At 44.9% G+C, this 125622-nt stretch overlaps 4 protein-coding genes across 5 annotated transcripts; 1 reads left to right on the forward strand and 3 right to left on the reverse strand.

Annotated features, from left to right (window-relative positions):
* Positions 1–312: 312 nt before the first annotated feature.
* Positions 313–24168, reverse strand: LOC118842157 (zinc finger protein 420-like). Its single transcript, XM_036749780.1, has 5 exons — positions 24095–24168; positions 23207–23362; positions 21910–22036; positions 21569–21664; positions 313–3065 (listed from the first exon to the last, which is right to left on the reverse strand). The coding sequence occupies exons 2-5, from the start codon at positions 23225–23227 to the stop codon at positions 802–804; spliced, it is 2508 nt and encodes an 835-aa protein (XP_036605675.1). The 5' UTR covers positions 23228–23362; positions 24095–24168; the 3' UTR covers positions 313–801.
* A 5000-nt stretch (positions 24169–29168) lies between these two features.
* On the reverse strand, positions 29169–31501 carry LOC118833687 (zinc finger protein 883-like). The gene has a single exon (XM_036741064.1). The coding sequence runs from the start codon at positions 31457–31459 to the stop codon at positions 29477–29479; it is 1983 nt and encodes a 660-aa protein (XP_036596959.1). The 5' UTR covers positions 31460–31501; the 3' UTR covers positions 29169–29476.
* A 21061-nt stretch (positions 31502–52562) lies between these two features.
* Positions 52563–69033, reverse strand: LOC118834480 (zinc finger protein 501-like). Of its 2 annotated transcripts, none has more exons than XM_036741924.1 (4): positions 68785–69033; positions 65328–65454; positions 64818–64913; positions 52563–57662 (listed from the first exon to the last, which is right to left on the reverse strand). In XM_036741924.1, exons 1-4 carry the CDS (start codon positions 68863–68865, stop codon positions 56359–56361), a joined length of 1608 nt encoding a protein of 535 aa, XP_036597819.1. In that variant the 5' UTR covers positions 68866–69033; the 3' UTR covers positions 52563–56358. The 2 variants fall into 2 exon arrangements, with proteins under 2 accessions (XP_036597819.1, XP_036597820.1); XM_036741925.1 differs by lacking the exon at positions 68785–69033 and adding an exon at positions 68347–68365 and having other exon boundaries at positions 52638–57662.
* Positions 69034–93535: 24502 nt separating this feature from the next.
* LOC118845768 (zinc finger protein 420-like) lies at positions 93536–108144 on the forward strand. Its single transcript, XM_036753793.1, has 6 exons — positions 93536–93771; positions 94939–95044; positions 101126–101252; positions 101850–101945; positions 105399–105579; positions 105912–108144. The coding sequence occupies exons 1-6, from the start codon at positions 93680–93682 to the stop codon at positions 108106–108108; spliced, it is 2799 nt and encodes a 932-aa protein (XP_036609688.1). The 5' UTR covers positions 93536–93679; the 3' UTR covers positions 108109–108144.
* The last annotated feature ends 17478 nt before the right edge of the window (positions 108145–125622 follow it).

Consider the following 125622-nt stretch of genomic DNA (forward strand, 5'->3'; position numbering starts at 1 on the left):
TAAAAAGGCCACTGTATTTGCTCAGCAGATCATCAGTGACTTGTCAGAGCTATTTCAGTAAAGGGGTTGGGCCAGAAACTGGATTGCATTGTGCTGATAGTAAGTGATAAGGAATTGGAGGCATAACAGCTGTGTGACCATGGGCAATCCACTGAACCTTACAAAGCCTCCAAGGCCTCATCTGTAAAATACAGATAACAGTACACTGATTTCACAATGATGATGTGAGAATTACTTTGCAATACATCAAACACTCTATAAATGTCAGCTATTATTGAGTACTGACAATTTTTTAAATGAGTTTGGCAATGAAAGGGAGAAGAGGTAAGATAGTAGCATGATTAGGAACACATTAAATTGGGAATATCTGACTGTGTTTTGTAATCAGCTGGGAAAGAGCCAGTATACAGGTCTGAGATACATGTCAGAGAAGAGAAGATTGCTGGAAGATGAAACTGGAGTAAGCAGGAAGTGATGAGTCAAAGACATAGGCCAAGGAATTGGCTTTAATAAAGACACTAAGAAGGAAAAAAGAACAGTTGGCAAGTCGAAGACCTATTGAGAAAGAGAATTAAAGAAGCAAATTCCAATAGGATTGCCACAGTATTCTCAGTAAACTAGGAGCATAAATTATCTGTTATAAGTATGGGGGGTTGGAAGAGGGAGAGAGCTGGCGATTGAGAGGAGAAGCCACCAGGGGAAATTAAACAATGATCTAGTTGATCCATAACGTTTCCCTTTACTTTGAGCTCTCTAATTTTCCATAAAGTATCAAGTCTAACTGAAATCCTTCATACTTTGTTATATCCCTAAAGCTTTGCCTTCATAAGGCTTCTCTTCAGTGTGAATCCTGTAATGTTGAGTAAGGTGCTTGCTTAGGCTAAAGGCCTTCCCACATTCATCACAAGCATATGGTTTTTCTCCACTATGTATCCTCTGATGTTCAGCCAGTCCTGTGCTCAATCGGAAAGTCTTTCCACAGTCATTACATTGATAAGGTCTCTCTCCAGTATGAATCCTCAGATGTTCAGTAAGTCCAGTGCTTCTGCTAAAGGCCTTTCCACATTCATTACATTCATAAGGTTTTTCCCCAGTATGAACTGTCTGATGTTGACTAAGGTGAGCTCTCTGTCGAAAAGGTTTCCCACATTCATTACATTCATAAGGTTTCTCTCCAGTGTGAATTCTCTGATGCCGATTAAGTTGTGTGCTCAGAGTGAAGCCCTTCCCACATTCGATGCATTCATATGGTTTCTCTCCAGTATGATTTCTCTGATGTTCAGTAAGTCCGATGCTCAGGCGGAAGGCCTTCCCACATTCATTGCATTCAAAAGGTTTCTCTCCAGTATGAATTCTCTGATGTTCAGCCAGTCCTGTGCTACGGCGGAATGCCTTCCCACATTCACTACATTCATAAGGCTTTTCTCCAGTATGAATTGTTTGATGTCGTGTAAGTTCTGTGCTCCGTCGAAAGGCTTTCCCACATTCATTACATTCATAAGGCTTCTCTCCAGTATGAATTATTTGATGACGAGTAAGCTGTGAACTTTGACGGAAGGTCTTCCCACATTCATTACATTCATAAGGTTTCTCTCCAGTATGAATTACTTGATGTTGAGTAAGCTGTGAGCTTTGACGGAAGGTCTTTCCACATTCATTACATTCATAGGGTTTCTCTCCAGTATGGATTACCTGATGTCGAGTAAGCTGTGAGTTCTGTCGGAAGGATTTCCCACACTCATTACACTCATAAGCTCTTTCTCCAGTATGAATTGTCTGATGCTGAGTAAGTCCTGCACTCTGGCGAAAGGTTTTCCCACATTCACTACATTTATATGGTTTCTCACCAGTATGAATTCTCTGGTGTACTGTAAGTCGTGTGCTCAAGCTAAAGGCTTTCCCACAGTCATTGCATTCATAAGGCTTCTCTCCAGTATGAATTGTCTGATGTTGAGTAAGCCCTGCACTCTGGTGAAAGGCCTTTCCACACTCATTACATACATAAGGTTTCTCTCCAGTATGAATTGTCTGGTGTCGGTTCAACTGTGAGCTCTGGCGGAAGGTTTTCCCGCATTCATTACATTCATAAGGCTTCTCACCAGTATGGATTCTTTGATGTTCAGTGAGCTGTGAGCTTCGTCGGAAGGCCTTCCCACATTCATTACATTTATAAGGTTTCTCTCCAGTATGAATTCTCTTATGCACAGTAAGTTGTGTGCTCCAGTGGAAAGACTTCCCACATTCGTCACATTCATAAGCTTTCTCTCCACTATGAATTCTCTGATGCTGAGTAAGTACTGTGCTCTGGTGGAAGGCCTTCCCACATTCGTTGCATTTATAAGGTTTCTCTCCAGTATGAATTCTCTGATGTTGAATAAGCTGTGAGTTCCAGCGGAAGGCCTTCCCACAATCATTACATTCATAAGGTTTCTCTCCAGTATGAATTCTCTGATGTTGAATGAGCTGTGAGCTCTGGCTAAAAGCTTTCCTACATTCATTACATTCATAAGGCTTCTCCCCAGTATGAATTCTCTGATGTATTCTAAGTTGTGTGCTCCGGCAGAAGGCCTTCGAACATTCATTACATTCATAAGGTTTCTCTGCAGCATGGATTCTTTGATAATCAATCAAGTCCGAAATATAACTGAAGGGTTTCTCACATTCATTATACTTAGACAAAATCTTCTTTGAGTAAAGTCTATTACATTTTCTTAAGTCTGAATACATCCTAAAGCTCTTTCTGTGTATATCATGTTTATGGAGACTCTTTCCTATGGACACTCTCTGTTGTGGAAAAAGGACTGGATCTAAACCGAAGCTTCTTCCACACTGATTATATTCTTGGCCTCTCACTTTACTGAGAGTTTTCCTTTGGGTGATTTTTAATTGTCCAGAATATTTCTTCTCATTGTCCCGCTGTCCCTCTAATATGACATTGCACTTCCGAGTTTCTCTCAACTTGGATCCACAGGAACTACTGTTTTTGAGTCTTTCTTGGGATGAGTCTTCCATAGAGAGGCCTTGTTTTGTAGCTGCCTCCTGGGTTTCACTGCTTGTCTCCTGATCTGAAAGAAATAAAAACTATAAATTCCCATGCTCCAGAAGTTGTATATGTAGTTTTCTCCTTCACCAAGAAAAACTGAGGCAGCTTGACAGTTCAGTGGACAGAGTTCTGGACCTGTAGTCAGGAAGACCTGAGTTCAAATCCAGTCTCAGCCACTTACTAGCTGTGTGACTCTAAATAAGTCACTAAGCCTCTGTGTGCCTCAGTTTTCTCATCTGTAAAATGGTGATAATGACAGCAACCTACCTCCCAGGATTGTTGTGAGTGTAAAGTGAGATATTTGCAAAGGGTTCTATATAAATAGTAGCAGTAATCCAATCATCATTATAAACCTGTCAAACTTTAAAGTGTAGAAAATAATAATTTGACCTAATATTGTGAGGAAAGCAATCCCTAAGCCCTTAAAGTTTATATATGTGAACTAGTACAGTTTTATAACTATTGACTTATACTGGAGTTCTTATTGCTGATGGCAGCTTTTCACTGTAACCTTGTGAGGCAGACAGGGGCTCTTTCTGCCACCCCACAGTACTTCTTTACCAAGTGAAGTCGACTTATTTTGAATAGTTCTAAAAGGCCAGACTAGAGAAAACAGAAACTCCAAAGAAGGCTAGTATTGGGTCAATATAATAATAATAATAAGCATAATAATATAAAGAATTAATTCTTCTGAGTTTTGGTTCCTACAAAAAATTGCTAAGGAACTCTCTTCCAATAATTACAGAAACTAGGAGAAGGTTTCAGCAACTTGCACTGAATGCATGGTCTTTGTTTTTCTGAAATGGCCAAGTGATGATCATCTATATATGTTTAAATAGAGAATGAAAGGAAAGACAGAATGTAGGGAGAGTGTATTTCAAAGGGCTCAGAGAGAAGATAAGAAGGATCCCAGTGATGAAATTCTACAAGGGAATTCAAGCCCAAGAGAGATAGGAAATGCTCAAGAATGAAATTCTTAAAAACCGAAGAGAAACAATTCTGATACAAAGATGGCACAGGGGAGACAGTACTTAAGATCCTGAGGGTGACTTCAGGAAAGTCACTTAAACTCTGTGTGCCTCAATTTCCTTCTCTGTAGAGTGAGGGGATGGACCTTGATAGCTTCTAAGATCTAGTTCTAAATCTAGGAATCTTTGAAGAAGGGGATTTGTCCAAACAGACCAACATGGATGCACAAAGAACTTGTGGATCCTCTTAAAATAGTAAAACACAAGTACAGAAGATAGCAGCAAGGACAAGTAACAAAAAACAGTAGAGAAAGGGAAGGGAATAAGCATTTACATATCACCTACCATGTGCCAGGCATTGTGCTAAATGCTTTATAAATGCTGTCTCATTTGATCCTCTCAACAACCCACCAAGAGAGGTGCTGTTGTTATCCCTTTTTACAGTGGAGGAAACTGAGGCAAACAGGGTTGAGTGACTTGCCCAAGGTCACACAACTAGTAAGTATCTGAGGCTGAATTTGAACTCAAGAAGATGAGTCTTCCTGACTCCAGGCCCCAGCACTCTATGCACTATGGTGCTCCCTAGCTGCCCACATCCACCATGCTGCCTAGGTGTAAATAAAATAAAAAAACACAATGTCCCGAAAGAGCGATGTTAGGATTGCTAAAGCCTAGAATGAGCTGAGGCTGGTGAAGAAAGCTAAAAGTTACAAAAAGGAGAAGGTTTTTTGCTTTATTAGGTAAAAGAGGAGGATCAAAGGATGAATTGGGCTTTTCAGAGATGGAAGGGACTTTAGGGGCTATCTCATCCAACCCAAACTGGAAAAAAAGTCCCCTGTTAAAGATCTCTTGGCAATTGGTCATAGAATTATTGCTCTACGCCTTCCAAGGAAGTGGAACTCATTACACGACTTCCACAGGCAACCTATTCCACTTTGGAATTTAACTGTAAGGATTTTTCCCTACGATCAAGCCTAAATTTGCCTCTTTGCCCTCCTAGGCCCCAACTACTCCTGATTATGCCTGAGTTCAAGAAGAACAAAGAAATTTCTTCTCTAGCCTTTGAGATTGTCGAAAACCGTTCTCATCTTCCTTGAGTCTTCTCTAGGCCAAGGCATCCATAGTTCCTTCAATTGGTCTGCCTATTGCAGAACCTTGTGGCCCTTTATCATTGGTCCCCCACTGGACAGTCTCCAATGTATCAAAACCCTTACTAATGTGTGTTGCCCAGAATTAAACATGACACTTCAGATGTGGTGTGACAAAGCAGACTACGGCTGGACCATTACCCCGTACTTCCAGAAGCAATGTCTCTTACAGGACACATGAGACTTCTTGTACGCCATACAGGCGTTAATCCATATGAAGCCTGCAGTTGACTAAAATCTACAGATCTTTTTCAAAGTGCTGTCAATTCTTGTCTCTCACAGCTTATACTTGTGAATTTAATCTCTCAACCCCACATTTAAGACGTTAAGATTTGTCCCTTGTAAATTTTATTTTGCTAGATTCAGCCCAATGTCTGTCATGACCTCTTTGGACCCTCTTTCTGTCATTCAGTGTGTTAACTATCTTCTGTAGCTTTGGGTTATCCACAAATTTGATAAACTAGCTACCTCTGCCTTTATCCAAGTCACCGGTAATAAGTGTCAAACAGCCAGGGCCCAGCACAGATCCAGGAGGGGGAGGGGGGAGCTGCACTAGAAGCTTCCTCCAAATTGACCTTGAAGCTTTAATGAGCACTTTGAGTCCAGCCATTCAACGAGGTCTGGTGCCTCTAAATGTACCATCACCTAATGCTCCATTTCCTCCCACAAGAAGAGTATGAGACATTTCATCAACTGCTTAGCTAAAATGTCGATGAATCAGATCTGCAGTATTCCCTTCACCTAACAGGTAAGTAACCCTGGCAGAAAAGCAAATGTGTGCAAAACAAGGCAGAGTTTGTTCTTCATGAATGAAGATTGGCTTTTTGTGCCCCACTCTTCCCTTTAAAAATTTTTTAAAATTTAAGTGCAAAAAGACAAAAAAGGAAACATTTTTACGTATACAGCACAACACAAAAAGATTCAATATGAAACCATGAATCTCCATTTCGTATGGTCTGCTTTTAAAAAGAAAAACCCCACTATGTAATAAATACTATACACATTGTTTTCAAAGCTACTCTCTGTACTTCCTTCTGAGTTTTCTTTTGTTCTCTGCTATGCACCTTTAATTTTTTCTCCCTCCCTTGCCACACTAAAGGTCACCATTAGATACAGAGATGTATGTGTATGTGTGCAAATACATATATTTATATGATACATACATATATGTATATGTGTGTATTGTATACATACATACACATACACACATACATATATATATATATATGTATATATATATCATACTAGATATACTTCTAATTATCAGTTCTTTCTCTGGAGGTGGATAGCATTTTCCTTCACAGATCTTTTGTAGTTGATTTGAGTATTTACAACACTCAAATAACTTAGTTGTCCACAGTTGTTCTTTGAACAATATTGCTATTACTGTATATAACATTCCTTGGTCCTACTCATTGCACTCTTTATTATTTCATGCAAGTCCTTCCATGTTTTTCTAAAATCAGCCGGCTCATCATTTCTTACAGCACAGTCGTGTTCCATCACAATCATATGCCACAATTTGTTTAGCCATTCCCCACTGATGGGCATCCCCTCAATGTCCAGGTCTTTGCCACCACAGAGAAAGCTGCTATAAATACTTTAGAACATAAAAGTTCTGTTCCTTTTTCCCTCATCACCTTGGGAAACAGACCTCATAGTGGTATTGCTGGGTCAAAGGGTATATACATAATTTTATAACTCTTTGGGCGTAATTCTAGATCGCTCTCCAAAATGGTTGGATCAGTTCATGGTTTCACCAACAGTGTATTAGTGACCCAATTTTTCTACATCGCCTCAAACATTTGTCATTTTCCCCTTCTACCATTTTTAGCCAATCTGATAGGTGTGAGATGATATCTCAAAGTTGTTTTAATTTGCATTCTTCTAATCAAAAATGATTTGGAGCACTTTTTTCATATGACTATATATAGCTTTGATTTCTTCATCCAAAAACTGCCTGTTCCTATCTTTTGACCATTTCTCAATTTGGGAAAGACTCATATTTTTATGAATTTGACAGAATTTTCTAGATAGCTCAGTTATAAGACCTTATCTGGGAAATTGTCTATAAACCCTGCCCCCTCCAATTTTCTACTTTCCTTCTAATCTTGGCTACATTTGTTTTATTTGTACAAAACCTTTTTAATTTAATGTAATCAAAATTATTGATTTTACACCTCACAATGATCTCTATTGCACTTATTCATAAAGTCTTCTCTGCTCCACAAGTCTGGTAGACAATATGTTCCATGTTCTTCTAATTTTCCTATGATGTTTCCCTTTATATCTAGGTTGTGTATCCATTTTGACTGTATCTTGGCAAATGGTGTAAGTCATCTAGTCAATGGCAGACCACTTTCCAGTTTTCCCAACAATTTTCTACCAAATAATGAATTCTTTTCCCAAAAGCTTAAATCTTTACATTTGTCAAACACAAGGCTACTATAATTATTTACTACGGTGTGTCACATGTCTACTCTGTGCCACTGATCTACCATTCCATTTCATAGACAGTATCACATAGTTTAGATAATTACTGCCTTGTAACATGGCTTCAGATCTGGTACTGCCACATATGCTCTCTCACAGCTTCCTCTGCAGGTATCTATCCTCATTTGAAGAACACCTCAGAGGCTACCTTCTATGAGGCCTTCCTCCTATGAGGCCTTCCTCAATCTCTCTCCTACTTGTAGCTACTCCACAGAGTTATGGACATGGTAGTAGTGATGGTCAGAGAAGGGAGTTCTGGTCTGGGAAATCCCAATAAGAACTAGATTTTACACAGTGCTCTAACATTTGCATAGCACTTCACAATTTGATCCTCACGATTCTAGGAGAAAGGTGCTATTATTCCCAAGGAAACTGAGGCAGAGAGAGATAGTAACTTGCCCAGGGTCAAAAAGCTAGCTCGTGTCTGAGGATGGATTTGAACTCAGGTCTTTCTGACTCCAGGTCCAGGGCCATGACACCTACCTTCCTCTAAACATGGTGAGCGGAGCCATAGGGCAGTCCACTGACAGACCCTTTTCAGCAGCAATGGTCAATTAGTCAGTCAACAAGCATTTGTAATGGCAGTATTCATTGTATTCCAATTATCAAAGCCAAGAGGCAGGAAAAGGAAGGGAGGGAATGTTTACAGCGGCAGGGCAGGAACTGGCCCAGTGGAGAGGGAGCTGTGTGGTCCCAAGGAGTGCTGAGCTTCTCCCAGGCAGGGGCTTAGGAGGGGGACAGGGCAGCACTTTGCTTTTCTGTCCTGGCACTCTCAGTACCTGTTAAATGACTCAGTGTATATTAAGCAGGCACCAGATAGCTTTTCCTTGAATTTTGTCAAGTAGATTTCTACCTATTTGTTCCTTGGGAAAAAGCAATTCCCACTGGGCTCTGGATGCAGGTGGGTCAGTACCATCTCTGCAGTGGGAATTCAGGTGCCTTGCTCATATCCCCAGACAAGGTCCCATTCTAGCCATGGATTTCAACACTATCTACTGATGTCAAATCTGCCTCTATGCATTAGGACCTTATTTGCTTTTGTCAAAAACCATCGTTCTTTTGCCAACTGACCTCTGAAGCCATGGGTTTTACTGCTGGTGGTATCATGGGTTCCACATGAAAGTCACCAGAAGCAGGGAGAGGTTGTCAGACCAGATGACTCTGAGAACTGATGGCCTTAGTCTAGATCATGTCCTGGAAGTAGGACTGGGAAAGACAAGATGGCTACTTGATGCCAGGTCAACAAGGGATGCTGGAGTCCCTCTCAGCAGCGGGTTGCCCACCACTACCACTCTCCTCGTCGTTTGAGGCAGCTACATGTACAGCCCGGCAGGCCTCAGAACACAAGGCACTCATATTCCCTGAGCTCTCAGCACATGATCTCAAGGTGATGACTTGGACTCCCATCTGTTCTTTAATCCTCCACCTTCCTCACGGAAGTGAGAACGGCCTTCTCTAATCTTCTTGTTGCCTCTGTGGAGCACTTCTCTCATGATTTCCAGGCAAACATCAATCTCCTTAAGAATGTGGAGAGGCCCAGCATCTTTTCGGACCTGTGGCCTGCAGTCCTAGGGGAAGTCAGAGTCCAAGTCCCGTAGGCACACTTGGAAGGTCTCTTGGCCAGCCCTCTGCCTGGCCCTAAGGCAGGATCAGGTCTTCCAAGAAGGCAGCAGTGAGAAGTCTTAGCAGAGCCCAATTCTTCAACATCACCCTCAGAAAACCAGAGGACACTGTCCTCTAAGAGGCAGAAATTCTGGAAATATTCAACAGAACACTTTTAAGAATCACTAAACTATGAGCCAACCTAAGAAAAGCCAAGAAACAATGAAAAAATTATTAATTAAAAGAAATAAAGGAAAAACGCCAGAAATGTACTAGAATAACAGGGCAAGAACAGCAGCTAAGCTAGAATTTTCTCAAGTTGAAATATGAATGGATAAAAACAGGCCAAAGGAGTCAAAGAAAGAAAATAACCTACTCTCTCCCCACTTAGCAACCACCACAAAAAAAGAAGCATGAGACAAAACCAGTCCATTGACAAGTATTCACTCAACACCTGCTCTGTGCTAAGTCCTGGGCTACCAAGAGAAATGAAGCAGCACCTGCCCTCAAGGAGCTGACATTCTACTGAGGCAGACACCAGGGACAGAGGAAGAGACAAAACACACAAGGGAAACTTTGGCTGGGGGAGGAGGCAGAGGAGAGGGAAGAGATCAGGAAAAGCTTCAAGTAGGAGACATCCCTCAGCAAGAGTTCTGAAGCAAACAAGAGATCCTAAGAGGCAGGGGGGACAAGGAGCATTCTAGGCAGCAGAGACAGACTACATATGCATGGACATAGGAGTGTCACATGTTAAAAACAGCAAGGGGTCAAGGTGGAGCCAAGATGACAGAGTGAAGGCAGGGACTAGCCTGAGCTCTCTCCCAAAATCCTCCAAATACCTTTGAATAATGACTCTAAACAAATTCTAGAGCTGCAGAACCCACAAAAAGATGGAGTGAAACAACTGTCCAGCCCAAGGTGGGCAGGAAACGTCTGTTGTACTGGGGTGAGAGCAGAGTGCAGTCCAGCACAGGTGCACCAGCACAGACCTGGCCCCAGCAAACCAGGGGCAGGCCTCAGGGTGACTGAATCAGTGACAGCAGTGGCAGCTTCCAGACGTCTCAGCCCACAAATGGTAAGGGGATCTGACAGTGTGTCAGAAGGAGATTTACAGGAGTCCCTTTGCTGGTACCAAGGGGCAGAACTTTGTTGTATTGCCTATACTTGGATCTGGATCCACTTCTAGGTCTTTTACCCAGGGTTAGAAGGAACACTAGCACAGCAGAGCTTGTGGGCACAGGGGAGCAGGGACCCTGGTCACAGTTCCAAGACTGAAAAGAGTACTTGTGGTCACTCACAAACCAGTGCACAGTATGGGAGAATAATAAACACACTTCTCCCTAGATCATACCTTGGAAGAAACAAAATCTTACAGGTACCCAGAATTACCTCTGAAAATAGCTGCACAAAAAACCTGAAGCTTGGAACAGTGGCCTCTCCACTTGGGAAGCAGAGCCCCACTACAGCATTAAGTTAAAAGTCAAGACAGTGGAAAATGAGCAAACAGAAAAAAAAAAAATTCTGGCCATAGAAAGGTACTATTGTGACAAGGAAGATCAAAACATACACTCAGAAGACAACAAAGTCAAAATTCCTGAATGCAAAGCCTTGAAGAAAAATATGGATTGGACTCAGGCCACAGAGGAGCTCAAAATAGATTTTAAAAACCAAGTAAGAGAAGTAGAGGAAAAATTGGGAAGAGAAATGAGAGTGATGCAAGAAAATCATGAAAAAGAGAGAACAGCCTAGTAAAGGAGGCACAAAAAAATTTAAGGAAAACAACACCTTGAAAAACAGAATAGACCAAATGGTAAAAGAGTTACAAAAATCCAATAAAGAGAAGAATGCCTTGAAAAGCAGAATTGGCCAAATGGGAAAAGATACATAAAAATTGTCTAGGGTCTTTTTTTTTAAATTATGGTTTTCAGGTATTCCAATAATTTTAAAATTATCTCTCCTGGAACTATTTTCCAGGTTAGCTGTTTTTCTAATGAGATATTTCACATTGTCTTCTATTTTTTTCATTCTCTTGGTTTTATTTCTTGATTTCTCATAAAGTCATTAGCTTCCATTTGCTCCATTCTAATTTTTAAGAAATTATTTTCTTCAGTGAGCTTTTGGGCCTCCTTTTCCCTTTGGCCAATTCTGCTTTTCGAGGCATTCATTGGCTCTTTGGACCTCTTTTGCCATTTAGGTCAGTCTAGTTTTAAAAGTGTCATTTACTTCAGCATTTTTTGGGGGTCTCCTTTAGCGAGCTGTTGACTCATTTTTCACGATTTTCTTGCATCACTCTTATTTCTCTTCCCAATTTTCCCTCCACTTCTCTTACTTGATTTTCAAAATCCTTTCTGAGCTCTTCCATGGCCGGAGACCATTTCATATTTTTCTTGGAAGCTTTGGATGTAGGAGCCTTGACCTTGTCTTTCTCTGGTTGTATGCCTTTATCTTCCTTGTCACTAAATGTATAAGAAAATACCTTTTCACCAAGAAAGTAACCTTCTATGGTCTTATTCCTTCCCCTGCACCCCCCCTCCAATTTTCTCATTTTCCCAGACAGTTACTTGACCCCTGAGCTCTTTGTTAAGTGGAGGGTGTACTGCCCCACACTTCAGGGGTTTTGTGCGGCTGTCCTCAGAGATATTTCTAGGGACCTGTAAATTTTCAGTCCCTCCAAAGTGGTATGATCAAAGGAGAGGTATCCACTCCTTTCCTGGCCTGCACTCTGGTCTGTGATCAGACCACAAGCACTCCCTTCTGCCTTGGAACTGCAAGGAGGACTCTCTCTCCACAGTCACCAGAAGCTCTTCCACTGATATCAGTGTTCCTCCTAGCCCCAGGATCGCCACCCAGGGCTGCAACTCAGATCAGCTGCTTCATTCCCACACCATCTGTAAGACAAGAGTTCCAGAAGCAAAACTGACCATAATCCTTCAGGGGAAAAAATGGATATTCAATGAAATAGAGGACTTTCAAGCATTCCTGATGAAAAGACCAGAGCTGAATAGAAAATATGACTCTCAAATACAAGATGCAAAAGAAGCACAAAAAAGTAAACAGGAAAGAGCAATCATAAGGGATTTCATAAGTTTAAACTGTTTATATTCCTACATGAGAAACTGATGTTTATAACTCCTAACAACTTTCTCATTATTAGAGCAGTTAGAAGGAGTATACATAGGCAGAAACCAGAGGTGTGAGTTGGATGTGATACTATGATTATCTAAAAAATAAAATAAAATTGAGGGATCAGAAAGAAGACTACACTGGGAGAAGGGGAAAGGGAGAGGTAGAATAAGATAAATCATCTGATGTAAAAGAGGCTGTAAAAGATTTTACAGTGGAGGAGGAAATATAGGAAACAGGAAGGAGAACTTCACATGAACCTTATTCTCATCAGAATTGGCTCAGAGAGAATAATATACACACTCAGTTAAATGTGGAAATCTATCTTACCATACAGAAAAGTAGGAAGGGAAAGGGATAAGAGAAGGGGAGAGAGGAAGCTAATAGAAAGGAAGGCAGTTTAGGAGAAGTAAAAGTCAGAAGTAAAACACCTCTGAGAATGGACAGGCTAAAAGGAAAGAGAGAATAGGATAAGTGGTGAAAATATTTTAGGATGGAGGGAAATACAGTGAGTTTCCCTGATAAAGACTTCATTTCTCAAACATAGAAAACTGAGTCAAATAAATAGAAATAAAAGCCATTCTTCAACTGATAAATGCTCAAAGGATATGAACAGGCAGTTTTCAAAGTAATCAATGCTATCTATAGTCATGTGAAAAATGCTCTAAATCACTATTGATGAGAGAAATGCAAATTGAAGCAACTCTGAGCTATAACCTCAAACCTGTCAGATTGGCTAATATAACAGAAAAAGAAAATGACAGAAGTTGGTGGGAATGTGGGAAAATTAAAATACTATTTCACTACTGGTGAAATTGTCTATGGGTTCAACCATTCTAGAGATTGGAACTATGCCCAAAGGGCCATAAAACAATGCAGACTTTGACAAAACAATACCACCACTCTATCCCACAGACAAAAAACAAAAAGGAAAAGGCTATTTTAGTGGCGGCAAACAATTGGAAATCGAGGGGACGTCCATCATGTGGGGAATAGCAGAACAAGTTGTTGTATATGATTGTGATGGAATACTACTGTGCTCTAAGACATGATGAGCAGGTTCCCCTCCGAAAAACATGGAAAGACTTACACGAACTGATGCGAAGTGAAATGAGCAGAATGAGAACACTGGACATAGTAACAGCAACATTGTATGAAGATCTGCTATGAATAACAGCTATCCTCAGCAATGCAATGATCCAAGACAATTCTGAAGGACTTAGGAGGAAAGGTGCTGTCCATCTCCAGAGAAAGAGCTTGTAGAGCCTGAATGAAGATTGAAGACACTTTTTCTTTATTTTTCTTGGATTTTGGGTCTGTGTTTTCTTTCACAGAATGACTTACATGGAAATGTGTTTTGTATGACTATACATGGATAACCTATGTCGACTTGCTTGCCTTCTCAATGAGGGAGGGAGGGAACGAATTTGAAACTCAAATTTTGAAAGAAAAAAAAAGACCGTTAAAACTGTTTTTACATGTAATTAGGAAAAAATAAAATATTAAATATGATTTTTAAAAAACAGCAAGGGGCCAGTTTGGTTGAACCAAAAAGTGTAAGAAAGGAAATAATAAAATGAAGTTGAAAAAAAAAACAGGTTGGGGCCAGCGAAGGACTTTAAAAGCCAACTAAAGCTTATATTTGATCCTGGAGATAAGAAGGCATTAAAGTTTATTAAATAAAGTACTAACACATTAAGAGCTGTGCATCAGAAAAATTATTTTGGTAGATGTGAGGGAGTGGGGAGAGACTTGAGGAAGACACACCATCAGCTACTGCAATAGTCCAAGTATGAGGTGAGGAGGGCCTGTATCTTGGCAGTGACCATGTTAGTGGAGCAAACGGGATGCATACAAAAGATGTAGTGAAGGTCAAACACAAACCCCTCAGGATTTGGCGATTGATTGTTTGAGTAGGTGAGGGACAGTAAAGGAGAAATCAAGAGGGAAATTAGCCCAAGGGAACTCAGGACAAGATGATGGAGACTATAAACATGACAACGATAGATTCTATGAATAGGAGAACTATTTTACTAGAAGACAAAAACAGCCCAAGAAACAGCACAGAACGGGGGAAAGAAAAGCTAAGAAATTACTCCAGAGAGAAAACTGATGTCTCTAAGTGCAGACTGAAGCATATTTTTCCCTCCATGTTTTGGGTGACTTTAATGCCAGAGTAGGCAAAGACTATCAGACATGGCAGGGAGTCCTTGGGAGCAGTGGAGTCAGAAACAGCAACAGCACTGATCACTTACTACTGAAAACTTGTGCAGCTCATGACCTTCTCTTCACCAACACTGTCCTCCATTTACCTAAATGCAATAAAACTTTGTGGATGCACCCTCGCAGCAAACATTGATATTTAATAGACTATGTCATTGTAAGAAGAGACAGACAGGACGTGAAAGTGATGCAGAGTGCTGGACTAATTACATATATCTCCTCTCCAAACTAAACACTGGCATTCAACAAAAGTAGTGGCTCCAAGGCAAGACAATTACTAAAGAACCTAATGTCAACAAATTAGAGCTCTTCTCTGAGCAGGAACAGTTTGTTGCTAACTTGGAGGGAAAGTTGAGCCAACTTAGAGTTGGCAACAGTGGAGCCGAAAAGGAGTGGGCAGCTTTCAGAGATTTGGTGTATAGCACTGCAATTGCTCATCTGGGTCAGAACACTCACAAACATAAAGGCTGGTTTGATGATAATGAAGGGGAAATTCAGAAGCTGCTAACTGAAAAACAAGAACTCCACAGGGTTTACCAGCAGGATAGTTCACCCACGTCTATGGAAACAGCATTTAATTTTATCAAAAGTACAAGCAAAGCTTAGAGAGATGCAAGATTTTTGGCTCAGTAAGAAGGCAGATGAAATTCAATTTTACCCTGATAGTAACAATCCACAGTGCTTTTATAATGCCCCGAAGGCTATTTATGGGCCAAAGACCTACAGGACATCTCAGCTACTCAATGCTAATGGAGCCACATTGGTTAGGGATAAGGAGGTGATCCTGGAGAGATGGGCTGAACACTTCCATAGTGTTCTCAACAGACCTTCATTAATCAATGCTGAAGCCACGGACCGTTTACCTCAGATTGAAGTCAATCCCTCCCTAGCTGACGTTCCAACAGAAAAAGGGTTTCAATGCCATTAGGCTCCTCTCCTGTGGCAAAGTGTCTGATGCTGATTCTATTCCAGTTGAGATTTACAAGGCAGGGGGTCCACTATTCATACAAAAGATGACTGAAATTTGCTAGGCTATACAGCAAGAGGGATTTATCCCCCAGGAATTCAAAGATGCCTCCAGGAAGGAAATAGGTTGTCATGTGACAATCGGGGGAAAGGTGTCTCTCTTTGCTGGCAAGATGTTTGCCAGAGGCCTCCTAAATAGGCTGACCCTTCACCATTGTGGCTTCAGAAAGGGCCACAGTACAGTCAATATGGTGTTTGCTGTCCAACAACTCCGGGAGAAATGCCAGAGACAGAAGTCTATTTACAAAATTCATTGATCTATGAGGGCTTGTGGAAGATCATGGCAAAATTTTGTTGCCTGGAGTTCATCAGCATTGTACATCAGATTCCCAATGGCGTACTTGCATTAGTTCTGGATAATGGACGACGCTCTCATGCTTTCCCAGTAACAGATGCAGTAAAGCAGGACTGTACGCTTGCTCCCATGCTTTGTAGCATGATGTCATTGGCAAAAACGGCATCAAGGTCAGCTACTGCACTGATGGTAAATCCACCTTAAAAAGGCTACAAGCCAAGACCAAAGTGGAGGGAGTGTTGGTGCATGACTTTTTGTTTGGAGATGACTCTGCACTCAACGCAGCCTCCGAAGCAGAGATGCAACAAGATATAGATCCATTCTCTGCTGCTTATGCTCACTTTGGCCTAACAATTAACACCAAGACACAGGTGCTCCATCGGCTGCCGCTACACCATCCATACGTTGAACAGCAAATGGAGAAGTTCTGAATGCTGTGGATAAGTTCACTTACCTTAGTAGTGTACATTCCAGGGATGTACACCTTGATAATGAGGTCGACACATGCATTGCCAGAGCTAGCTCAGTGTTTGGGAGGCTCCAAAGGAAAATATGAGAGAAGAGGTATTAGACTGACTACCAAATTGAAGGTCTACAGAGCTGTGGTGCTGACCTCACTGTTGTATGCCTGGGAAAGCTGGACAGTCTACCAGCGCCGTGCCAGGAAACTGAACCACTTCCATTTGAATTGTCTTAGGAAGATTCTGAAGATTTCCTGGCAGGATAAGGTGCCAGACACTGAGGTCCTTACTCGAACTAAACTGCCAAGCATTCAAATTCTGCTTCAGAGAGCGCAACTCTGATGGGCTGGCCACACTGTTCAAATGTTTGCCTAAAAGACTATTTTGTGGAGAACTCGGGCAAGCATTCACATGGTGGTCAGAAGAAGGAATATGAGGACACTCTCAAAGTCTCTCTTAAGAACTTTGGATTTGATTGTGTGACGTGGGAGACATTGGCACAGGACTGCTCAGCATGGCGTGCCCCCATCAGAGAAGGTGCTTGCTCTATAAGGAAGGCAGAATTGAAACAGCTCAAAGGAAGTGCAGGATGTACAAGTTTGGAGTATCCACCCCAAATGTTCACACAGACTATTTGTGCCTGACCTGTGGTAGAGCATTCCGAGCTTGTACTGGCCTGATCAGCCACAGTTGAACACACTGAAACTTGACTCCGACACAGAGACGCCATTTTGGCCAAAGGACAACAACCAACCAACCAGCCCCCATCCAAGTGATTTTCCTAAAGCAAAGGTCTGACTATGTCATACTCACACAACAAACTCTAGGATCCCATATAAATTCTCCACTTGGTATTTAAAGCTCTTTGCAACCAGGTCATTCCGATCTCCCTGGGTTTTTACACATTTCTCTCCACGTGCCATCATACTAACCCGTGCTCCATCTCTGGTGCTGGCCATCTGCCATGCCTGGAATACTCTCCCTCATCACCTCTGCCCCTTAACTTCCTTCAAGATTCAGCTCAAATCCCACCTTCCTCATGAGCACTTTACAAGTAACGCTGAACTAAAAGTGCCTCTCCTACGTAAATCACGGCCCGCGTCTTCTCGATGGATCTTGAATGCACATGGTTCTATGCACATGGTTTCTCTTACTGGACTGAGCTCTGTGAGAGCAGGGGCTGTTTTTGCCTTTTTTTGTGTCCCCAGACCTTAGCACAGGGCTTGGTACACAAGTTCTTAGTGAGCACATGTGGAAAGGACTCTTTAAGCCTAAAGAACTTGTAGGAAAACTGAGAGAGTTTGGTAGAAAATCACACCAGCTTGTGGATACTGTATAACCTAAAGGCTGCTGGATGACACAGTGGGCCTGCAATCAGGAAGATGCTTCCTAGCTGTGTGACTTCAGATGAGTCGCTGAACCACCGTCTGTCTCTGTTTCCCCATAAGTGAATGAAAACGCTAACAGCACTTACCCAGCAGGTCTGCTGTGAAGCTCAAATGAGATGTTTGTTAAAAACTTTGAAAACCTGAAGGCTCCATGTAAATGGGAGCCATTACTATTATTATGACATAATAGGCCGTGACAAGGTAATCAATCTAAATTTAGAAAGTGACATTGTAAAAATACTAAAGAGGAACAAGAAGAAATAGCTTTCACAACTAGTTAGTTGTTAGCAAGCAAGGGACAGATGAGAATCATAAAAGACAAAACAAAAGGCCTTCCAAAATGATAAATGTGGGAGAAGATGTGGGGAAATTGGAATGCTAATGCATTGTTGGTGGAGTTGCAAACTGATCCAACCATTCCGGAGAGCAACTTGGAGTTGTACCCAAAGGCAAACTGTGCATACCCTTTGACCCAGCACTAGGTCTGTATCCCAAGGAGATCATACAAATGGGGGAAAGGACCCACATGTACAAAAATATTTATAGTAGCTCTTTTTGTGGTGGCAAAGCATTGGAAATTGAGGGGATGTCCATCAGTTGGGGAATGGCTCAACAAATTGTAGCACATGGATGTCATGGAACACTATTGCTCTATAAGAAATTTTGTGCAGGCGGATTTCAGAGAAACCTGGAAGAACTCACACGAACTGACACTGAGTGAAGTGAGCAGAACCAGGAGAACATGGTACACAGTAACAGCAACATGGTGCAATGACCAACTTTGATACACTTAGCTCTTCTCAGCAAGACAATGATCTAAGACAAGTCCAAAAGACTTATGATGGCAAATGTTACCCACATCCAGAAAAAGAACCATGGAGACTGAATACAGATCAAAGAATACCATTTTCTCTCTTTTTTGTTTTGTTTTTTCTTTCTTGTGGTTTTCACTTTTGTTCTGATTCTTCTTTCACAATATCACTAATGTGGAAATACGTTTAATATCATTGTACATGTATAGCCTATATCAGATTGCATGCTGTCTTAGGGAAGGGAGCGGAGAATGAGGGAGAAAACATTTGGAATTCAAAATCTTATGTGCTAGAACTTTTTTTAAAAATCCTTTAACAAAAATTCTTCAAATAAATAAGCTCTGATTTTGATACCCAGGAACTAAAATAAATAAGGACCATAATAAATGGTTTTTTTTTAAAAAGGCTTTTGCACAAAGTCAATGTTGCTAGAAATAAAGACAAATGTGGAAAAAATTTCCTTCACGTATCTCTGATAAGCATCTGTTATTCAAGATATATAAGTAAATGACACAAATTTACAAGACCATGATCTATTCAGCAAGTTCAAAGGATGTGAACAAATGTTTTTCAAAAGAATTGTCAAGTCTTATGAAAGGCTGTTCCACGTCACTAACAGGAGGAATGGAAACTCTAAGGTTTCCCATTACAACCAAACCTGGGGCATTGACACGATGGAATGATCAATGCTGGCAGGTCCTTGGGAAGACAGGCCCATGCTAATGTTGGCCAAGTTGTAAAATGATCAAACAATTCTGAAAAAACTCAGGGCAATTACATGAGAAAAGTTACTAACTGTCCCCATCTTTGACCCAGCAATCCCATCCACACATACCCCAAGAAGGTCAAAGAGAAAGACCCCATCTCTAAGAAAACATGCTTAAGAGCATGGACCTAAAAACTAGATGAGTGCCCAGCGGTAGGAACATCACTGGGCCACAATGGGAAAGGAGCCCCCGGGGACAGAGCCAGCAGGCATCAGCCAAGGACAAGGTCGATGGAGCAGGCCATCATCAGGAGAGAAGACGAGCAGGGGTAGCTACGTGGGAGGTGAGACCAGCAAGAAGCAGCATTCCATGCGCAGCCCCTGCCTCCCCGCCTCCGGCCTCAGCTCAAGGTCTGAACAAGGGGGCCCCACATGGGAGCTCATCCAAACTGGGCAGGGCTGACTTGGGCACCTCACCCCTCCCTAGAAGATCTGATAGACCTGATGGACAGATGCGTGGTGTTCAAAGGAAGGTAGAGAGGCTGGTATGATCCACACATTCCAGAACACAGGATTACATTGGCCAAAAAACAGTCAAAGGCAAAGATGACTCATGAGGATTGAGAAGCTGCCCCCACCCCTTGACAGATATGATGAGAAGAGGTGGAGACAAAAGATGACAAACCCTGGTGCCTGCCCTCCTAACAGGGAGACAACAAACGAATGTGCACAAACAAGCTCTATTCAGAATAAATGGGAGAGAAGCAGCGCAGAGAAGGCAACAGGAGGGCCGGGAGGCTTACTAAAACAGGTGGAACTAAGGGGTGGATGAGGGGGCACGGGGGAACAGTCTGAAGGATGCAGGAGCCCGGGGTCACTGGATGGAAGCACATGGGATGGGGAAAGGAGGAGGGGGCAGGGATAGGAAGGGCTCTGAAGGCCAAGCCGACCACAGTGTCTTTGCTCCTGGAGGCCACAGGGAGTCACTGAAGTTTACTGAGGAGGAGAGGGATGTGATCAGACTGGTGCTTTAGGAAATCACTTTGAGTGGAGCATGGGCTGGAGAGGGGGAGACAGAGGCAGGTGGACCTCTAGCAGCCGCCACCAGAGTCCAGGCCTGAGGTGAAAAGGGTCTGCACCAGGCACGGAAGGAGCTTGCTGGTGGCTTTTAAATGTCAACAAAAAATAAAGGACAGAGAAGACCAAGGACACTGTTCCTGTTTTCTTAAGGTGACTAGTGAGATGGCAGTGAGACGGGAAGTGGGGCAGGCACAGAGACAGGGCAGAAGAAGGGCATTATCCGCTGAGCCTAGAGGGGTGCAGAAGGAGCCACACCTGGGAGGAGACTGGGTGAAGGGGACAGGAGGCGGAGGAAGGGAGGAAGGAGGAGGGAAGGAGGGAGGCAGGAAGGAGAGAGGGAGAGAGGGAGGAAGGAGAGAGGGAGGGAGGAGGGAAGGAGGGAGGAAGGAGAAGGGAGGGAGGAGGGAAGAAGGAAGGGAGGGAAGAGGGAAGGGAGGAAGGAGAGAGGGAGGGGGGAGGAGGGAAGGGAGGGAAGACGAGGGGGGAGCAGGAGGGAAGAGAGAGGGAGAAGGGAGGGAGGGAGGAGAGAGGGTAGGAGGAAGGAAGGAGAAGGGAGGGGGGAGCAGGAGGCAAGAGGGAGGGAGGAAGTGGGGGTAGCAGGAGTGAAGAGGGAGGGAGAAGGGAGGGAGGGAGGAGGAAAGGGAGGGAGGGAAGGAGGAAGGAGAGAGGGAGGGAGGAGAGAAGGAGGGAGGGAGGAGGGAGGGAGGGAGGGAGGAAGGAGCAGGAGGGAAGAGGGAGGGAGAAGGGAGGGAGGGAGGAAGGAGAGAGAGAGGGAGGAGGGAAGGAGGGAGGGAGGAAGGAGAGAGGGAGGGAGGAGGGAAGGAGGGAGGGAGGAGAGAGGGAGGGAGGAGGGAAGGAGGGAGAGAGGGAGGGAGCAGGGAGGGAGGAAGGAGAGAGGGAGGGAGGAGGGAAAGAGGGAGGGAGAGAGGGAAGGAGGGAGGGAGGAAGGAGAGAGGGAGGGAGGAGGGAAGGGAGGAAGGAGGGGGGAGCAGGAGGGAAGAGGGAGGGAGGGAAGAGGGAGGGAGGAAGGAGAGAAGGAGGGAGGAGGGAAGTGAGGGAGGAGAGAAGAAAGGAAGTAGTGGACACCTACCAAGAGGTGCCCCTCACCCCCCAGCCTGGGCTGCTCTGAGGAGAGCTGCCTGGATCCCCCCACAAACGGCCTTGGCTAGGTCTAGGCTGCGCCTTTCTGGTCTGACTCACCTGCACGATGGCCTCTCTGGACTCTGCCTTCTAGTGTCCAAGGTCCTTCGCCTCGCTCCAGCAGGCCCATCACATCTGGGCTGGACGCTGCCAGTCCTGCTCAGTGGAAATGAGCACGTGCTGGGGACAGAGCCTGTTCAGGCAGCCCCAGCCCTTTCCTCTTGGGGACAAACGGCTATGCCAGGATGCGCTCCCAGGAAGGGGAGCAGAGTCCCTGCTGAGGGCGTGGGCATCTGGGAGGACTTTAGATTTCTGCACCAGGACTTCTGGGGAGAATGGAAGGGAAGAGAGGGGGTGAATCGGCCCCGGGAGATCCTGAGCACCGGGGCGGCCGTCCTTACCCAGGCACACCAGGTTCCTGTAGTTCTCCAGCATCACACTCCGGTATAATTCCTTCTGGGCAGGGGTCAGCTGCTCCCACTCCTCCACGGAGAAGTCCACTGCCACGTCGCTGAGCGTCACCACCGCCTGCAAGATCAAACCCCAGCGCTCTCTCAATGGCCAGCTCTGATCAGGGCGTCCACCTCCGACAAAACAGGGGCCACTCACATGAGGGAGGGGATCCCTGTGGGCGACGCCAGTGTAAGCGCTGCTTTGCCTGGGCCTCGTATTTTGTTCGAGGCTTTCTTGCTGGGCGCCCTGGGGGCGCGGGGAGGGTGTGCAGACCACTGCCTTGCCTCTCTTTCTCCTGTGGGCGCCGGCGCCCCTTTCCTGGTTCTCCGGCAGCTGCACAGTTGCCTGCATCCCACTCTCACACTGAGTCGAACCCTAGACCGGGGCTTTGGAGGATCCCCTGGAGACTGCCCATCCTCGCCAAGTCCCACCGTGGCCCCGTATACACGCGAGCACATGCAGAAATCCAGCGACGTAACATTGGAGCGGCATGTGCGTGTAGAAATGGGAAGAGGCGCATGGAGAAGGGGTGCCTGAGCTGAGCCTTGAAAGAAATGAGGGGGCCCAGAGGTAGAGGCAAGGAAGGGGGTGCTGCCTGGGATGGAGAGTTCTGAGCCTGGGCACTGGGTGCGAGCTCTGCCCCGACTTCTCAGAGGCCTGCCAATGAGCCCGCACAGGGGTCTCTCCCGAGCGTCTGCCTGGGGGGCTGAGAGGGTGCCTGTGGAGCGCTCTTACTGACTAGGGGCACAGATGAGTCCCTGACGTTGGCCCCGCGGAGCTGACCGCTGTCTCATGCACATGCTGCCCTCACAGTGTCCGGCTGCAGCCTTGGCCCCGGCCTGCCTGGCGTCCACCTCAGCCCTGAGGCTGAGCGACCCGTGCTGAAGACTCAAAGCCCCTTGACATGCCCAGGACCTGCCTGGGAAGGGACCCCTCCATCTGACACATGGGGAAAACGAGGCGTCCAGAGTCACAGGATCCGAACCTGGGTCCTGTGGCCGCTCAAACTTGCCTGACGGTAGGAGGGCTGGAGTCTGGGATCAGGATACCCACCCAGCGGAAGGATGGACAATGACCAATCCGGCCTCATCCTCCTCATTTGTGGGTGTGTGTGGGGGGGCGCCCCCTCCTCGGGGCCTCAGGGGCTTCCTGGCATACCTGTCTGCACAGTCAACTCAGTACCAAGCCTGGACGCGCCCCCCGGCCTCAGTCTGCCCGCCCAAGATCCCAGAGGGGGCTGCTCACCTGGAGGGTCCCGGGGGCCATTCCCGCCTCTTCCTCCTCCTCTTCTTCCTCCAGGCTGCCAGGACTGGGCCAGGGTGGACAGAGACAGCAGGCTGTGCTTGCATTCACTCCTTCCTTCCTTCATTCATTTATACATGCATTCATTCTGCAGCAGGCCTGGGAGACAAGACAAAAGAAAACCAGCCCACCCTCAGTTAGTCAATCAACAAACTCCTGGTAGCATCCTCCCGGGCAGGGGCCTCAGACACCCGCAGAGGCTGCCCGGTATGGGGTGGGGGGGACCAGGGGCCCCCGGACCTCTGAGCACGTCCTGCAGAGGGGGAAGGTCCCTAGGCGCCTCTTTCTGCATCGCCTGCACCTGGTACACAGCAGGTGCTTAATCGGTGCTGACTGGCTGGTCAGCAGGGGCTGGCCTGGGGCTGCCCCAAGGCAGCTGGAGGGAATTTTCCCACCAGGACCTCCTTGAGCTGGGCCCAGAAGGAAAAGGAGGCTTTGGGATGGGGGGGGGGGGGAGACGGCCTTTGGGGGAGGAGGTAGGTGCTGAGTCCCGGCTGCGGAGCCTTGAATGCCTAGCCAGGAACTGGAGACTAAGGAACTGAGGAGCCACAGGGCACGTGAGAACAAGGCAGTGACCACAGGCAGGAGGGGAGGGGCGGTATCAGACAGAACATCCCGGCAGGGGCGCCACTGATTGGCTGCCTGGCCACGCCCCCCGGTGACCGACCAATGGGAGCGCTCGCTGGTGGAGGGGGCGGGCCCAGGGCAGATTGCGCACGCGCAGCCTTACCTTCACCTGCGCTTTCCTCCCTCCCAGAAAGCAGCAGACCCAGGCCTGCAGCGGCCTGTCCCTGCGCATGCCCCAGCCTCCGGCCCTCATGCCTCACTCACCCGGGCACGGGACGCGGGACTCAGTCCTGGCGGCGTCGGCTGCGGCAGAGCCCAGGAGGGCGCGCACCAAAGACTGGCCGCCGGAAGCGGAAGTGATACGTGTCCCGGTCTCGCCCTCTCTGAAGATGAGGTCATTGGTGCGTAAGACCTTATGGGAAATGTAGTTCGGGCAGTGAGGCAAGCCGCTCAGAGCGTGAAGGCGGACAACCTCCCTTCCCTCTACCCCGCCCCGCCCCCCTTCCCGGACAGTGGTGGACACCTCTCCGGGAGCAGCTGGGTCTGGTCCCCAAGTCCCACTTCCCGTGCTTTGTCCCTCGTGCTGCCCCAGGTGTTCCCAGGGCACGTCTGACGGCCTCTTCCACTTTTACTGGGGTTCAGGGACCCCCTCCCCCCAGAGCAGCGTCCCTGCCCCCACTTCCCTCTCTGACCCCAGGATCGTCTTCTGTCACCATCCTCCCCTGATCACGCCCAAGACGGCGTCCCCCAGGGCTCCGTCCTCCCCCTCTATCCCACCTCATCAGGCCCCCGTGGATAGAATTGTTGGGGTTGAAGGGAAGTTTCAGGGACCCTCCCCCAAAGACCGCAGCGCCCGACAGGGTCGTGTGCAATGAGGTCACGGACTCAGGCACCTTGAAGTCAAGGTGCCAAAGGTTTGTTGTTTCTCTGTTGTAGGGAGCAGCCCCTGAGGGAACCTGCCTCTTAACTGGAATGATGCTAAAGTTTCTCTAGGAAAAGCCGTGGTTCATCCGGCACATGCGCTGATCAGGTGATGACCTACAGCCTGGGTCACCGGCCTCCTTCCCCACTGGAGAAGGGGCTTCTCAGGTTGTACTTTCAGTCTCTTCCGTCTGTGGCAAGACAGTGCGGTGAGCTGCAGTCTATCGGCCCCTGGATTGAATCAATAGCCGATAATTCTGTGGTTACACAACAGTGTTTAGAGGTGAGTTCCTTCAGAGGCCAGCTTGTTCTTGTGAAGGGGAAAGATAGTTTGTTTACTGTGCCCCACTCTGGGGAGAAACTTGTCAGGGATGGTGTTTTGAAGCTAGGGAGAAATGTGATCTTGGAATTGGGGTCCAAGCACAAGCACCCAATCAGAATGATCTGCTCTGGGCTGATGCCTTTCCTGCCCCAGCCGCTCTGCTGACCTCCAGTATACCCCTGGAACTCCACCTTTTCCCCACCTCCAGCCCCTTCCCTTCTCTGTCACTATCTAGCCCACCCCCACCCTCTCAGGTGCCCAGGCTCCCAACCCAGGAGTCATCCCCCAAATCCAATATGGCACCAACACATGTCAATGTCACCTCTGCAACATCTCTCCAACAAGCCCCCTTCTCTGATGCCCCAACCCTGGTGCAGGCCCTCAGCTGGACTACTGCAGTAGCCCCCAGGGTGAGTGGTCTGCTTGCCTCAAGGCTCCAGTCTGTTTTTCCATTCAGTGACCAAAGTGCCTCCTAAAGTAAAGGCCTGACTGTGTGATTCCCTACTTGATAAACTCCCCTGGCTCCCCATTGCCATAACTAGCAAGTAGAGAAGGTTCTATCTGGCATTCGAAGCCCTTTGTAACCCTGCCCCCCCCCTCCTTTTCCAATCTTCTCGAACTCTACACCCTTGAACACTTCCCCTTTGAGCCAGTGACACTGGCCTCCTGGCTGTTCCACCAAGACCCTCCATCTCAAGGCATCCCCCATGCCTGCAATACTCTCCATCCTTCACAAATATTCCTCAAACTAGAACTCATACTCCCTCATTTATAAAATTTAAAAACTAATTAGATGTATCGACTTATATGACAACCGTTACATCTTGGTAAATCTTGAAAATGCCTGCAATATGTCCATCGCTCGTTTTACGTGTTGGCGCTGAGTCTGCAACACTGTGACAAATTCGTTAATTCATCAGGAAACCACACTTGTATCACGTTGGATATTAAGCATACTTTTGAAAAAGTCAATTTTCCCAAGATCTTAATTTTAGCCCACAGGATTTTGAAAAACTTTATTTTCCTTTTAAACCGGAATACCAAATGAAATGAGTATTTCCATATGCATAATAGAACAGAAAAAAGGAGTGTCCCTCAAACCGCAGGTGATTGTTGGTAGTGCTTGCCTTTGGGGACTAGAATACATTCAACCTTTAGCTTTCAGAGCTGTCTGCTTATCTCTTGCCCAAAATTCTCTGCGTCAAAAGATGCTTTAATGGCCCTCTTTTTGATTTTTGTAGCCCTATGCCTTTTTCCTTCCTACTCTCACCCCCTCCCCTTCCTTCATTTACGAATGATTAAAGCACTTCAAAGCACCATCCCCACCTTTGAGCTTTACTGCACTGCAATCCCTCTGCAGGAAATAGAGCTACCAGAATCTCCAATGTGAGCACTGGGCTATTCTTTTCCTTAAAGTCGCTGTATTCTGCTGAAGCAAAGATGGCAGAGTACACTGAACGCTTACGACATTCCCTCCAAACAACTTTAACTCCTCATATCAAACTTTGGAGTGGCGGAATCAACAAAAGGTCAGGGACACAATTTTCTAGCCTAAGACAACTTAGGAGGTCAGCAGGAGAGATCTGTACCACCAGGGTGGGGGCCATGCTGAAAGCAGCACCAGCAGTAAGCCTTGAAAATGGCTATACAACATTGTGCAATGACTGACTTGGATGGACTTAGCTCTTCTCAGCAGTGAAAGGATCTAAGATGACTCCAAAAGACTCGTGGTGGAAAATGCTATCCAGACAAAGGACTAGGGAGTCTCCATGAAGGTCAAAGCATACAGACTTACAGCTAGGGTTTGGTGGGGGTGGGGGTACATGGGAAAGCCTGATTTTTTCCCCAAAAGTCAAAGACTCCCCATTTCCCTAGAAAGCTAGATCACCAAACTATTAAATGTGGAATTACTTATAAGGCATCACTCAACAGTAGTGATGCCCAAGAAATTTCCCTTCTCTGGGTGGAAAGCTAGACTTTGGGATCATGGTGCTGGGGAAGTGAAGATTCCCTTTCTCTACCCATGAAGCTGGGGTTCAGAAAGGTTCTACATGAACACTCTTCTTGGGTAATATGGGTAAAGGCAATTGGCATGAAGATTCATGCTTTCACAAGGAATCCTATTTGTGTTCTGATGTGCATAGAATATTCTCTGGCGTTGATGTTCAGGATATTTTTTTTTAATCAAGAAGTTCTTGCCTATTAGTATGATCTTCCAGGTTTGAGGGGTAGTGCCTGGAAAATGGACATACTGCTGAGGCCACGGGCATCCTCTTCTAAGTTCATAGTTGGTCTGTTTGGGGAATGGGTCCTTGGCACACATCAAGAACCTTCAGCAGCCTTAGACACTGACTGTTACCTGGATGGCCAGATTATACTAGACAGTTTCTCATAATTAAAGAATGAAACACTGAATCATCATTGTAGGTAGCTTCTAGCTTGTGATGGGACACCTGTCTATAGTGGATACTAACAACCATACTGAGAATGGCCTTGGCGGAAGCTACCATTTTCTTGGACTGGGCTGGGGCTTAAGTAGCTGGGATGGAATGGGGTACAAAGCTTCCCAGTAAAGTTTCTTACAAAAGTTACAAAGGTCGGGGCGGGGGGAGCCTATTGAAATAGGTTATAAGCAGTCCATCTACTTGAAAGAAGATATTAATACTTAACATGCAGTACAAGTATTTCTTCAACTTAACAAGGGAAATTTTGAAACTGTGGCTTGCACTAGTAATTTCAGGATTAAGAAAAAAATGGAGCCGATTCCACACAGGAAGCTGACCCACCACAGCTTTATTAAGTCCTTGAGGCATGAAGTGGACTGCAGCAGTCACACAAGGCACTGGCCAAAAAACGACCACACAGAATACGAGGTGGTGTTGTTTTTAAATAGCTCTCTCTAGAAGAAGAAACACTGTTACTAAATGAATTTTTTGGTTTTGGTCTGGATTTGTCATTTGATAAGTGTTTGGGGAACTCCCACCAAAGATGTGGTCTTCTTCTTCCATGTAGTTTTAGACAGCTGTTCGGGATGCTGGAAAGTGGTTCGATGACTGTTAACAGGGCAGACATTAGTATGGGTCAGAGCACAACCTGAGTCCAGCTCGTCCTGACAACAAGGCCGAACTTCTGATTACATCATGTATGCTATGGTGAATCTCATGGACTTGTTATCCTTGCTTACTTCTATTTGATGAATTTGCATGTTTAATGCCGTGCTCACCTCTGGCTTAAGAAGCAACTCAAAACCCCCTCTCTTGATCAAAGTCCATCTTTTTTATTCATGGTTAAACTCAACCTTGTGGGTTGAAGTGCAAAACAATTTTCTTTGCTTTTCAGAATATTCAAATTTTCTCTTTTCTTTTCCTATGAACAAGATATAGTTGTGTGTTAGACTATTTTTCCTCAGTTTCCTGTTTAAAAGATTTGTTTAATGGTGAAATTCTGAAGCTTGACTGAGACATTTCTCAGGGAGTCATACTTAGTTTAACTTATTTGGCAGTCTATGATTTCTGTTTGTACCTTGCCTTCTATTTCTAGGATGTATGGGCATTTTTCACTATGATTTCCTAAAATAACAAACTTTTATTTCATTTTTTTCTAGAAGACTTGTAATTCAGATGATCATTATACATTCTATTGTCAAGATTAAGCATCTTATTGTATACAGACGTCAACATTCTTTCAATTATACCATCTTTTGATTTTGTTCTGAAAATAATTCTTTTACCTCTGCCTTGACGAATTTCAAATGTTTTGCTCTCTTTTTTTTTCAGAGAGACTTTCAGAGTTCTCTGGGGAGATTCCCCATGTTTTCTAAATTATTTGTTGTCATTTTGATTTTTTCATTGAGAGTTATGACATCTGCCCAAATTTCTATCCTTTCTTCTTCCTTTAATTCTTCTGAGACATTCTAGTGGTTCTCGAAGTAAGAAGTTTTACAAGGGGCAGCTAGGTGGTACAGTGAGTAGAGCACCAGCCCTGGAGTCAGGAGGACCTGAGTTCAAATCTGGCCTCAGACACTTGACACACGTACTAGCTGTGTGACCTTGGGCAAGTCACTTAACCCCAATTGCCCTGCCCCCCCAAAAAAAGTTTTACAAGGACTTCACCTATAGGGTTTCCATGTAATTTGTTTTCACTAAGTATTGTAGTTCTGGGCAAAATCCTTTTCATATTCATCACATTCGTAGAGCTACCCTCCTGAATGAGTTTTATTTAATGTTAACTAAACTGCTATGGAACAGCTGAAAATTTTTAATTCTCTGGTATGAACTGACATTGGGTAACATGTTGGCTCTGGAGGAAATCATATTCCCAATCATTATGTTTAAAAACTCTCTCTGTACTAATACTTTAGAAGATTTAATGTTTTCAAAGGCATCTTTCATCTATAAGATTACTTATTCTCCACTATGGAATCTCTGATGTAAAGCAAAAGTTGTGCTCAAAAGGAATGCCTTTCCACATTCATTACATTCATAAGGTTTCTTTCCAGTGTGAATTATCTGATGACGAGTAAGTTGTGAGCTCTGGCAAAAGCCCTTCCCACATTCATTACATTCATAATGTTTCTCTCCAGTATGAATCCTCTGATGTTCAGTAAGTTCTGTGCTCCAGCTGAAGGCCTTCCCACATTCATTACATTCATAAGGTTTCTCACCAGTGTGAATTCTCTGGTGTATAGCAAAGGTTGTGCTCAGAAGAAAGGCCTTCCCACATTCATGACATTCATAAGGTTTCTCTGCAGTGTGATTTCTCTGATGACGTGAAAAATTCTGACAACAGGCCTTCCCAAATTCATCACATTTATGAGGTTTCTCTTCTATATGTATTCTCTGATGCTGAGTAAGTTGTTTCCTCCATCTGAAGGCCTTCTCACATTTACTACATTCATAAGGTTTTTCTCCACTGTGAACCCTCTGATGTCGAGTAAGTTGTGTGCTTTGATTGAAGGCCTTCCCACATTCATTACATTCAAAAGGCTTGTCTCCACTATGAATTCTCTGATGTACAGTAAAGTTTGTCCTCAGAAGAAAGGCCTTGCCACATTCTTTACATTCATATGGTTTCTCTCCACTATGAATTCTCTGATGTCGAGTAAGTTCTGTGCTCCGGCCGAAGGCCTTCCCACAATCATTACATTCATAAGGTTTTTCTCCACTATGAGATCTCTGATGTTGAATGAGATTTCTACTCTGGCTGAAGGCTTTCCCACACTCATTACATTCAAATGGCTTCTCTCCACTATGAATCCTTTGATGTCGAGTAAGTTCTGTGCTCCGGCCAAAAGCTTTCCCACATTCATTACATTCATAAGGTTTCTCTCCACTGTGAGTTCTCTGATGCTGAGTAAGGTTTCTACTCTGACTGAAGGCCTTCCCACATTCATTACATTCATAATGTTTTTCTCCAGTGTGAATTCTCTGATGTTGAGTAAGTTGTTTCCTCCACCTGAAGGTCTTCCCACATTTACTACATTCATAAGGTTTCTCTCCACTATGAATTCTCTGATGTCGAGTAAGTTCTGTGCTCCGGCCAAAGGCTTTCCCACATTCATTGCATTCATAAGGTTTCTCTCCACTATGAATTCGCTGATGTACTATAAAGTTTGTTCTCAGAAGGAAGGCCTTTCCACACTGATTACATTCATAAGGTTTCTCTCCACTGTGAATCTTCTGATGTCGAGTGAGTTCTGTACTCCGACCAAAAGCTTTCCCACATTCATTACATTCATAAGGTTTCACTCCCGTATGAATTATCTGGTGCTGAGTAAGTTGTGAGCTCCAGCAGAAGGCCTTCCCACACTGATTACATTCATAAGGTTTTTCTCCACTATGAGTTCTCTGATGTTTAGTGAGGTATCCACTCTGGCTGAAGACCTTCCCACATTGATTACATTTGTAAGGTTTTTCTCCACTATGAGTTCTCTGATGTTTGGTAAGGTTTCTGCTCTGTCGGAAAATCTTTCCACATTCATCACATATATAAGGTTTCTCTCTTTTATGTAGTCTTTGATGTTCAATGAGGTCTGAATTATGACCGAAGGATTTTTTATGTTCACCATCTTGACAAACTGTCTCCTTTGAGCATATTTCAATAGATGTTCTTAGGGTTGAGTGTGACCTGAAATCATTTAAATGTTTAACACATTTAAGGCAACTCCTTCCTCCTGGTAACTTCTGTTGTGGTAAAAGGATTGGTCCTAAACTAAAGCTTTGGACAAACTGACCAGATTCATGGTTTTTCACTTCATTTAGAGGTCTCCTTTGGGTAACCTTTACTGGTACAGAATATTTCTCTTCTTTGCTCTCCTGTCTTTCTAACTTGGCATCATATTCCCAGGCTTTTCCCAACTTGGAGAAACAGATTCTGTGAGTATCCATGAGTCTTTCTTTGGACAGACAAAGTTTTTGCACTGAACCATTGGTCCCTCCATCTGAAAGAAATATAAAAAAGTAAATATCTCCTTTTCCCCCACGCTGTAGACATAGTATTGTCTTCTAACTTCTTCGTTAACGAAATGTGATTTATGTATAACCTATATCAGATTCCTTGCCATCTTACGGAGCCGGGAGGGATGGAAGGAGGGAGAAAAATTTAGAACTGAAAATCTTATAAAAAATGAATGCTGAAAACTATCTTTACATGTAATTGGAAGAAATAAAATTCCATTTACATTTAGAAAATTAAAGTGATTTTAAAGACAGAACAAATACAAAAAACCCTCAATTTTTTGTTTTGTTAGGTTATAAGGAAAGTGTTCTATAAAGATTAAAGCATTCTATTATTATTAGTGTTGCCAGCTACAATTTTTCCTACTGATTCTCACCACAGCCTTATGTCAGCCAGGTATTTAGAGTCTACAGATGAGGCTCTGGCCAAGTCAGTGACTTGTACCAGGTAACCCAGCAGTTAATGAGGAGGTCAAGGCTGGCCTTCAGTCCATGGGCTTCTGACTCTAAGTGTAGCTCTGTCCACTGCATCATCTGGCCTCCTCCAAGAGGATAGTGGTGCACTGCCTCTGTGCCATGATAAAAGGCAGAACACAGCTCTGCTTGGACACAAGGGTTTTGGAGCAGCTGCATGGCACAGTGCACAGAGTGCCAGGCCTGGAGTTGGGAAGACCCGAGTTCAAATCCAGCCTCAGACACCAGCTGTGCCACCCTGGGAAGTCACTTCCCCCGCCTGCCTCAGTCTCCTGATCTATAGAACGAGCTGGAGAAGCACATGGCAAACCACTCCAGTATCTTTGCCAGGAAAACCCCCAACGGGATCTTGAAGAGTTGGACATGACTGAAACAAAAGAACAACAGGGTTGTTTGCATGTTGCCTCCTCTGACATGAGAGAAGGCACCGTGTTTTATATCTTTTTATCCCCAGCACGTGCCACAGTGCCTGGCACATAGTAAGTGCTTAATAAATGCTTGTTGACTGAGGAAATGATATGTACGCAGAAATGGCTATAAAACCTATATGAGCTGAAGGTAAGTTGAGGGAAGAAACCTGAGCCTTTGTGGTAGGGGATTAGGAAAGGCCTTGTGTACAAAGTGGCACTTAAACGAAGGATTCTAACAGCAGGAGGGAGAGAGAGCGCACATCCTAGGGACACCCAGGAGGAACAAGCAGGCCCAGATGGCTGGGATGTGGCCTGCACGAAGCAGGGTGATGGGTAAATAAACTGAGAAAGGCTGGTTAATCATATTGTAAAGGGCTTTGACAGCCCCAAGAGGAGCTGATACTGGAGGCCATGGGGGCCAGCGAAGGAGATCAGCCCTGCGCTTTAGGAGGCTGCAGAGGGGAGCGGGGACAGGTCAGTTTGGAGACAACAGCCACGGCCCAGGCAGGAGGGGCTTGGGGTCTGAACTCGGGTGTCAGCTGAGTGAGAGGAGAGAAGAGGCCGTAGGTGAGCACCCAGACTAGCAGGCAACGTTATGGGGTTTTGAGATAGAGAGTAGGGGAGGAGGAGATCACAGAGAGTGGCTTTGAGGCTTTTCATGAAGGATGAAGCAAGGTCCTCTAGGGAAGGAGCAGTGTGGGAAGCTCCAGGAGAGATGGAGGGATGCAATGGAGTTATTAGAGAAGATGCCAAATGCACTGAGGGCCCAGCTGGCATTAGACAACACACATGTGCAGGGGCCAGCCTTGGCTGAGGGCTGTCGGATTTCCTCCTCAAGTTGTCAGCAGCAACAGGTAAAAGCAGAGTGGGCAGGTGGGGAGGATGATCCAGGGCCGGGCTTTGACAATGGGACTAGAAGGCCACAGATTTGGAAGAGGAGAACAGTATGGATGTGGGCTGTTCAGATACTGTGTGGAGACTGAGAAAGGAGGGAAGCAAAGCCAGGGCTGGGCTGCTCCTGGGGAGAGCACGAAGGACTGGAAGTCATCATGAGGGTGAAGAACTGAGAGAAACGAGGCACATGGCACTGGAGATACATTTTAGTCCTTAATCCCGGGAGAGGCTGGTAAAATCATGGGGAGGGCCATTGAGGCATGCAGCGGAGGGGGTGAGCAGGCTCTGGGGCTTGGGGAAGTGAGCAGGAGAGGACGAGGGGTGAGCAGGCATGTTCAAGCTTCTTATCTAAGATCATACATCCAGGTGGAGAAGATGGTGAGCTTCAGAGCTCCCTTGGCCTGCAGAGAGGGAGCTGGGAGCCAGGCAGAGAAAAGCAAAGAGGCTCCCTCAAAATCTCAAGGAGATAATAAAAGAGGAGAGAGGGAGAGAGCTGTGGGCGCCTGCAGCGACTCCCACTGCCCTAAATGCACTTCCACAGCCGTGCTCCATTCTAACCGACTCAAAGAATGGAGAAGTGACCCCTGAGCAACCATCATGACTGGCGAGAGAGAATGGGGGAAGACGGGCACACCGATGCCCCCGTGATGGAGCTGCCAAGTGGTTCAACTGGTCTGGAAAATCATTGGGATTTATGTAAATGAGTCACTAAGCTGGGGATGCCCTTGGACTCAGAAGCAGCACAGGTCCCAGACTAATGCAAACAAACCATCCATGCCTGCCCCCTTGGGTGATTATTTGTGTTCTTCCCAAATGCTGGGGTCTTCCCCCTTCTCTCCTGACAGGAGGATACCAGCGGAGTCCTCCCTTTTCCTACCACGTATTTCCCTGAGGCCATTTTTGACTGTTCCCTGTGTCTTCTCTGTTAGGCTGCAGCCTGCTCACCCCACCGTGAGTCTCTGCTTTGTTCTTGGGGGACCCCAGGTCCCAGACGATACCATCCGCCTTACAACACTAGTAGAATTATAGAGTAAATACTAAGAACCTCGTTTGTTGCAGCAAGATCCTGGAAGGAAAGTAGATGATTGAAGGATAACTTAACAAACTGGTCTAAGAATGTCATCAAATGATTATGCCACAAGGAATGACAAATGTGAAGACTGGAGCAACTTGGGAAACAACCAAGGGACAGAAGAGGGAGGACGAGCTCCCTAGTGATCACACCATCACGTTCCCCACAGTCACTACTCCAGGACTTCTTTCCCCCCAACCTGGCCCCCACCTTGCCCCTGGAACTCAGGACCTCATCTCAGCTTCCTGAGAAGAGAAAGGCCACCCACACTGAGCCACTCCTTCCCTCTCAGCCCTCCCCCTGGCTCCCCTTTATGCCCGTCTCTGACGTAGATGTGCCCCCCTCCTCTGATCCAGCCTCCCTTCTCCCCTCTAGTTTCCAGTTACCAGTCTGGCCATCTTTCCTCGGTCCTCCTGACCTCTGGGTTCATGACACCACTGGCTCTTCTCCTACCTGCTGGCCTCTCTTAGAGACTTGTTTACACCTGCTGCCCCCATTTCCTCCCTTCTGAAAACATACAATCTGAATTCCAATTCAGCTGGAGTCGCTCCGAGGCCTCCGATTCCCCACTCAGTGGTCTTTTCTGTCCCCTCGCTCCCGCCTAGCTGTCTGCAGTAACGGTCTACCCTGGTTCGCCTCCTCCATTTCTGCTGCTGTCTCGCCTTCCTCCTCCTCCCAGGCTCTGTTCACCCCCTTCTCCCTGGGGTCTCAGTGATCCCCCCACGCAGCCCAACTCTGGCCCAGAGCAGCAAACACGGGGGCCACCTTCCTGGATGTCCCTCAGTACATCCACAACAGACAGGGCCGGGCACCTGTGCTTCCCCTGGGAGAGGGAGCCCTCAGAAAGGAAGCTTTCTTCCTGAATGCAGGTGAACAAAGGAGTCACACTCACCTAGAAACAGGGTCACTGGACGTACAAAGGGATCCCTGTAGGCTGCACCCTGACTTGGAAAACCACACGTTAACATTGTCTGGGTTTTCCTGAATTTTCTAAATATTTCCCAGTGACGTTTTCATGGGGATCAGTTGTGGGCTGGCTGTTTGGCTCCTCTGGCCTAGAGCCCTGAGAAGCAGATTGATGTCCACAATGTCCCACAGAGGCCTTCCTGGCTAGGAAGGCAGCTCTCGACCCGCCATGCCACACGGCTCTTGACACTGTCCCTAAAAGGCTCCCCCTACTCGCCTGTCTGTCCACGGCTCTCCACCCCACACAGACCGTGTCTGGGCCTCTCAGATTGACCCTGCAAATGGCTGCCAAAGGGATATCTCCAGAACTCAGATCTGACCGTGTCTCCTCCCCCAGCCCAAATACAAGCTCTTCACCCTAGCATGTAAAGCCCCCCATGCCTGGGCACCTCAGCTTTCAGGTACAAGCTGATGCTAGAACCAAGTCTGGATGGAAGCTGGAGGGAAGAAGGGCATTCCTGCCATTGGGGGAGCCCCAGGGCAAAGACACAGAGATGTGTGAGGAGGAGCAGGAAGGTCACAGTCCACCAAGGAAAGGAAAGTGTGAGAGCCTGGATGGGAGGGACCGTCCTGGGAAGGCTTCGCTGCCAACCAGAGGATTTGGTATTTGGTCTTGAAGTAACAGGGAGTAACGGGGCCACAGGAATCTCGAGGGATGTGGCCGGGATGTGGTTCAGGAAAATGGCTTTGGCAGATGAGTGGGAGATAGGCTGGGATTCAGGGGGCTTGAAGTGGACCTGGAGGCGACTGAGACGCTCTAGCTGTGAGGAAGGGGATGCCCCTGCCAGGTGGCATGGGACCCTGAACGCGCAGGGGCTGACAAGCTCTGCTTGGCGGAGAGCCTGGGGGGCTGAGGGGATGGGGAGCAGGGACGTTTGGAAGAAGCAGGCTCAGATCTCAGGCTGCGTCTGAGGTGTCTATGGATTCCATAGCCGGAGACATACCACAGGCCATCCGGAGATCTTGGCCCAGACGCCAGAAGAGTGAGACAGACAGGAGGGAGAGGAGAAGGGACCCCTGGGGAAGGTGTGGAGGGAACAGGAGGAGGAGGAGCAGTGGTCAGACCTAACCCCAGGACCAGGGCTGCCAGTGAGGGTGACTGACCGCCCGCGAGTTGGAATGGATGAGGTTTAATTAAAGGTCACCAGATCCAGCAGAGACCAGCCTCAGGGAGGGCAGAATGGGGAGAGCCCTTAGAAGAGGCCAGAGCAGCGGGTGTAGCAGGGGAGGTTAGCTAGGAAGGGGAGGAGACTCAGGGTCTAGGGAGGGTTTTCTTTCTTTCTTTTTTTTTTGCAAGGCAATCAGGGTTAAGTGGCTCGCCCAGGGTTACACAGCTAGCAAGTGTCTGAGGCTGCATTTGAACCCGGGTCCTCCTGACACCCAGGCCAGTGGGTCCCTAGCCACCTCTCTAGTGAAGGTTTTCAATGTTTGCTGGAAAAGCCTAGACCCGTAAACCCCAGGAGGGACTGAGTTAGGAACAAATACTCCCATGGGACATACTGCTCAACCCCACCCACCCCAGCCTTGACAAATATCTGGGGACTAGGAGACTAGTGTGAAGAGGTCTGGCCGTACACAGGCCCAGGAAGCCCAGAGGAGAATGGCAGAGGAAATGGCAGGCTGGGGCAGGGAGCAGACGGCCGACACTGCCCCCTTCTCTCTGCCCAGTGCCCTGCTCACAGGAGCTGCAGAAAGGCTTCCGGTCATCCGCTCGTCCACCATTCATGGGTCTTTTTGTTAACCCCTGGGGAAGGGATGCGCGGGCCTGGCCATGGCAAAGCCCAAAGCAAGGGGACCCTTCTTTGTCTGGGCCCAGGGACCTTCTCATGGGCAGTGGAAGGGGAGCATGGCTCACCTGGAGGGCTGACTCCGGGGCCACCTTCCTCAGGCCTCCAGGACACCTCCCCTCGCTCCAGCTGGACAATCACCTCTGGCGTGGAAGCGGTCAGTCCTGCCCATTGGAGAGAGAAAGTCACCTGGGGGCTAATCCTCGCTCCAGTGTCTGGGGAGCAGCCCCGACAGTCAGAGGGCATCAGTGGTATCAGACACCTCCTTAGGCCCAGCCCGGGAGGCCAAGGCCGCCAAGCAGTGTGGTCACTGACAGAGGAAGCTGAGGCTGGGGCCTGGGGTCCTCACCTAGGCACGCCAGATTCCGGTAGTTCTCCAGCATCACCTCCCGGTACAGCTCCCTCTGAGGAGGAGCCAGGCACCCCCATTCCTCCTCTGTGAAGGTCACGGCCACATCCCAGAAGGTCATGGACTCCTGGAAGACAAAGATGTGTGCACTGGACCAGGGGCCAGGGGGAGGGGCAGATGGTGGCATCCACCCCGACATGTGGCCAGAAAAGCCCTTCCTGCCCACGAGCCTGGGCCTCCTGCCCTCTTCCCCCCTCCCAATTTTCAACATTTTCATTTAAAGTTCCGAGTTCCAAATTCTAGCCCTCCCTCCCCTCACCCCTCCCTGGCAGGGTAACAATCAGATGGAGGTTCTACACGCGCGATCACGCTACAAGACTCTGGTAAAAGAAAGAAACGCGCTCCAGTCTGTTCCTCCTCTGGGGACGGACGTGTCCTCATCGTGGTCCTCTGGGGCCATCTCGGCTCCTTGGATCGCCAAGACCGGCCAAGTCATTCCCCTGCACGCCCAAGGTGGCTGCTCCTGGGGTCAGCCTTGTCCCACTCCTGCCCGCATCGCTCTGCGTCAGCCCGCGCAGCATCCCTTACAGCGCAGTCGCATTCCGCAGCGCGGACAGCCGTTCCCCATCGACAGGCATCCCCTCACCTTCCAGTTCTCGGCCACCACAAAAAGAGCCACTAGAAATATTTTTGCACGTGTGGGTCCTTTCGCCTTATGATCTCTCCGGGATACCGCCCTCGCAGTGGTATTGCTGAGGCAAAGGGTCTGCACGGCTTTGTAGTCCTTTGGGCCCAGTTCCAAACTGCTCTCCAGAAGGGCTGGATCAGTTCACAATTCCACCAACGACGCACCAGCGTTCCTCTCCAACAGCCCCCATTTTCCCTTTTCGTTGGCCACTCTGAAGGGCATCGGGTGGTGCCTCAGAGCTGTTTTAATCTGCATTTCTCTAATCAATAGGATTTAGAGCATTTTTTCATATGACTACAGACAGCTCTGGTTTCTTTGTCTGGAAACTGCCCGCTCACGCCCTTTGACCGTTTCTCAATTGGGAATGACCCTTGTTACAAATTTCCTCCAATTTTCTGCTTTGCTTCTCCTCCTGGCTGCATTGTTTTTGTTTGTGCACATGCTTTAATTTCACAGGATCACGTGCCCTGTTTTACATTCTGTCACGCCCCCTAAACTCCTCCCCTCTCCACAAACATGCCCGAGCCCTCCCAGTCGCCCTCTGATATCCCCCCCCCCTCCGTGGACCTTCTGGGGTATGGTGGGAGCTGCTGGTCTGCGCCTAGTTTCCGCAGCACCAGCTTCCCCGCCCTGCGCCCATTCTACAGATGACATGCCTGGGAAGCGGGGGAGGGTGGTGACCCCCTCCGTGACTCCCAGCCCGGGGCTCCCTGCACCCCCCCCACCATTGCTGCCTCACACCCAGAGCCCTAGCTGGGCCCAGGGAGGTACAGGGTCCGCCTCCTACCCACCCCCAACAGAGCTGCGGGCATTGAGGACACAGCTGGGGTGGGGGACGATCGGGGTCACTCCCCCGCAGCCCCTCCCCCACCGTGGAAGTGGAGGTGGGGCCACCCAGGATGGGACCAAAGCCGCCCCTCCCCCCTCCCCCCCACTGCAGGGGCGGGGGGCGGGGCCCCGGGCCATTCGCAGACTCCTTGATCTGCCCATCCCCCACCCCAGACTGCCCCCTGCCTCAGTGTCCTCATCTGTCAATGGGAGGAGCCTTGGGTGCGGGCCCAGGGTCGGATTCCTCAGAGGCCGCTAGGGGGACCCCACAGGCGCAGGGCCCGGGGTCAGTCCGTCCTGGGTTCGAGGCCAGCCTCAGACACTTCTGAGCAGCGGGACCCTGAGCAAGTCCCGCCTCTGCGCTGTGCCTCAGTTTCCCCTCCTGCCCCACGGACGTGAGCCTCCTCCCATACGCTCAGAGATGAGCTCACACACCCTGATGGCTCCCGGCTCGGCGCTGCCTCAGTTTCCCCGGCTGTCCCCCCCTCACACCTGCCCCGGTCTCGAGCTCACCTGGAGACCTGCGGCAGACACGCTCGGACTCGCACTCTCCGTTGCTTCCTTTGGGGCCTGGGTCTGGCCCGGAACCAGCAAGGGAGGCGACATCCCGGAGGGCGGCCTGGAGGAGGCCGCGGCAGAGGCGGGGGAGGGGAGAGGGGGGAGAATTGACAAAGGACTCAGAGGCGTGGCTAGAGGTTCTGCGCCTGCGCGCCGACCCTCCGGGAGGGACGTGACCAAGCGTGCCGGGACATTGCGCGTGCGCCTCAGCTGGCTCAGAACAGGCCCCCGTGGGGACAGCAGGCCGAGTTCCAGCTGTGGGCTCCTCTAGGACCTGGGGGAGGGGAGCTGAGAGGACTAAGTTCCGGAACAGCCTCCGGAAGGGGAAGTCACGTGGGCTCGAGGCAAGGCCGGCCTTCTGGGAAATGTAGTCTGGAGCCGGGAGGGTAGTGATTTCAGCCCTAGGCCCGACAAAGCCGCGGGACCCTCGGGTTTTCGCCGGCCCGAGGCCGGGGCTCTGGGCACCGCCAAGGCCCGGCCTCACCCCTGCGTCTACTGGGGCAAGGGTTTGGGAGGCAGCAAAGAGCGGCGCTGGGCGGGCTGTTCCCGGGACAGGTCAGCGAGAAGCTGGGAGAGGAGGGGCTAGCCGAGCGTCCCCTCCGCCCCCAGGCCCCACCACCAGCTATGGGTGGTCCTGTCTGGCCCCAGGGATCCGGGAGGAGGAGTCAGCCCCGCCCCCTCCGTGCTCCGCCCCCAGGATGCCCCCCCGGTCCCACTGACCAACAGCCATTCATCTCCCTGTGTTTGATGCAGTGGCCGCGGTGATCTGGGCCTGCGCCGCTCCTGGCGGGGCCTGGCCGAGAATCATGGTGGGCTGGAGGCACTGACCACGCTGCCCCATTTCTCGCCTGGCCCCGGGCGCCCTACACCTTGTTCTGCCAGCGCTCGTGGGCGTGCATGCGTATGTGTGCCAGTGTGTGGGGGTGTGTGTGTCTGTGTGTGTGTCTGTGCGTGTGTGTCGCTGTGCGTGTGGTCGTATCCATGTGCGTGTGTGTGCGTGTCTGTGGGTGGGTGCGTGTGTACATGCATGTGTGTGTCAGTGAATCTCTGCATGTGTCTGCATGTCTCTGTGCGTGTGTCTGTGTCTGTGTGCGCATGCACGTGCGTGTGTCCGCGTGTGTGCGTATGCCTGCAGAGGCCCTCAGGCCGGCCACGGCTTGGTCCTGGAGAGGCTCTGGCCGAGCCGGGACCTGATGCCACTGTGCTAGCCTCGCTTTGGCACCGTCTGCCCCCGCGTGGGTTCCATGAAACACCAGAGCAGTTTGGAGTCCACAGACACGGCCGGGTCCGGAGGAGTGAAGTGGGAACAGCCCTGGTTTGGGCCTCGGTCCGAGAAGGACCAGGAGAGCGAGTTTGAGTCCGCCGGGCCCACCCATGAGGCCGGCCAGGGAGCCGGGCCAGGACTGGGCTCGATCCGGGCGAGGGGCGCAGGTTCTGTACCTTTCAGCCGGGGCTGATGTCTCCCTATCATTGTTTTCCCTCTTCTATCACACCCCTCCCCCCCACCACAGCGGACCTGGTTTCACCTTAACATATGTAGTAACATACCATTAGCAGATGTCGAGGCTGAATGCCTAATCGTTGTTTGGACTAAAGTCCTAGGCCAAATAGCTCGACCTTAGACTTGCATCTTACTGTAGTAACCTCAGATGTCAAATCTATTATTTAATAGACTTAATGTCATGCTCACAAGACTTTTGGATTGTAGAAATTTGTTGGAAAAGAAGAGACATAACTACAGTCAGGGGGTGTTCACATCTTCTGATCCTACATCTTTCCATGGCCCTATCACCGTATTTCTCTGAATCTTTGTCAATCCTAGAAGTGTCATACTTCTTTTACCTTTATATGCCATAATTGGCCCAGCTACCCTTCAATGACCAGACATATGGATTGCCTCTAGCGTTTTCTAGTATCAGAATCCTCCTTAGCTTTGTTTGGACATGGGGACCAAGGACACAGGATCAAGCCAGGCATAACATTGCCTTACCTAAGCTAATCTGGTTTTTCACTTTGCCATCTTGCCTTCCAAAAAGACTGGGCCAATACAGAGCTTCCCCAGCAGAATAAAAGCATGGATTTTATCATTTACCTGACTTTATCAAGGTGCAGGATCATTGGATCCAGGATTAAACATTGGGAGGGACCATGGAGGTTATCTAGTTCAATCTTCTTACAGCTGAAGAAACTAAAGTCTAGAGGGCTTAAGTGACTTGCCCAAGGTCTGTGTGACATGTAAGACCTGAACCCAGATCCTCTGCCTGTGAATCTAGTGCTCTTTCCTATGTCCCATGCCGTCTTCTCAGTCATCCCCTTTTTGTCTATCAGGTTTCTTCGTCCGTTAGTTCCCATTCACTCTGCTTCTTATGTGGCATCATAATGCCATGTAATAAGTGCCTAGTTACATAATGCCTAGTCTAAACTGTTTCTTTGGTGCTTTTTTTTTTTGCTGTGTATTATTTCAAAAGGTTTTATATTCTCTCTCTCTCTCTCTCTCTCTCTATATATATATATATATATATATATGTATATAGCTCTTAATTGCATTATAATATTCCACTGGTAATGCACTAAAATTTATATAGCCTATACATATATGAAGATTTCTTTATATTCCACATATACATATCTCTTAATTATATTAATAATAAATTTACTGCAGTTTATTTAGCCAGTCTCTACTGTCTGGTATTTAGCGTTCTTCCAGTAGTTTTCTGGTTACAAATCACGCTGCTCTGAAAATTTTTGCATATAAATGTTTTTTTTTTGAATGAATGAATAAAGCATTTATGGGCAAAGCATTGCACTAAACAGAGGTGATCCAAACAGAAAAGTAAGGCAGTCCCTGTCTCAGGGAGCTCCCATTCTAATGGAGGAGACAAAGCATAGGAAAAGTTCTAGCTTACAAGTCCGATGGAAAGGTCCCCTGGTCCTTTGGGGCAGTGGCAAAGCAGATCGTAATGTCTCTCCCCCTATGGCATTTCCGATGGTAAAATGTTTCTGATGTTGAGGGAGCCAAGATGGCAGCTGAAAAGCAGGGACTAATGTGAGCTCCCTGCCAAGTCCCTCCAAAAACCTATAAAAAATGGCTCTGAACCAATTCTAGAACTGCAGAACCCACAAAATAGTGGAGGGAAGCAGGGCTCCAGCCCAGGACAGCCTGGATGGTCTGTAGGTGAGGTCTACCCACACGGAGCTGGGAGCAGAGCAGAGCCCAGCGTGAGTGGCTCGGACCAGCCAGACCAGGAGCTGGGTGGAGCATGCCCTAGCGCCCTGAATCAGTGAGCTGCAGCAGTTACTATACTTCTCAACCCACAAACACCAAAGACAACAGAGAAGGTTAGTGGGAAAAGCTGTGGGAGTGGAAGGAGTTCGTGGTTCGGCTACTGCCCCGGGGGCAGCGGAGGTGGGGCAGCTACAGAACTACAGCTGCAGTTGCTTCCAGCCCCAGGCCCACCTTGTGGGAGGAATTAAGTGGTGGATCAGAGCAGGAGTTCAGAGCCTGCTGAAGATCTAAGTCCAGTCCAGGTTGGGGGTTCTTGGGGAAGGAGGGGTGCTGGTGTGGCAGAGCTGGTGCATCCACCCAAGCTTGGAACATAGAACTCTTTAGTCTACAAGCAGTTATACCCTGCTGAAAAACTCAAGGGTCAAGTTGGTTGGGAATATGGCCAGGCAGCGAAAACGTACCCAGATTCAGTCTCAGACTTTGGAATCTTACTTTGGTGACAAAGAAGACCAAAACATACAGCCTGAAGAGGTCAACAAAGTCAAAGAGCCTACAACAAAAGCCTCCAAGAAAAACATGAACTGGTCTCAGGCCATGGAAGAGCTCAAAAAGGATTTGGAAAAGCAAGTTAGAGAAGTAGAGGAAAGATTGGGAGGAGAAATGAGAGTGATGTGAGAAAACCATGAAAAACAAGTCAATGACTTGCTAAAGGAGAACCAAAAAATACTGAAGAAAATAACACCTTAAAAATAGACTAACTCAAATGGCAAAAGAGCTCCAAAAAGCCAATGAGGAGAAGAATGCCTTGAAAGGCAGAATTACCGAAATGGAAAAGGAGGTCCAAAAGACCACTGAAGAAAATACTACCTTAAAAATGAGATTGGAGCAAGTGGAAGCTAGTGACAGAACCAAAGGAATGATGTTGAACCGTTTGAGAGCACCAAGGACTTTGGGACAAGAACCTTCTTTTCTGGGTCTTCTGTAGCTGGGACTGTTACAACTGCAGCCTGGCACTCGCCAGGCTGCATCTCCATAGGGGTGGCTTTCCAGGACAAATGGGCTGGAAACATTGCTATTCCCAAGGCTCTTGGGTTCAGGATCCCCGGCTGGCCCATCATGGTATGAGGGGAGATGGTCAAGGGAATGACGCTGGGCTGACTTGTCTGGGACATGGTACCCTGTTTCTCCTTCAGGGTGCTGATCCTTGGGTGGCATTTGGTAGGCATGGCCTGGCCTTCCTCCTGAGTTGCTGCTTCCCTGGCTGATGGCTGTGAGGTCTGAATTGCAGGCACCATTAGTGGCAGGGGCAGGTGCTCCCTCTCCCAGGGCCTTTGTGTCTCTCTGCCTGTTGGTGATGGGTAAGTCAGCAGTGGTTGTAGGTGATGATGAGGAAGGAGTGCCCCTCCTCCACAATGACTTCTTCTCTTGATGATGGCTGTGAGAGCTGGGCTGGAAGCAGGTCTGGTGGTTTGGGGGGACACTGCTATTCCTAAGGCTCAGGGTCCTGGGCTGTCCTTATCAAGGTCTGAGAGGAGGTAGTGATCATATACTATTCTACCCAGAGATGTTATCAACTCCCATGGATTTAATTAACACCTCTTTGCAGTTGATTCTTAAATTGACCTTTCCCGCTGATCTCCCATCTTGCATCTCCAATTACCTTTCAGACATCTCAAAGTCCAATTATCTTCTCAAACATCTGGAAGTCCTGTAAACATGTTAATCTCCAACATGTCCAAAACAGAACTCATATTTTCACCTAAAGTCTCCCCTCAACCTTACCTCCTACTGTAGATTGCAGCAGCATCCGCCGAGTCATAGGCTCCCAACCTCAGAGTCATCCAGGATTCTTCCCTATATCTCACTGTGATAACTATAAACTTTCTATTGTTTGTCATTATTGTTTGATTATAGTTTGATGTCATGTTATAATGATAGGACTCCAGTAAGGAGTCACTTATGCTAAGTGGTCCAAATGCCCATAGAAGCACCTTGGTTCATTGTCCTTCATTCTTGAAGAGGACCAAATGATATCACTATGTTGGGGTCAAGGTACAGTGTGTCTGATCAGACACTTATGGCCTTGGAAGGCTCTGTCACTGGTTGGGCACAAATAGTCCATGTGAACATTTGGAGTGGAGACTTCATTTGCTATAACCAGTGGTTCCATATATGGATGGCATAGTGCTGGCTGGTGGAGAACCTTTGTTTTCTTGGTGGTGTTGGGCTGGAATCAGCACAAGTAGCAGAGAATCAACTCATACTTTGTTGTATCTCAGCCTCAGAGACTACATTGAGTGCACAATCATCTGCAAACAGAAAATCATGCACCAACACTCCCTCCACTTTAGTCTTGGCCTGTAGCCTTTTCAAGTTAAACTATTTAAGGTCAGTGTGGACCTCAATACTTCTTTCATCCTGTTGAAGGTGATGAGTAAGGTGTGAACTATGGCAGACGTCTTTCCACATTCATTACAATTATAAAGTTTTTCTCCAGTGTGAATTCTTCAATGTTCACCAAGTCCTGTGCTCAAGTGAAATAACTTGCCACATACCAAGCATTTATAAGATTTCTCTCCCCCATGAATCCTCTGATGTACAGTGTTCTAGTGAAAGGCCTTCCCACATTCATTACGTTCCTAAGGTTTCTCTCCATTATGGACTCTCTGATGTTCACTAAGGCTTGTGCTCAAGCAGAAGAACTTGCCACTTGCATTGAAATTATATGATTTCTCTATATTATGAAATGTCTGAAGTAGAGTACATTATGTGCTCTGGACGACCTTGTGCATGATTTTCTGTTTGCACTCCATGTGTTACCCTGGGCAAGTCACTTGGCCTGCTTTCTTCAATTGCCTCAACTATAAATATGGAAATAACAGCAACCACCTCATTGGATTGTTTTTAGGATCAAATGAAACAGTATTTATGAAGCACTTAGCACAGTACTGGGCACACAGTAGGCACTATATGAATGTGCATTACCTCCCCCTTTTCCATCCTGGATGAAATATAAAATCCTTGAGGGCAGAATTATTTTATTTTCAATTTTGTATTTCTAGACGAGCATAACCTAACAGTCGTCTACTATTGTGTCTGACTCCATGACACCATTTCAGGTTTCTTGGCAAAGATGCTAGGGTGGTTCGCCATTTCCTTCTCCAGCTCATGTTACAGATGAGAAAACCGAGGCAACCTGGGCTAAGTGACTTGCCCAGGGTCACACAGCTAGGAAGTGTCTGAGGCTGAATTTGAACTGAGGTCTTCCTGACTCCAGGCTCAGTTCTTTATCCACTGAGCCACCTAGCTGCCCTCATGGTAGGCACTTACAACATACTTGTTCACTGATTTTTCAATGGAACTATTCAAAAATACCAATTCATTTAAAGAAGCAAAAGGTCCAGAATTTTAAGGAAAATAATTTTTGAAAAGGGCAAGAACAAGAGTTTATGACTGGTGTTAATGTGATTAAAGATCTTCCCTGCCCATTAATCCCATTAATAGGTCTCAGGTGAAGCTAGTTAAAGGAAGCTTGATTAGGGGAGGCTTGTTTGTAGGAAGGCCCACACTCTTTTGCTAATCAGGTCATGAGGGTTGTGAAGCCCCCAGGCTCTAAAAGGGTATATATACTCAGGGTAGCTGTTAAGCTCTCTCTCAGAACTACAGGAGGAGAGGATAGAGGAGAAGCTTCAGGCAAGCAGACAGCTAGGATTTGTGAGCTAGTGTTTACAGGAAGGCCACAGCAGAGGGGAAGGCTATGGGATGGCTTGGCTTCCTGTTGTGATATTGTGTTTTAAGTTCCTTGCTATTATAATGAAGTGGACTTATTGGTTTGGGGATATAATTGCTGCTATGTTGAATCAGAGTTATTGGTTTGGGGATTTGATGCTCTGGAGTCTGAATAAGTGTTTTACTTCTTCTGCCTTCTATATAGAGAGTGTCATATTCTGTGATACAAAATTATACAGGCATATTCATGGTCACCATCGATATTGACACTTGCTTTACTAATACAATGACATTACCAAATCTCTAACTAGTCTGTCAAAGAGCAATCATCGATAGGCTTTGGCAATAATAAAATACAGTAATTTAATATTCCATAAACCCAAGGCCACCTTCTCCTCTTGGATAGTCCCTCCTCTCTGGGCTCACAGGATATTTCTACCCAAGGTTTTCCTCCTACCTGTCTAGTCCCTCCTTCTTGGACTCCTTTGCTGATTCTTCATCTGAGTCATGTCTACCAAGGCCCTGTCATGAGCCCTCTTCTCTTCTACCATTATGCTATCCCACTTCGTGACCCCATCAGGTACCATGGGTACAATTATCAGTTCTTTATAGATGGTTCCTGAGTGTATGTATCCGTCCATAGCCTCTCTCCTGAGCTACAGTCCCACATTGCCTAAGGTCCATTGCCTATTACCAAGACCAGGGGTGCAGCCTCAAGGCCACATGTGGACCTCTAGGTCTTCAAGTGTGGCCCTTTGACTGAATCCACACTTCACAGAACAAATCCCCTTAATAAAAGGATTTGTTTTGTAAAACTTGGACTCAGCCTAAACACCTCACCTACGGACCTAGAAGGCCACATGTGGCCTTGAGACCACAAGTTCCCCACCCCTAGCCAAGACCATAAATTGTTCAGCCATTCCTCAGTCAATTTCCGTCATTTTAGTTATCAATTCTTTACCACGACAGAAAGAACTATTATAAACATTTTTGTATATATGGATACATTTTTATCCTTTGATTTCATTGGGAGTATGGGCTTAGTAGTGGTATCTCTGGATCAAAGGGTATACCACAGACAAACATGTTTTTGGGCATAGTTCCAAATTGCTTTCTAGTATATAGGGACCAATTTATGCCTTCACCAAGAATTCATTAATGTACCTGCTTTCCCAAATCCCCCTAGCATCTGTTATATTTTATTAACTTTGCCAATCCTAGGTGGAACCTTGCATTTTTTCTATTATTTAGAGAAATTTTTCATATAGCAATTGATAGCTTGGAATTCTTACTCTGAAAACCACCTTTCATATCCTTTGACCATTTATTAACTGGGGAATGGTTCTTATTCTTATACATTTTAATTAAATATTATATACACATACACGTATATCTATATTATCATTAGCAGTCATTTTAGTTGTGTCTGACATGTTGTGACTCCATTTGAGATTTTCTTAGCAAATATGCTGGAGTGATTTTTGCCATTTCCTTCTCCAGCTCATTTTATGGATGAGACATTGAGGCAAACTGGGTAAAGTGATACAGCTAGTAAGTGTCTGAGGCCAGATTTGAACTCATGAAGATGAATCTTCCTGATTCTAAGCCCAGTGCTCTAACCATTGTGTTACCTCTCTGTCTCTTTCTCATACACACATATTTCTAATATGTATGCATGTATATCTATGTGTATGTATATATACATACATGCATATATACATATACATACATAAAAATACACACACACACACACACACACACTTAGAAATGAGACCTTTATCAGAGAAACTTGGTGCACAGATTTTTTCCCCATTGACCTACTTCTCTTCTAATTTTAGCTGCATTAGTTTTGCTTATGCAAAAACTTTCACTATTTCATATAATTGAAATTGTCCATTTTACCTTCCAAAATCCTTTGAGTCTCTTATTCGACCCTGTTCTAGTCCTTGTTTAGCATAGAATGCCTTCCCATTTTATGTTTAATTCCTGTATTTGAACTTCAGAATTTTTACTCTGTTCTTTTCATCAGGAATGCTTAGAAGTCTTTATTTTCATTAGCGGTACATCTTCCTACCTCCGCATAGGATTGTACTGTTTTGCTAGGGAATGGGTAAGCTAAAAAGATGAGCTGGCTAATCATGTATGCAGCAAGACCAGGGGAAAACGGTACAGGCACCACCTGAAGGCTCCTCTGGTCGCCTCTCAAGGTCTGAAGGAACTAGGAATGACCCCTGCATGAGGGCTCATCCAGAGTGGGTAGGGCTGGCTTGGGATGGGTATACTTCTCTTTAGGGAATACACAAATCAATGAGATTCCAAAGCCCATGGAGAGTCTGAGAATGGTATAGAATATATGCCTCCCTGTTAGAACCAACCAATGGATGGATGTGTGGTGTTCAAAGAAATATGGAAAGGCTGGTATGATCTCCATGCTCCAGAGCACAGTACACAGAAAGAGAAGTTCACATTAGTGACAATAACATGGGCCCAAAAGCAGTGAAGTCTACTGGGGATTGAGAAGCCTCCCTCCCCTCAGATGAGGTCACTGGGTCTTTTGGTTGCTTTGCCTTAAAGGTCAGTCAAAAACCATTGTTTAAGGGCTACCTTGTACTAAGTAATGATAAGTGCTGGAGATACAAGCACAAAACAACCAAAAACTGAGTTCCTGCCCTCAAAGACCTCACAGTATAATGGAGGAGACCACAAGCAAACAACTAGGTACAAATTATATTTAGGATAAATAGGGAATAATTAAGAGGGAAGGCATCAAAATGAAGAGGAGTTGGGAAAGGCTTCTTGGAAAAGGCAGGATTTCAGCTGTGACTCGGGAGGAGCCTGGTGAGCCAGTAGGCAGAGAGGAGGAGGGAGAGCATTCAGGACTTGGGAACAGTCAGAGAAAATGCTAGAGCTAAGAAACGGAGAATACTCTTCAAAGAACAGCCAGGAGGCCAGTGTCACTAGATTAGAGTGTGTGACAACCTGGTTCTCTTGAATCAGTCTATTTCCCTGCACAATGCCTATGGTCCATATCTACTAGCCAATCTATACTCAATCTCTTGCCTCCAGACCTTTTCACTGGCTGTGCCCAATGACTGAAATGCCCTTTACCCTCACCTGTACCTCTCAGAATCTGACTTCCTTTAGATCCTGGTTTTGGCAGAGGAGCTTTCCTGTCCCCCTCTCCTGGATTGGACAATAAACTATGAGAAGGGGAATACCATTAAATGAGGATGGAAATACTGAAATAGAGGATGGAGGCAGATTATGAAGGACTCTAAAGGCCCAATGGAGAAGCTGACATCTGATCCTGGAGGTTGCAAGGAGCAAGAATAGAGAAGAAAGGCACTATGGTCATATCTACACTTTAGGAAGAACACCATGGTGGCTGAGAAGATGGACTGGACTGAGGCGAGACCTGAGGCAAGACCAATTAGGCTATTCCAGTTTCTAGGTAAAGGGGGAAGCTCCACAGTAGGGTTTCCCTCTCAAAGGGGGCTCCTAGGGAAGATGATACCCTTGCTGGGGAGTCAAGGAACATTGATGGTACAGGAAAAGTCCTGCTGTCAACAGTGGCACTGAGCCAGCCCGCACCACCCCTCTGCACAGATGACCTTGACCTCTGCTCAAGAATAAGTAGGCCAAGTGGCATTTGTGCCACAGTCCTCACAGTCCTCACAGTCCTGGTGCTGCTGGCTGTTAATATACCATCTTCTTGGTATTTTAGATACTGTATGGGACAGAATTTTTAAATAATAGGAGAGACATCTTTAAGAGAAACAAAGTAAATTTATTCTACAAACCTTGTCATCAACTTCCAGATGAATGCTCTGGCTATGTAGCCCTCGAACGGGATCCATTGAGGCAGGGACAACTCTACACCCCTTGCCAGCAGGAAGCAGTTTCAGAAGTTGAGACCTTTGCCCCTCAGCCCAAAGGAATTTGGGTCCTATTTGTTTGAGGAGGGAATGATGGGGTTTAGACTGTGAGAACCCCCTTTAACCCCTAACCCTGAATCTTCTCACTTGATCTGGCTTTTCATGCCCAAATAGCCTAGCCTAGCCTTCCAGATGTTTCACACCCCTGATCATATCAAAATATCTATACCCAAGCCCTCTATTATCTGTCATCTCCAGGTAGTCTTCAGCTATTTCCCACCCTGGAGTCTGACCTCATCTGAGTCATCCCAGTGCACCCAAAACCCCTCCTCCCATCACCCCAGACTCCACAGTCTTTCCATATATAAGCTCTAGCTTGCCTCCATGAAAGTGCCGAGATTCAATCTAGCTCAGCTCGGATTAATCTGGCCCTCTGGCATTGGTGTCACAAATGCTCAGGCTCCCTAAGGCTCTACCCAATACGGCGAATCTTTAATAAACTGTTGTATTGGCAATCAAGATGGGCTCTTTGCATTTATTCAACCAAGTGTCCTTGAAGAGTTTGGCCTTTGTTTCCTTGATGACATCAGGAGTCCTTGATGATCTCCTTACCTCAAGGGAAAGCCTAGTTTCCATGGATTTGAGTGACATGTTTGTGACATCAGAGGCTTTTAGACCATGTGGGTTTAAGTCACATTTTTGTGACAATTTTAGGTCACGTGGGTGAGTCGCATGTGACTCACCTTTGACCCTGAACAAGATATATAAACCCAGAGGTTGACTTTCTCCTTTGGAGCTCTGAGCCACAGCAGGAGTGTTGCGTGACTCTGGGCCAGCTGTTGTTATGAGCTCCCTGGCTTTGGAGAAAACTCAGATGTTGATGCTTCTCTGGTAACTGTATATTGTGATTTTGTTAGACGGAATTCTGTCTGTTGATTCATGTTTATTTACTCTGTATTTGCTCTGAAGCTCAGGGTGCTGGCTTTTCCCCCTGAGCTGAGTGAATGATATTTGTATGTTGAATTAAAGTAAGATTGTTAACCCCCTTAACACTACTTAACTTAGTAAAGCAGATCAAAAGAACCTATGTTGGCAGCTTTCTGTGTGTGGGTTGTTGGTGGGTCTTACACCCCTATAGCAGCTGTGTAGTATGAGGGCAGAGTTTATAATTTCAAAGAGGATCATATATATGTCTGAAAGGTTCAGAACTGCCGGATATAAGGAATTCTCAAAGTAGGAGGCAGTAGAATCAAGGCATATATTTAGGCTCCACAGTAACAAACTCACAGACCAGCATCCCCATTTTGATATACTGATCAAAAGCCTCCAGGCCCAATAAGTCCGCCTCACAAGAGTAACCAGGAGGTCACAGAGAAGCATGATGGTATAAAGCAAAATCATATACATGCTTCCCCTCTACGGTAAAAAGATTACCCACTGGCCTCAAGTCCTTGCTCAGCACTCCTCAGTCCACACGGAGGTCAGCTCTGCCACCGGCAGCTCCTGCTTCAGCTTCGGCTGTAGCTGTAGCTGTCTCTAGCTCCAACGGAAGCTGTTTTTAACCATCCGGCTAGCAGCTTCTGTGGGGGTGTAAGGTATGCCGGGGAAAGCACAGGTTCTTTCGATCTGCTTAATCAAGGGAAGCAAGGTGAAGGGGCCGACAAGCTTACTCCAACTCATCATACAGACAGCATTCAGTTAGTTCAGGGGAAAAAGCCAAACTATTCAAGGGCACTTGTTGACTAAGTGCTAAGGAGCCCATTTTTGGTTACCAACACAAGCTGCTAGCCGGATTACTGCAACAACTGTTTTTCTTTGGCTGAGAAAGTTTGAGTCGAATTCATTCAGCAGGAGCCAGCATGTTGCTATTTTGGGGTCTCGAGCACCCCTCAACCCCAAACCTCAACAATACTTTTCACGTAAAAGACCTAGCCCAGCCCAGCCCAGCCCAGATGTTAAGGGACTCTGGTAGACACTCTAACCCTAACCCTCCTACCATAATCAATCTGGAAAGGTGCCGGGGACGGTGCTTTGATCATCCATAAGTGAAGGAATGGGGGGGGGGGGGTGGCAGGTAAAGGGGAGAAGAGATAGAGGAGCAAAAATTAAAAAGGTTATTGAAGAATCTATTTTAAATGCAAAGAATATAAAGCAAGAAGCACAGACAAGGACAGCTTTGAAGCTAAAGGTTGAATTTATTCTCAAAAGGCAAACAGTACATCATAGTGATTTACAGCTTGAGGACAATCCCCTTTATCTGTTCTATTTTGCATATGAAAATACCTATTTTATTTATTGTTTAAATTCAAACTAAAAATAAATTTCTTTAAAATCCTGTGGGCTAAAATCAAGATTAATCCTGGGAAAATGGACTTTTTCAAAAGAACACTTAATAGCCAATGTGATAGAAATGTGGTTTCCTGAAAAATTAGCAAATGTGTCAAAAATCTCATGGACTCTGTCTACATGTAAAATGAGTGATTGCAGCAAAAAGAGGATGTATTGCAAATTGCAAGTATTTTAAGGATGTACAAAGTTGTAAGGCTTATTGTGTAAGTCAATAAATTTAATTTTTTTAAAATTTGCAAATACCAGAGTATCAATTCTAGTTTGAGAACTATTTGGTTTTTATACCAACCCTATCCTTCTCATTCAGTCTCTTTTGCTCATTCCCCAACATTTAGCAGCAAAAGCTCTCTAAATGGATGAGTTGTGTTACTGGAATCACATCATTAAACCTACAGAAGCAAAACCCAATACCACACACAACTTAGGGATTCAAGTATTGGGATTTATTGAAGGGTGTAGCACAGGAAGCTGGGTCTCAAAGTGATGATGATTGATGAAATGCAACTACCTTTAATAATCCCCAGGAGCCAATGATGGTTCCTAGTTCAGTCTTTCATGTCAGTGAGTTTTGGCAACTGCATCTTCAGCAGTACTGTAAAAACCTGGTTTACCCTTTCTTATGGATTAAAGGCTTCATTTCTCACCTTCTGAAGACAAGTTCTCACCTTTTGCTTTGGCTTCAATGATTAGGAGACTACTCATTGACCAGGAAACATGTACCTGAGCCTATAGTCAGTCTTCTCCAAAATGACTGGTCTTCAAGGCAACTCAGCCCTTGCATGCAATCAACTTCCTCAGCAAACTTAGACACAGCTGTCATTATATGGACAGAAGGCGTGTCTTGGGCAATTGTTCATAATTACCATGAAGATGAGACACACTTTGAGAGGTAGCTGTTATCTCAGGTTGGGTAGCATGCCCCAAGAAAGCAGATTTAATAATTATCCTGAGCCTAATTATAGAAAAAGCTACTGTCATTTTCATGTGTGTATGGGTAAGTAAGAAGGGGAACCACTCAAAGCCAATAAAGCTTCTAGCAAGTCACAAGAGAAGAAAAATGCCTATTGAACTGTTAATAGGCCAGTAAGGAGCTCACAAGTGGTTAGGAACTTCTTCAAAGAAAACGCTTAACATGCAAAGATTTATAATACATTATGCAAAATCCAAGTGTTTTTTTTTTTCCTACTTAGGAAGTGAATCTCTCAAAATGAGGCATGGCCTGGATTAATTCCAGGATATAGTAATAACTATCCATTCCTATAAAAGGGCTTGGACTTACTTCTGTGGGCAGAAGTTCAGATATCAGTGTCACAAGAAATGGTGAGGTGGGTTGTAGTAGTCCCACAAGGCACTGGCCAAGAAAAAGGCCACCAATAGTATAGTTTTTTTCTTAAAAAATTAGTCTTCCCTAGCTCTATAGACACAAACATTTTTACTTTAGGATTTTCTTGTTATATGGATTTTTTTACTTGAACCTGTAATTTTACCATTGTATAGAATGCCCTCCAAAGATGAAGATCAATAATTAAAGAAAAACTTAATATTAGAATTGCCTGGGGCACTCAGAGATCAATGACTTTCCTGAAATCATACAGAAAACATGTCAGAAAACTAACCCAGCTCTCCTAAGTCCAAAGGTAACCTATGCATTGTCATGCCATCTATCATAGACTCATTTACTTTGTTTAAATTTCTTTGATAGGTGTGTGAATCAATTGTCTTGCTCAACCGTGGCTTCTTCAGAAAGAAATTCCAATTGCACTCTTTTACTTAAAGTCAACCTTTTTCCATTGATGGTCAAACTCAATTTTGCATGAAGTTACTTTTGTGTGCAAACTAATCTGCTTTGGTTGTCAGAGTATTATATTCCTTTTGTTGTTCTTTCTTGTGAACAAGGAATGGTCTTGTGCAACTTAGTTTGCTTTTCCTTGAAAATATAAAAGGTTTCATCTTGGGTGCTTGCAAGAATTTTTGATTAATGTTGAAGTTCTGAAGCTAGACCTACACATTTATGGGGGAACTAAAATTCAAATTTCTCTTTTAGCACTCTATGGATTCTATTGATCCATACTTAACTCTACATTTTTAGTATTGGGGAGGGGGCAGTTTTCATCTTTGTTTTACTAAAGGATGGTTTTCAGGAAGTTTATTTCATTGTATTTTAATGAAAAACCTCTAATTCTCAGATTATTTGGGGGTATCCTTTCTTTAAGGTCAGCTATGGCTTCTAGAGAAGCCAGCTATTACAAGTCTTATTTTGTTCTAAAATTCCATTGTTGCACTTTAAGGTTTCAGATCTGTGGTTCTCTTTTCAGAGAATCAAGAGTTCTGAAGAAAATCTCCATTCTAAGTTATCTTTCTTGTCAGTCTCATATCTTTAAGAATTCTAATTTCTACTCTAATTTCCATCCTTATTTTTTTAACTGCCTTTCTAAAACCATTCCAGAACGGTTTTCCTTTGTTCCCTGATTTTGAGACCTCATAGTAGTTGCTATAGTGCTTTTCCTCTCATTTTCAGTCCCCAAAAGATTGTGTGACTGCATAATAGTTAGTCCTTGTATTGTAAACCCTTTGGGATTGCTGAATCTTTCTTGTTATTGGCATTTCTGTTCTTTATCCTAATGATTTTTCCTAGGTGGTGTTGTATCTGGTTATTCTTTAATTCTGGCATGTGATGGAGGAGAACTGAGCTTAAACAATCTCTCATTCAACCACTTGCTTGGAGTCTTATGTTTCTTGAAAGTTAATTCTGTAAAATATTTGGGATAGAAACTCAATTGCTAAGTGTTCAGGTGACAGATGAAAAAAAAGAAGAAAGTGCAGAGACAAGAGTTTTCAATGTTTTTTTCAATGAAAGGGAGATGGAACAGTCTGGATGGAGTAGAGGGACACAAATGGAAACCTTAGTACTGAGGAGACCTCAGTCAGGAAAAAGCACAAGAAAGGAATGTTTGCTGGAATACGGCATTAGAATAGACATATGAGGATAGGATCAAAAAAAAGAATTTGCTTTAGCAAAGAGCAAATAAAACTTTTCTTCTGGAAATGGAAGGAAGGAGGGGAAAATGGCCCATGATTCTGAGTACTTTAGAGAAATGGAGTTAATATGACAGAAACTCTTGATGTACTGAGACTACACTGGCAAAAAATAAGCTGTTGCAAATATGGCAAATAAGGGGAGATGGCTAAGGTTAAGGTTAGAACAGTAAAAGTTAGAGATTTCCTTCAAATATAGGGTTTTCTTATAGTTTGCATTCATTAACTTTCAGTCAAAGACTAGCTCTTGCTGAAATCTTTCTTGAGTTTACTACATTCCTAAAGCTTTCCTCCCTATGTGCTATGCAAGTTGTGATTCTAGGATGTTGAGTAAGCTCTGTTCACTAACTGAAGATGTTTCTTCTCCAGTATAAACTTATGTTGAGAAGGCATTGGCTGTGGAATTTATAATTCCTCATTTACAATAAACTTTCTACTGTGGAATATCTTATGTACCATTGTATGTTCTGGGTGCTGACTTTCCAAGGTTAAATACATTCACATAACTAATCATATATTCTCCAATCCGATGCTGAGTAAAGTCACTGCTCAAATTGAAGGCTCTTTCGTATTTATTATATTCATAAGGTTAATCTCCACTATGAATTTTCTGATGGATAGCAAAGGTTGTACTCAGAAGGAAGGCCTTCCCACACTCATGACATTCATAAGGTTTCTCTCCAGTGTGGATTACCTGATGACGAGCCAACTGTGAGCTCTGGCAAAAAGCCTTCCCACATTCATTACATTCATAAGGTTTCTCACCAGTGTGGATCCTCTGGTGTTCAGCAAGTTCTGTGCTCCAGCTGAAGGCCTTCCCACATTCATTACATTCATAAGGTTTCTCTCCAGTGTGAATTCTCTGATGTACAGCAAAAGTTGTACTCAGAAGGAAGGCCTTCCCACAATCATGACATTCATAAGGTTTCTCTCCAGTGTGAATTCTCTGGTGTTGAGTAAGCTGTGAGCTCTGGCGGAAGGCTTTTCCACATTCATTGCATTCATAGGGTTTCTCTCCACTATGAATCCTTTGATGTTCAGTAAGAACTGTGTTCTGTCGAAAGGCCTTCCCACATTCATTACATTCATATGGCTTCTCTCCAGTGTGAATTCTTTGATGTACAGTAAGTTGGGTGCTCCTATTGAAGGCCTTTCCACATTCATTACATTCGTAAGGTTTTTCTCCACTATGAATTCTCTGATGTACAATAAAGTTTGTGTTCAGAAGGAAAGCTTTCCCACACTCATTACATTCATAAGGTTTCTCTCCAGTGTGAATCCTCTGGTGTCGAGTCAGCCCTGTACTCAAGCCAAAGGCTTTTCCACATTCTTTACATTCATAGGGTTTCTCCCCAGTATGTGTTATCTGGTGTTGAGCAAGGTGTGAGCTCCACCGGAAGGCCTTCCCACAGTCATGACATTCATAAGGCTTTTCTTCAGTGTGCAGTTTATGGTTTTCAATGAGGTTGGAATTATAACTGAAGGACCTCCTACCCTCATTATACTTAGGGAAAATTTTTGAGCATATTTTATTACAATTTCTGAGGGCTGAATATAGTCTGAAGCTCTTTCCATATGTATCACATTTAGGGAGACTATTTCCTAATGATATTCTTTGTTGGGAAAAATGAACTGGTCCCAAATGAGCACTTCTGGGACAGTGACTATAGTCATGGCCTCTCATTTCATTAAGAGGTTTCCTTGGGGCATTTTTTACTATTAGAGATGTAGTTTCATTATTCTGCTGCCTTTCTAACCTGGTAGCACATACCCAGGTTTCTTCCAACTTGGAGACGCAGACACCACTATTTGTGAATCTTTCTGAGAATGATTCTTCCATAGAAAGGTCCACCTTGGTAACTGGTTCCTTGTTTTCAGGCCCAATGTCCCAATCTGAAAGAAATAAGAAACAGGTCAAATATCCCCTCTTGCTATTGCTGCACACATAGTCCTGTCTTCTGTCTCACCAATCAAGAAAAATGATTCTAACACATAAAACATGAGTCACCTGAGGACAGAGACCACGTTTGTTGCCTTTGTTTGTATTTCCAGCACAGCACATTAAGGTGCAAATAAATGCTTCCTGACAGCTCTTTTGTGGGGGCAAAGAATTGGAAATTAAGGGGATGCCCAATAACTGAGGAATGGCTGGACAAGTGGTATATGAATGTAATGGAATACTACTGTTCCATAAGAAATGATGAGCAGGATCCTTTCAGAAAAACCCGGAAAGACTTACATGAACTGATGCTGAGTGAAGTGAGCAGAACCAGAACACTGTACACAGTAACAGCCACATTGTGCAATGATCAACTATGGTCGATTCAGCTCTTCTCAGCAATGCAATGATCTAAGACAATTCCAAAAGACTCAAGATGGAAAATGCCATCCACACCCAGAAAAAGAACTGACAGAGTCTGAATGCAGATTGAAGCAGACTATGTTTACTTTCTTTGTTTTTTGTGGTTTTCTCTTTTGTTCTGTTTCTTCTTTCACAACATGATTGCATATATACAACCTATATCAAATTTCTTACCATCTCAGGGGGGGAGGGGAGGAAGGAAAAAATTTGGAACTCAAAATTTTATTTTAAAGATGAATGTTAAAAATTGTCTTTACATGTAATCGGGAAAAAACCAGAAGACTATTTAAAAGAAACAACCACTTACTAAAACTGAGAACAAATACTAAAAACCCATTATGTTTGTAGGGTTGTGGTAAGAAAAGAGTTTTGGAAACCTTTTAAAGAATAAAAAGATATTACTCAATAATTAGTCAATAAGAATTTATTAAGTGCTTACCATGCGATAGACACTGCCCTGAGCAATGGAGATAAAAACAAAGGCAGTTCACAAACCGTCCCAGCCTTCGAGAAGTTCACATTCTAATGAAGAAGAAAACATGTAACTGGTACATACAACATCTATGCAGATCAGATGAAAAACCATCTCAGAGGGGAAAGCATGAGTAAATCGGAGAGCCCAGTTAAGGACAGGAAGAAAAGATGAAGAGGTAACATGTCAAGAGCCAGTAATGAGAGGTGGACAGCCTGAATGATCCAGTGCTTTCCATTAGAGGTCTAGAGAAAGTAGGGAAAGTCTTCAGCATGTAGCATGAACCCTACATGGTGAATTTACGGAAGGACATGGCTAACAATTGTAGCAGACAGAGGTATGGATGGGTTTTGATCTAAATTACCAGAGGGACCTTCAAAATCGATGTAGAAGGGAGGCAGTGAAGTACACTGAAAAAAACACTGGTTCAGGGCAGAGGACATAAGATCAGATCCCACCACTGAAACATACAACCTGAATGACCTTACACTCTCTGGCCCTGTTTCTTCATCTCTTAAGTCGAGTGCCTTGGACTAGATTGCCTCCAAAGGCACTTCAAGCTCTAAGATCCATTTGAAGACTTTTACAGTTATTTTATTAGTCATAGACTATTTATAAAAACCTTTCAAATGATCCTCACAAACTTTTGTGGTAAATAAGTCAGTTATTAATTGATGAGGAAAATGAGCCTCCTGCAGATTTTGTGCCTGGCACCAGGGGACAGTGCTAGTCCAAAATGGGGTCAAAACAAGAGCAACGCCAGTTTGCTTTTTGCTACTGCACCATGAATCCCAATGAAAGGCCGCATACTTATTCTGCACATTTTCTTAAAGAACAACTCTTTGATGGAAACTGGGCAGGGAGGGGGCACTTTTAGCTTTTCAGAAGAAAACCAGAACTAAGGATAACAAACAGCAGCTACAATATATAAAAGTCAAAAGATTGCAGAAAGGGAATTGAACTCTGAGCAATGTAAGGACAGCAAAGGTCCTGGAGAGGAGGCATCCACCCAGACCTCCTCTCTCCAAGGGGAGATTACGAGGCCAGCATATTTTAACACCATCAGAAAAAGTATCTGTATAGAGTGTTTCTGGTTTTATTTCTCTTGGTCATATAAACAAGGCAGTCAGAAAAAAAAATCATCACAAATTATTACTAATACACGATAAACTGCTCCAGGTTCTCTCCCAGAAGACAGTGCACCCCTGGCACCTGCCTGCAGGACCAGCTGCTCCTTCTCTCATGTTCCCAGACCCTGGGCCAGGAAGAGGAGGGGAAAGCATTCTCCTGCATCATCACTGCCACCACCAAACTGGCCCTCCGTCCCCATCAGGCAGCAAGCTCTCTGCCTTTGAAGTCTCCTCTACTCACCTCTACTCAACTCCTTCTCAGGAGATTCAGTGCTAGACTCAGTCCTTCTCACTAACCCAACCCCCGCCCATAAAGTCTGGAGTTCCACAAACGTGTCAGACTCGAGCCTTCCAGTTCACCAACCTCCCAAACTCCTAGGACCTCCACCTTGCATCCACTCGATCACAGTTATGGCCGTCCTTTGAATTCACCCACAGTTTGAATTACCCACAGTTGTTCTATCTCCATGATCCCAAACTGGATAAGGCTTCCCTCTGAGCACATGCTTCCCTCTTTCCACCTCTCCTTTTGCCCACCCCTCCTAAACACACCGGCTATCACCATGACCTTCGGTCTCCCATCCCCACCTGTTCTCCTGAGCCATCTGCCCCGCGCTGGCCTCACTTCCCTGTCTTCACAGTTGACCCTACAATTGACCAGTTCTACCACCCTACAATGCTTTGCACTTTGTCCTGTCTCCAGGTACAACTTGCAGAACTCCAACTCTAGATTATTCCCACCATCATCTTCTCCGTTCCTACACAAACATACCTGAACATTCCTGGAGAAAGTGATACAACTAGGTTCACTACAAACATATGTTCTCTTATCCCAACTAGACCATCATTACTACTCAGCATTCTTTCATTTCCCCCCAACTCCTGACTGAAATCCTAGGAAGACCTGGAGAAAAGTCTCCAAATGAACAGCTACTGACACTGTGTGAAGGTGGAAAGGGAAGGGTGGAGAGAAATCCATGGGACAACACAGCTGTGGTGAAGGAATGAAGGAAGCCAGAGACGAAGCCTCGGCCTTGATATCGTTTCTGCAGACAAGGTTTGCCAGGCACTGGTCACAGGCGCTTCCCACCTGTTGTGCAAGCTAACCCAACAGGCTGCCCACGCACAGGCAGGCCCTCGACTTGTCAGACCAAAGAGCTAGAGGAGGAGGAGACATGGCACAAACAACTCATGCCTGAGCCACTTAAATAAGCTGAAATAAAAATAAAACCAACAAAGAAATGACCTTAACACTTCCTCGGCCATTCACTTCACAAGTTTAACCAGAATAAAGGAAGGGCCACAACATGGGGACCAGGAGCATCAGAGAACGGTTTGGTCAGCCAGCATCTGACGCGCTTGCCAAGCAGAGGGAAGGGGCTGCCAAAGGAAACAGGGATTAGAATATAAACTCATTTGTAGTGTTACAAAGAAGGATGGTGGGCAAATGAGAGCCACGGCATCTCAAAAAGCAGAGAAAAGCAGAACTGGGTGAGGATGGGGGTGGGGACACCAAGACCAGTCCCAATAAAGCCTGGCAACACAGCCAAGCAAAGTCTTCCCCAGAGCACCGATGGACAAAATGGAAGTGGGACTACAAAACAGCACAATGAAAAAGCCCACTACGAGTCTGCCCAAGAAGTCATCTCCATCCAGTCCCACGTGGCTCCCCTTGGACCCTGACCAACAACCCCTGAAATGCTGCAGGGGAGACAGAGTCGGCACTCATGGGAACCCAGATGGGATCCAGTGGAAAGAGAGCACTCCTCCATGCTGGAGGCCATCCCAGAAGAGGAGGAGGGGGACAGAACACAGACACTGTCACGATAGTGTAACAGTGACTGAGAACATGGATATGCTGACTGTCCTGTCTACACAAAATCTTCATGAGGGTCCCAGATTCACGGATCAAAGGCATCCCCCAGGAGGGCAGGAGTAAGGCACAAGTCCACTTCCTCACACAGCCAATCAGGGAACAGTTTGGCTTATAATATTTACCTGTTACTAGGGTTTGGTTTTTTCCCTTTTTTTCCCAGTGGGGGAAGAGAAAAAAATGCTTGTTAATTAAAAAATAAGGTCTGAGTTTTAAAAAAAAAGAGTAGGAAACAAGTAGCTGCTTAGAAGAGTTAATCAACACTGACCCCTCCCCTCCTCCCAACTTCCCTATTCATGTCAAAGAGATGACCACCTTCCCAGTGGCTGAGTTCCACAACTCTGCTGTCATCCTCAATTCCTCCCCCTGTGGCCAAGCCATGTCCTCTCTCCCCTCCTGATGTCTCTCCAAGAAGCCTCTTCCTCTCCTGACTGCAGGCTGGGGTCTGGGGTATGCCTGCCTGAGGAGCTGCCCCTTCCAGTCCATCCTCCATTCAGCCACCAGTGATTCTGCTAAAATGCAGGACTGACCGCGTTGGCCCCTACGTTAAACTCCAGCGGCTCCCAGCTGCCTCCAGGACCAAATACAAAATGCTGCTCACCACCTGGACCCTCCTACCCCTCCAGCCTTCTCACTCCCTTCTGTGGCACACCGGGCTCCCCGTTTCTAGGTCTTTGCCCTGGCTATTCCCCACATCTGGGATGCTCTCACCCATCACCATCTCTTAGCTTCCTCCAAGGCCCAGGCTCTGCAGATGCCTTCCTGGTGGCCCTTTGCACTTCCCTCTGACATTACCGGCCCCTGCCTCTGTCCAGATCCTGGATGTGCATCCTTGCCATGCTAACTCTCTGAGAAACGTTCGTGCCTTCCTTTGTATCCCCAGCACTCAGCTTGGCGCTTGGCATATAACAGGACCTTAACAAATGCTCACTGATGGCTGAGAAGACAAAAGACGGTGATAGAGTGATGGGTGAAGGAACCAGAATTTGTTAAGGGCCTACTGTGCGGGCAGCACAGTGCATAATCTCATCCCCACAACTCTGGCAGGGAAGCGTTGCTGTGATCACCATTTTACAGCTGGGAAGACCGAGGCGCAGGTGGAGCGCCTTGCCCTGCATCACAGACAACAAGTGTCTGCGGCCAGATTTCCTGAGCCAGGTGTGAGGGGGGCATTCCAGGCAGGAGGCACAGCCAGGACAAAGGCCCAGAGGCAGCAGATGGCGGGTCAGAGCTCGAGTCAGAGTGAGGGGAGGGCAGCAAAGGCTGGAAATGTAGAAAGGGCCATTAGACACCAAAGGCTCTCATGCTTGATTCCGCCAGGGACAGAGAGCCACTGGGCTGACCACGTGGAAGTAAGACAAGGAACTCAAAGTCCACCAAGAACGAGCCCGATGGGTGCAAGCCACCACATCTGAGAAGAATGAGGTTACAAGGGTCACCAAGAAAGTGCAGAACGGGAAGAGCAGACAGCGAGATGGCTGTGGTGGGCACCAGGGGAGGATGCCACTGCAGGCGGATGATGGCCTCCCTCCAGGAGGGGAGGTCTCTACTCTCGGTTCTTCTGAAGCTGGTACCCCTTACTTTCTGAGAGCTGCCTGCTTGCCCATGTGTCGGTCTGTGTTCACTGCACTCTCTGGAATGCCCCTTGGCTAAATTCTCTGCTTGTTTCTAAGGTAAAGTAAACCCCAGGAGTAAGCAGGATTCCCACCACTAATGATAACGTGGACTTGTCTCAATTCCGAGCTGAGTAATTAATCTTCCTGAGAGATCCTCTGTCCTTCCTGGCCCAGTAACGACAGAATCCTGCCATGGAGTGGTCAGTGGAATTGACAGAAAAAGCCCTCTCAGGCTTCCGTCAGCAAACCAGAAACAAGGCCCAGGAAGGGCTGGTCCAAGACTGTCCTTGCTGAGCTCTGTTGATCTAAATGGTCAATGATCCTGGGCAATAAATGGCACCTTTTACACACTCCAAAGAGTAAACAGCCAATTCTAATGCAATTTCAACCCCCCTCTGACCTAACCTTAGGTGGGGGATAAGTTTTAAGATCAGGGAGGAAAGGGGATTTTTCTGCTGAAAATGACAAAGCTAAGCGCTCCTTGAGGGCAGGGACTATATCTTGCCTCTTCTTGTACAGCCAGAGCCTAGGACACAGTAGGTGCTTAATAAACATTTATTGACTATCTCTGTATTCCCAATCCTGGCCAAGTAGGGAATGCAGAGAGAGAGAGAGAGCAAAAAGAGGAGAGGATGAGGTTTGCATATTTTTCTAAATGAAAAAAGATCAGGGTGGGTTTGGGGAGTTACAGCCTGCTAAGGTTTCACTTCGTGAACAGCACATTCCTATGGCTTTCTCTCATCTCTAGAGAGTGAAGAAAAAGAAAAGAAAAATGTTATCCTCCAAACAAGGTGAGAAGTCTTTCAATCTGAGGTTTGGAAGCCTGCTCCCACCCCAGCAAGAGGCCAAGTCAGAGAGAGAACAGCACCCTTCCTGCTGTTCCCTGAGCTGAGGATTCAGACTGACGAGTCCAGGGGAATCAGCAGCTAAGTCACCCAAAGGGGGCGCAGCAGACGATGCCTTGGCAAGCACTTAGAGACCAGATGAAAAAACACCCATCTGCAGGCCTGTGGAGTCTCCATCACCATCACAGAAAGAAAAAAATGGCTGAAATGGAGTTCAGCTGTCTAAAGAAATTAGTCCAGGGATGTGACAGGGAAATGATGTGGAAGGCTAAGAAAGGAAGAGTGAGGGCAAATACAGGATGGATGACTTAGAACTTCACAGGCCTTTAATAAAAATCCACTGGTCCACAGCTCCCAAGGGGCAGCCATACCCACCTCGTCCTGCCCCCTGCTGGGAAGGGAGGAGGCAGGGCTGCAGGAGCTCCAGTCACATTTTCTGGAGAACGCTTATGGGAACAGCCCAGAACAGAGATGGCCATAAAGGGCCACAGTGACCACACGCTAATCAGGAATTTAGAACAGCTGCATCATGCCAAAAAACACACTAGAAGAAATCTATCCCAATGCAACACGGAAGCAAACATCCAGGATGAGTGTGTGATTAATCTGAGGATGAGGAAGGGGAGGTGGGAGCCCAGAAGTGGGTGCCTAGCCTCGAAGACAAGGGAAAGAGAACGCCTATCCCCCCCTTCCTTAAGCCTGGGGAGATGGTCCCAAAACTGATGTTCTCACCTGGCCCGAATCACTCACCTGCAGGGTGGATTCCAGGACCACCTCCCTCAGGCCTCCATGGTGCCTCCCCTCGCTCCAGCTGGACAATCACTTCTGGTGTGGAAGCAGCCAGTCCTGCCCATTGGACACAGAGAAAGGCTCAGGACAGAAAGCCTCCCACTTTGGGCTCGATCCCAGCTCTTGTCTCTAGGAGAACAGGTGGACACACCAAGACGACCGCAAGAGCAGAAGAAAAGACCCCTGAGTGACCCCCTTTCCAAAACATATAAGGGGTCAGAAAGAAAATGGCTTCATGGGACCCCCTAACTGCTGAGAGGGGAGGTTCTTGGACCTGAGGGGGCAGGGAGTAGGGGAGACACAATCTGTAGGTTAACGTAAGCAGGCTACAGGTGCACCAGGGGTCAGGAAGCACAAGGGTGCTATCTCTAGGTCCCAAGGATCTCTCACGCCTGAGGCCACCCAAGACGTGCCCAACACTTGAGACCCTCCCCAGGGTACATGCTAAGCACCATGGGCAGCCCTCCTCACCCAGGCACACCAGATTCCGGTAGTTCTCCAGCATCACATCCCGGTACAGCTCCTTCTGAGGAGGGGCCAGACACCCCCACTCCTCCCAGGTGAAGTCCACAGCCACATCCTGGAATGTCACAGAGGCCTGAAAGACCAAAGACACTTGTGCTCACCCAAGGAACACAATTTCTACTGTCCTGGGAAGTGGAGGAAGCCGGCAAGACAGCAAAAGAGTGGTGCTCACAGTGCTTTGGAGGGGCACAAATCAGGTATCTGAAAATAGCCTTATCTCCTTGGAGTTTCTGCAGCCTTTGACACTGTCCATCACCCTCATCTCCCGGATTCTCTTTCATCTCTGGTTTTCCTGACATCCCTCTCTCCTGGTTCTTCTCCTATCTGACTGCTCCTTCTTTGTCTGGATCTTCATGTGGGTCATGCCCATTAACTAAGAGCATTGCCAAAAGCCTCAGTCCTGGACCCTTTTTTTTTTTTTTCTCTTTTCTCTCTCTAAACAGCTGTGCTTAGTGACCTCATCAGCTCCCATGGATTTATCACCACGGTAAATCACAAATTTATTTATCTTCACATTAAATCTACTTATCCACCCTTACCTCTAGACTCCTGCCTCCAACTGACTATTATACATCTCAAAGTTAATGTACTATTAGACATCTTGAACTCAACATATCCACAACGGAATTCGTTCTTTCCCCCAACATATTGTGAGCTCCCGATGGCAAGCACTGTCCTTTGCCTTTCACTACAACCACAGGGTTATAAAGGGCTTGGAACACCGCCTAGCATATAGTAGGTGTTTATGTTTACTGACCAAATTAACCCTCCCCCCTCCTACCTTTCTCATTACTGTAAAGGGTACCACCATCCTCCTAATCCCTGAGGTGCTCAACCTCAGAGTCATCCTAGATTCCTCTCTCTCTCAGCCCCCCATATCCAACATGGCATCAAGGTCTTTTCAATAGACCTCTGCAGAATCCCTGGTCCCTTTCACCTCTGCTGCATCTCTGGTCCATTTCACCTCTGCAGAATCTCTGGTCCATTTCACCTCTGCAGCATGTCTGGTCCTTTCACCTCTGCTGCATCTCTGGTCCATTTCACCTCTGCAGAATCTCTGGTCCATTTCACCTCTGCACCATCTCTGGTCCATTTCACCTCTGCAGAATCTCTGGTCCATTTCACCTCTGCAGAATCTCTGGTCCATTTCACCTCTGCAGCATGTCTGGTCCTTTCACCTCTGCTGCATCTCTGGTCCATTTCACCTCTGCTGCATCTCTGGTCCATTTCACCTCTGCTGCATCTCTGGTCCATTTCACCTCTGCAGAATCTCTGGTCCGTTTCACCTCTGCTGCATCTCTGGTCCATTTCACCTCTGCTGCATCTCTGGTCCGTTTCACCTCTGCTGCATCTCTGGTCCATTTCACCTCTGCTGCATCTCTGGTCCGTTTCACCTCTGCTGCATCTCTGGTCCATTTCACCTCTGCAGAATCTCTGGTCCATTTCACCTCAGTTGCATCTCCCCACCCCCTTCTCTCCTCTGATGTTGCCCCTATCCTGATGCTGACCCTCATCATCTCATGCTTGGACTGTGGCAATAAGTGTTGAGGAGGTCTGCCTGCTTCAAGGTCCCCCCCCCCCCAATCTATCCTCCATTCAGCCTCCAAAGTGCTTCTCCTAAAGTGCAAGCCTGACCATATCACTCACCCTACTCAATAAACTCCAGTGGCTCCCTATTGCCTCCAGGAGCAAATACAAAATTCTCTGCTTAGCATTCAAAGTCTTTCATGACCTTGCCCCCTCCTACCTTTCCAATCTTCTTACACTTTACTCCCATGTCCTGTTCTATACAGTGAATGACAATGGCCTCATGGCTGTGTCCACCTCTTGGCTCTGGGAATTCCCTCTGGCTGTCCCCCATGCCTGAAAGGCTCTCCCTCCTCTGCTCTGCCTACTGACTTCCCTGGCTTCCTTTAAGTCCCCCACCTTCTACAGGCAGCATTCCCCAACACTTCTTAACTCCAGTGACTTCCCTCTGATGATTATCTATTAATTGTACATAGCTGTCTGCATGTTTTCTCCCCCATTCCATTGTAAGCTCGGTGAAGGCAGGAGCTGTCTCTTGCCTTCCTTTGGATATCCAGTGCTCAGCAGTGTCTGGCATGTAGCCAGTGCTTAATAAAGGCTTCCTGACTTGACTCTGCTTGCTTTGAATTCTGAACAATGACAGAACAATCGCAGCTCTTGTGTACTACTGCCAGAGTTTCCTTGCTGGTCACTGCACAGGAGAGGGCAGGGAGATATGCTGCAGTTTATCCACTCCAGATCAGTCAGGAAGGGATAACTGTGCCTCAGGACAAATGCCACAGATAACGAGGTCTCTCCTCCTGAGCTACCAAGATGCTTTGGACAAAGCAGTTTGGGACAAGATGGGGTTGGGGGCAGAAAAGGCACATTTTTTGTAAAAGGAAGATACTTAAGTTATTACAAAACGCAGTGGAGGCTCCTTAGCATGGCCATTCACACTGGACCAAAGGAAACAGTATCTTCTTGGTCAGGTAACAAATCAACATCTGTTAAGCTCCCATACAGACCTTAAAATATACTAAAGAGAAACTAGTGAGTTTCTGGACTATTCAAAGTCTTTAGGAATCCTGAAGTGATGGGGGAAGGGGGGTGCTAGAGGACATAATGCACAAGGTAAAGAAATCTGATGACAACAAACAGGACAGAGTGGAAGTCAGGTGCATTCTCCCCCAGATCCACTTCCCACACCACCTTCTGGCTAGAAAAGTCCTTCCTACCCACGGGCCTGAGGCAGGCAGCCAGCTCAAGGGCTCCTTGCAACCATCCTACATATTGAGAACGCCTTGGAAGTGGGGGGGGGGGGCAGGTAGTGAGTCCGGGTTCCCTGATTCCCAGCCTGGGGTTCCCTGCACAGACCCATACTGCTGCCTTGCACCCAGAGCCCAAGCTTGGCCCAGGGAAGCACAGGACATCCCTCTTAACCCCCCAGGTCACACACCAGGCAGCATCCAAGTCCATCCAAGAATCAGAGCCGTGGGCATGGCGGACGCCCTCCAGACCAGTGCAGACCAACTTCTGCGGGAGTGGAGGAGGGTCAGGGTCACCCCCCGCCCCCCGGCAAGGTCTTGCCCCCTTTGCACCAACCTCTGACCCTGCAGCCCCTCCTCCCGTGGGAGCCAGACTTGAGAGTTCGAGAGTTCTTCTACCCCCACCCTCTGCCCCTCCAGTCCACGTGCCTTCCCAGGATCTCAGGCTCCACCCTCTTATTGGTCTGGGCTGCCTCAGTTTCCCCACTGGTCACACGGAGAGGAGCCTCCGGGCAGGACCCTTCCCCAAGCTCGGGGCTTAACTCTCGACCCAAGAAGCTTCCCTTCTAGCGCTGCCTCAGTTTCCCCGTTCCTCCATCCACCCTTACAAGCCCCGGGTCCGGACCCACCTGAGGGGCTGCCGCTCTTGGACCCTGGGAAGCATCTTCCGGGGCTCCGGCCTGGGCTGGGGCCAGGAAGGGAGTGGGCATCCCGGAGGGCAGCCTGGAGGCGGCGGCAGCAGTAGGGGTAGTGACCGCGGGGCCCGTGAAAGTGACTGGGGGCCTTGCGCGTGCGCACACTAGGCCTCCGCGAGGGGCGTGGCCAGACGCCCGGCCGAGAACCCTCGGTCTCTGCTCCTTTTTTCTTTGGACTCCAGAAACCCTGTGACAGAACCTGACTTCCGGGAAAAATGGACGGAAGAGGAAGTCACGGGACCGAATCGAGGGCAAAGCTTTCTGGGAATCGTAGTGCCAGGGAATGGCTGGTGCGCGTGCGCAATGGGCGCCCCGCCGCCAAGGTATGCAGCTCCTGGAGGCCCGAAAAGGTCCCTGAGCGCTCCACCCACATCGGCCAGTCCCGGAGACTTCCCAGCTTCCCCCTCTGCTCCAGACCTCCCCTCCCCCGTGACGTAACCCCTACGTCTGCGGCCGGCCCCGCCCCCTGAAGGGGAGGGGAGCACGTGGAAAGGGGAACAAGAGTTGGGTTCTTGATGGAGCTAGTGCAAAATATCTGTGGGACGCCGAGGTCGAGATGAGAGCGTGGAGGTCGGGAGACAATGGAATCCGTGGGAGATGATGGAGCCCCGGGGAGGACCCAGCCCAGAAGAGGGGGACCTCCATCGGCATCAGCAGCTCCGGCTCAATGACCGTGATCGGATCGTGGCTTTGTCTGCAGGACGGGATCGGGATCAGCTCCGGCAGCTGAAACCGAGCCATTGTTGGACTGGCTGTTACCTAGGCTACCACCATTTCTCCTCCGTAATGGGCCAGGCAATGAAACCCTAACCAACATTCAGCAGCATCCCACCCCCACTGATCACCTGGTCCCTGGGCAGTGATGTGGCATCCTGACACATCAGCTGACCAGGACTGTTGCCGAGACTGGTCTGAAGTGGCCAGATGCCTCCAAGGGCCAGGTCCACCCCCAGCAATAGGAAAACCTGCCTTAATCTGGTTGAGGTTCCCACAGGAAGAACTGTGAGAACACCAGCCTCAACATCCCGGACTTCCTCGTGCCTCTTTAGGTCCTCTTTGGGTCCATCCAAAAAGGACAGCTTTAGAACCCTGCTGAATGGGACCTCTTGGGTACTGCTGCCAAGTATGCAAGTCTTTATTCCTGAACCTATGTATGGCATTGTAGAAGGGGAGACACAAATGTAGAGGGGGAGAAGAAACCCAGGGATGCAGGGATCCCAAACCAAAGTTCCCAGGGTGAGGCCACCTGGAATGAATTCGCAGACACAAGCATTCTTTAAGTCAAGGAGGAAAAGATTTATTACGCTTTTTCATTGGCAAGAGTTCTTAGGGAACCAGCAGCCATAAAGAGGTGCAGATTAAAAGGCAAAACATGTCAGTTTGGTGTTTGGGGGCGTGATTAGGGAGTGGTTTAGGGCATGTTCAAGGAGTGGTTAGTTCTTAAAGGAACATGCACGTTGAGTAGCTACTGCACAGGCATATTACCCAGAGTTTTCTAGGAAATAGCCCACAGGGAGGTGGGGAGGGGGGTGGTCTTTACTCTGAAAACCTCACTAAGTTTACCCTCTGTCGGGGCTAAAGGGAATAGTTTCTCATCTGGTGTCTTGTTAGACAAAATACTATCTCTAAGGTACGTGTTAGAAAGGTCTGTGAATAGTAAATATGGTTATGACTCAGTGTACTGTCAATTATCAGCATCTGGAATTCAATCTGTAGTTGCACATAGCTGCTTACAAAGGAAGAAGCAGAGATAAGTTGGGGCAGGCTGCCCTTTGGCTAGAGAGAGATAGCTTGGGATAGAATGTTTTGGGAACAAGATGTGTTTATGAGAACTGGATGTGCTTTGGAATTGGGTTTCAGGCACAGGCACCCAAGCAGAGGCTGTTAGGATTTAGGGTCCAAGCACAAACACCTCATCAGCATTGTAAAGACTTCATCAATCCTTTAGACACTGAGGTTGTTTTGAAGGGGGTAGAGAGGGGCAGAGGGACACTGCATTTAACCTCTTTGCAGACCGTGAATATGTCAAGCCTGAGAATACTACAATTTCAGGCACAAAATGCTACTTTGAGCTCCGATTAGTGCATTTCTGCTCATGGCTAAACTTTCTTTGACTTTTGTAGAAACAAACACCAAAAGTAAAAAGCACATAAAACAACCGAGATCAGGCTCTCCTAGTTACCAACACCTTCTCTGCCTATTGCCGTACCTTCAGCCATTTCTATATAGACCCCAACTGGACAGAAGCAGAAGACGGCAGCAGTCCATGTCACCATGAAAATGATGCTGAGCTGGCCTTCTCTTATACAATGAAAAGGAAGTTGTGGAGATTAGCCCGGGCTCTATCCTTGGAACGTCCATATAACCTTCCTGGCTGCTAGATGAGCCGTGACAAAAGGCCTTGGGGTTGTCGTCAGGGCCACCCTCACTGCTCCACCAAACACCTCTCCTAGAGGAGCTTAGGGGAAAGGTCCAGATCATCCCACCTCACCTAGACATGTTCTGATAGGCAGATGGGTTGCAGTAGAAGAACCACTTTACTGACCGCACCATTCTTTACATCGCTTTCCTTTCCTAAAGGAATGGTGATGGCCTGGTTCTAGTATTTAGGATATGAGTGGGGTGTGCCATTGTGACCTCATGACTAAAGCTACTAATGGAAAAGAAGCTGCTTCTGTGTGGTATTCTGCCACTCACACCTTCACACACAACGCTTTCAGCTGTTTAATAACATAGCCTAGTTGCATAGTGTCAATGATACAGCTTCACCAGAATTTTTCAATGTAGTATCCCAACAGCTTTGGTACACACAGACCCCAGGAAAGAGAAGAAAGGCAAATGGTAATTGGAACAACTTGATATACCTTATGCAAGCTCTTATTTTCTAAGATAGATAAATGAGACTCAACTAGCCATCTCTGGGATGGAGCCAGTATTAGCCTCAGTCTGGATAAACAAAGGCCCCAAAAGAGATCATTGATTGGGACAATTAGAACTGACTAGAGGCCTATGACAGCAACACAAATAAATCTGCTGTTGAGTTTGGAAGAACTCTCATCTCATTGCTGTACAAGACAACCTCAAAGTTCCCCCTTTTTCAATAATGATTGTTTAACAGGCTGATGCGCTACCATGGGACACAACATGCTCTGAGATTCAAGGTTCTTCAAATGAAAACTTACAAGCCATATTATAACTTTACTCATCAAAGCCTTACAGTTTAAACAGTGATTCAGGAGCACCACCCCCAACCTGTGGACACTGAGGTGTGCTTGGAGGTTGTCAGACTGGTAGTAAATTCAGTCACCAATGTTCCTCCTATGGCTATGGGACCATGAAGGGCCTTAAAAAGGATGTTTCTCATCTTTGTTAAAAACCTTTTATTACCCAGGGTGGTGGGCATTTTAGTTGGAGGGGAGGGGCACGCAGGCAGTTAACCCTTTGGTGCTATTCCTAATAGATTAATTATAATCCACATTCTAATCTGATGGTTTCTAGTATAGCCATCAAGGATTACACACCTTTTTAAAAAATATACGCATGTTTATTCTTACCTAGTTAATACAAAATATATCATTTTTCCGAAGAACTGTTAGTTTGTTTCTTCATTGTTTTGAGGGATCTCTCTACCTTTGGCTTCATACTGAGAAATTCCTCTGGGTGTTGTCCATCTTTGAAGTAAAACTTCTATTCTAAACCACTACGGATAATGGAGGGATTGTCCAGTAGTATATACACCTTTGATGGACACTGCAAATGAACAAATGCCTTTGGGAAAATGCCAAGTTCTTTTAATAACCTCAAACTTCTCTCTACAACAAAGGCCCAACTTTATTTTAGCAACAGTATTTTATAGGCATTGCATGCTTGTGGATCAAAAGACACTGTAATCACTTAAAAACGAATAAGGATCACTCAGGTAGGAAATTAAGAAGCACACAGTGGTGTGTGAAGACTGCAACGCTTTCAGAAGGCAAAGCCAAGATGGCAGAATGAAACCAGCATTTTTACCCAGTTCTCCCAACACACCCCTCTGCAACAACTTAAAACGGGGGTGGGGGCTTATTGGAAGAACAGCACACTGCAAGCAGCATCAACAGTAGGTCACGGTGGCAGGAGCAACAGGAACAACCCTGTGTCAAGGTTGAGTGGACTGAATGCCTGATCATAGAGAGATCTCAAGGGACCCCAAGGGAGTAGCTCCGGGAGCAGGAACAGGAGCCATCTGGCAGCTTGGTTGCCCATTACCCAATTTTAGATCACAATACCAGGGCAGAGAGAAGAGCAACCATGGTTGCAAGGAAACAGGTCATATTTGAATAAAGTTAGGGTTCCCAACTCTAATCCTAATTCTGCAAACCAGGAAGGCAGTGTGACCAGACCTCTCCCAGAATCATGTACTACTTGGAAGAATTGAAAACTTACAGGCCTCCACTGAAAAGTAGCAGAAGGATATAAAAGACAGAAACTCAGGCTAAATCTCACCCCCACCTGAAGAGGTAAGCATATAAATTCATTTCTAATTCTGACTCTAATGCTAATTCCACCTCTAACCCTAAATTTGTTTCTAACATAAAATCCAAAGTCAAGAAATAGGCTAGAAAAAAGGAGCAAACAACAACAAAAAAAAATAGCCAATCATAAAATGCTTCTAAGGTGATTGGAAAGCTCAAGACACAAACTTAGAAGAATAATGACTTGAAAACAACTATAAGCAAAGCCTCAAAGAAAAATGCAGACTGGATACAAGCCCAAAAAAAAATTCCCAAAAGACCTAAAAAAAAGGCGGGGAGAAGTTAAAAAGTGATTTTTAAAATCAAATAACAACAGTGAAGGAAAAATTGGGGGGAAAAATGAGACCTATGCAAAAAAAATTACAAAAAGAGAAATAACAGCGTGTGAAAAGATACACAAAAATGCTGAAGAAAGTAACTCCTTAAAAATCAGAACTGGCTAAATAGGAAAAGAGGTACAAAGCCTCACTGTGGAACATGACTCCTTAAAAATTGGAACTAGTCAAATGGAAGCTAATGACTCCATAAAACATCAAGACACAATAAAAAATAAAGTCGAAAGATTGAATATATGAAGGTAATGGAATACTATTGTGCTATAAGAAATGGGGATGATACGGACTTCGTAACAGCCTGGAAAAACCTACATGACATAATGCTGAGTGAGCGGAGCAGAGCCAGGAGAACATTGCACACAACCACAGATATATGGATTCTGTGATGACTAACCCTGATACACTTGGCTCTTCTCAGCAACACAAGGTGCAAAGACAACTCCAAAGGAGTCACAATGGAGAATGCTATCTACATCCAGAGAAAGAACTATGGAGTCTGAATGCAGATTGAGGCACACTTCATGCTCATATTTTTTTCCCTTTTTTTTCTCTTTTGTTTTTTTTTTTTGGTTTGGTTTTTTTTTTTTTTGCTTCTGTTTCCTCTTTCTCATGATTCATTCCATTGGTCATAATTCTTCATCACAACTTGACTAGTATGTTATACATAGAAGATATATCGGATTCCATGCCGTCTTGGGGGGGGGGAAGGAGGGGAAGAAAATCTGGAACTCAAAATTATGTAGAACTGAGTGTTGTAAACTAAAAATAAAAAAAATCTCAAAATAAATAAAAAAAGAAAAAGAAAAGAAAGAGAAAGCTTTCAAGCATTCTTGATGAAAATATTGTGGCTAAATAGAAATTTTAACATTCAAACATTCTCGAGAGAAGTACAAAAAGGTAAACATGAAATTGGAAATCATATAGGACTTAACAAAGTTAAAATGTTCACATTCCTATAAGGGAAGATAATTTATTGTAACCCTCTAATAACTTTATTATCATTAGCACAATTAGAAGGGGCATACTTAGAGGGCATGCTGTGAATCTATTATGTTGGGATTATCTCCAAAGAATGGAAGGATGAGAAAGAGGGATGCACTAAGAGAAAGGGGAAAGGAGAGGAAGATTGGGGCAAATTCAATGCTGGGTTTCAGTCAGTTTGCACCAGTCTGGTACCTAATTTTTTGCTGAGTTTGGCGAACTGCTAGTTAGCAGAGACGGGGCTTGTACCTGGCACATCGGCAGCAGTGGTAGCGCCTGGGCTTGGAACTGATTGTTAATTTATTTGAATCCCACAACTGGGCAAATTATCTAACATAAAAGAGGCATACAAGTATATGTTGTTAACAAGAGACACACTTGAAACAGAAAGACTCACACAATAAAACAAAGGCCTGGAGCAGAATCTATTATGCTTCAGTGAAGTTAAAAAAAAAAGGCAGAGGTAACAATCATGATCTCAGACAAAGCAAAAACAAAAATATACCTAACTAAAAGAGATAATCTGGGAAACTACATTTTGTAAAAAGATATCACAGATAAAGAATTAATTTCAATATTGACCGTATATGTACCAGATGGTATAACACTCAAATTCTTGAAGGAAAAGTTAAATTAATTACAGGAGGAAAAAAATAGTAAAACTATGTTAGTGGGGACTTTAATTTACTCCTCTCAGACCTAGATAAATCTAAACATAAAAGTTAGATATATTTGACCTCTGGACAATATTGAATGGGAATAGAAAAGAATATACCCATATCTCAGCTGTGCATTGCACCTTCACAAAAACTGACCATTAGGACATTAAAAACCTCACAAATTAAGGAAATAAATATTGAATGTACCTTTTTAGGACCATAATGCAACAAAAATGACATTCAAAAAAGGGCCTTTGAGGCACAGATTAAAAATTGGAAATTAAACAATTTAATCAGACTGCATTAAAATTTAAGGAGAACCTAAAGAAGTCACAAAGATAAACAAGAGAAAAAATATGATCTGCGATATGTACATGCTCCACTGGTATCCTTGTATAGAAGCAAAGAAGGATCACAACACATTGGATGGAAGTGAACTTAGAAGAAGTTAAGGGCAAGAATTACCGGATGAATAAGCTTAAATTTTTCACAGGATAGAATACTTAAATCAATAAGATTACCAATCCATTTCAGTGCTAAGCATGGCCATATTTGCAAGACATGAAAATGGGTAGAGAAATAGCCAATACTATTTTTAAAATGTTGGTCTATTCATATACACCTCTTGATCATGTTGTCCTAAATTAATCAGAGGATCGACCCACTGTGCTAGAAACTTGTATAGTTAACAGTAATGAATAGGTTATCTGTTGATTATTCCGTGCTCTCTATGTGATCAGTCCAACCTTTTTTTTTCTGGTCATATATTAATGACATCCTTTAAACCACGTCTCCATAATTTGTTTGTAAAATGATGCAACTTGCTTATGTCTATCATGAGCTTCTCCATTGTCCCCTGGATGATCCTCAATTTCAATCCTTCAAAAGCTATAATCTCCCTTGACTTCAGCCAAACCTAGGTGGTGCAATATATAAAGAGCCTGCAGTGAGGAAGACCTGAGTTAAAATCCCACCTCAGATATTTATTAGCTATGTGACCTTGGGCAAGTCACTTAACCCATTTGCTTCAGTTTCCTCAACTGTAAAACAAGGATATTAGCACCTACTTCCTAAGGTGGTTGTGAGGCTCAAATGAGTTAGATGCTGAATAAATGATAGCTGCTATAGTTATTTTTGTTATTCTTTGGGTGAGAAGCTTGGGGTAACTAAAACCAGATCAGTAGCCTTAGGGAAGTCACTGTGGGAAACTAGGTATCTGGCACACTTCAACCCAAGGGCCAATCTGGCCCACCTGAGAGCCAAGAAAGGTTTTTACATTTTAAAAGAAAGTTTCCTAGGCCACACAAGAAAAATTAGTGTCCCAGGCCATAGTGCGCCAACCAGGTCTTTAGAATTCCCCTTAATTGAACTGCCTAAATTTCAGCATGTGCACTGGCTGTAACCCTCACATTTGTTATCTTTATACTTTTCCATTTAGGAAGCTAAACTTTAGTACAATGTATCTAATGTCAAGTGAGACCCGCACTGTCAGAAAGCCATTCTACATTCACTATATCCATAGTTTCTCTTTGGTATTAATTATCTGATACTGATTAAAATGCTTGCTCTAATATAGTCTTCTCACATTCATTATATTCACAAAATTTCTCACCACAATGAATTTTCTGATGTTTGCTCTAAGAAGGCCTTTTTTATATTCATAAGGTTTCTCATAAGCATGAATTATTTTTATATTCATTAAATTGGGAACTCTTATGAAAGACCTTCTTATATGCATAAGTTTTCCTCCACTTATGAATTCCCTAGTGTTGACTAAGTTCTTTCCTCTCTAGGAAGGCCTTTGCATATTCATAACATTTGTAAGGTTTCTCTACACTTATGAAGTCTCTGATGTTGAGGAAGCTGTTTCCACTCTAGGAAGATCTTCCCATATTTGCTACAATAAGGTGGTAATTCCTACAACAATGAGGTCTGCACCACAGCTCTGTAGACCTTCAGTTTGGTGATCAGTCTAATACTTCTTCTCTCCCATACTTTCCTTCTGAGTCTCCCAGACACTGAGCTAGCTCTGGCAATACGTGCATCAACCTCATTATCCACGTGTATGTCCCTGAAAAGTACACTACCAAGGTAAGTGAACTTATCCACAGCATTCAAAACTTCTCTATTTGCTGTAACCAATGGATCCACATATGCATGGTGTTGTGATGGCTGATTTCTGTGTTTTCTTGGTGCTAATTGTTAGGCCAAAATTAGCACAAGCAGCAGAGAATTGATCCATACTTCATTGCATCGCAGCTTCAAAGGCTGCACTGAGCACACAATCATCTGCAAATAGAAAATCATGCACCAGCACTCCCTCCACTTTGGTCTTGGCTTGTAACATTTTCAAGTTGAAGAATTTACCATCAGTGCAGTAGCTGACCTTGATGTCATGTTCATCCTCATTGAAAATGTTTGACAACTTGACAACATGGCTGAAAACATTATGCTAAGAACCATGGGAGCAAGCACACAGCCTTGTTTCACTCCATTGGTGACTGTTTCTAGCTAGGAAAGGCTGTATCTCCCTGGGGAAAAGCTCCAAATGCCTCACCTTTGCCATGGCTGATGTTTGTGCCTGGAGGCACTTGGACCTGGCTTCAAGAAAATACTTGGGATAATTGTACAGCCTTACACTGGGATGTATGGGGTGTTCAGGCCTAGCCCCTCTGGTGGGAGGGCTTGCCAAGCCCTTTTCAGGGTTGCTCATCCACCTTTGGTATCACCCAAGTCTCACCCAAAGCTCCAAGAAGCTGGAACATGCCCAGTGGCCACACTCCAGTAAAACCATCTCAGCAGACAGGCTACACCAGGTTGAGGTGAGGGTAAATGACAGTCCTCAAACCAGTTGGGGAGTCAGGGGCATGTCTACCCTAAGCAGGTAAAGACTTCTTCCAGCAGAATGGGCAGATAAAAACAAGTTGTTCCAGCAGCAATGAAGATGGCTGGAGCAGGTGCTATGGAGCATCTAGAGTCTGGTCAGACATTGCAGACACCAAGGTCATCCCCTGTGTGCTGGGCCATCACCAGGCATCCTGACTTTTGTCCTACCACTGGACTTTGATGATGCTGGAAGAGAGAATGAGCCTGATGACTTTGCGCAGCTCTGCCCCACTTAAGTCCAATTCATACACACCAGCTGTTATCCTGTGACATCATTGGTCTTCTTTGAAAACCAGGACAAACCACAACAAACCCACCATAACCTGGCTTCTGACCTCATCTCTCAGCCAGAACTGTTGTTTCCAAAGTTATCAACAATCTCTTAGTTGCCAAATCTAATGGAGCTTCCCTCCCCACCCCCCAATTCTCAACCTCTCCCAATCTCTGCACCCACTTCCTGGATACCATCTCTTCTGGGCTTTCTTCCTCTCTCCGTTCTCTTACGTGTCTGACCTTTCCTACCTGTCTTTGCTAGATCTTTGTCCACGTCACACACACACACTACGGGTGTCCCCCAAGGTCCAAGGCCTTCCTCTTTAGAAACCTCATCATTATCATTTTTACGTCTAGGATTCCCAGATCACGGTATCTAGCCCCAATCTCTTCCCTAGCTCTAGTCTCACATAACGAAACTGCTCCTTGAGTGTTTTGGACTGGATAGGAATCTCATCACAGAAGTCATTCTCTTTCTCCCAATAAACCTGCCTGTCTTCCACATACATCTACTTCTGGTGAGGGCACCAGCATCCCTTGTAGCGCTCAGAGATTAGATGGTGTCGTGACCTTTGTGTCATTCTAAACTGCTCTCATTCACCCCACACAGCCACTTAGTTGTTTGATCTTTTCTCCATCCCTAACATCTCTCCCATGTGTCTGTTCCCTGTGCTTACATAGCCACCCCTCTAGTGCAGGCTCTCATCAGCTCATGCCTGGACTGTTTGAACAGCTTGCTGGAGACTCTGCCTGAGGCAAGTCTTGTTTCTCTAATTCCTTCTCCACAGAGCCACCCCAGTGATTTTCCTAAACACTGATGGACCCTGTAACCCCTTCTGCTTAATAAACTTCAGCCTCTCAAGCTCCCCACCGCTTTTATCCTGAGTCTCACTACCTTTATTCCCCTCCACTACTCTACAATCCAGCTGTGCTATTAATGGATCGATAAGCCTGTATGAAGCTGCTACTCCCGGTGAGGCACTGTGTCAAGCCTTGGGAATATTTAAAAAAAAAAACAAACAAAGACTATCCCTGCCCTCAAGGAACTCACTGTCTAATGAGGAACATATGCAAATATATACAAACAAGTCGCCTACAAGGGGAGGCTCTACAATTAAGAGGGGTTGGGGAAGACTTCTTGGAGAAGGCAGGACTTTAGTTAGAACTTAAAGGGAGTCAGGGAAGTCAGTAGTCAGAGTGGAGAAGGGAGAGCATTCCAGGCATGGGGGATAGCCACAGAAAACGCCCAGAGCTGAGAGATGGAGTTTCTTGTTCAGGGAATGGTCAGGAGGCCAATGTCACTACGTTGAAGAGTGTGTGTCAGTGAGTAAGGTATAAGAAGACTGGAAAGTTAGGAGGGAGCTAGGCTATGAAGCTTCAAATGCCCAACAGAACACTTTGTATTAAAGTGTTAATTTGTATTAAAGAATGTTGTAGGGAGGTCTCTTATAAACCAACTAACCCGCTAGCAGATATTACTCAATCAAAAGTCACCAATAGGGTTCATCTTCTTTTACACTTTCCTTTATCATTATTAATTATATTATTATTTTTATTATATTATATATAATATATGCTATATATTATATTATGTTATATAAATATGTATTTAATATATATTATTATTATCTATACCTTATATTGAATTTGCTGTATGGGGAGAAAGGCAGGAACATAGCAGCATTAGTTCTGTTTGATTTCAGGTATGAGTCATAGGCAGCCAATTGTATGACAGGATGTCGTAGCCAGCCTCAGAATTAACCAGCTGGGAAAATTTCTTATTTACTAGGATGGGGATAGGTCAAGAGAATCTTACCTTCACATTTGCAAGGTCATTCTCTCAACTTTTCAAGGCACAGGCATTCACCTGAGGCAATCCTCAGACTCCAAGGACACGTGGTTTTTCCACTGGATGATCAAGCAACAGCCTTATGAAAAATCAGACACTTAGACCAAGATTCATGACTTAGAATAGCAGCAAATGGAAGTCCTAAGGGACTCTTCCTCAAACAATGAAATTTCACTAATTACAGCTTCGGGCTAGGTAATTTTCCTCCTCTGTTAGCCTCAAAATACCATCTAGAATTTTTAAACTATTTACAAATTTCACCTCTTTTCCCTCATCATTCCCCTCCTTGGCCTGCAGATAAAGCCAAAGGGAGAACATCAGACCATTTCTAAAATACAGTGAGATGAGATTCCCCCATCAAAGCCCACATAGACATATGGGTCATACCTGGGCACAATTTCCTTGGTGAAAGCCATGGTATCAGAAGGAACTGTGGCTGTAGAACTAACAAATAGTTCAACCTTGGTTAAGGACTGATTTGGGCACAATGATAATCTTTTTCTGTAAGTGCTCAAAGAAGGTTGCAAGCTAGCAGATGGCCACCAGTGGATTTGACTTCCCACTGATTAAAAGCTACACCAGTTGGACAAGTGGCTATCATTCAAGTTGCCACTGGGATGGTGTCTGGAGTAACGGAACCTTGCGTAATTGAACCTATTATCCCTTGTGTGCCACAATGCCACACCCCCCTTATGAATTAAAAAAGTATCACTGGGGAGAAGCAGCTTACCTGTCTCAGTCACCCAGAGCCAAGAGACCTGTCTAACATTGTGTGGCTGTTTCCACCACAAGTTCATACACAATGAATAGTTGGTTCAAAACAAGAGCATCAAAAGATGCAATCATGGGAGTTTCCAGATGATCCCAAACGACACTGCAGACCTCTCTCTCCCCAAACCATTTTGAACCCCCAAGAGCTGGGAAAGGCCTTAAACCTGGACTGACCATCAGGAGAGGCGTTGTGGCCCACTCTGAGCTTAATCCACCATAATACTTTGCAATTTTTTGGCATTACAGATATGCCTTTCTCTCTGAGTGGTCTCAAAATGCCCCTTCCTGTGGCAACAATACAAGGCTGAGCAAAGCATTCTTCTGTTAATGACTACCAAGGACAAGGCATCTTGACCAGACAATACCTTGAATAATGGGACTTTTTCTTAACTTAATATTTTATGGATATATACTATATTATGTCATGTTAATGGTAAATTAAACACAGCTATCCTGGGTTGTAATTTCTTTTTTTTTTTGGTAGGGCAACTGGGGTTAGTGACTTGCCCAAGGTCACACAGCTAGTATATGTGTCAAGTGTCTAAGGCCACATTTGAACTCAGGTCCTCCTGACTCCAAGGCTGATGCTCTACTCACTGCGCCACCTAGCTGCCCCATGGGTTGTAATTTCCATTGACACTTTGTCAACTTTCTTATCTTATTGTATTTGCAACCTATTCAATTAAGAAAATCCCTTCTCATACCATGGTTAAACATATATGGAGATCATAAATTTGAGTGACACAGAGATCCTGAGTTGGGAGTGTTCTAAAACATATTTAAGGCTTTTCATTCTTTTATCAGACAGTTAAAATTTAAGTTTTGGCTCCATGTACATGTATCTGCTAGTTTTAAGGAAATAAAACGATGTGAATTTATATATCACTGTTGCAACAATTCGGCTAGCAGCTGCTGTGGGGGTGAAAGACCAACACAAGCCCAACAACAAGAAAGCTGCCAACACAGATTCTTTTGATCGCTTTACTAAGGAAAGCAACGTTAGGGGGTTAACAATCTTATTTCAATCCAACATTCAAATATCATGCACTTAGTTCAGGGGGGGAAGCCAGCACCCTGAACTTCAGAGCAAATACAAATTACAAACATACATTATAAACAGACCAAATACAATCCACAGTTACCAAGAAACCAACATCTGAGTTAGCCGGGAGGCTCTTAGAATGGCTGCCCAGAGTCCTGTGAGAGCCTCAAGCAAATAGCTCTGTTCTCTCTTTATTTATACAGTCTTTGGACATCATCAAACATCATCTGAGTGACCAGAACTTAGACTCCTACTATCGGCTCTGGTTTTAGCAACTCCCCTTAGGGCCCTGGGGGATTCACACCCACATGGGCTTAGCACCTAGTAGATAGGGGTTTGGGCCTGGAGCTTTGCACCTAGTAAGGCTCAATCGAAAAAACTTAACTAATTTATCATTCTAAAACAGTAAAAAAGTCCCAACTTAATTGATATTACAATCACCTAGCCGGTTTGCCTCCTTTAACCAGACTTTCAGGTCAATAACACGTACTCGCTATTCAAAAGCTTCATTTCTCCACTTTGGGTGGGAGAGGCCCTAGCTCCTCAAACAGCAGTGCTGCTGAGCTTCACACCACTGTGTCAGCAGGGCTCATCTCAAGGAATCTCACAGACTGTTAAACCTGAAAGTTTGGTTGAAGGAAACAACAGAGCTAGGTGATAGAAAAATCCATGTTGTTTATTATTTTCCCTTAAAGCATAGCGGAGCTAGCTTACTTGTACGTACAAGGAGTCTGAACAAAGCAATGAGAAAACATATATACATTATTTTAGCAGAGACAGCAAGCCTGTATGACCTCATTTTTATGACCCCCATGTATTTTTAACCCTGATACAAGAAGAGGATTTTCCTTAATGGAATAGAGTTGTAAAGGATGTTGACAAAAGTCAGTTGAAACTACAGCCCAGCGTCTCTGTATCTCATTACATTCCATAACATAGTACATACCTGTAGAATATTAAGCAAGGTAATCTCTCTTGGGGTTAGGGTAATGTCCTTAATGGCTAACAGGTAAGAATGTCTTGTTGACAGAGGTAAGGGTATTTCTTGAGCAAACTTTTAGAGAGAACAAAGAAGCCCAGGTCCTGGATCTTCATCCAGTTACTCATTAAATCAGGCTCTGGGTCTACTTGAAATTAGAAATGATATAAAATAGTATAATATTTTCCACATTTCCACCTTTTGGTCAAAGGTAAGCTGAAAGCTTCACCTGAAGACCAATTAAGGTATGGAAAAACCTTTATCTTCCTCAGGGGTGAAGGTTCTTAAAATCCTTGTCTAGGTGGATTCAGGTTTTTTTTTCTTCCTGTGTTTGGACATCCCTAGAGATGGACAGTAATTGTAAACTACTTGTAAACAAGCAGGGGGAGAAAGTTGCAAGGGGTATCAGTAGGGAGCATAACGGGAAAACTAGAACACCTAAGTTAAATAAGCTAAAGACACCAAAGGTACAAGTAAACAGTCTTGGGAACGCAAGGGACTCAGAAAGGGAAAGAGAAGTTCTTTGTTCAGGTTCTGGTCCAGGCTCTTGGGAAGGTTGCCTGCGTCTGATGCTGTCCCCTTCAGGCTCTTTGAAACCAGAGGGCAAGGTGTCCTATGGGCTCAGATGTCCACTCAGGACCACGGGCAATCATCAGATGTGATAGAAGGATCAAGGAGTCCATATCCACAAGTTGGCAGCTATAGAAGTAATCAGATCTGACAGGAGCTCCCAGAACACATGTAATTTGATAATTGAGAGAAAAACAGCACAACATAGGTCCCAGCCATGCAGGGCTAAGTTCAAACAAATACAATAAATGGTTCAGTATCCCAGTTACATATTTCCAATATCCATTTAAAGTGGCACTTTTTTCTTGAATCCCAGATGCCTGATTGTAGTTATCTGGTCCCTAGATAGTAAAAGAGAGTTCTGCTTCTCTGGTTCAGATCTAGAAATTCTCAAACAATTCTAACTTAATATAAGTTAATCACTTAAATTTGGCTCTCCTTCTTTTAACTTCAGAGTATTTCAGTTCATATATCATCTACTGTTTCTGTCCTTACCTAAATTTTGTACCTGGTATAAGAGTCCTTTAAAATATAAAGGTCCAACCATAAATTGAACTCATCTTCCTTTTAAAATCATCAGACAGATACTTTACAAAGGAGATATAATTTCACTTGTAACACTATCTTATACAATTTTCTTGTACAAAAATCCAAATTTAAGATCTTATTACCAAAGCACACTTATTAGCTTGAATTTCCATGACTGATAAATTTTGGAGCCAGTCATACACATCTGTATATAATTCTTAGAGGAATCAATCTGATCCTATTGCTTTTTCTCAAAATTTGCTATCCTATTTAATTAGACATTTATCACATCACATCTTTGCCTTATTACTGTGTCTAATCATTTCCTCCTTTTGGAGGATGTTATCTCTGTATCCTTCTAATCTTTATTTGGTCATGAACATAGGTTAAAATTGTAAGCTATTCATTCCTGTATCCTATTATAATAACTCAGAGATATTCCAATATCCATCTATTACCTAATAGATTTAGCATTGTGCTTACAAAACTTCTTGATAATATAAATTTGCTATGAAGAAAAGAGGGACAATTTCATATATCTTAACAGAAGGAAAGAACTTCCTCAGCTCTGTTTGATTCCAGGCATGAGTCATATCTGTTAGCCAATCATATAGTCACCAGGTGCTGAAAGCAGGGCTTAGGAGTAATCAGGTGGGGATTTTCCTTTTCAGAAAGGAAATAGCAGAATTGGAGAATAGAGTCAGGAAGATCCTACCTGGGCTGTGACCAAGGTCGTCTTCACGACTGCTCCCAGTCAGACCCACCTAAAAAATTCTCAGCTTGCAATGCCTGCCATGCCATTACTGGCTTCATGTGACCTATACCTGTAATCAGAGCTTAAAACAATATTAAATTGTAGTCCCATAAAATTTTAAATAGCAAATAAATGTCCTTCAGATGAGACTGCCCAAATTTCATTGAGCTAATAATTATCAAATCAAGCTACACAACTTTTCCATCTTCTAAATACTTCCTCACACTCTTTCCCAACTTGCTAAAACCATCTGAAACTATCATTCTCAGGACAGGAGAGGCTTAGCTAGCTCCCATTTGTCCCCAAACTTTCTTATCTGCCTTTCCTATTTTCCCTCAACCTTAATTTACCTTTCCAAATCTTTCAAACCCATTACTCAGCCTTCATTTCAGCCATAAGACAAAACAACTCATAAGTTAGTACTTTCGTTGTCATAACTGTGTATACTGGAATCCCATTCCAGCTTCTTAAACACACAAAGACACACACACACACAAAAAGGGGATTTGTTTTTCGTGATAACTCATTCTGAAAGAAAGGAACACTTATTAGAGAGATCTGCCATCTCATCTCCCCCTGATGGTGGGTTCTTTTCCATCAGAAGGCAAGCTTCACTAATAAGAACTGTATCCTGAAGACCCACATCCTCCTCAAAACCCAGTCTTATCCTAAAAACGCATCACTTTTGCTGACTTTAAAAAGCCAGGTTTTTTTAGGCTTCTGACCCCTACTGTTCTTTCTTTCAGTAAAAACTCAAATCCCAGTAATTGTTGCCCCTCCCCTTTCCTTCCCTTCTGACAGGTGGGCTAAGGTGAATCTTCTTATCTAAACTAAGGGCGGGGAGGAGTAAGGAATTCAGGCTGTCGTTTCCAACCTCCTTACTCAAAAAGAAACCTTGAATAAGACATTGAATGGGCACTTCTATAGATGATAAGCATTAATTCTAATAATTCTAATTAGGTTCTCACCCAGAAACTCTGAGAACTCACAATAGGTTTGAACTGCAACCAATTGGCTTACAGGTGGAAATTCAGCAGGCCTTCTAAAATTATACAAAAAGATTTTACATAACATTTTCCAAAAGTATTTTCCTTAAAGCAAATTAACCCTTAAATACTGGAATTCATTAACTAAGTTGGTGCCAAATGTCCTCATTCTCAAATATTGCCCAGAATTCCTAGATATTACAAAGTTCCTTAGTCAAAAGTGTTATAATGGGGAGGACACTTAGTTTCTATAATTACATACCCAATTAAATTAACCTTATCACAATAACAAAGTTTACCAGGACTTTAAAAAGCTTTTTCCATAAGAATTCCCCTACACAGAAAACCATACAAGATTGATAAGAATTCATGACTAGATGGTTTCAAAAGTTCTTGTTTCAGTTAAAACCCTCAATTTCTTAATTAACTACAATTCTTAATCTAACAACATCCAGATTATAAGAGGAATTATTTTAATCACTAGTGGTAACATTTTAATTTCTAAGGCCCAATACTCTTAGCATTGTAAAAGATTACCACATTTTTCAATATTGCTGATACATCTGTTTGTCAAATTACACAATTTAGAAATGTAACAGTGCCCTAAACATAATTATGCATTTTAAAACTTGAAACACCCCATTTATCAGTTTAGGTGAACACATTTCTAAATCTCCTTGCACAGAGAATCTTTCTCATTATTTGAAACTATAACTTTAAATCCCCAGATATATTCTCATAATAGAAAACTTTTTCACACAGAAAGTCTGTTCTCATGGTTAAATATCAGTATTATTAATTATTTACTTGTTATAACCACATATAACAGTTCCAAGTTTTATCACATCCCTTTGAAAACCCAATTCACATATATCAAAATCAGCTTAAAATTGCTATAATATTATTTCTTACCACACAATGGTCTTCTCAAATTCCACAATCTAAGAGAATTTTTGGGAACACAATGCAAGTTTAGAAATACAGAAACAATAATTTTCAGATGACGTCTATTGCATTTCCAGATTACCACATATAGAAATTATTCAGCTTATTACTTTTGGTATTTAAAAACCACTTCATAAGTTAACAATTACATTAAGTCAGAGAGAGATAATAATAATGTTGTATCTAACACATACCAGACTTTATGCTAAGCATTTTACAATCATTATCATTTTGATCCCGTAACAACCATCATTATTACTTTCCCTTTACAAACTCAGGAAACAGGTCAAACAGATTAAAATACAGTTTTGCAATTGGAACACAGAAGCGTGAAGTTACCTAGAGCAGAAGCTAGTATCCCAGTGGTGACAATTCTGGGAGGCAGAAAGTCCAAATCCATCTACCTCACCCTTCCCCCACAACTGCAGAAGTTACTGAGCCTAGGGTGGTTTGCAGCTGCTGAGGCAGAATGCATAGGACCTGGGTGACATTTCCAAGCTTTGCCAAATAGGATGAGCTACAAAGGTACCCAGGGGCACAGGACTGTCAGAATACTGTCAGTCTGTGAATTTCTGTCCTTCTCCTCCTTTTGCCAGGTGGAGAAGGGTGATTTAAGTTTTCCCTACAGTTCTCCTGCATTATCTTCTCCTAATCTGATCTGGGAGGAAAGGAGTTTGTTTTAGCTGCTCTAACTTTTACTGCAGCTCTGGCTTGGTCAGAGACAGGACAATGGTGAAAGATCTCAATGATTGTAACTCAAGTAAACTTCATCTAAGTGATCAGCATCGGGAAGGTGTTTTAGCAAGAGTGAGCTCCTGGAGGGATTTTACAGTCTCAGGAGTTCTGTACCAAAATCCAACTAACCAATTTCCAAACTTTTAATGAATAATAAATCCCAGAATCTGCTAAAATGTTTCAGCTCTGTTTTTTAATTCAAGTCTGATTGGGCAGACCAGACATTGAAAAAGGAAATAGAGTCTCTGGTTCCCTAACTGCAGCCTTAGAATTCTCTGGCTACCTGCGTTTCAGATTTTACACAGTATAGACATTCCACAGCACATGCTCTCACACAGACAGTTAACAGACAATTAACAAAACAAATACAGAACAAATACAGACTGAGCTCAGAGTTCAAACAACAGAGAATTAGAAGCTTTCATGAATTAGCTATTAGCACCCCTATGGTCTTTGGGGAAGCCTTGGCGTTCCTGATTTTTCTGACTCTCCATATCCTATCCTTTAGGAAGGGGGAAAGGGAAGATGGAGGAAGCAGAACAGAGTTACCTCCCTCTGGATCAGAGCCTTTCCTGGGAGGCAGAGGGGAGGGAAAAAGCAAAGTGCAGTTTTTCTCCCCAGGATCAGGGCCTCCAAGGGAAGGAAGGGAGTGGAGGAATGGTTGGACTTCTAATTCTAGTTTTTGACTGATCCATAGTTAATTTTCTAGATCAATCAGTGTTTCCAGGGGATCTGTGTGCGTTTGCCTGCAGATCTGATCCCTGCCCCCAGAGCTAGCTTAAAGGGAATTTTCAGACTTCAACCAATTTTGTGGGAGTTCTTTTTGGAAGCTGGGAAGAAAGACAACTTACCCCCACCTTGTCAAGGCCAAAATTCCAGGAAAAGTTAATGCTATGGCGCCCAAAAGCGTTGGCAAGGTTGGGTTGCATTGTCCCGTTTCCATCATTTTCATCCGAGTCATGACACCATAACTGTTAAACCTCAAAATTTGGTTGAAGGAAACAACAGAGCTAGGTGATAGAAAAATCCATGTTGTTTATTATTTTCCCTTAAAGCATAGCGGAGCTAGCTTACTTGTACGTACAAGGAGTCAGAGTATAAACTCTGGCTGCCTGAAGAAAGCAATGAGAAAACTTATATATGTTATTTTAGCAGAGATAGCAAGCCTGTATGACCTCATTTTTATGACCCCCATGTATTTTTAACCCTGATACAAGAAGAGGATTTTCCTTAATGGAATAGAGTTGTAAAGGATGTTGACAAAAGTCAGTTGAAACTACAGCCCAGTGTCTCTGTGTCTCATTACATTCCATAACGTAGTATATACCTGTAGAATATTAAGCAAGGTAATCTCTCTTGGGGTTAGGGTAATGTCCTTAATGGCTAACAGGTAAGAATGTCTTGTTGACAGAGGTAAGGGTATTTCTTAAGCAAACTTTTAGAGAGAACAAAGAAGCCCAGGTCCTGGATCTTCATCCAGTTACTCATTAAATCAGGCTCTGGGTCTACTTGAAATTAGAAATGATATAAAATAGTATAATATTTTCCACAAGACAAAGCTCCCCTAAGAGGATTTTGCCACGCTTTTCTACCAACAGCAATTAATTTAGTATTATTATTCTTTTCTAGGTTTTAAAAAAATATATACTCCAGTAATTATATGATAGATGTATTTATAATGTAACAGTATTCAAATTGAAAAGAGGAAGAAACTTGCTCTAACAGCATCTCTCAGCCTTCTTGTACTGAAAAACGACCCCAATCAGGTGATAACAATGTAGTTAAATAACTTTCAAACTTATCGCTTCATAGAAAGCCGTTGGTCTTATTACCCTGGCATTTTCATGCTAATCATGCAGTTTATGTAGTGCCCACCACATGATGAACAACAAGTGGTATATAGAAACAGAAAATTTCTGAAGTTTCAGGTTTGGAAAGCCAAATTAGGAGTTGTACTAAATTATAGTAAGTCTTGTTACTGGCAGATTTTAGCAGATTTTGAAATTTCTGCTTTTGACTTGGAACTGGAGAAGCAAGCCCTTTTCATAGCTGTCTTGAGAATGATGTCCATTCCAGAATGTCCAGGAGAAGATATTTCCAGAGACTAGACAATGACATGGGACATCTGGGACTCAAGACAATATGTGCAGATTAAATGGATGTTGGGAGTGGGTTACTGGTACAAGGAGACTTGATGTTAATTATTATTGGTGATTGTTTCATGGTTTGCTGAAGTTACCTCGGTGACATGTAAATCTCCCCTCTCAAAATTAGTCTACTGTGAGCCCTCTATGGAGTTTGATCTGTAGCCTGCCCAAGTTCATCTCCTTAGGGGATATCATGGTTTTGTAACCCTAACCCTAAATGCCAGCTGTTGTACTAAACTAATGCTTCCAGGTGGTCTTTTTTTTGGTATGCAAATTTGCAGGACAGCTAGGTGGCTGTAATGTTAAGCAGGGTGGGACTTTTTTTTTTTTTTACTGTTTTGTCTTTTAGAATGCTAAAGTAATCAAGTGCCTTTGATTAAGTCTTACTAGGTGCAAAGCCCCAGGCCCACATCCTTTTGCTGATTAGATAAGAAGCCTAAAAAGGGTATATAAACTCAGAGGTTAGCATTTTGTTTGGGGCCTTCACTCACTGGAAGTGTCGGTGTGGAAGCTCAGGGCAGCCACTGGAGCTCCCCAGCTTTAAAAAAACCCAGATGTTGATGCTTCTCTGTTGCTTTCCTTAGAAAAGCAGATCAAAGAACCAGTGCTGGCAGCAGCTGTTGTCGCTGGGCTTGTTGGGTCTTACACCTCAGCAGCAGCTGCTAGCTGTATTGTTGTTACAGTGGCACAGTGAATAAAGAAAGTAATGGGCCTGAGTGAGGAAGATCAGAGTTAAAATCCAACCTTACACACTTACTAGCTCTGTCACCCTGAGCAAGTCACTTAACTCTGTTTGCCTCAATTTCCTCCTCTTTAAAATGAGTTGGAGAAAGAAGTGGCAAACCACTCCATTACCTCTGTCACAAAAGCCCCAAATGGGGTCACAAAGAGTGGGAAGCTGAACAACCATTTCTCCTGTTGCTATCAGTTCTTGGACGTGTAAATCTTTACCTTCCCCTTAGAGCTCCGTAAAATTCCAACTGTGCCCATCCTGCTGATGTAATTAAAGACTATATAAGTTTGCTGGAAATATTATTTGGAGCCTATTAGTTTTTGTATACCATGGGCCTGTGCTCTGGGCATATAATAAACCAGTTATTAAGCTTGACAACAGTGCCTAACAATGACTCCTTGAATATTTTTATCTCTAAGCCTATTGGTTAGGACAGGCAGTGTAAGGGGTTGGTGCTGGCCCTGGAGCTGCTAGGACCCTAGCGCTTGGCCTGTTTCCTGGGTAAAACCAGACAGGCTGAGTAGGAGTTGGAACGGCAAGGCCTCCGGAAGAAGGGCCTTCGTGCTTAACAGCCCCCCTCGTAGTCCCCCTTCTCACGCAGGCAGAGTCCATCCACAAGGGACTCACAAGCCCAGAAGGAGGAACCCAGCTGGCCACTACCTAATGCTCTTGAACCAGTGCCTAACACAACAATGCTTTGATACTTTACTTACTGGAACATCTTTGATACTTTACAAGGGAATCCTGCCCTGTGCCTCACATAGCTCATACAGCTCTGATATCAGCTGGCTACATGCCTGAGCCTTCCCATGCCTCCGTAGATACTGTAGGACAGCACCCCCCTTTGTTCCCATACTCCCATGGAAACTACCTTACTACAGCCCTAGTTTTTCCCATACGCTTGTAGGAATCATAGTTTACAACAATCCAGATTCTTTCCACCCGATATCGATCTTCCCATGCTGTCATCCCCTTATCCCTTGAACACCTGCTTCTGCTTATGTAGTGCAAAACCCTATAAAACTGGATAATGTCTCCCAATAAATCGGAGTCGCATCTTCCCTGACTCCCGCCTCATCATTGCGTACTGAGATTGGGGTCCTTGCTGGTCAGGGACCCCCAACAAGGCAGGTTCTGTTCCTAACCCCAAGGTGTTCCTCCAGCTTGCTTGGCTGCCAGATTCCATTCTAGACTAACTGTGTTTCTCTATCGCTAGATAATCCTTTCAGATTATTTGAACCCCAATAAAGACCAAAGCTTGAACTAATCAACCAGACATTCTTTTGCTTTGCTCTAAACATGCTCTTTCCTGTGTCAGCAACTTCAAAGACCAGATAAGGCTGAAGAGGAGTATTCTTCCTGTTGGTGACAGGATGTCTGCCACCAGAATAGTGGAACTTCTTTTTGTATCCTAAGGACATGTGCATATACAGGGGAAACACAGACATGCTGGGATGTCATTTCCAATTGACACTTTCTCAAATTGTCTTGTCTCACCACATTTACGGCTTATTTGACTAAGAAACTGCCTTTCTCATGATATGGATAAAAATCTATGGAGACCATAAGTTTGAGTTGGGCTTGTTCTAAAGTGTATTTGACTCTTCTTATTCTCTTATCAGTCACTCGGAAGTTTCCTTCTGGCTCCCTGATCCTGTATCTGCTAGCTTTAAGGGAATAAATAACATAAGTCTCTATCACCTAGCCTCTTTTAGTCAAACTTCCAGGTCGACACACTCCAACCTCCAGGTCTTTTTCGGAAGGGTCCTTGTAAAACTGGCTTGTGAAGCTCCCCCCCCCCCCACCCCCCACTGCCCCCATCTGCATCCTCTCTACTGTTTTTGGCAGGGCAGGTTCCAGCCCCTGCAGACGCCAGTGTGAGCACATGAACCATTAATGTAAGGGAGCCAGACTCCAGCCCCTGCGGTCCTTGGGCAGCCGGGCAGGACAGCACCTGGCCCTTGTCCTAGATCGTGTTCTTGGGTGTGGAGCCCTCTAGGTCCTCAAGGGCGGCCCTTTGCCTGAAGTGGAACTTCACAGGACAAATCCTTTCCTTACAGTCCTGTCCTATGGCATAGGACAAGGTAGCAGGCGGGTCCTCATGTTGTGGCCGTTCAGTCCGGTCTTCTGTGACCCCATTTGGGGTTTTCTTGGCAGAGATACTGGACTGGTTGGCAGAACTTTCTCCATTTCCTTTTACAGATAAGGAAACTGAGGCAGAGAGGGTTAGGTGACTTGCCCAGGGTCACAGCACGGAAGCATCTGGGGTCGCATTTGAACTCAGGGAATCGTGTCTTCCTGACTTTGGGTGCCTCTGTCCAGCCACCACCAAGCTGGCCCCGAATCCCCAGACGCTGCTCCCGACCCCGCGGTCAGGCTGCGGACTGCAGATGGAGGGGGAAAGGGGAGGGTCGCAGAGAACATGCGGAGAAGAAGGAAGGGCAGTGGTGGTGGGAGGGGAGAGGGGAACTGAGCGGGCTTCTCCGAGGGAGCGGGGTGGGGGTGGGGGGCAGGGCGGGGCCTGCAAGGACGGGGCGGGGCCTTCGGGGGACAGGGCGGGGCCTCGGGCGGAGCCGTGTGCACTGTCCGGCCTGAAGCTGACTCAACTCTGAGCATGCGCACAATCCTCGCCATCCTTGGACTACGTTTCCCAGGTGGCTTTGTGGGAGCGTCTCCCCACCCCCCCACCCCAGCTCCTGCTCGGGATTCCCCTTTACGTCACTTCCGCTCCTGCCCAGCCCTTTCCCGCGGCCTCCCCAGTCTGGGTTGCTGCTGGAGCTGGGGCCAGGTGAGTGAGCACGTGTCCATTGGTCAGCCCGGGGGCGGCGGCGAGGCCGTAGAGCCAATCAGCGGCGCCGCTGCCTCTCCATTCCCTCCCTCCCCCACCCTCTTTTTCTCTGTAACTGTAGGTTGGTGCCGGGCCATAAGTTGTCTGACAAAGATCTGTGGGTGTAAGTGGACCATAAGCTCCATAGGCTTCAGCCCAGAAAGCGACGGCATTGCGCGCGGTTAGGGCTTTCTGGGGCGGGGAGGTGCTGGCCTCTTCCCTCCCTATACCTGCTGTCTTGTCAGGCAGCGAGCATTGCTTAAGCGCTTGCTGTATACCTAGGGCACTGAGCTAACCCTGGGCATACAAAGGAAGATGGAGACCCAGTCCCTGCCCTCTGTGGCTTCCCAGTCCAATGGGGGGGGACAAGATGCCCACAGACATGTACAAAGCCAGCCTGGACTGAGGTAAGGCCCTGGCCACCGCTGGAAGGGGGGGTTCAGCTGGGGGTCGGGGTCGGAATGAAGCAAGGAGAGCGTTCCAGGCCGGGGAGTCCAGAGAGCCCTGGAACGAGGATGGATCGGTATGTGGTGGTGCCCGATGGCCCAGACCTCCGAGAACGAAGGCCATACACGCAAAGATGAGGTGGGGGGAGGGGCGGGTCAGGACGGGCTTGGAAGGCCAAGCCGAGCCTTGTGTTTGCTCCTGGAGGCCGAGGGAGCCACTGGAGCTGCGGGGGAAGGAGGATGACCCTGGGCTCTGGAGCGGGACACCGAGGCTGGCAGACCCCCGCACCGCAGATACCGCCCCTGTCCAGGGGGCGGTGATGAGGGTCCAACCCAGGGTGAGGGCGGTCCGTGAAGATGGCCCTGGCCCCATATGGGCTCTGGGGAGGGTGACCCCTCGCTGTGAGCCTGGGGGCCGGGAGGATGGGGGTACCCTCCGCAGTGACAGGGAAGGTGGACAGGGTCAGCTTTGGGCGCATGGAGTTTAAGACAGGAATAATATCTAGCTTTACGCAGCACTGGCTGGGTGTGGGCACTGAGCTAAACGCTTTATAATTTTTATGTCATTCCACCCTCACAACAGCCTGAGAATCAGGTGGCATTACCCTCTTTTTACAGACGAGGAAACTGAGGCAGGCAGCCCCGACCTGCCCAGGGTCACTGAGCTAGGAAGTGTCTGAGGCTGAGTTCACACTCAGAATGGATGCTCTGCTTCAGCTGTTCGCAGCCAGAAGTTCCTTGGTCTGGTTCTGTGCTCACTTTCAAGCTTGGTTCTAGGTTCCTGCCTTCTGTCCGTTCCCCTGCCTTCATGTTTGGGCCTTTGGTGCCCTCTTCCTCTCAGCCACCCCTTTCTGCCCTGGTGTTAGGACTCTCCAGAGTCCTCCTCTAGACCTCTCTAGGGGCCAGTGGACGGAACCTCCTGGAGGCCAGAACTTGCTTCCTTGCGTTGACTTTTGGGGACCTCCTCCCAGGGGTTTAGCCAGTTACTTGTACCTTGAATTTCACCGTGGGAACAGCCGGTGCTTGTGCTCCCTCGGTGGGATGCTGCTGCAGGATGTGCAGCTTGGGCCTGTGGTCGGGGCAGGCCAGAACCACATCCGCTCCCCTGACGTTCCTTTTCCTATCCAGATCGGTCTCCAGAGAGCTCTGCCCTCTCCAGTCACTGGAAGAAGAGAAGGAGGAGGAGGAGGAGGAAGAAGAGATGGCTGGGCTGCTCCTGACAAGACCCCACCAGGTGAGCACAATCTTTTTTTCCCAAGTGACCTCTGTGGCCTCACAGGATAGACATGTTTCTTTCTTATACCTATCGTAAAATCATCGATTTCATCAAAAATTCTTTTCCCAACAACCAAGCGTTTCTTGTAAACTGGTGGTGCCTGACTCAAACAGGGGAGAACCCTGTTGACTTTGAAAACCACAAATGAACAGTTTTTTATGTTGTATTGTAGTTTTACTTATTTTAATAAACATTTCTCAGATATAGTTTAATCAGGTTTGGTAGCACTGAGGAGTTTTGTGCCTGGTGGGCCTGGAGTTTCACACCTCTTTTGTAAAACCTCGGAACAAGTGGGCAGAGTCAAGCAAAGCAATTTTCCTCAGTAGCCATTACCAGGAAATCTCTCTCTCAGTCTCAGGCCATGACTTCATGTCAGGAGAGGGGCAGCATGCTGCTTCACTGCTCCTCTGGACCTGGAGTTGGTCCCTGCAGTGAACCAAGGCCTGGAGGCCTTCCCGGTCGCTTCTCTTTGTAATGTGGTTACTGCACAAATTGTTCTCCTGCTTCTGCTCCAGCTCTGCATCAGTTCATACAAGTCTTCCCAGATTTCTCCGAAACCATCCCCTTCATTTCTTCCAGCTCAAGAGTATTCCATCCTCTTCAAACACCGTGATTTCTTCGGCCCAGATTGATGGCCATCCCCTCATTTCCTGTTCTCTTCCACCACAAACAGAGCTGCTCCAAACATTTTTGAACACTTGGGGCCTTTCTTTCTTTGATCTCTTGGTCTAGGGGTATTCCCGGGTCAGAGGGCAGGCTGAGTCTAGCGATAGTTTTCCACATTGATTTCTGGGATGGTTCTATCAGTCCACAACTTCCCTAACCCCACATCAAGGGGCCTCTCCAACAATGGTCATTTTTCTTTCTTGTTATTTTTGTCAACCTGATAATTGGGGGGTGAAATCTCAGAGTGCCTTTCATTTCCATTTCTCTAATTATCAGTGATTTGGAGTGGGGTTTTTTATATTGCAGTTGACTCCTTAGATTTCTTCCTTGCAAACTCCCTGTTCATTTACTCTGATCATTTATCAATTGGGGAATTACTTAGTCTTATCGTTTTGAATTAGTTCCTTGTATCTTGCAAATGAGATTTTTATCAAGGACACTTGTTACAAAGATTTTTCTGCAGTTTTATTTATCAATGTGTCCTTAATTCAGCAGAGTTTTTATTGCTTTCAGTTTCATTAATCTCTGCTTTGCTTTTCAGAACTTTTATTTTGGTATTTATTTGGAACTTTTAAATTGGTTCGTTTTTAGGTTTTCAGAATTTACTGACCAGATCATCCGTTCTTTCTCTCTTTTGTTGATGAAAGTGGTTAGAGATCTCAGTTTTCCTCTAGGTACAGTCTGGACTGCAATCCCCAAATTTTGCTATGTTGTCTCATTGTTATCATTTTTGGGGGTCAGAATCTTTTATTTCTGTGATTTGTTCTTGGACCCACCAATTTCTTAGGGTTATGTTATTTAACCTACAATTTGTTTTAATCCTTTCTTCAATGGTCCTTTTATTGAGTGTAATTATTACGATACTGTGGTCAGTCAGAGATGTGTTTGTTATCTTTTGTCTCAGTCAACAGTCTATAAACATATATTAATTACCTACTATGTGCCAGGCACTGTGCTAAGCTCTGGGAACACAAAGGGAGGCAAAATACAACTCCTGCCCTCAAGAGCTCACAATCTAAAGCAAACAAATATGTACAAATGACCTGTAGACAGGATAACTAGGGAGTAATTAACAGAGGGAAGGCAGTAGAATTAAGAGGAACTGGAAAGCCTTCTTGAAAGGGGGAGATTTCAGGTGGGACTGGAAGGAAGCCAGGAAGGTTTTTGAGGTTTTCATGTCTTAAATCGTGGTGCCTTTTTGTAAATTTTTCTTACAGTGCCAAGAAATATACATGCTCCTTGCTTTCCCCATCCAGTAATTGCTAGAGATCTGTCAGATCTGATTCTTTAAAAGAATGTTTGCATTAGTAAATGTTTACTTTCCAAATGCTTATTTTCAGACACCAGTGCAATCATAGATCAGATATTAGAGAGTGAACCATGGCCCAAACTTGCCTGCTTTACTGGTCCTGATGACAAAGTACAGAAAGATTGGATGGCTCTAAATTCAACCTTTGGAAAGATGTGTCTGTTTCAGAAGCAAACATTTTTGGTGGACAGCAGGTTGGCCTTTCATCCCAGCATGAAGAGTAAACCTGCTCGATGCTGTCGCTGGCTGCTCCAATGCTTGGCTCTTAGATGAGGTATTATTTGTCCAAAGCCTGGCACATAGTAGGCCCAGATCCATGCTTGTTTACAGCCCTGCTTCCTCTTGCCCAAGTGGTGACCTGGAGGGGCACTCCTCCCTTCCTTCCCCACCTCCTCCTTCTGCTTAGTGACCATTCCCAAATCCTTCCATTTTCCGTCTGGGCAGAGATGTTCCTCTTACTCCAGGGGGCCAGTTCTCTGGGTCCACTAGGACTTCCTTTTCAGAAGCATAACATCAGGTAAGGCTGTTCAGCTCTCACAATTATCTAGGTGTCTACACCAAGGCCCAGCTGGCCTTGACTATCAGAGGATGGCTTGGCAGAGACTAGTCCAGCCACCACGTCCTTCTCCCTCTTCATGAGCCACTGTTGTCCTGCTCATCAGATCTAACTTCTGTTTGTCCGGTTTAAGGCAGGTGGGACAACACATATTTATTAAGCACCTGCCCCAAGCCAGGCTATGCTGGGCACTAGGGAAGCAAAGTTCTGCAGCCTGGGGGCCCTTTTGTCCATAACTACTTATTGTGCCAGCCTCACTTCCTGCATTGGGACTTTGTGTCAGTGCCAGACTCTAGCACTTCTGGAAGGAACCTTAGGGCCTTGCACTGCCATAGTCTGTTTCTCTGGGGTCCTTTCCTCTTCTCCAGGCACTGAGTGCTGGGTACCTCGAGGGTCACAGGGCTGCATCAGGGTGGGGACTGAGGAACTGTTGATGCAGGGCAAAGACAGATCACTGCCCTCCCGTTTTGAGCTTCTTGAGCTCCTGCTACCAGTTTGATTCTGGGCCATAAATCTGCAGGCTTGCCCCTGGTTGGATCTCTGATACACTGCTGTTGGCAGTCTCTGTCAGCTGGCTGGAAGCCTCTGCAGACCCAGAGGGACAGTGGCCTGAAGCCTCAAGCTCAGTCTGGGATCATGGGGTGGTGCTAAAGGCCACCATTTTCTCTTAGCTCTTGCCCTGGTCCTTGCCTGGCGGTCAGATTCGCAATAGTGACCCACTGTGGTTTTTCCTGAGACTTCCTACTCATTCCTCAGACTGGCTCTCTTCCTGGATTGGGAAGTTGGGATAGTTGTGGGAAAGAGCTAGACAGTCTCCTCCGGCTCTGCAATCTTTGACTGTTTCCAGTTCTAGAGCTGTTCTAGAGCTTAGCACAGTGCTTAGATTAGGAAAATAAAGACTTTTGTTATTCATTCGAAGCAGAACCAGAGGAGAGGAGCTCACACTAGCCAGAGTCCTGAGGAAAAAGACATGAAGGGCAGGGTGTGGACAGAGCCCTGAGGGGCAGGGTCAGAGCAGGGGAACCCCAATTGCAGCAAGGGAGGGAGGATCAGTTGGAGCCCTATTGTAGAAGGCTTTCTTCTCATGTTTAGACATGGGGGCATCGAAGGTGACTGCTAGTGATCCCATAAAGCTGGTGTTTGGGGGATGGAGGTGGAAGAGGAGATGGCAGCAGGAAACGTTTGAGTAACGCACCATGAGAAGGGGAAGCTCTTTGTGAGTGACCTCAGTCTTTCCCCTAGAGCAGAGAATGGGTGGAATTTACAAAAAAAAAAGCCACTTTAAGCTGGAAAATGTCCCCGCACTTAAAGCTGTTTCAAAGTGGATTGTGCCTCCTGTAGGCTGGTGGGATTGACTGGACCCTTTCCCAGCTCTGGGACTCTGATTTGCAGAAGACTGCCTCCCCCTGGCACAGACCCAGCCCATGGAGGCCTTTCCAGGACAGTTGCCTTCTCTTATACCAGTGCACACTGGAGTGGAAGGAGGAGAGGACATGGTTCTGGATGGGCCTGGCCACTTCCAAGCCTCTCTGGGCCCCTTGGCACAACAGGCTTTCCTTCTTGGAGCCTCACCCTGCCCATCTCTGTCCCTCTCCAGATCCTGGTCAGTCATCTACCAACCCCAAGGTTATTCAGGCTCTCTTCTTTGGGAATTTGGTACCTGGCTCACAGCCTCTCCTCCCATGTCTTTGTACACAGTGAAGTCCTTACAGACTCCCAGGCTTTGCAGTTCAACAACCTCCTCAGCATCTATGACCCACCCCTTCATGCCACCTCTGACACCCAGGTGAAGGGGTCCAGTGGGCAGTTAGTGGAGCTCAGGAGAGAGCCACTTAAGGGTAGGAGATCAACGGTGAGTCATCTGCAGAGGGGAAAGGAAGCCCATGGGAACTGAGGAGGTCACCAAGCAGGACAGTACAGAGAGGGGAGAGAAGCTCCCCACCCCCATCCCCCAGGACAGCCAGGTGCAGTGCACAGTGAGTGGGCGAGGCCTTGTGTTGGTAAGCAAAATGGGCTCTTAGCACTTAGTTCAACCAAGTGCCCTTGGAGAGTTAGGCTTTTGTTTCCTTTCAGTAATTCAGTGTATTTCATTGAGTCTTACTAGGTGCTAAGCCTCAGGCCCAAACCCCTATTAGGTGTAAAACCTATGTGGGTGTGGATTGGCAACTAAGGTGGGGCCCAAGGTGGGGCTAACTAAGGGGAGGTGCTAACTCCAGAGCCAATCATAGGAGCCTAAGTTCTGGTCATTCAGATGACATTTGATGATGTCTGAAATGCTTTAAGAAGAGAAGACAGAGCCATTTGCGGAGGGCTCTCACTCTTGGTGGCGTTTGGAGACTCCTGGGCAACTGTACCTAAGAGCCCTCCAGCTTGTAAACCCAGATGCTGGGACTTTGTTAAACTCTGGCAACTATGTATTGGGATTTGAATGAGACAAGGTCTTGTCTGTCGATGTTTGTACTTTGTATTTTGCTCTGAAGTTCAGTGTGCTGGTCTTTTTCCCCTGAACTAAGTGAATGATGTTTGTATCCTGAATTAAAGTAAGCTTGTCAACCCCTTAATGTTGCTTTCCTTAGTTAAGCAGATCAAAAGAACCTGTGCTTTTGCAGCATGCTGGTAGCATTCTTGTGGTTGGACTTGTTGGTGGATCTCACACCCCCCACAGAAGATGCTAGCCGGATTGTTGAAACAGGCCTAGAGGAGGCTGAGGAAAAGCAGAGATTCAGAAGATCAGGAAGGCGGACAGAGGCAAGGCTGACTGCAGAGGCTGAGAGGGGCAGGCAGGGGAAGTAGAGAATGTAGATGGATTTGCCTTTGACTTTGGTTGTGAGAATGAGCTTAGGGGAAACGGCTTTTTAAAGAGTGAGTGAGCTGTGGCGGTCCAGGCGGGAGGTATCAGGGGTCTGTTTGAGGAGAGAGGAGGAGATGGCCGTGGACTTGACAAGTGGCCCGAGCTGAGGACGCCTCTGAGGGCTGTGCAGCGGGCCAGCAGGGAGAGCCAGCAGGGAGGGAGGAGGCGCTGGGACCCACTTCTGTTTGGGAAGTGTTGAATTTGAGATGGTCAGTCCAGCTCTGCTGGAGGTGTCGAGGGGGCCTCTCTAGTCTTGTCAGGAAAAGCCTCCACCTCTGAAGGGGAGTAGGTGCTCAGAGTGGACCTCTGAGGAGTCTGTGCCTTTCTTAGTTTCTCATCAGAAACATGACTGGGGGGGCAGGAAGGGAAAGCATTGTTTAAGCACCTACTGTGTGCCAAGCATTGTGCTAAGTAAGTGCTTTACAACACCAGAAAAGGTAGGTGGTATTATTGTCACCATTTTACACATGAGGGGCTAGGGCTTAAAGAGATTAAGCGACTTACCCAGTGTTTATCTGAAGCAGGATTAGAACTCAGGTCTTCCTGACCCAGCTGCCTCAGAATGGTGCGAGATCTACTCCCTACAGGTCCTGCACACTCGGCTTGTCCCAGAGCTGGATAACCCTTGGGCGAGCATGGGTGTCTTTGGTGTTTCAGGGCGCTGTGACCTTCTGGGACGTGGCCGTGGACTTCACCCCGGAGGAGTGGGGGCAGCTGGCCCCTTTTCAGAAGGAGCTCTATCGGGAGGTGATGCTGGAGAACTACCGGAACCTGGTGTGCCTGGGTGAGGAGGCTCCCCGGGGCCCTGGATTCTGCCCAGTCAGTCAGCCGACAAACATTTTAAGTACTTACTCTGTGCCAGGCACTGTGCCTAGCTGTGAATGCTGTGAATTTTTTGCGTGTTTAGCAAATTAACCAGGGATCGATACTCTTGTTGAGGCCAGGAAACAAGGTACTTACGTTGCTGTTCCCAAGTGGGTTTTCTTTGCCTTCTCTCTGGGTGATCTCATCAGCTCTCAGGGGTCCAGTTATCTGTTGGACGTCTCACCTTGGTCTTTGCTTGGTATGATTGCGGGCAGGCGGTGTGGTGGTGTCCCTTTGATCATGCCTGCTCCATTCTCAATTTCCTCTGGCCCAAGGCTCTGCCTTGACATCCCAGTACTTTCATCTATGCGGGGGAAGCTTCCCATCCTCTTAGGGAGTGGGTGGATTAGGACCTCATGACCTTCTGTTCTTTCTGGGCTCCTGTTCTCTCAGTGACCCGCTCCCCATACTGCCTGTGAACACAGCATGGTGGGCTTGGGCACTGGGCCTCTCATCTGTCTTTGTTCCAAACAGAGAAGAGACTAGTATTGAACTTTTTCCCACTTCCCCTGAGCAGGACTTGCAGTTTCCAAACCAGATGTGATTGGCCAGCTAGAGCAAGGAGATGCGCCTTGGATGGCCGGAGGAGATATCCCAAAGAGCAGCTGTGCAGGTGAGTCATTGTGTGCACCAGAGACAGGGTGAAGGATGTTCCTGATGTGACAAACCTGGGTGAGAAGCATAGACCTTGGGAAGACTGGAACAGTGATGGATCTGGGAAGAAATAGAATGAGTTCTGTTTAAGATATGCTGAGTTCCATCTGCTGCAAAATTACCCAAAGGATGTCCAGCAAGTGATCATTGGAGCATTGGAGCCATGGGAGCTGTCAAAATCACCAAGAGAAAGTTCCATTGGATGAAGATGAAGATGGCTTTATTCATTCATCAAATAACTATCAATAAATCCATTATATCTCTCTAGAAACCTACATGTATGTATGTTGGGGAGGGGAGGAAGTCTGGATCTGTGATTTCACGGGTGATCTTGTCAGCTGCCGTGGGTCCAATGATCATCCACTGGCATTTCCAACCGCAGGAATGCACAGTTTCATAGCCTCTTGGGCACAGTTCCAAACCACTTTACAGAAAGGCTGAAAGAAGTCACCAAAAGGAAGTGGCAGTGCCAGAGCCAGAAGGCTTCATCAAGGATGCGCCATGCCAGGCAAGACATATTTGCTCTTTGGACACGGTTCCTCTATGGGTCAGTCAGGGGAAGGTTGTAGAGATGGTTTTCCTCCTTCCTAACAAAACACTTAGCAGTGTGCTGAATGCCCTTGTGGCAGAGATGGAGATGTGCCCTAGACATGTCAGTAGAATTGGATGGATGTGGGAGCAGTGGAAAAGCCAGACTCCACTGAAGGCTTGGTGTCAGCATGGACAAAGCTTCTCCATTGGAGTTTCCCAGGGATCTGTGCTCAGCAGCCTTGGGCTGGGATGGTGAAGCAAGGATGGTAGTTGGTCAGATTTTCAGGTGACAGAAAGTGGGGAAAGGTAGCTGAGACATAGGATTGCAGAGTGAGGACCTAAAAGTCTTGACATGCTAGAACATTGGGCTGAATCCTATGTTGAAATTAAATCTAGAAATTAAAGCTAGAGCCTTATACCGATTCAAAAAGCCCATTTGCCCATGGATAAGGATCGGTAGCATTTTTACAGTATGTTAAGATTTGCAGAGCCCTTCACGTGTGGCACCTTGTTTGAGCCCTTTGATGATCCTCTGAGCTGGTGCCAGCACCATCCCATCTTACAGATAAGGAGACTGAAGCAGAGAGAGGTTCCATGATTGGCTGAGGGTCCCAGAGTCCATGAGTGTCTGAGCCCGGATTTGAGCTCGGGTCTCTCCGATGGCAAGTCCGGCGCTCCCTCTGCTGTGCCACCTGTCTACTTCATTGAACTGATGTCCAATGACATTCAGAATGGATTTATGAAATACTTTCTACATTGTTCTTATTCAGTCATTCAGCAGTGTCTGCCTCTCTGTGACCCCACGCACCTTAGCACTCCAGGCCTTTCTGTCTTTCACCATCTCCTGAAGTCTGTCCATGCTCGTGTCCGTTGCTTACATGACACTATCCATCCATTCAGTCTTTCCCAACATCAGGGTCTTTTCTGATAAGTCCTATTTTCTCATTATGTGGCTGAAGTATTTAAGCTTCAGTTTTGGTGTCTGAACTTCCGGTGAATAGCCTGAATTAATTTCTTTAGGTATTGAATGATTTGATCTCCTTGCTGTCCAAGGGACTCTCATAAAGTCTTCTCTAGCACCACAATTCAAAAATGTTGATTCTGTGGTGCTCAGCTTTCCTTATGGTCCAGCTCTCATAGCCATACATTGCTATGAGAAAAACCATAGTTTTACCTTTACTGACCTTTATCAGCAAGGGGAGGTCTCTGCCTTTTAGTGTGTGTCCAGATTTGCCATAGTTTCCTTTCCAAGGAGGAAGTGTCTTAATTTTATGGCCGCAGTCACTATCTGCAGTGATCTTTGAACCCAAGGATTTCAACTCTGACACTGCTTCCATTTCTTCTCCCTCTGTTTGCCAGGATGTGACGGGACTAGTTGCCAGGCTCTTAGAGTTTTTTTTATGTTAAGCTTCAAGCCAGCCTTTACACTCTCTTCTTTTACCCTCCTAAAGAAGCTTCTTAATTCCTCTTTCTATGGGCCAGGTACTATGCTAGGTACTGGGGATACAGAGACAACAATGAAAAATTCCCTACCCACAAGGAATACTCTACTGGGAGAGAAACATGCACAGATAAGTAATTACAGCCTGATTTGGGGGGAGAGGACATTAACGGCTAAAAGCCTTGAGCTGATCCTGGCAAAGACTGGAGGATTCTTAGACAAGAGGAGAGGTTACCTGGGTCTGGTCCTTCATGACCTCTCATCAGCATCCACTGGCTACCCTCTCTCATGTCCATGACTCTGCTCCCATCTGCTTCTCCTACCTGTCTGATTGTTCCTTCTCACTCACTGCTAACTGCGGGGGTCTGACCTGGGCCCGCTTTGCTTCACACTCCGTTGTCACTCGCCTCATCAGCTCCCCTGTGTTTGACATCTCTTCATGTACAATTCCAGTGCCATTGCCCTTTGCCTGAAATGGTAGCCTCCCATTCGTCTTCTTTCCACAGCGCTCTCTTTTCTACAGACTGTCATCAACACAGCCTCCCATTTGTTATTCTCAAAGCACAGGCCTCACTGTGTCATTCTCCTTTTCACATTCCCATGGCTCCATATTATCTCTGTGATCATAAGCGTGGTATTTAAAGCCCTTCAGAACTGGTCTACAACATACCTTCTCTGTTTTATTCCATCAATCAACAAGCATTTGTCGGGTGCCTACTCTGTGCCAGCCTGTGTTAAGTCCTGGGAATACTAAGACATTAGTGAACAGCCCCTCCTTTCAGAGAGCTTATGCTCTAGTTGGGAATGACAATGTAGACATATAGGTAGGTGCATTTTGGGGAAAAGGCACTAATAACTGGAAGTGGGGAGAGGTGGAATCAAGAAAGGCTTCATGTAGAAAGTAGGCATGAAGAACTGTGCCAGATGGAAGTGATGAAAGAATGCATCCCAGGCATGTGGGAGATAGCCGATGCAACGGCATGGAGGTGGGAGATGAATTATCATGAATGAATGAGGAAGTTGAACAAGGTCCATTTGGCTGGACTGTACTATCCATAAAGGGGAGTAACATGTAGTAAACCTGGAAAGGTAGGGAGAGGTCAAGCTGTGAAGGGCTTTAGATGTCAAACAAAGGAATTTATATTTAATCCTGGAGCTAATAGGGGAGCCAACTGGAATTTACTGAGCAAGGAGAGTCATGATTAGATTTACGCTTAAAGAAAATCACCTGAAGACAAAGTGCTCCCGTTATCTCAGAACCAAATACAAGATTCTCTGGCTTTTAAAGCCTTCCTAACCCACCCCTTACCCTTTCCACTCTTTTTACACCTTACTCCTCTCCATACAGTCCTTGCTCTTTCTTGAACTCAGCAACGAACTGTACTTTCCTTTCTCTTGGCAGGAAGAAGAGAGTTATTGTTTGTTTTGTTTTGATTTCAGAATTTGAGATACTGCCTGAAACCAAAGAATCAGCTCTGAAGTTTGTCATTCCTATAGAAGGATCATCTAAGAAAAAACTGTCCAGGGATTGGCCCTGGGTTTCCAGATTGGAAGAAGATTCAGAAAGTGGTACCAGTTTGGAGAGGCAGCAGATAGAGAACAGTAAAGAAAGACATTCTAGGCAAGTGAAAATCACCTAAGCAAAACTTCTGGTGCAGTGAGCAGTGGAAGTAAAGAGTGTGACAGAAGTTTTAGTCTAGGACAGATTCTTTTTCCTTAGTAGAGAATCCACAGATGGGATATCCTGCTAAGGATCTTTAAAGTCTGTTCAGACCCAGAGAAAGATAATCATCTGCTTTAAGTGGGTGTTTTTCTAAGTAAAATTAATGTGAGAAATTCTTAAATTATAATTTAGACCTTATTTAATATCATAAATACTGACAAGAAACCTAATGAATGTAGTGAACGTGGGAGAGGCTTTAACCATAGTTCATCCATTTCTTCCCATCACAGAATTCAAGCTGAAGAGACACCTCCAAAATGTAATAAATGTGGGAAGGTCGTTTTTGAGAGCAAACAACTTACTCAGCCTCAAACACTCCCTACTGGAACAAAACCTTGTAAATATAAGGAATGTGGAAAGGTCTTTAATCAGGGAACAGGATTTAGTGAGCATCGCATGATTCACCCTGGAGAGAAACTTTGTGAATGTAATGAACATGGCCAAGCCTTCCCCCAGGATACAAGATTTCCTCAACATCAGAAAATTCGTACCAGAGAGAAACTTTATGAATATAATGAACATGGAAAGGCCTTCCACAAGCAAACACAATTTACTGTACATCAGAGAATTCATACCACAGAGAAATCTTATAAATGCAATGAATGTGGAGAGGCTTTTAGCCAGAGCTCACAACTAAATCCACATCACAGAATTCATAGTGGCAAGAAATCATATGAGTGTACCGAATGTGGCAAAGCCTTCCGTTACAGTTCCTACCTTACAGAACATCAGAGCATTCATACCAGAGAGAAATCTTATAAATGTAAGGAATGTGGGAAGGTCTTCCAGTGTAGCACAGACCTAATTCTTCATCAGAAAATTCACATTGGAAAGAAACCTTATGAATGTAGTGAATGTGGGAAGACCTTCCGTAAGCGAACACAATTTACTGTACATCAGAGAATTCACACTGGAGAGAAACCTTATAAATGCAATGAATGTGGAAAAGCTTTTAGCCAGAGCTCACAACTCAATCTACATCAAAGAATTCATAGTGGAGAGAAACCTTATGAATGTAATGAATGTGGGAAGGCCTTCTGCCAGAGCTCACAACTTTCAGTACATCAGAGAATTCATACTGGGGAGAAACCTTACAAATGTAGTGAATGTGGGAAGGCCTTTCGGCAAAGTGAACAGCTTACACTACATCACAGAATTCATAGTGGAGAGAAACCTTATGAGTGTAATGAATGTGGAAAGACCTTCCGAAGTAGTTCACAACTTACTGTACATCAGAAGGTTCATACTGGAGAGAAACCTTATGAATGTAAGGAATGTGGGAAGGCCTTCCGCTGTAGCTCATACCTTACAGTGCATCAGAGAATTCACACTGGAGAGAAACCTTATAAATGTAATGAATGTGGAAAGGCCTTTCGTCAGAGGGAACAACTTACCCTACATCACAGAATTCATAGTGGTGAGAAACCATATGAGTGTATTGAATGTGGCAAGGCCTTCCGTTATAGCTCCTACCTTACAGTACATCAGAGAATTCATACTGGAGAGAAACCATATGAATGCAAGGAATGTGGGAAGGCCTTCCATTGTAGCACAGACCTTACTGTGCATCAGAAGATTCATACTGGTGAGAAACCTTATGAATGTAATGAATGTGGGAAGGCCTTCCGCACACATACTCAGTTTACTGTCCATCAGAAAATTCATACTGGAGAAAAACCTTATGAATGTAAGGACTGTGGGAAGGCCTTTAGACAGAGCATAGAACTTACTGTACATCAAAGAACTCATACTGGGGAGAAACCTTATGAATGTAATGAATGTGGGAAGGCCTTCTGCCAGAGTATACAACTTTCTCAACATCAAAAAATTCATACTGGAGAGAAACCTTATGAATGTAATGACTGTGGGAAGACCTTCTGCCAAAGAACTGGACTTACTGAACATCAGAAGATTCACACTGGAGAAAAACCTTATGAATGTAATGAGTGCAAGAAGGCCTTTCGAAATAGTATACAACTTACTCAGCACCTGAGAATTCACACTGGAGAGAAACCCTATGAATGTAATGAATGTGGGAAGGCCTTCTGTCAAAGCTCACAACTGTCTGTACATCAGAGAATTCATAGTGGAGAGAAACCTTATAAATGTAATGAATGCGGGAAGGCCTTCCGTCATAGTGCACACCTTACTCTACATCAGAGAATTCACAGTGGAGAGAAACCTTATGGTTGTCCTGAATGTGGGAAGGCCTTTCGAAGTAGCTCACATCTCACTCTGCATCAGAAAATTCATACTGGAGAGAAGCCTTACGAATGTAAGGAATGTGGGAAGGCCTTCCGCTGTAGCTCATATCTTACTGTACATCAGAGAATTCATACCGGAGAGAAACCTTATAAATGCAATGAATGTGGGAAGGCATTCTGCCAGAGCACACAACTTACTCGACATCAGAGAATTCATATTTGAAATCTTTTCAATAGTAAATCCTTATGAATGTGCAAAGAATTTCTGCCAATTTCAGCCTAATATTTAAAAAATTAAGCTACAGCAGAACCTTGCAGGTCATAATATTTATAACAACACTTGACATTTATGTAAAGTTGTAAATTTTACAAAGCACTTTACACATATAACAGCCTTTTCTGAGGCCATTTTGCCATCTCCCAAGAGCATTGTCTAGCTGGGTCCCCCAGAAGGTGGCCAACTCCTTTCAGGATTGTAGGGGTAACCTTGGAGAGCTGCAGTTTCCAGTACTATTGATCATTGATGGGATTATCAGACTTAATTACGTTTAGGAAAGGGTATTTAGTAAGTAGGTATGGCAAAAGCAGTTGTTACAGAAATAATCCACCCAAACTAAGGCATTTTCTGCCCTTGATCTCATAAGTTCTCTAGGGAGAATGAGCTCCAATGTGGAGTAAAACGGAAGTGAGATATATGTGTAGGGATCACATGTCAAATGGTAAACTCATAGCTCCTGGTTACCAGAAGTTCTCTCCCTTTGTGCAGCCCTCATGAATTTCCCTTTAGGTGCAGCTCTATTTTTCCTCAGATTATGTCTGGTGGGTCCTCAGTGTATCAGCCACTCTTGCTTCTGCTTCTGGTCCACACTCTGGTCTTCTGAACGTCACAGTTTACAAGGTTGTAATGTAACAGTTCCATCTCTGGACACCTTTTCTTGGGAGACCTCTTTGCCCTCAGCACGTTGCTCTTAGCTCCAAGCTGGATGCGTTGTCTTCTACTAGTAAATTCTCTCCAGTCACATCATTAATGGAGAGGAAGGAAGGGAATTTCCCCTCTCAAGAGTCATTCTCTTTTAGGGGCCTAGCATCCCTAGCTCCTGAATTTGCCACTTAATTAATTGGCTCAGAAATAGCTTGCTGATTTTATATGTTGCTCAACAGAAAAACTTTATTTTCAACCCAGATATTTCCTGTGAGGTGTCATGTCTTTATCTCATGACCCATAGCCCCTATGACTTTTTTTTCAGATTAATTAAGGATTTATTCATATCTGGCTCGCTTTTGATTGATTCAGTTAGGATATTTGGGCTTTCTGTGTTAAATCGGGATGTGCCCCCACTTCCATCTATGCATTATTGCATTTTAGCCTTATCTGAACCTACAGATGCTGTTATCTTCATTTGAGAGATGAGGACACTGAGGTGCAGAGTAGTAAGTGACTTGCCCATGGTCACGTGTCTGTTTGGTGCTAGAATCAGGTCCTCAGTCCATGTCTCAACTCCAAGTTCAGAACTTTTCCAGTAGATCACGCTGCCTCTCCATGGCACTGACGAAAGCCATCCCTGCCCAGTTTCCCACAGTGTTGGTTTTATCTCTTCTCCTTTCCCTTGATCTCCTCAGGTCTCTAAGTCCCTAAATGTACAGGTGATCTTTGAAGACCATTCATTAAGAAAGTGACTAGGAGCTTCCTCAGCTCCACAAGAATGCTCAGACTCACCCCAGAAGAAAAGGTGCTTGTGGGATTAAGGGTCTTGGTATTTGGAGAATCAGTAATATATTGGCCAAGTCTGATTCATATTGGGCTGGTCACACAAGTTCAAAATTGGAAAGAAAATATTTGAACATCATTTGACAGAACAGAAGGAAGACTACTCAGCAATAACATGGAAAAGATTCCTGACACAGATGTAATGGTGGTTCAAGTATGTGTGGGCTCCCTCATCTCTGTATAGAAGCATGTCTTGTCATTGGGGCAGGGTGTGGTGACTCATCACTCTGAGGCATTCAGTCTGTCAAACATTTATAAATTACTCTGTACCAGGCACTGTGCCAAGTCCTGGGAATACAAAGAAAGGCAAAAATGCTGTCCCTCTCCTCACAAGCTAATATTTTAATGGGGAAGACAAAATACAATTATCCATGTACCTGCTCTTTCTATATCTTACCTACACACATATGTATAGATATGCATGTACATACATAGTAATCTCAGAGAAGGCACTGAGGGGTGAGTTGGAAAGGAAGGGTTAGGAGAGACCCAAGAGAGCTAAAGAAGGTGCATTTTGACTTGTCTTGCAAGAAGCCAGGCAAGCCTGTAGCTGAAGATGAGAAGAAAGCATCCCTGGCATGGAGGAGTAGCCAGGGAAAGGCAGAGTTGGGGGATGGTATGTCATGCAAACATCAAACATACAAGTGTTGCTGGATCGTAAAGTGTAGAGGGGAGTGAACTAAGTCACTTTGGCAGCTGTGTGGAGGATGGGTGGGGTAAAGTTAGGCAAGGGACTGCCAATAGGCCATTGTGATCATCCAAGTCGGGGTGATGAGGGTCCGCACCAGTGTGGTGGCTAAACTAAGAGAAGGTGGCACCTACAAGAGAGATTGTAAAGATGGAAATGGCAAGACGGCAATAGATTGATCATAGGAGGTGAATGCAAGAGAGATGTCAAAGGTAATGCTGAGGCTGGGAGCCTGAGTACCTGGGAGGTTGGTAGTGCCCCTAATAATCATGGGGAATTTGGAGGGAAAAGAAAGCAGCTCTTGTTTTGGACATGGTGACTAATAGATCTATTGGACATATGATTCAGTATACTCAGGTGGTAACTGGTGTTGCAAACTGGAATTCTGCAGACAGGTTAGGCCCAGATTTATAGTTCTGGGAGTCCTCTTCATAGAGATGATAAGTGAACCCACCCAGCAATTGTGAAGGACACATCCCACATGAGCTATCCTCTTTTGCACTGTCAAGTGACTGGGAAACCAGCGCTAACATGGTTTGAGCCTTAGCCACCAAGGCTAATCAAGCTTCAGTGAGATAGTCTTTTCCTTTTAGCGAAAGATCTAGCCTAACCAACATGTGAAGAGCCTCCCAGTAGATATTGTTCCTACCATGCTACCCACTTGGTGGTCCTAAAGGTCTAAATCTCACCACTTAAATCTCTGTGGGGCCATTACTGCTTAACCCTAACCTCAGAGACTTGAGAAGCTTGGCCTAGGTAGTACTGGAGGAATAAAACAAGAATGAACCTAGAAAGAGCCAGGCCCCCACTAGGGAGGGCATCCTCCAGATCTCCCTTCCCACACACTTTCCAGCAATACAATGCTGCCTAAAACTCTGAGACTACTGGTATTTGGCCTTTGTTTTTGAAGAGGACCAATCATATCATGAAGGTGATGTCTTAACTTGGGGATGAATTGGATTTAAGTGAGGCAGAATCGCACACAGTCATTGGCCTCACTCTTCCAGAGTCATCAAAGTCTTGCAGCAGGACAAAAGTCAAGCTGACTGGTGATGGCCTGGAATGCAGTGGATGACCTTGGAATCTTCCACATCCGACTGAGCTCTGAGTGCTCCGCAGTGCCTGCTTCAGCTGCCTTTGTGGCTGCTGGAACAAATTTTTCTTATCCACCCATTCTGCTGAGGGAAGTCTTCACATACTTGGGATAGCTGTCCCCAAACTCACTGACAAGTTTGAGGCCTGTTGATTACCCTCACCCTTGTTTCGCCCATCTGCCAAGGTGGTTTTACTGGCATGTGGCTGCTGTACCTGCTACAGCTTTTTGGAGCCCTGGGTCAAAGGGCTCAGCAATACCGTCATACCCTACCTCCCCAAACACCCTATATCCCAAGGCTGAAGGCTCACGGACTACGATAACCTACCTGAACTTATTCCTCAGTGATTACCATGCCGCACCCCATTATTTCCCTTGCTAACACAATGATTCTGGAGCCCCTGCTGCTGTTATTCAAACTCCATTCTCAGTACTGCACTGGCCAGTCCCTTTTTCCTATCCCTTTGAACCCAATGCCAACAAAGTACTATTTACTTTAAAACTACTCACTTTTTAAAAATTTGATAGTATTTTATTTTTTCCAATTACGTGTAAAGACAATTTTCAATGTTCATTTTTCAAATTTATTTTTAGTTTTTAACATTCACTTTTATAGAATTTTGAGTTCTAAAATTTCCCTCTCCTTTCTCTCCTCCCTCCCCAAGACAACATGTGATCTGGTACCGGCTATACACGTACAATCATGTTAAACCTTTTCACATTAGTCATGTTGTAAAGAATCAGAACCAAAGGGGAAAATCACAAGAAGAAAAAAAAAAGAGAGAAAACATTATACTTGGATCTGCATCCAGACTCCATGGTTATTTCTCTGGATGTAGATAGCATTTTCCATCTTTAGTCTTTTGGAACTGTCTTAGATTGAGCTAAGTCTAAAGTTGGTCCTCACACACTGTGACTGTTACTGTGTACAATGTTCTCCTGGTTCTGCTCACTTCACTCAGCATCAGTTCATGGAAGTCTGGGTTTTTCTGAAATCTGCCTGCTCATCATTTCTTATGGAACAATAGTATTCCATCACATTGATATATCACAACTTGTTCAGCCATTCCCCAATGGATGGGCGTCCCCTCCATTTCCAGTTTTTGGCCACCACAAAAAGAACCGCTATAAATATTTTTGTACATGTGGGTCCTTTTCCCATTTTTAGGATCTCTTTTGGATACAGCCCTAGAAGTGGTATTGCTGGGTCAAATAGTATGCACAGTTTTATAGCCCTTTGGGTATAGTTCCAAATTGCTCTCCAGAATGGTTAGATAATTCACAACTCCACCAACAATGCATTAGTGTTCCAATTTTCCCACATTTTCTCCAACATTTATCATTTTCCTTCAATGTTCATTTTTGGAAAGATTTTGAGTTCCAGATTTTTCTCCCTCCTTCCCTACCCCTAAAGATGGCAAGCAATCTAATATAGTTTATACATATGCAATTATGTAAAATATTTCCATATTAGTTGTAATGTGAAAGAAGAAATGGAACAAAAGTAATAAACCGCAAGAAAAAAAGTGAAAGTAGTATGCTTTGACATGCATTCAGACTCCATAGTTCTTTCTCTGGATGTGGAGTGCATTTTCCCTTGTGAGTCTTTTGGAATTGTCACGGATCATATTGCTGAGAAGAGCTAAGTTTATCGTAGTTGATCATCACACAGTGTTGCTATTACTGTGTTCAACGTTCTCTTGGTTCTGCTCACTTCACTCAGTATCAGTTCATATATGTCTTTCCAGGTGTTTCTGAAAGTAACCTGCTCCTCATTTCTTATAGCATAATAGTATTCCATTACATTCATATATGACAACTTGTTCAGCCATTCCCCAATTGATGGGCCTTCCCTCAATTTCCAATTCTTTGCCACCACAGAAAGAGCTGCTATAAATATTTTTGCACGTGTGGGTCCTTTCCCCTTTTTTTAGGAACTCTTTGGGATACAGACCTAGTAGTACTCACACTTTCTAATGTGCTCCCTGGAATGCCTGCTTCATAGGCAACAAACTAGCATTCATTTTAAACCTTTTCCTTTGTCCTTCCATGTCCTTGGACTCACTGAAACCTGGTTCCCTTCTGGTGATACAGCTTCCCTGATCACCTGTACTAGTATTGGTTGCACTTTCATAACAACCAACTCACTTGTTCCTCTCTGCCACTTCAACTCTCTACCTCTACTACCATCAACCAGTAACCTTTCTTACTTTGAGATTCATTCATTCCATTTAAATCATCCAGTCAAGATTCTGGTAACCATTGACTATCAACTTCCAGGAAATTCTACTTCTTTTCTCAATGAGTTCAATGCCTTTCTCACAGTCTTTCTCTTTTTCCCAACTTCTGCCCTAATACTAAGGGGAATTCATCAAATAAATTAACAGTTTTTCAAACGCCCTAACCTACCAGTTTTATGAATTTCCATGACCTATTACATTCTACTGCAGCTATACACAGAGATGGCCCTACCCTTGATCCCGCCATCACTCATAAATACACCACTTCTTTGTTTATGAACTCTGAGATTCCTTTCTCTTATCACAATTGGTTGTCATTCCACCTCTCCTTTTGACTGCAACCACAAAATCTGTTCTTTATCCTCACCATGACCTCCAGGTCCTGAATCCTTCACTTGCTACACTTTCCTCCCCTCCTGTGTTGGCAATCAAAATGGGCTCTTAGCACTCAGTTCAACCAAGTGCCCTTGAAGAGTTTGGCCTTTGTTTCCTTGATTAGGTTGGGAGTCGTTGGTGACCTCCTTGCCTCAGGGGAGGTCCTAGTTTACATGGGTTTGAGTGACATATTTGGGACATCAGAGGCTTTTAGACCATGTGGGTTTAAGTCACCTCTTTGTGACAATTTTAGGTCACATGGGTGAGTTGCATGTGTGACTCGTCCTTGACTCTGAAATAAGATATAAAACCAGGGGTTGGTTTTCTCTTTTTCAGAGCTCTTACCCACAGCCATGGTGGCCCGCGTGACTCTGGGCCAGCCCTTGTTATGAGCTCCCGGGCTGAACTTAGATGTTGGTAACTATGAATTGTATTTGGTCTGTCTGTCGATGTTTGTAATTTGTTTGTATTTTGCTCTGAACTTCAGGGTGCTGGCTTTTTCCCCTGAACTAAGTGAATGGTATTTGTATTAAAGTAAGCTTGTTAACCCCTTAGCGTTGCTTTCCTTAGTAAAGCAGATCAAAAGAACTTGGGCTTTTGCAGCATGCTGGTAGCATACTTGTTGGGCTTGTGTTGGTCTTTCACGCCCCCCACAACAGCTGCTAGCCGGATTGTTGAAACACCTCCACATCTTGACCCTTTGGTGAACCAGGTCAACTTTGCACTGTCCTCTGGATTCCCTTACTCCATTATCCTATCAAAGATCTTGACCTTTCTCATTCTTAGATTACTCCCACCATCTACTCCCTTTACTCCTACTGTCCTGCTGCTAAATGAAGATAGAAGAAATCCTGATGACTGGCTTCTCTACAAATTTACAATATATCATCTCAACTGGGCCCTCATTTCAACAAGGCAATCCCTTTATACTTCTCTAATTAATTCACTATCCTGCTCACCTCAATAGCTTTTCTAATCCAGTCTCAAGCTTCCCATGTCCACTCCATCTCCCAACTCTTCACTGAAAACTTTTGTTCATATTTCACTGAAAAAATAAAGCCATTTGAAGAGAGTTGCCACTATTCCCCTCTTTGTCTCACATCACTAAGTTTCCTTCCACCATTTTCTCCTCCATTACCTTTGTCTCACATGAAGGAGTAGTCCTTCTCCTTACCAAGGCAAACCCTTGTAATGCACAAATGATGCCATTTCTCCTCCTCTAGCAGATGGTCATCCCCCTTGGTCATCCCCCTCTCTCATTTATCTTCAGTGTCCCGGTCCACTGGCTGCTACTGTCCACAAACATGCCCATGTCTCCCCCATCCTCAAGAACCTCCTACTTGAGCCACCTATTCCTGCTAGCAACCGTCTATCTCCTCCTCCTCTTGTGGCTCAACTCCTTAGAGGACCATTGAGCAGTGGGGTCTCCACTTCTTCTATTCTCTCCTCAACTCTGCAGTCTGGCTTCCAACCCCATCATTCAACTTAAACCGCTTTCTTCATAGTTATAACCAGCTTATTTGCCAAATCTTGGGGCCCTCTGTCAGTCATTATGCACCTCGACTTATTTGCTGCTCTTGCCACTTCCCTCTTCTCCCTGACACTCCTCTCTAGGTTTCCAGGTCATTGCTCTTTCCTGCTTTTCCTCCTTCCTGCCTGACTATTCCTCAGTCTCCTTTCCTGGATCTTCATTTACATCATACCTGTTCACAGTGAGTGTCCCTCAAGGTCCTGTCCTGGGCCTTCTTTTGTCCTCCCTGTATATTATTTCACTTGGTGATCTTGTCAGTTCTCATGGATGGATTCAACTATCATTTCTATACAGATAATTCTTAGATTTTTCCAGCTCTAACCTTACTCCTGACCTTCTGTCTCGTATCTCCAACTGCCTATTGGACAAACGGGGTGTTTTATCAACATCTTATCGACATTCCCCTAAAACTAAATGCATCTTTCCCCAAAAGTCTTCCCCTCTTCCTGACTATCTGTTGTTGTCAAGGTTATGACCATCCTCCTAGTCACCCCCATTTGCCCTCCAATCAGTTGCCAAATTCTATTGTTTTTACCTTCATAATATCTCTTGCATGGGTGTCCTCACCTCCATTACTGCCACTGCCCTGGTGTAGGCCCTCATCCCTCATTCCTGGACTACTCCAATAACCTGCTGTTGGGTTTGCCTGCCTCTAGGCTCTCCCTGTTCCAGTTGATTTTACTCTTGGTTGTCAAACTGATTTTCCCAAAGCCATCTCTGACCACAACACACCCTCCTCCTATTTAATCATTGCCAAAGGCTACTTACTGCCTCCAAGATCAGTCAGTAAATACTTATTAAGTACCTACTAGGCGCAGACCTTGTGCCAAGTGCTGTAGAGACACAGAAAGTCCTCACTCTCAAGGAGCTTCCAGTCTAATGGTGGAGACAACAAGCAAATGACTGTGCAAACAAACTATAGACTGGATCAAGTGAAGAGGGGGAGCAAGCCCAGCGTCAGCCTTGTGATCTGTACCTCTACCAGACTGCTAACTGAGGCCTGGAAGGCTCCCTCCCCCTCCTGGTCCTTCCTTTACTTCCTTCAAAACTTAGCTCAAATCCAGCTTTCTACAAGAGGCTGTGTTCTGAGCCCTCCTCCCCACCCCCAATGCTCATGTCTTCCCTGAGAGAGTCCTGCCATCCACTCGGTATAGATCTTGTGTATATATTGTTAAACGTGAAAATTTGGTTTGAAGGAAACAACAGAGCTAGGTGATAGAAAAATCCATGTTGTTTATTATTTTCCCTTAAAGCATAGCGGAGCTAGCTTACTTGTACGTACAAGGAGTCAGAGTATAAACTCTGGCTGCCTGAACAAAGCAATGAGAAAACTTATATACGTTATTTTAGCAGAGCTAGCAAGCCTGTATTACCTACATATTTTTTATGACCCTCATGTATGTTTAACCATGATACAAGAAGAGGATTTTCCTTAATGGAAAGAATGTTGACAAAGGTCAGTTAATATTAAGTGAGATAGTCTCTCTTGGGTTTAGGGTCTCATCCCTTAATGGCTGACAGGTATCTGGCCTTGCTGACAGAGGTAAGGGTATTTTCTGAGCAAACTTTTAGAGAGAACAAAGAAGCCCAGGTCCTGGATCTTCATCCAGTTACTCATTAATTCAGGCTCTGGGTCTAGTTGAAATTAAAAATGATATAAAATAGTATAATATTTTCCACATTTCCTCCTTTTGGTCAAAGGTAAGCTGAAAGCTTCACCTGAAGACCAATTAAGGTATGGAAAAATCTCTATCTTCCTCAGGGGTAAAGTTCTAAAAATCTGGGTGGATTCAGGTTATTTTCTTTCTGTGGTTGGACATCCCCAGAGATGGACAGTAATTGTAAACTAATTGTCAACAAGCAGAGGGAGCAAGTTGCAAGGGGCAATAAGCCAAAGACACCAAAAGTACAGGTAAACAGTCTTGGGAACGCAAGGGACTCAGAAAGGGAGTTGTCCTTCGTACAGGTTCTGGTCCAGAGTCTCGGGAGGGTCTGCCTGCGTCTGATACTGTCCCCTTCAGGCTCTTTGAAACCAGAGGGCAAGGTGTCCTATGGGCTCAGATGTCCACTCAGGAGCATGGGCAATCATCAGATGTGATAGAAGGATCAAGGAGTCCATATCCACATGTTGGCAGTTATAGAAGTAAGCAGATCTGACAGGAGCTCCCAGAACACATATGATTTGATAATTGAGAGAAAAACAGCACAACATAGGTCCCAGCCACGCAGGGCTAAGTTCAAACAGTGCAATAAATGGTTCAGTATCCCAGCCACGAGGGCTGAGTTTAAATAATTACAATAAAGTTTTTTTTCTCACAATTCACAAAACTGCACAATTACATTAAGTACAGACCAAACCACTTAGATGGTTCACAATAGAGGGGGAAATTTGCATGTCACATGTTTTACATTTACACATTAGATAACCAAGAAAACTTAAACATGAACCATACAGAGTAATGCAATCATTATTAACAATGTTGACTAACATTAAATTCCTTGTATCCCATTACATACACCATCATAAACTTTTAGTCATGCCATGTCTCTTTGATGGCATTTACAAAATAATCCACAAACCATTCTTAAGAAAACTTACAATGTTTCTGATTTAATTCCAGCAATTAATTGCACAATTTTTATACAAAGTACCTTTAAATCCCAGTTACATATTTCCAATGTCCATTTAAAGCAACAAATTTTTTTTTTCAGATGCCTGATTGTAGTTATCTGGTTCCTAGATAGTAAAAGAGAGTTCTGCTTCTCTGGTTCAGATCTAGAAATTCTCAAACAATTCTGACTTAAAATAACTTAGTACAATCATTTAAATTTGGCTCTCCTTTTTTTGAAACTTCAGAGTATTTCAGTTCATATGTCATCTACTGTTTCTAACCTTACCTAAATTTTGTACCTGGTATAAGAATCCTTTAAAATATGAAGGTCCAACCATAAATTGAATTCATCTTCTGTAACCAGAATGGACTTTGTTTTCTTTGAATGACTCAGCTTACCTCATTGAGCTTCCCTGGACACTGGGGCTTGCTCTTCTGGGGCAGGAAGCCCAGCGACCATGCCAGGAATCAGAGAACTTCCTGTGTGATGAGTCATGGGGCTGGCTGAGGGGAGGTGTGTTAACCTGGTCTACGCTAGGAGAAGGGGCCAAGTCAAGAACCAATCGGCCCTGGTCATTCAGGCGGCGCTTGATGATGTCAAAAACTCTATAAGAGGGGAGAGGACAGCTTGAAGATCCCCTTTTCCTTTTCCGGTTGGAGCCAGAGATGCCTACAGCCGAAGCAGAGCTGCTGGTAGCAGAGCTGACTGGAGTGCTGAGCACGGACTGGAGGCCAGTGGGTAATCTTCTTACCATAGAGGGGAAGCATGTATACGATTTTGCCTTATACCATCTTGCTTCTCTGTGGCCTCCTGGTTACCCTGGTGAGGCGGACTTATTGGGCCTGGAAGCTTTTGATGAAAATATCAAAATGGGGACGCTGGTTTGTGGGCTTGTTACTGTGGAGTGTAAATACATGCTTTAGTTCTCCTGCCTTCTGCCTAGAGAATTCCTTATATCCTGTGGTTCTGGACCTTTTAGGCACATATGAGATTCTCTTTGAAATCATAAATTCTGCCTTCCTAATATATCTTCCTTTTAAAATCATCAGACAGATACCTTAATAAAGGAGATATAATTTCACTTGTAACAATATCTTATACAATTTCCTTGTACAAAAATCCACATTTAAGATCTTATTACATAAACACACTTATTAGCTTGAATTTCCATGACTGATAAATTTTGGAGCCAATCATACACATCTGTATAGAATTCTTAGAGGAATCAATCTGATCCTATTGCTTTTTCTCAAAATTTGCTATCCTATTTAATTAGACATTTATCACATCACATCTTTGCCTCATTACTTTGTCTAATCATTTCCTCCTTTTGGAGGATGTTATCTCTATATCCTTCTGATCTTTATTTGGTCATGAACATAGGTTAAAATTGTAAGCTATTCATTCCTGTATCCTATTATAATAACTCAGAGATATTCCAATATTCATCTATTACCTAATAGATTTAGCATAGTGCTTACAAAACTTCTTATTAATATAAATTTGCTATGAAGAAAAGAGGGACAATATCATATATCTTAACAGAAGGAAAGAACTTCCTTAGCTCTGTTTGATTCCAGGCATGAGTCATATCTGATAGCCAATCTTATAGTCACCAGGTGCTGAAAGCAGGGCTTAGGAGTAACCAGGTGGGGATTTTCCTTTTCAGAAAGGAAATAGCAGAATTGGGAAATAGAGTCAGGAAGATCCTACCTAGGTTGCGTCCAAGGTCGTCTTCAAGACTTTTTCCCAGGCACATCCACCTTAAAAAGTCTCAGTTTGTAATGCCTGTCATACCATTACTGGCTTCACGTGACCTATACCTGTAATCAGAGCTTAAAACAATATTAAATTGTAGTCCCATAAAATCTTAAATAGCAAATAAATATCCTTCAGATAGGACTGTCCCAAATTTCATTGAGCTAATAATTATCAAATCAAATCAAGCTGCATAACTTTTCTGTCTTCTAAAATACTTTCTCACACTCTCAACTTAACTTACTAAAACCATCTGAAACTATCATTCTCGGGACAGGAGAGGCTTAGCTAGCTCCCATTTGTCCCCAAACTTTCTTATCTGCCTTTCCTATTTTCCCTCAACCTTAATGTACCTTTCCAAATCTTTCAAACCCATTACTCAGTCTTCGTTTCAGCCATAAGACAAAACAACTCATAAGTTAGTACTTTCATTGTCATAACTGTGTATACTGGAATCCCATTCCAGCTTCTTAAACACACAAAGACACACACACACAAAAAAAAATTTGTTTTTCGTGATAACTCATTCTAAAAGAAGGGAACACTTATTAAAAAGATCTGCCATCTCATCTCCCCCTGAGGGTGGGTTCTTCTCCATCAGATGGCAGACTTCACTAATTAAACTACCAGGCCAAACCCATCTCAAGTCTTAGTCTAATCTTATCAGTTTTTTTTTTTAAGAAGCCAGGTTGGAGGCTTCTTGACCCCTACCATTCTCTTATTGCTGCCCCTCCCCTTTCCTTCCCTTCTGACAGGTGGGCTAAGGTAAAATTCTTTTCTTCTTATCTAAACTAAGGGCCCGGAGGAGTAAGGAATTCAGACTGTTGTTTCAAACCTCCTTACTCAAAAAAGAACCCTGAATAAGACATTGAATGGCCTTCAACCTCCCTCCCAAGGCTTCTATAGATTCTAATAATTCTAATAAGGTTCTCACCCAGAAACTCCGAGGACTCACAATAGGTTTGAACTGCAACCAATTGGCTTACAGGTGGAAATTCAGCAGGCCTTCTAAAATTATACAAAAAGATTTTACAGAACATTTTCCACAAGTATTTTCCCTTCTTAAAGCAAAATAACCTTTAAACATTTGGATTCATTCACAAATTAGTCCATAAACCTCCAGATTAACATACATAAATACATCTTTAGATGATACAGGCTTGAAAATCATACCCCTATATTTTTCAAGGTATTATAACAACTCAATTCTTTGTTATTACAGAATTTCTAGAATCATTTCCCTTTCTTAAAAACAGTTTAAAATTTTTTATCCTGATGTTAAAAGGCATGCTCGCTAAACTTCCCTGAAGACAATTATTTAGAAGGTTTTAAAATGATAGACATCTCCTTCTTTTTCCTTAAAGCAAATTAACCCTTAAACGCTTGAATTCATTAGCTAAGTTGGTGCCAAATGTCCTCATTCTCAAATATTGCCCAGAATTCCTAGATATTACAAAGTTCCTTAGTCAAAAGTGTTATAATGGGGAGGACACTTAGTTTCTATAATTACATACTCAATTAAATTTACCTTATCACAATAATAAAGTTTACCAGGACTTTAAAAAGCTTTTTCCATAAGAGTTCCTCTACACAGAAAACCACACAAGATTGATAAGAATTCATGACTAGATGGTTTCAAAAGTTCTTGTTTCAGTTAATAACCTCAATTTCTTAATTAACTACAATTCTTAATCTAACAACATCCAGATTATAAGAGGAATTATTTTAATCACTAGTGGTAACATTTTAATTTCTAAGGCCCAATACTCTTAGCATTGTAAAAGATTACCACATTTTTCAATATTGCTGATACATCTGTTTGTCAAATTACACAATTTAGAAATATAACAGTGCCCTAAACATAATTATGCATTTTAAAACTTGAAACAACCCATTTATCAATTTAGGTGAACACATTTCTAAATCTCCATGCACAGAGAATCTTTCATCTCATCATTTGAAACTATAACCTTAAATCACCAGATATATTCTCACAATAGAAAACTTTTTCGCACAGAAAGTCTGTTCTCATGGTTAAATATCAGTATTATTTCTGATTTACTTGTTATAACCACATATAACAGTTCCAAATTTTATCACATCCCTTTGAAAACCCAATTCACATATATCAAAATCAGATTAAAATTGCTATATCATTTCTTACCACACAATGGTCTTCTCAAAGTTGACACTCTAAGAGAATTTTTGAAACACAATGCAATTTTAGAAATACAGAAACAATTTTCAGATGACATCAATTGCGTTTCCTGATTACCACATATAGAAATTATTCAGCTTATTACTTTTGGTATCTAAAACCACTTCAAAAGTTAACAATTACATTAATTTAAAGAGAGATAATAATACTATTGTGTCTAACATATACCAGACTTTATGTTAAGCATTTTACAATCATTATCATTTTGATCCCATAACAACCATCATTATTACTTTCCCTTTAAAACTCAGGAAACAGGTCAAACAAAGATTAAAATACAGTTTTGCAATTGGAACACAGAAGCGTGAAGTTACCTAGAGCAGAAGCTAGTATCCCAGTGGTGACAATTCTGGGAGGCAGAAAGTCCAAATCCATCTACCTCACCCTTCCCCCACAACTGCAGAAGTTACTGAGCCTAGGGCAGTTTGCAGGTGCTAGGGACAGAGTGGGCAGAATGCATAGGACCTGGGTTACAATTCCAAACTTTGCCAAAAAGGATGGGCTACAAAGGTATCCAGGGGGCACAGGACTGTCATGATCCTGTCAGTCTGTGAATTTCTGTCCTTCTCCTCCTTTTGCCAGGTGGGAAAAGATGATTTAAGTTTTCCCTACAGTTCTCCTGCATTCTCTCCTAATCTGATTTGGGATGAGAGAGGTTTGTTACTACAGCTCTGGCTCAGTCAGAGACAAGACAATAATGGTGAAAGATCTCAATGGTTTTAACTCAAGTAAACTTCACCCAAGTGATCAGCATTGGGAGGGTGTTTCAGCAACAGTGAGCTCCTGAAGGGATTTTACAGTCTCAGGAGTTCTGTCCCAAAATCCAACTAGCCAATTTCCAAACTTTTAATGAATAATCAACCCCAGAATCTGCTAAAATGTTTCAGCTCTATTTTTCCTTCAAGTCCGGTTGGCCAGACCAAACAAGGAGAAAAAAAAGAGGCTCTGTTTCCCTAACTGCAGCCTTAGAATTCTCTGGCTACCTGCGTTTCAGATTTTACCAAAGTATAGACATTTCACATCACAGGCTCTCACACAGACAATTAACAAAACAAATACAGAACAAATACAGACTGAGCTCAGAGTTTAAACAACAGAGAATTAGAAGCTTTCATGAGTTAGCTATTAGCACCCCTATGGTCTTTGGGGAAACCTTGGCATTCCTGATTTTTCTGACTCTCCATATCCTATCCCTTAGGAAGGGGGAAAGGGGAGATGGAGGAAGCAGAACAGAGTTACCTCCGGATCAGAGCCTTTCCTGGGAGGGGGAGGGGGCGGGGAAAAGCACAGCAAAGTGAAGTTTTTCTCCCCTGAATCCAGGGCTCCAAGGGAAGGAAGGGAGGGAGTGGAGGAACGGTTGGACTTCTAATTCTAGTTTTTGACTGATCCATAGCTAATTTTCTAGATCAATCAGTGTTTCTAGGGGATCTATGTGCATTTGCCTGCAGATCTTATCACTGCCCTCAGAGCTGGCTTAAAGGGAATTTTCAAACTTCAACCAATTTTGTGGGAGTTCTTTTTGGAAGCTGGGAAGAAAGACAACTTACCCCCACCTTGTCAAGGCCAAAATTCCAGGAAAAATGAATCCTATGGCGCCCAAAAGCGTTGGCAAGTTTGGGCTGCACTGTCCGGTTTTTATCATTTCCATCCAAGTCATGGCACCATAACTGTTAAACCTGAAAATTTGGTTGAAGGAAACAACAGAGCTAGGTGATAGAAAAATCCATGTTGTTTATTATTTTCCCTTAAAGCATAGTGAAGCTAGCTTACTTGTACGTACAAGGAGTCAGAGTATAAACTCTGGCTGGCTGAACAAAGCAATGAGAAAACTTATATATGTTATTTTAGCAGAGCTAGCAAGCCTGTATTACCTCATTTTTTATGACCCCCATGTATGTTTAACCATGATACAAGAAGAGGATTTTCCTTAATGGAATAGAGTTGTAAAGGATGTTGACAAAAGTCAGTTGAAACAACAGCCCGGCGTCTCTGTGTCTCATTACATTCCATAACATAGTATATACCTGTAGAATATTAAGCAAGGTAATCTCTCTTGGGGTTAGGGTAATGTCCTTAATGATCTGGCCTTGTTCACAGAGGTAAGGGTATTTCCTGAGCAAACTTTTAGAGAGAACAAAGAAGCCCAGGTCCTGGATCTTCACCCAGTTACTCATTAATTCAGGCTCTGGGTCTACTTGAAATTAAAAATGATATAAAATAGTATAATATTTTCCACAATATAGATACTCATTTGCATCTTGTCTCCCTCATTGGAGTGTAAGCTTGTTAGGGCAAGCAATTGTGCTGGTGATGAGGTGCTTGTGCTTAGACCCTAAATTCTAACAGCCTCGGCTTGGTTGCCTGTGAGAACATCCAGTTCTCATAAACACACCTAGTTCTCAAAACATATTCTCTCTCAGACTGTTTCTCTCTAGTTAAAGGGCAGCATGACCCAACTTATCTCTGCTTCTTCCTTTGTAAGCAGCTATGCACAACTATAGATTGATTTCTGGATGCTGATAACTGACTGTACACTGAGTCATAACCATATTTACTATTCACTGACCATTCTAACATGTGTCTTAGAGAGTATTTTGTCTAACAAAACACTAGATGAGAAACTATTCCCCTTTAGCTCCAACCAACAGTGAACTTAGTGATGTTTCACAGTAAAGACACAACCCTAGTACCCCTCCTGTGGGCTATTTCCTAGAAAACGCTGGGTAACATGCCTGCACAGTAGATACTAAATGTGTATGTTCCTTTAAGAACTAATCTCCTTGAACGTGCTCTAAACCACTCCCTAATCCCACCCCTAAACACCTAACTGACCTGTTCCCCCCCCTCCCTTAATCCCCTATTAGCTTCTATAAAGATTTCCCTTGCACCTCTGGATGGTTGCAGGTTCCCTAAGAACTCTTGCCTGCTGAAAAAGCTTAATAAATCTTTGCCTCCTTGACTTAAAGAATGCTTGTGTCTGCAAATTCATTCCAGGTGGCCTCACCCTGGGAACTTTGGTTTGGGATCCCTGCATCCCTGGGTTTCTTCTCCCCCTCTACACTGGTACCTGATGGAGCTTAATAAATGATTGTTGGCTGCATACATGCCCACTATGTGCCAGGCACGGCACTAGCCTGATTTCAGCAGACTGGGTCTGAGGCAAGCCTCTCATCTCAGCTGCTCAGTGGCTTCCTGGAAGCTCTGATGGGGGTCGATCCTGTCAGACGTGGCCAAGGCCATGACTTGGCTTAGCTTGACTGCACTCATGTGTTGTGGGTGAAGGTCTGTCGGGAGGGGCACTGTGCTTGGGATATCCACAAGAAAAGGGCCTCAAGCATCCTCTTTTTCAAAAGGAGAATCAGACCAATGGCTGCCTTCTGTTTATGAAAAGTGTTTCTACATCATAGGGGATATTGGTTCCAGGAAGGTTTCTGAAATTTGATTGTGAATCTT

Source organism: Trichosurus vulpecula, chromosome 1 (assembly GCF_011100635.1).
Source record: "Trichosurus vulpecula isolate mTriVul1 chromosome 1, mTriVul1.pri, whole genome shotgun sequence".
Lineage (NCBI taxonomy): Eukaryota > Metazoa > Chordata > Mammalia > Diprotodontia > Phalangeridae > Trichosurus > Trichosurus vulpecula.

Bases quoted from the DNA above. Each gene is read 5' to 3' on its own strand.
- LOC118834480 (XM_036741924.1), bottom strand. From the start codon at position 68,865: ATGCCCACTCCCTTCCTGGCCCCAGCCCAGGCCGGAGCCCCGGAAGAT. The intron at 64,914-65,327 runs GTGAGGAGGGCT...TCCAATGGGCAG, and splicing joins CCGGAATCTGGTGTGCCTGG to GACTGGCTGCTTCCACACCA. The intron at 57,663-64,817 runs GTGAGTGATTCG...TATTTCTTTCAG, and splicing joins TCCTGGAATCCACCCTGCAG to ATTGGGACATTGGGCCTGAA.
- LOC118845768 (XM_036753793.1), top strand. From the start codon at position 93,680: ATGGAGACCCAGTCCCTGCCCTCTGTGGCTTCCCAGTCCAATGGGGGG. The intron at 95,045-101,125 runs GTGAGCACAATC...TTGGTGTTTCAG, and splicing joins TCCTGACAAGACCCCACCAG to GGCGCTGTGACCTTCTGGGA. The intron at 101,946-105,398 runs GTGAGTCATTGT...TTTTGATTTCAG, and splicing joins CCCAAAGAGCAGCTGTGCAG to AATTTGAGATACTGCCTGAA.
- LOC118842157 (XM_036749780.1), bottom strand. From the start codon at position 23,227: ATGGCCCCCGGGACCCTCCAG. The intron at 22,037-23,206 runs GTGAGCAGCCCC...TTGATCTTGCAG, and splicing joins TGGCCCCCGGGACCCTCCAG to GCGGTGGTGACGCTCAGCGA. The intron at 3,066-21,568 runs GTGAGTCAGACC...TATTTCTTTCAG, and splicing joins CCAGAGAGGCCATCGTGCAG to ATCAGGAGACAAGCAGTGAA.
- LOC118833687 (XM_036741064.1), bottom strand. From the start codon at position 31,459: ATGGATACTCACAGAATCTGTTTCTCCAAGTTGGGAAAAGCCTGGGAA.